Genomic DNA, 121,896 nt, shown 5'->3' with positions numbered 1-121,896 from the left:
ATATGGGACTAAAGATTTGTTTTTCTGTGCTGGGATTAATCTCTGAGCTCGTCACACTCTCCTCATGTGATGGGAACTTCAAGGGGGGGGGAGATTATGCACGGACCCCAGCGCCTCTCACATCTGAGGATTTCTAACTTGATGTAGAAATTGATTGTGAAGAAGAAGAGGACACGTTTCCAGTTAGTTAGCAGTAATTAAAAAGACAACTGATCCCACCAGACAACAAAGACAGCAACTCTTCGTTGTCATATATGTTAATAAAAGTGATAAATATTTACAGAAGGATCCAAACATATACATAGTGCTTGTATCCTTATACATATGGAGTATATTCTACTGCAGGGGTCTGCCACCTGTGGCTCAAAATGCTAAAGCACCAACTAATGCTGTTAAACGTGAATAAAACATGCAGGATTTAGCAGTTTGGTGTTTTCGTGGAATAACTGCGTTAATTTTTCACAACAGAATGAAACTAAAAACATCTGCAGTATTTTTATTTATTTATTACATCTTGTCACTAGGTTGAAAACTGTCTGCTTTTCATGCCACTGAAGAAAATGTTTCCATCCCGTTGTTGCAAATATGTTGTTTTTCTTTCCTTTGAAATCTAAAAATAGAAATAAGGCAACAGTTCTTTAACATTTCCTTCAGTAGAGTTTAATAAAAAAAAAATAGAAGTTGTCTTATTTTTTTTTTTAAGGCCCCGAACGGGTTTTATTTACCTGGACTCTTTGGACTGTAAAGGTTGCAGACCCCTGTTCTACCGTTATGTCGGCGGAACTGAGATTTCCCGAGCGTCCCTGAACGTCGCTCTGTCGGCTCAACCGTTAACGTGAAGTCGCCTTTAAGCAGCTTGGAAGCTGGAGCCGCCGGGGTTTATTCCCTTTAACTCTGACCTTCCGTGGAGCCCAGTTTCCACTCGGATCCACTCGGGATCTGCGAAGCGAGTGAAACCCGACGGGATCGAGAGGTTTGCGGCTTGTTTTGTTCTGTTTTTTTTTTTTATTTCCAGCGATCGCCCTGATTGTTTCCGAGCGTCTGTTGGGTTAGCTTAGCTTCCTTAAAGTTAGCCACTGTCGGCTAAATCTCAGGCTAGCTGTCAAAAGACACTTCACTGCGGCCGTTTAGTTTATTCTTTTTTTTTTTTTTTTTGGTTTAACATTTCTAACCGACGTTTTCTTTACGTAACTTTAATTTGAGGCCGGTCATTATGGGATGGATGAGGGTTCGTGTGCCTTTAAATAAATATAAGTATAGTTAAAAGGATAAGCTGCGTTTGATTCAGCTAGCTGTTAAAATGTTCACTGACATTAAACTGCAAGTTTCACCGCTAAACTCCAATCTTTGTTTCGACAGTTTTACGTCTTACATAACTCTTATAGCTGTTATTATTTTTATTATTATACAGCAACACTTGCTGATTCAGGCATTTCTGTTTCTATTAGCCTGTTCAACCTGAATATCTACTTTTGATTTCATTAGTTTCAATGATTAGTTTTCTGCTATGTGTTGCTAAAAAAAAGGAAAATAAAAGCAACTTTTAAAAGTAAGAAATACTTTAAACCTTGGCTTTGGATACAAATTATATCTTTATTTGGTCTAAAAGGTCTAATAAAGCTGCTAACTGTCCTGATTTATTAGTTTTAAACGATGGAGAAAAACACAATTTTCAAACTTTTTTGTGAAAACCACAAAAAAACAAGACAACAAAAATAAAGCAGCTTATATTTCTGTGCACACCTACCATCAATTATACGGCATCTGGTATAAGAAAGTTAGAGCATTGGGGTCCCAGTTGGAAAGTGATTTTATTTATTTATTTATCAACACTGAGTTTTAAATATAAGATCATATCCACTGTCAGACATGGTGGTGGCAGCATTATGCTGTGGGGCTCCAGCTGTGACGCTAACATGGCATAAAATAACAGATAAATCATATTAAGATTAAAAAAAAAATAGCCGTTTTTAATCACACGCCAGCTTAAAAAAGTTTGGGCTTGAAAAAGGAAAAACTTGAATATATGTTTGGATTCTGGATTTAGATAAACTTGAGGGCTGATCTGAGGTAAGATGACAGAAAAGGATCCAACTTCACCGCAGCTCAGAAATCCTTAAAATTAAATTAATTTAGTCTTCTGTGTTGAGACTTTGGTGGCGACTTGGAGTAAATTTGCTGATCTTTTCTCAAACATCAGTGAAGTTTCTGCTCTTTGCCTGTAAAGGATGTTTTCTCTCCCGGTGCGGCAGCAGCAGCAGAACCACGGGTCGTAAGGAGCCTATGGATCACAAGGCGGCGCAGGAATGTAGCTTTAGGCCAGGTTCATAATCAGCCTCTTGTTTCCCTCTGCAGATCAAGCTCTGGCTGTTCTTTCCTCTTTCCTCCTGCCTCCTCGGCCAGAACGGCAGGAAGCCAGCACAGCTGCTCAGCCGCTCTCCCTCCCCTCTTTCTGTTTCCTTTGTCTTATTTTTAACTCTCATGTTGGGACGCGCTCGTTTTCTTCTGAGTTTCCGCCACCAGGTGCGCTCACAGACGGGATGCGGGCGGCTCCAACGCTCCTTTTTGTTGCAAATGGTGCGTTTTTATCTGGTCGAACCTGCCAGAGCAGGGCGGAGTTAAGATGAGCGGCGCTTTAAACGGGTGGATTTAATCATTTAAACGTATAAAACAAGCTGTTTGGGAGCATTTAGCAGCGTTAAGAGACTTTTAAGAGATTTTCCAGCCTGTGCGCCGTTTGAAGAAGAATAACGAGAGACTCTGGAGGTTCGCTGCTGATTTAAAACCGTAAAAATTGGTTAAAAGTAGTCCAAAGATGGCGAGAGGGACTCATAACCTCAGCTTTTTCCTCCTACATCAGGATGCCTCACCTCAAACTGAATGATTTCACTCGTAAAAATCTGAAAAGTGTGGCGTGCATTTGCATTCAGCCCCACCTGGGGAGTGAAGAAATCTGATAAAGCGTTCGTTTCTTCCTGCCTTGGGTCGGTTCCCCTGACGGCCCGGTACCGGAGTAACGAGCCGGGACCTAACGAGCCGGGACCTAACGAGCGAGGCGTCGGGTCGCTCTCAGGGTGTGAAGAAAGTGTTTCTGATTTTTAGCTTCTTCTTTTTTTATCGCCGCGGAAGATAAGAGGAAGTAAAGCAGGAGGAAATTCACTCAAATCTGTTTGTTCTGCTTTGCTTTGGGTCTGTCGTAACCCGGCGCCGGGGGGGAAACCAGAACCCTTCGTCTCTCTGAGCTGCGTCAGCTCACGTGAGTTTTAACACGACAGACGCAGCAGAATTTCACCCTGAAGATTTACTCAAACATTAAAAAAAAAAAAAATCCTTGTGTTTAAAGGATAAAACGGGGGAAATAAACGATGGATCATCAAAGCCTGATGAGTTTTAGGCGATTAGTCGATCAAACGGGAAAATTAGTCGATTCAGTAAAGAAGAAGAGTTAAAACCGGAGGTGAAAGTGGCAGAAAGAGTAGAAAAATGAAGCGTCCAGATAATTTCTCCTTTCTGGACCCACACCGGGGTAAAAATTCTCCGTTTCTATCTGGCAGGTGGAGCGCGCCTCCTCCCTGTCCGGCCTCCGCCATGTCTCCACCCGTCCGCTCCTGCTGACGGAGCCACCGACTCGCCGCGGCCAGAGGAGCGCTGGGAATGAGCGCTCCGTCCAGGAGGCGGCGCTGCTGAGACCCGATCCGCCCGCGGAGATCGAGCTTCCGCCGGCGCCGCCATGGACGAGTTCTCCACCCGGACGTACGGCACCAGCGGCCTGGACAACAGACCTCTGTTTGGAGAGACGTCGGCTCGGGTAGGACCGCCCGCGGGTTTGTTGCCTAGTCAGCAGAAATGAAGCTGGATTCTGATGAGTTGAGCTTTCTCCCCCCCCGCAGGATCGGATCGTCAACATGGTGGTGGGAGGCTTTACGTCTCTGGTGGTTCTGGTAAGTTTTCAATTCAATGTTATTTATATAGCGCCAGTTCATGATACATATCATCTCAAGACTCTTTCCAAAGTCAGATTCAATCAGATCCTCCAGGTTGGTCAGAAAGTTTCCTCTCTAAGGAAACCCAGCAGGTTGCATCAAGTCTCTCCAAGCAGCATTCACTCCTCCTGAAAGAGCGTAGAGCCACAGTGGACAGTCGTCCGCATTGTTGATGGCTTTGCAGCAATCCCTCATACTGAGCATGCATGAAGCGACAGTGGAGAGGAAAACTCCCCTTTAACAGGGAGGAGAACCTCCAGCAGAACCAGAACCAGGCTCAGTGTGAACGCTCATCTGCCTCCACCCACTGGGGCTTAGAGAAGACAGAGCAGAGACACAGAAAGCACAGAAGCTCACATTGACCCAGGAGTACTTTCTATGTTAGATGGTAATAGAGGATGATCTGTCTCCCCTGATGATGTCACAGCTAACAGAACGCCAGACCAGGTGTACTTTTTATGAAGAGAAAAATGACAGAGAACAAAAAGTTAAAAGCTGAAATGACAACAAACTATGCAGATCGGAGAGCAGTAGGAGAACTCAGCAGAGTGAGAGAAATAGACCCTGATGTCCTCCAGCAGCCTAAGCCTATAGCAGCATAACTATAGAGGTAGCTCAGGGTAACATGAGCCACTCTGACTAGAAGCTTTGTCAAAAAGGAAAGTTTTAAGATTAGTCTTAAAAGTAGACAGGGTGTCTGCCTCACGGACCAAAAATGGGAGTTGGTTCCACAGGAGAGGAGCCTGATAGCTAAAGGATCTGCCTCCCATTCTACTTTTAGAGACTCTAGGAACCACCAGCAGACCTGCAGTCTGAGAGCGAAGTGCTCTGTTAGGAACATACGGGGTAATCAGAGCTCTGATATATGATGGAGCTTGATTATTAAGGGCTTTATATGTTAGAAGAAGAATTTTAAATTCTATTCTTGATTTAACAGGAAGCCAATGAAGGGAAGCTAAAATTGGAGAAATATGATCCCTCTTGTTGATTTTCATCAGAACTCTTGCCGCAGCATTTTGGATCAGCTGAAGACTTTGAACTGCATTTTGTGGACTTCCTGATAGTAAAGAATTACAATAGTCCAGCCTTGATTTTGGTTTTATTTGGCAAAAACACAAACTAGCAGCTGTTAGAGATGAACTGATTACCCCCCTTCATGACCAGCATCTTCGGTACGCGGTACGGTTAAAGCTGCGGAGCCACTTTTCAGACCCAACGAAGCGCATCTTTCCTGCAGACGTCCGGTTCTGACAGCAGCTTTTTTTTTCCAGCTGTTGGCTAAACGACTCCTTTGTTTCCAGGTGACGGTGATCGGCTCGTTCCTGTTCCCCTCGCTGCCGCCGCGGCCGCTCAACATCTTCTTCGCTGCCTGCATCCTGCTGGCGTGCGGCTCCACCGTAGTGCTGGTAACTAGAACCCCCCCTCTGCGAAGATTTCTATTCAGTTGTTTTTAACTAAAGTTGCCCAAAAATACAGCCGACTGGCTCTGAAATCCAGAAAATCAGCAGGAAGAATAAAAATCCAGTGATATTATTTTTGGTTTATTTCAGGATTTCAAACTAAACCTGTTTTTTTTTTTTTTTTGTGGTTTGGTTAAAATGACAAAGCAGAACAAAAACAGAATTAAAGCCTCAGAATCCACATTAAGCCCAATTAAGCTTTTTAACGTAAGCTAAGTCATAAAAACTGCGTTAAAAAGCCCATTTCTGCACGAACCCGACCACTTCTGCCAGTAAAACCTGTTCCTGCTTCTTCTCCCGCAGATATTCTGGTACCGACAGGGCGACCTGGAGCCCAAGTTCAGGAAGCTGATCTACTACATGCTGGCCACCATCGTGCTGCTGTGTTTATGTGCCAACCTTTACTTCTTCGACGTCAGGTAGAGGAGGAGGAGGAGGGGACGGCACGGCGGACCGACCAAAAACAGACTAGTTTACACGGAGAGGCTGGCTGGGACCAAAGGTTTGTCATTTCCTGGTGAGAATGTGCTCTGAGGGGAACGCCATAACTCAGCCTGGAGGACAAACCGGACCCAAACGAGCTCGTTAACACGCAGACGGACGATAACCAGGATCGACGAGGAGAAATCTGCCGTTTTGTCTGCCTACATCCATGTTTCTGTGATCGTTTGTGTTTCAGACAGGCTGAGTCATCCGGCCTGGATTATCACCCCGCAGGCAGGGCGACAGCCTAATCTCCTGGGAATAAAGGACCTGAACTAAGATAGACCTCCACCGGGGGGCGCCGGAGAGTCCAGCTGGAATGAAAGATGCTGAATAAAATCGGTTGTTTTTGTCTAAAAAAAAAAAAAAAAAAAGTGATAAAGAATTGAAGTTGACGTTGAATCGGGTTTTGCTGCAGTGAGTTAAAGTGAAAGCAGATTCAGATTCGTTCCTCTCTGCTGCAGGAAGCCCCACCGGGTCGCCATCTTTGTTGGTTTGAAGTTAAAACTGGAAACCTCAGATCAGCTGCCGGCTGTCTCTTCAGGAGGCTAAAAATAGAAGGATGACTCTAAATATGGCCATAAATGACTTTAAACCAGTGTCTGCTAAGTTTTACAGCCTTTTTTTTTTTCTCAGTGGTGGTGCGTTCAGGGGAGGCTCTCTGGTCAGGAAATCTCACTTTTGTCTGAAGCTTCTTTTAGTCTCCTGGTTTTAACGGGTTTTCCTGCTGTAGTCTGGACCAAATGCAGCACATCGGCGACTCACAGCGTTGTTAGCTTTTTAGATTCATTAACTTTTAGTTTGTGCAGACGCCGGCTTCAACGTCAGACACCGAAAAAAAAAAAAAAGATTTGCACCGTTAACCTGCTGGTCTTTAAATCTGAGCGGCACTCGTAGCTCTGACTGTTAATTTCTAAAGTAAAAGCTGCAGCCGGGCCTCAGATCTAAAGCCTCGGCTTCTGCTGCAGGGCCTTAAAGCTGGGAGCTAAAAATCACATCGTTTAGAAACTGAAATCATGTTCCTGTCATTAATTATGACCAAAGACTGTTAACAATTCAGTTGTTTTATTTCCTGGATGTTGCAACCGACTGTTAGACAAAAAAAAAAAAAAAGACAAAGTTTACCAATTTTTAATAAACGCAGTCTGGTCAGGATCTTCGTTATGAGGCGTCGTCTTTTGTGCCCGACGTCCTGCGGATGATTTCAGGATCTGGATTTCTAAGTGACCCTGAATTTAACGCCGGTGGAGGGGAATACGGCTGAAACGTGGACAGCTGGGATCAGACTGCAGGCGTCACAAATGTCCGCTCTGCATTCATTTAGGCACATTTCCATCCCCGGCTCTTCAGATCTAGAGCGAAAACGAGAACCGGATGGATGCTGCGCTGCAAAAAGGGAACTAAAAATGAAAATTTCTTGAAATCAGTGTATTTTTCCTTGATTAGAGCAGGTAAATAAGACTATTTGCCAATGGAATAAGATTTTTGAGCTTAAAATTAGGGCTGAACGATTTTGGAAAATAATCTAATTGCGATTTTTTTTCTTAATATTGCGATTTAATGCGATTTTTTTTTTTTCCAGTTTAATTTATCATGTCTTTTTAAACATATACAAACAACAAATCATTTTGTTTCCTCGCTGTGTGGATTAGTTGCTAAAAGACCCGCAGCATCTAAACTCGGAGCAGTAATAATTGCGTTCTGCCTACAATATATTTCAACCAAAATTGCAATTTTGACTTTTCTCTGCATTAACCACAAGCAACAAAAATGGCCTCTAAATAAAGATGTTTGTAAACAAGGACTATTTAAAACAAGAACTTTTAATGTTTCTATTAATCAGAATATTGTTCAACAGAACAGCTTTTAATTTAATTGGACATTAATCCTTGTTGAACATAAAGTCCAACCAACAAGCAAGTCTATGTATTAAACTGATTGACCAGAACTTAATGCTATGTATGATTATATAAACTCTAAAAAAAGTAATAAAATTAGATTATCTCACTGCTGCAACTGTCTTCCCTTCCATGTGGAGCAAACCCACTTTAAACATTTTACCAACACCTAATGGACGTGTCTAATTCACTAATTGTTACATAGCCAAAAATTGCAGACTCTGCAATTTGGAAATTGCGTTTTTTTTAAATCGCGATTATATTGAAAATGCGATTAATTGTTCAGCCCTACTTAAAATAGGAACAACTCATCTCCATCGTCTTATTTCAAGGGTAGTTTATCTAATTATCTTATTTTAGGGGTAGAAATACTCATTCAATTGGCAAATAGTCTAATTTAGCTCTATAAATCTAGGAAAAATACACTAATTTCAAGAAACTTTTCCTTAATTTTAGTTCCTTTTTTGCAGTGTAATGTACTCAAACAGAAACGAGCATAAAGATGGACGGACATCAGGGTTCCTACAGTCTGGAATCTGATTTCACCGGTTTCTGGTTCCTTTAATTTTCCCTCCCTCCTCTTCCTCATGCCGTTACATCCTCCTGGTTGTCTCCTTCCTTCTGTCCAGTTTCCTTTTCTTCCCGGGTTTCATGTAGGACTATCTGCCACAGATTCGTGCCGAACTCAAACACAGACGTCTGAATCCGCTCCGCTCTGGACGCTGAAGCGTCTCCATCAGCAGACCTGAAGATCCTGGATGGAAGCGGCTGCAACGAGCTTCCTGGTCCTTCCCTGAAGAGGAGGCGAGCTGCTCCTCCTCCGGTTCAGCTGGAGCCCAGGATGCCTCTGGAGGCTCGACCCGCGGGGATCAGACCCAGAACTTCCCGCTCTGATCTGGAAACACCCTCTGACTCCCCAGGAGACGCAGGAGGGTTTGGGTTATGAAGGCATAAAATAAAAGGTGAAAAACGGCCAGATGTTCTCCTTTAATGATGAAACGCCCAGTCAGACTCAGGAATGTCTCTGTTTTACACTGCAAAAAGAGAACTGAAAATGAGTAAAATGTTCTTAAAATGAATGTATTTGCCCTTGATTTGAGCAGGTAAATAAGATTATTTGCCAATGGAATGAGTATTTTTACCCCTAAAATAAGATTATTAGATATAATGCACTTGAAATAAGATGATGGAGATGAACTGTTCCCATTTTAAGTGCAAAAATCTTATTCCATTGGCAAATAGTCCTATTTACCTGCTCAAATCAAGGAAAAATACTTTTATTTCAAGAAGAATTTTCCTATTTTTAGTTTTATTTTTGCAGTGTAGGGAATAAACGCTTTTATCGCCTCTGGGATCAACTCTGGGCCTTTTAGGGTTTGTTACGCTGCTTTGACAAAGTATTCACACCCGTTATGTTACTTTCCAACAACAAACCTCAGAGTGACTTGAAGAAATCTGGGTATAAATACCATGAAAGGAAGATTTATGGATAAAAAAAAAAAAGGTAAGCATTTTTGTCCTGTGGTGAATTTTTAGAGAAATAAATCCAGTTCCAACGAAGCGTTTGACGGTAAAAATTTATCAAAATCCATCTTGCAGTTCAACAGTTTTCCCACCATGATGTTAAAGCAGATTTAAATAGTTTCACTCATCATCACTAACCTTAACGAGCCGAGCCATCGTGACGCTCGGCTCTCACCTCCACATGATTTTATAAAAATTAAAGCTCGGCTGGTTTTTGTCCGAAAGTTCTCCGGCCGCAGCCGCTCCGACCGAAGCTGCGTTCACATTTCAGGGATTCCCCGAGAAGCTTCGCCGCGTCCGTTCTAAAAGCTCACCTCCCCCAAAAGTCCCGTTTAAAAGCAGACGAGGGGGGGGGGGGGGGACACGGCGTCCTCCTCTGGTCCTTTCCGCTCAGTCAGAACCTTCCTGGTTCTCCAGGATGGGATCTGAGGACAGTCCAGAGGCGACCCTCGGGTTAGTTTGTGGGAACCGTGCGGCGGCGGCGGCGCTCACATGTTTCCGTTACCTGTCAGGGTGCTGCTGATGTTGGGAGGAGACGCCAGGAGCACCGCGCGGCCAGACGGCATCCCAGAATCCACCTCTGGACCCTGGACCTTTAAACACAAAGTGGGTTTTATTGGCCGTGAGCCAGAATCAACCCGGCGAACACATAAAAGCTGTAAATAAACCACTTTTCTATGAGAATGGACGCTCCGCCGCGTTGGAGAGAGCAAAGTTTCTAAAGCGACTGAATTGTCTGCGTACCTTTGCCGTGAAACCTTCGGTTACAGACTCGGGCGTTTCCGTGACAACCGCCTCCGAATCCTCCAGGAGACCCGCCACATGGAGGTGCTGGTCCTGGCTCCGCCCCTCCGTCTCCACGACCAGCTGCGGCTCCGAGGGGGCGGGGTCAGAGGAGACGGTCTGGATGATGACGCCGTCTCCGGAGCAAAGGCCGTCGGTCTGAGGAGGGAAAAAACAAACAAACCAAGAAATTAATAAAAAAAACAAAGAGCGAGGAGGACGGAGAGGCGGCAGAGCAGGGGTGTCCAAAGTGCGGCCCGGGGGCCATTTGTGGCCCCCGGGCCGCACTTTTGAATGCTTTTGGGCGGCCCTCAATCGCAGTTCAATAACGGCCTAAATTTGGTTTTGTCAGCTCAGACGGTTGAGGCGATACGCTTATAAAAAGTTTGGCAATTTTCACTGATACAAGGTCTTTGCACAGCAAAAACGGAACTAAAATTAAGTAAATTATTCTTGAAATTAGTGCATTTCTTCTTGATTTGAGCAGGTAAATAAGATTATTTGCCAATGGAATAAGAGTTTTGCACTTAAAGTAGGAACAATTCATCTCCATCTTATTTCAAGTGCAGAATATCTAAATATCTTATTTTAGGGGTAGAACTACTAATCCCATTGGCAAATAGTCTTATTTAGCCGCTCAAATCAATGAAAAATAGACTAATTTCTAGAAAATGTTACTTACTTTTAGTTCCCTTTTTGCAGTGTGAAAAAAGACACAAATTAAAATCTTAAAAGGGAAAATATAAGGCGCGACAACATTTTTTTTAAATCTTTTATCAGCCATATTTTTGCTTTTAAGTTAATAGTAAATAAGACCACAAATGTTTTACCCATTTATTCAACTCTATAAAGTAAAGCAAGAGTGAGCCCAAATTAATCCCCTTTCTTGTTGCTAAAAAGACACATAAAAAAAAAAAACAACCCAAACAGTTTAGGACATTGTTTGCCGAACATGCAATAGAATTTTTATGTTTCAAATCTAAAATGATTCACAGATTCCTTTCCGACAGAAATCAGACTAAATTGCTTGTTTCATTTAAGTATTTTGTGTGTTTAGTTTATTGTCGAGCAAATAAAAATGAAAAGGTTTTTGCGAATTTGATAAAAAAAAAAAAATAAAAAATAAAAAAAAAAGTTAAAGTACTTTCTACGTAACATTATTGGCCCTTATGGCAAAAAGTCTGGACACCTCTGCGCCAGAGGGACGGGAAACTGACCGACAGGCTGTGAAGGATGATGTGCTCCTGTGGCGAGGAGGAGGAGCCTGTTGTCAGGGTTACGGTGCTGTTATTGGATAGGCTGAGCGGGAGGCTCGGATTGGACGTCGTCTGGAGGTAGTAGGTTCCCGGCGTGCCGGTGGGCTGCAGGTGGAAGGACTGCAAAACAAGACCATGTCCATCTGATAAAGAGCTTCAAAACGATAAATCATCTAAATAAAACAACATTTACTGCTCAAACATTCATAATTACAACAGAAAATGTAGAAATTTTCTGAACATTCATTTTTTTGGGGTCTTACTGATGAAAGAATGAAACCATAAGAAATGCTGTTTGCCGTTTTACATAAAGTCCAGAACATGAGCTCATTGTGCCGCATCGAACGTTTATAGACATACGTGTTACATACTGTCTGGTAGTTTAGTAAAATACACAGAAAACTACTAAATTTGCTTAATCTTGTCTGTAAAACGAGATTCTGGAAACGAGGACAATCCCGTGTGTCCTCCAGTTCGTTTTTTTTTTCTTAGCTACCAAACAACATTCAAAGATCGTGGAAAGCATTGATGAGAACAGTGGCTCTGTTTACATGCAAGAAATTTCACGATCGGATTAAAATGTATTCAGATTAAATAACTGGACTGTATCGTTTGTACACGATCATTTAATCTGATCATAATGTGCGTTTATCTGCACCTGGCTGACATGAGCAGTTATCAAATTCCCCTGAAAAAAAAAACACAGAAGAAGAACTTCCATCTTTGCTGAACAACAAAAAACAGCAAACAAAGCAGTTTTATACGAGTTTGTTTCCGTTCCGAGCGTCCAGGCTGTATTTGCACGATGTTCTAATTACGGTTGAAATTTTACTGAGTAAAGCAACAATTTTAAGCTCTAACTGAAAGGTTGAATCGGGAAAAACCTGCAGAAATATGTCATGTTTACATCAGACGCACTCGGGTCAGTTTGCTACGTTCAGAATAACTTGATCCTGACAAGCGTTTATCTGAACGTTGATCAGATTATCAATCAGCATAAACCACTCCTCTCATTCAGATTACAATTTCATTCCCATTTAGCTTAATCCGATCACAATATTCCGATTTTATTGTTTACGTGACACATTTTTATTCCGATCGGCCCTTTTTTCTGATTACCTTATTCCATGTAAACGTAGCTAATGATTCTAGCTACGTTGTTTTGGCCACGTTGACGTGAGTGAAGTGATACGACGGCACGCATGGTGCCGCTAATTTAGACACGGAGCAATCATCTACTATATTTATCGACTTTTCTCTATTATTCCTGGACGCATTTGAATTATTTAAAAAAGTGACAGTGAGCAAAATGAAACGTCTGTCGGTCTGATTCCGTGTCCTGACTCTTTACTCTCTTCCTCTGTCCGTAGAGATGAAGATTAGACAATAAATGTGGGCATCTTTAAATAAATTCGGGAATCTTTTACGTCTTTTTGGGAAACTACAAAGAGTGAACGCAGGTTTACAACCGCATTTCTTGTTTCCGTCTACGGGTGAACCCGGTGGAGCCTTCCATCGTGTTTTTTCCGCCACCATTAAAGAATATAAAGCCTATAAAGTCTGTATTAGAGCAATAGAACATGGCTCAAAGTGCACCGGTCATCGTGCCGGCGCACTTTTTAAAGCCTTAATCCGCCGCCTGCACTCCCGACATATTACCGTAAAAGCAGGGTTTGGTATCTAGCCAACATTTTCAAACTGATGTTGGCAAATGCAATTCGCTTATAGGAACGGGTGGATGTGGAGAAGGAACCCACACTGCAAAAACAGAACTAGAAATAAGTAAAATGTTCTTGAAATCAGTGTATTTGTCCTTGATTTGAGCAGGTAAATAAGATGATTTGCCAATGGAATAAGAAATTAGGAACAATTCATCTCCATCGTCTTATTTCAAGTGCAGGATGTCTAATCTTATTTTAAGGGTAAAAGGACTCGCTCCATTACACTAACATTAAGAACATTTTACTTATTTTTAGATCAGTTTTTGCAGTGCAGGAATATCAAAGAAGAGGAGGCCTGTGGATATCTGGCTGTAAATCCCATTTCCTGCAGGTGATAACAGCAGGAAGGGGCTCTGCTCTGTACTAAAGATGCTTGTCGTGAAGGGGTTGAATCTATTGGGACTGTAGTCGATAACGGCGGCATTTTTCAAGTCAGCTTTAATACCAATAAGTGCTGAAATAGTCTAGTTCAATCATTCCCATTTAAGACGAGGCGTCCTGCAGGGTCATACTCACCGGCAGGATCTCGAAGGTCTGCAGAGCTCCTGAGTTCAGCGTGATGGCGTCTCCGTCTGCGGCGGCGGCCGAATCTGAAGCTGTGGGTACAAACAGAAGATGAGGGGGGGAAAGGGGGGGGGGGCTTCACATTTACTGCTGCGTCTGTTTGCTGGAAGGTCGCGTCTCACCCAGGTGTGTGATCTGCAGCGGGATCTGGACAGGAATCTGCAGCGCCGCCAGCGGGCTGGGGGCGGGGCTGCAGCCGGAGCTCTCGTCCAATCGGGCGAGTCGGATCTGGAGCGTGGAGGAGGAGGAGGGACTCCCCGGCAGAGATGCTGTCTGCGAAGACGTCATCAGCTCCTCGAGGCCCTTCAGCAGGACTGTCACAGCAGAGACGCTCGTTTTCATAAACCATTCTCTCAAAGGGGCTCAGATGGAGACGAACGCTCAGCTAGGCCTTAATAAATGCTGCTGGAGGAGGACTATAACGAGATAAGGGATGTTTTTCTGTCAAAGAGTCGTGTAAATGTTTTTGGTTCCAGGCAGAAATTATTTAGGAGGAATGAAGAAAAACTGTAGCCTCGTGAGACCATCCTGATCTCGCGAGCTTTAAAGGTTTCACTCGCAGATCAGTCTGGATACTCTCCGTTGAAGAAAATTTGGAGCCGTTCACCAAACGAACGTCCAATCAGCGTTGGCTTTGAGGCGGGTTGAGGTGTGACGCAACGGGAAGCGCGTCAGTTCAGTCTAAACAACATGGCGGCTTCAGCCGATGAAACTAGCGTTAGCGTGGCTATCGAGCAAGTTTTATCGGAATTACAGAGTATTTCTTTGCTGAGCTAACGAGCCTTTACCTGCAGCAGCAAGAGTAGCTTGGCTTGTGGTTGTGTTTTCGTCGTCGCTCGTAACAGAGTGACGACGAATCTGATTGGTTCATTTGGCCCGTCTATCACCAACATAGGCCAATCAGCTAACCAGTATTTTCGCCCCTTCCCAAAATTACTTCAACGGAAGGTTTCCAGATGGATATGCGGAGCAAATCTATCTGGCGGAGTCAGGTTAGAAAAACTGCTGGACACAGCAGGATGTTCCACCGGGACCCAAACAGCACCGGTTCTGGTTCTGGACGACTCAAATCCCGGATCTGAACCTCTTTGAATCAAAACCGGAGGATAGAGATCAGTTTAAATTAGGGGCCTGCAACCTTTTCAGTCTAAAGAGCCATTTTTCCTACAGTCCACTTCAATTTAAACTCGTTCAGAGCCGCAAATGTTGTAAGTTCTAATTTTTGATAAAGATCTACTGTAGGAAACAGGTTGTCATCGTCTATTTTGAGGTTTTAACAAAAGAGGATGGATGTGATGTTGATATTTGTGGATAATGATGTAAAAACAAAATCATAGTTTCCAACATAATGAAAAAATATTGATTTAAAATTTTCATTTAGCATCATTCTGTTGTGAAATTTTTTTTTAAAAAAAGTGCTAAAACCTGCTGTTGGGATTAATGTTTATACTTCATTAACCGATTTATCTTGTTATGATGTAGTAATGTAAGCTTCTGATATAATCATATTACTCACATGATAGCTTAATCATGTCTGTATGAAGAAACAGAAGACACTCTGTTTCTTCCCATCCTGAAACAAGAAGACTCAGCTACAAGATTATGACGTGATTATTCAGCTGTGTATCTTTGTTGGCAACTGAGGCTGTAACTATCTGTTCCCCCACCCCTCAGTACTGTAACTAGGGAAACGCCCCAAACTTAATAAAACCGAGGAGAACTCTGAGACCGGCAGAGTGGGTTGGAGATTGTAACTGTACGGTCTCTTCCTACTCTCCTCGCGAGCCAAACCAAACTAATTGTCTTTGTGCCTTTCTTTCCCTGTGTTGTATGATGTTTTAGGTATTTAGACCTGACATTTATTATCATTATTACCTTTAAATACCATAATAAAAACATAATTTGTAGCCAAAGTTATTAAGAGCCACCTGGTTTAAATCAACTCTAGCAGGAGTCTTGGCCAAATATTCAGAAGTTTGTGTCTGAGGTGCAGCTCGCTGAGAACTTCACGGCCATGTGGATCAGAGAAAATCCTCAATAAAGTCAAATTATTTGCCCTAGAATCAATCCCACCTGGATAAAGGTATACTATGCAACCGGGGTTGATTTTCCAGCGAGGCTCCCCCCAGAGGGCGAAAGTAAAAGTGCACTGTCGTAAAGATGCTCAGCTGTTCTGGTTTCTCCATCAAGCCAGGCGCGGTTGTTTTGAGCTTAGCAGACAGGCGAACGCAACGAAAAGTGGAAAAAAATGGCAGTACAAACAATGACTAACACAGTGAAAGTATGAACATCAAGCATCTCGCAGCGCTATCTGCAGGAAGCCGCGGCTGCCGCCTCGCCAGTTTTATTATTATTATATATATATTTTTTTATGTTGGCGAGACGCTACCGCCGCCGCCTCGCCGCGGTAGCGTCTCGCCAACATAATAAAAAATAAAAATAATAATAATAATAAAACTCGATATGCTTGCATGTTTATTTGACGTTAACACGCGGTTCTTTGTTGTTGCTTTCGCGCGTGCATACAGTGAATGGCAGGGCAAAAACACATGGAGTTCTCGCCATAAAGCGAGACTTCTGTGAGTGCGGGCCGAGAGCTCTTGCAATTGCAAGTGCGGTATTTCCCCCACAGACCCCCAGGGCGGCCGAGAAAACCTTTGTTCGACCTGAAATGACTCATTTAATCATCCAAAAAGGTATGGAACACATTAATTAACTGAAAAATGTTGCATAGTATGCCTTTAAAGAACGGCTAAAATAAAGCATTAAACGGCCGAATGGAGCGTGTGGAGGTGGTTTACCGCTGAACGGGATCTCCTTGTGGTTGGCCACTTGTCTCTTGATGCTCCACCACTTGGACCGCAGCCACTGAGGCGACCGCACGCTGCTCCACCCCCACGCCAGGTCCTCCCACTTGATGTCGTTCTCGTCCTCCGCCTTCACCGTGGCGATCCTGGAGGAGACGGGGAGGAGGGGGGAGGGGGCTGTTATTTTCACGCGCGCCTGCTGGGTTTGACTCACCGACCGCAGCGCGCACCGCTCCAACCTGCGCAGGAGGTACAGGTCGTCCTCCTTCGTCCAGTCGGCTCCTCCGCTGTGCTTCCAGTTCAGGTAGTTCAGCCACTTCGACCGGCACTGCTTCTCTGAGCGCGTGCGAACCCGATCCGCCACCGTCGCCCACGAGACCCCCGCTGTGACCGCCGACCCGGGCGACACGCCCGCCATCTCGTACACGACCTCGGCCAGGCGTCCCTCCTCCTCCTCGCTCCATTTACCTGAGAGGAGGCACAAGCTTTAGCGCGCAGATTGAAGCGAAGGGTGCGTTGGTGCACAGACATTTATATGTAGACGCCTCATGGGCGCAGGTTTGCACGTCAACATCACCGCCATATTGGATGTGGCAGAAAGTAGTGAACGTCTATGTTCCCTGTGTATAAGTTTTAGGCATTTAGAAAGAAAGATATAGATGGAGCTTATATATACTTGTAAAATATAGCTATATATCTATATAGATATATTGATAGAGATTGGCAGAACATAGAGCTATTGATCGATGTTTTTAGATATAGATGTCCATATATAGATTTTGAAGTATTATAAATAAATAGATGTGTGTTTATATATAACTATATGTCCAGATTATAGATGTGTGTGTGTTTGTGTGTGTGTTTATATATATACATATACATAGAGACAGAGAAAGAGAGAGAGAAATATATGTGTATGTGTTATGAATATAAAAATCAATTGGTTAGATCTAAACATTGTGGTCTTCATTATTTCATAAAACCATGCAAACCTTTTAAGTTTTGGTATAGACATTAGTAACCGACTTTTTGGGGGAGGATTAAAGAGATAAAATTACTAATATGAGAAAGAAAGTCATAGGAGAATAAAGTAAAAAAAAAAAAAAAGACAAAAGTGATAATATTATGAGGAAAAACGTCATATTATGAGAATTAAGGGGGAACATTTCCAGAATAGTTACAGTTTGCAGAACTATTTTAGTCTTGGAGTAATAGGGCCAGGTTAGATAAACATAATTATTTTTATTCTTTACAAGAATATAGTCAGGAGAATGAAGCCAAAGGGATGCGAAACTTAACTTGTAATATTGCAAAAAAAAATAAAATAAGAATATAAAGTATATCCTGAGATTAAACTCCCTCTGATACCGTTTAAGTGTCTCAGTCCAACAGCAGATTTGCCACATCCAACATGGCCGACGCTCTGACCTATCCGCAGCAGGCAGACGCCACCCAACCAGGCGTCTACGTATAAAATGTTTATGGGTTTGTGACCCTGCCGGGCGGCACCTGTGTTGCACGTGTCCTTCATCAGGCGGCAGCGGTCCTTGACGGAGGAGGCGCTGCGGCCCAGAACCGCGCCGATGGTGGCCCAGTCGTTCCCGTGCTTCTGCCTCAACCTGAAAGCAAACAGGCCAACCTGAAGCAGCTTCTCTGGCGCTTTGCTTCACTCTGAACCGAGACACGGACGGCTTCCACTCACGCTTTCAGCTTCTCGATCTCCTCCTGAGTGTACCTGACGGGAAGGCAAAGGGGACCAATCAGCATTCAGACTGCTGAGTCGGTAAAGCTGCGGTCCGATGGCGGCCGCCTCCTCCGGGACTCACCTGCCGACGTGGTTCCTGTCGTCGTACATTCGCAGGACCCTCCTGTAGACGGCGAAGAGCGGCCGGTTCAGCCCCAGCGCCACAGACCGGTAGAAATCCTTCCGCTCCTCCTTGGACATCTCAAAAATGATCTCGGCCGGATCCTGGATGCCGCGGCGCTGGACGGACACGGCAGGGGGGGGGGGGTCTTTACGCGACCGCAGAGGGACAGAGAAATGACGAGCGGTGACGGTGAGCGACGTACCTTCATGTATCGGTCGATGTTGTTGATCAGGATGTCGATCTCCTCCTTGGACCACATCCCCTGCTTCCACTTGTGACCTGAGGAGGGAGGGAGGATGAGAACAAGCGCCCAGACGTCTATAAGGCTACGTTCACACTGCAGCTCTTAATGCTCAATTCCGATTTTTTTGTGAAATCGGATTTTTTTGCGTGTCCGTTCACATTTCCAAATATATGCGACTTGTATTCCGCTATGGGTGTCGTCTTTCTTCCAGCTTCACAGGTCCCATTTGAAAAAATCCGATCTGTGTTGTTCAGACTGTCATAAAAAGATCAGATCCAGGTCGCATATGGGCAAAAAAATCGGAATTGGGTCACTTCAGGCTGCAGTGTGAACGTAGCCTTAGTCGCTGCAGCATTTGACCAAAACCAATAAGAAGCATTTTAATTTGAAAGCCGGGAATAAAACCATATTAATGGTTATAAAATAACAGTAGCTGAACTCCTAATCCATGATTTCCTGCTTTCCTGCCGTCTAAACGTCACAGCAACAGAATCTTATTCCTTTTACCGATCTCAAAATGGGAAAGAGGGGAGAACATCCCACTCATGTCGGCCAATAAAGGACGATCAGCCGGCTTTAATTCATAAAATCATAACATCTGCCAGCAAAATGGGTCACGGTCGGGTTTTTCAGCAGAATTACGACATCTGTCTGCAACCAGCCCAGAACCATCTACGTTGCAAAAACGGGTCTAAAAACAAGTAAAATGTTCCTAAAGTTAGTGTATTTATCCTTGATTTGAGCAGGTATATAATATTATCTGCCAATAGAATGAGTATTTTGACCCCTAAAATAAGATAATTAGAAATCCTGCACTTGAAATAAGATCATAGAGATGAATTGTTCCTTCTTTAAGTGCAAAAATCTTATTCCATTGGCAGATCATCTTATTTACCTGCTCAGATCAAGGAGAAATACACTCATTTTAAGAACATTTCACTTAATTTTAGTTCAGTTTTTGCAGTGTAGGAGGCCGACTGAATGTTCGGACCTTTGTTGGCCAGCGTGTCTTTGTCCTCTTTGGTGGTGAACCAGGCCTGACTGACGGGCGACACCTCGGCCTTCTGCTCCTTATCCTCATGCAGGATCTGCACAAACAAACAAGAGACGAGCTTCTGTTTCATTTCGCCGCCTCGGAACCAATTTTTACATTTCGCCGCCGTACAGCCACAAACTTCTACAACACATGATGTAAATGAATTTGTTCTGGACGCTGTTGTCAGGGAGGGACGACGGAGCAGCGCCACGTCTACCTCGATCTCGGTGACGCCGTCCTCAGGGAGGTCGCCTTCAGCGGTGGCCGTCATCGTCACCTCGAAGCTCTCGTCATTCTCAGACACTAACAGGAGGGGAAAATTGGCATTTTAAAAACTTCACATCAGGTCGATTTGGGGCTCGAGTTTCTTGTGGCAGAAAGCGAAAATGTCCAAATGTCGTGCTGATTCACGGCAACAATTAGGATTTTGGTGCAAATCTATTGTGAAATGAAAAAGAAGTTAACTTCATATATACACTGCAAAAAGGGATCTAAAAGTACCTAAAATTTTCTTAAAATTTGTATATTTTCCCTTGATTTGAGCAACTAAATAAGACTATTTGCCAGTGGAATGAGTATTTGAGTATTTTTACCCATAAAATAAGATAATTAGATATCATGCACTTGAAATAAGATGATGGAGATGAAATGTTCTTATTTTAAGTGCAAAGCTCTTATTCCATTGCCAAATAGTCTTATTTAGTTGCTCAAATGAAGGGAAAATATACAAATATTAAGAACATTTTACTTACTTTTAGGTCCCTTTTTGCTATGTATTTAACCCACTGATATCCTGCATTGATCCTTTCAGATGTAAACGAAAGAGCAAAGTCAGAGTATAAGAAATAAGAAAAAAACTCTCACTGGTGACGACGGAGAACTGAGGCGTCTCCAGGTTGTCCTCTGTGGAGACTCGCATCTTCTTCTGGAGAGGCTCCGACTCGTCGTCTGCAGACAGACACATTCACGCCGCCGTTAGCCGCCATTGGTCCCCAGCATCTTCGGCTTGGGGGTTTGCTACAGGTTTCTAATTCAGGAGATATCGCGACAACCTTTTGTTTTCCTTTATTTTAAAGGAACATAAAGCAAATATTTTAAAGGTTAGAAAAAAATGGGTGACTTTTCTGCCTTACAGGGACGAGGTTTTCTAATTATCTGTCACAAATGTGCTCAATGTGAGCAACGCAGCAGTCAGATCACTTAAAACAGCATAAAAGGCGTGCCTCAGGGTTCCTTTTTAGGCCCAACTTAGTTTTTAATTCATGCAAACGGTGTCAGTGAAACGGTTACTGATGCTTACATGAGGTTTTATGCTGACGATGCTGTAGTTTACTTGCTTCATCTGAACCTGGTCCTAAATGCTGATAAATTAAAAGGTCATCATGTTTGCTAACAGGGTTGTAAAAAGTATTGATACTCAAACGCTGTATCCGGATAAAATACTAGCTTGGCGTGTTTTAAATATTTTAGCATATGAGAACAATTAAGAAGGACAAGCCTGTGTGCAAACAGTGCTTTAAAGTAGTTTTCATTAATAATTTAATACATTAAATGTCTTAATGATGTTAGTGCGACTTGTTGTCGGTGCTAATGTTGTGTGATTAGCTGTGGCTAGCATGCTACTAGGCATGTGTTAATTTGGGTTATTTATTTAGCATTTATTTGCACACGTCCATGTTAAGGTTAAAAAAGGCAAGTTCTTCATGTTAATATAATACTTTTTATGCTTTTAATTATTTATTTGTCCTTTATATGTTGACAATGTTATTGAGTATTTTCCTGGGTATCGATATGGCATGTGAAATTTTAGTTACGTGACAACCCTATTTGCTAACAGAAGGAAAAGCTTCCAGACTCTTCCATAAAAACACCAATAGTTTGTTGAGACTTGACAATAAGCTTTGATTTTAGTCACGTGTTGCAGAGGATTTAAAGATCAAACTTCAGAAATAGATCTTACTTTTCTTTCCGTGCAGGAGACATCCAATCTAAACGACCCTCCTGCCTCTGTTAGCTTACTGTGACGTTGAATCCTCTGGAACTATTTCAATTTATTTCAGGAAAAATAGAAAAATCTTCCTGTGAAACTTGCTCTTGTTTTTAGGTTAATATTTTATTAGCTTGTATTAATTGTATTTACTATTACTGTCTTTGTAAATCCTTTGTTCTTTTTTGTTTTATCAAACACAGGTCCTTTCTTGTAAATTTGATCTTATGTCTAAATGAGATAACTAGTATAATAAAGGTTAAACTAAAAAGCGATAAAACACATAAGAATGCAGCCATAGCTTCAATTTAACCGTTTATTATTTTAAAACAGTGGCGTCTCTGAGCCTCATTACAGCTTAATTTTGTCTGAATTAAAGCATTTTTACAGTAAAGTTTAGGAAAAGCAGCTTGAATTCTGGGTTTTTACAGCAAAACTGGTCATTCAGAGTATTCTGAAGCAGATATTATGTAAAAAACAAATTTTTAAATTTCATCTTGTTCGAAAATAATATTTAAACTGTTTTAGATAAAATACATGTATTAGTAAATCTTTGTCATAACTAGATAACATGTAAACATGCAGATAGCATTATTATAACCATAAGAAATAATACTTTAAATATTTTAGAGGCAGGATGTGTAATTATGGCTTTTATGTTGCAAATTAAAGGAGTTGGATCATGTTATTCTTATTTGTTTTAGATTTTGGTGCAGGTAAATCAGCCAAAATCAAGTCGAAAAGCCCTCAAAGCTCGTTTTAAAAATAAAAACACAAGTTTCAAACACATCAACAATGAAGTGCAGTCATTACTGGGTTGTGTGCCTGGGGGGAATCTACACAACAGCCTCAGTGAGGAGCTGAGAATCAGTCCGTTGTGTTTCCGCTGACCCACCGTGTGAGGGACAGTGCAGAATGATGCTGCCGTCGCTGTCCTGAGTTACTGTGATGGGCTTCACGCTTTCAAACGCTGCTGCTTCTTCTTCTTCTGCTGCTTCTGAGCTCATCCTGCACCTGCTGCACACACAAAAACACACCGACCTAAACGCTGCGTCACCGACATGCAGGTTGGTGTTACTGCTGAACAAACACCAGCAAGTCTAACCTGTTTGGAAAGGGGGAAAAAAACAGCCTTTATTAAAGGGTTTAAAATATTAAACCAAGAAGGACCCAGTAACCGTCTCATACCTGCTGCCTCTACCTTATGTGGTAATTTCTTACACAAATATCTATTTGGGACTTTTAGACCTGAATATGTTGTCATTCTGATGTAAAAACAACAAATAATAAAAAAGTGTATTTTTAATTATTATTATTTACATTGTGAAGAAAATATACAACTGCATCAAAGATTTTTTAAAGGCATTTATTCTACATTATTTTGAGGAAATGTAGTATAATGCAGCAAGTTGTGCGTGTGCAGCAATAACAGGCTGTTTATTTATCAGCATAATATAAATGATATTATATATATATATATATATATATATATATATATATATATATATATATATATATATAAATTAGACTGGCCTCTTCATTGTGTATTTGTTAATCTGATCATAAATCGTTTCCATTGCCCTTTGACCCCAAACAAGCGAGCTTGTTTTTATGGTTTATTGCATCTTTTACATCTTGTCTGTGTTAACTGTATTTGTGTTTTTTCTTTAACATCTGTTCAGCACATTAGTCAGTTGTGTTGTTTTTGAGGTACTTTATAAATAAAGTTGGCTTGGCTGGCAACATAACAGTTGTTAAAATTGGCCTTTTTTAAACAATAAAATGTGTAGTTGTCATACTACATACTGCCAGTGTGTGGAGTGTAAATTTATATCAGAAGGAACGAAAAAAAAGCCGAATCAGTCATGAATTTGCACATTTTAAATTGAATCGTAGCTCTGCTCGCTGTCGCCCTCTACTGTTTCCAACCTGCAAATGCGTAAATAAGTACTTGTTGGATTCATTTATTATAAATTAGTAATACAAATAGGTATTATTGCACAATATGCATGCCGAATCATATATCGGATCATCCGAAGCATAATTCATGCGGAAATCACAGTATCACATGTTTGTATTATTTCTAAACCAGAAAGAAAGTGTAAAATGAGTTGATTTCTCTGCGGAGTTTGGAACGCGGCCGCGTTGGGCTGAGAAAACATTCAGGTAAACACTCAGCGTTCGTTCGTGTGTTCTTTACACCAACGCAGCATAAAGCAAACCCCGCTTTGGCTCATTTTCACGACTTTTGAGTTGTACCACAAAGAAAACCGCAGATTTCTCGTGGTTTTACAGCTGCTCTGAATCGAAGCTAACAGTTAGCATCGAGCTAAAAGAAAGACGACATAAAAATCTGCGGCGCCATGTTTGTCGACAAGCTCTAGCTTGTGATGCCCGTGTGGTTTTAGCTTCATTTGATACTTTAAGACCATTTTTACGCTTCGTTTCGCTCCTGCACATCCCAAGGAGTCTGACCACCAAAGAGAAAGTGAATTTTACTTTTGATTTGGCTACTTACTTCCTGTTTTTGGTCCGGGGACTTTCGAGGTACCAGGATGAAGGTAAAGTGCCAGGATGGAGGAGCGCTGCTCGGAGGCCAATGAAGTTGCCAGGTTTGAACATTATCCGTAAACTGAAGGTTAATAGATTTTCGGTTAGTTTTTAAAAACCCAGTCACCTAAAATGAAATATTAATACGCTCAAACCGATCGTTCTGACCACTAATTGTAGAAGAGAAGAAATTAAACAATAAGAAAAACTTTAGATAGCACATACCTGTGTTTTGGTGCAAACGCCATTTTATGTTTCATGTTTAGTCATTTCTTCTAAATCAAGGTTTTATAGTGAACCAACTACTACTATGATGACCTATAGATCAACATGGTTGTTTTGAGACTCAGGGATGTTCAAATGATTTATTTTATTTATATAAAATATAAAATATTTTATTATTATATTGAATCCTTTATTTCGGAGGCTCTACACAAACTATAACCTGCCTTTCTTTTCCTTTTTCTTTGCATAAAAAATAAAATGCTGCTTATACGTGTACATGTTGCCCTTTTAGTATTTAAGCTTCTGTAAAGTTTACATATTTACATTTCTCTGCTTGCTGTCATGGCTTAAAACCGGAGCCAAATTTCTTATTTGTGCACACAAACCTGATTCTGAGGCGTTATAGAAGCAAACCTGGCAACCACAGGATTTGCTAATTTATATAACTAACTTTTAAAAAAACAACAACAAAAAATCTATGATTTTTATATAAATAAACGGCACGTCCTCTCTCTTTTTAAAACCTATCGTATAATTTGTAACATTTATTCGGAAGAAAATATATATAGTTCCGCATTTGTTTCGCCCGGGTCTCTTTAGGGGACGGACGGACGTCAAAGCTGCAAACCGAATCTGGAGCCAGAACATGGGAGAACAACCAGTGAGAGTGTGAGTATAATAACCTCCAAGATGTTTTTTTGATTAAATATCACCTGTGGGGTTTTTATTTTATTTAAATGAGGTCAATCTGGCTCTTAAATGTGCTGTAAAACAAGCGAAAGTAGGACGTAAACACAGTCTGGATGCTGTTGTTTGTTTACAGCTTGGTGTGCGGGGATGCTGAGGGCAGACTGGGCTCCCTGTTCAGCAGAGTCCAAGCCATCCAGAAGAAAACAGGACAGTTTGATGTGAGTCTCATCTCGTTCTCACCTTGTCTCCTCCCACGCCGGCCGTCAGGTCAGCCTCATTCAGCCTGGTGCTGTTTCCCCGCAGCTGCTGCTCTGTGTCGGGGAGTTTTTTGGAGCGACACCGGAAGCTGAGGCAGAGTGGCAGCAGTACAAAACCGGAGCCAAGAAAGGTGGGCAGAAAACACCTGCATTGATACTCAGAAAGGATTTCAGGAAGTTAGAACATTTTAAATGATCGTTAGAAGCTCATTCTGTGTTTTTTCATGTGACATAAAGCTGGAAAATAATGGAAATATTCAAATTTGAACATTTTTAATGGGCATTTTGATTATTCCAATAATTAACTAGCTTACAAAACAAGCCTCCTCATATCAAAACATGCATAAATAAATAGTTTTGTCATTGGCACGGACATGCTTGTGATGTTTGCCACTCATTATATATTTGCTCTGAAAACTTACTACACTTCAACTTCTACAACCATCTGACCTGGAATCCAGAAATGTACACTTTCAAGAGGAAAGGAAGTTCACCGTAGAAGAAAGAAAAGCAATCCCAGATCATGATGCAGCCACTACCATGGGTCACTGTGAATATGAGATTATGAAGTGATGCACACTAAACCCACTTTTTGTGGATTATGGACACAAAAAATTATTCTGGGACTCATCAGACTGAAGCATGTTCTCGCTTTATGATTATTCAGCCAAGTATTTTTGGTTCTTTTTCCTGGAAGCTGGTATCTTCTGAAACATTTCTCCAAGTGTCCCGGCTTTGTTCCCTGCTATATCTGCTGCTGTTGAATAGTTTTTACCCTGACTGATACCCTGACTGATGACAATCTAATATGTCGTTTCTAAACGGTCCGTTGCTGCTGTGAAACACCAGTGAACCTTTAGGATAAGTCTATGAACTAGAAATAGAAATTCTGTTATATTTCTGGTCCGCTTCTCCTACTGGCTTCGATGTCTGCAGGCTGCTGCTCTTTTTTTTCAAGATAAAACACCAAATGCTGAGCTCCGTTTTGGGAACCCTGGGAGCTTGCCTATGATTGGCTCAGGAACCAGGAAGTAAACATGGGCTGCACTCTGAATGAAAGTAGTCCCGGACCGTACCTCTAGGTTTTAAAGGAGAAAAACTTAGACTAAGACATTGCTGATGGATATGATTAATTGTTTATAGGGAATGTTACTTCCTGGGAGTTTAATTTTACAGTAAATTTTTTCACTTATTGCTCCTTTAACTGACCATTTTATGTTGCTCTCAAACGTCGAGGCATTTAAATTAAATGAGTGATGTTTAGCCTGCCGGGGGCGGGTGAAACAGTGCGGTGGGATAAACCCTCCTTTAGTGGCCCTTTGTAGCCCAACAGTGAATTGTGACGTGTCGCATTGCAACTTAATTATTTGGTTTATCAGAATTCATCTATGAAGGGTCTAAACTCAAGCAACCTGAACCAGCTTTGTGTTTGTTTTTAGATTCGTTTTCCATGCAGCTGAACTGATTTGGTTCATTGAACAGCTTTTAAAACCGCCTCCATAATAACCCGAGACTAACTCAGGGATGTCAAACTCATTTCTATATCGAGCCACTTTGGCATCATGAAGTCATTAAAAGTGCCGGTTACTTGTGTATAGATGATACTTCTGATTTCATAATTTAATTCCAGTTGACATAGAAATAAAAAACAAAAAGCACAGTAACATAAAAGTAGCTCCTTAGGCACTGTTTATACAGTTTATCTGCATAAAAGTTTATCAGGGCGAGTTACTCTTTAAACTCATCATTCTGCGTCACTATTTCTCTTTTAAGACATTTCTGGGTTGTTTTAATGTCTTGTGGGAAAACTGACATCTAGTGGCAGGATGCTGTTACTACACAGTTAACGAATAATCAATTTCTCTACAGCAGGCACAGTTTTAGCCACTTTTTACAGTTTAAAAGGACATATGTGTCTCTACTTTATGACTTGATATGCCTTTTTTGTCTCTTCGGGGCCGGATAAATTGCCCTGATGGACCGGATTTGGCCCACGGGCCTCGAGTTTGACACGCATGTTCATTCAGTCAAATTTAGGGATGCAAACATTAATTTTGTTGCCTTTTTTTTTTTCCCAGCTCCGATCCACACTTACATTCTGGGAGCGGCGAGCCAGGAGACGGTGAAGAACTTCCCCAATTCTGACGGCTCTGAACTGGCTGAAAACATCACATATTTAGGTAAAACTGCGAAGGTCAGATCTGCACTTTCCTCAAAAAATGACGGGATTAGATTGAGACATGAGACTGCCAAAATCATCAATGCGCGCAAAAAAATCTTCAAATGAAATTATGCATTCCATTAGAAATAAAAAAACGGCTTTATTTTATTCTCATGCACATTTGTACAGGATTACATGGAGGTCTGAGCTTTAACAAAACCAAACATGCATGCAGAAATCAACAAATTAATTATAAATTCTGTTAGTTTAAAAATTAAAGTTGCTCTTTATTATCCTCCAAAACGTCTGTGTTGGGAATATGGAGGGCTGGGACTGCCAAACTAAAAAATGGATAGAAAGATGTAAATAAAATAATAAATAATCAGGGGAAAAAACAGGTTTGCTTCTTTGTCATTTTAGCTGGAGTTTTATGGAGGGTTTAAACAATGTATGCAGAATTATACAAGTTTTATAAAACATATTTTTGAAAATATGTGCTTTATTTCCTATTCATATTTTTTTGTATCATTTTTTTATATAAATGTTTAGGTTAAATAAGACTTCTGAAACTCAAAAGTGGATGAACCTTATAAATAAAATTAAATGCAAGTGTATCAATTTTAAAAGTTTTATTGAATGCAGTAAAAAATAAATGCAGAGATAAATGTATATATTTTTGAATTTTAAACAGAATTTATTGATGAAATATTTTGTGAAGTAATTTTCAGGCTGCTATAGTTTGTAGTGCATGGCACCTTTACCACCCAACCAGTTTAGCCTTTTTTAGAATTAGTGGCATTTTTAATTCCTCAATCTAGACTTAAAGGCTACAACACGTGTGCCATTCTGAACTATTAGTGTAAACATCAAATAAAAATGTAAATTCAACAACTTTCCTCTTGGCTCTGAATGAATCTGATCGTCTGAGATGTCCAAAGAAATGCTGTCTGTCTTGCCGCTGCGCTTCAGGTCGCCGTGGCGTGTTCACCGGCGCGTCCGGACTGCAGCTCGCCTACGTCAGCGGTCAGGAGGCCCTGCAGGAGCCGGCGCCGTCTCACTGCTTCACCTCCAAAGATCTGTCGGCGCTCGTCACGTCGCTCACCGGCAGCTCCAAGTTCAGAGGCGTCGACATCCTGCTGACGTCGCAGTGGCCCCGAGGGGTGTGGCACTACGGGAACAACCCGGTAAAAAACGAGTTTGTTACGCTTCCTGGTGACTATGTAGCTCTACTTTAAAGTAAAGTTCTGGTATCCGTGTCGCAGGAAGTGAACACAAAGTCGTGTGGAAGCGGCGCCATCGCCAGCCTTGCCGACAAACTGAAACCGCGGTACCACTTTGCTGCACTAGAGGGCGCTCACTATGAAAGGCTCCCATACAGGTACGCTGCAGAGATGATCCAGGCTTTTTATTTACTCCCCTTCTAGACAAGGTTCTGATTCTGGGCGCCCCGCAAAGATCCGTGTCTTTGCTCCGCAAAGGTTTAAAGTTGGGTGTAAAATATTTGGAAATCGAAGAAGCAAGGAGCCGCTTCTGGTCTGAATCCATTCTGATGTGCAGCGTCTATTACAGCAGCGTTCCTGGCGTTAAATTGGCTTCTTTGCTGCTGTTCGTGTCCACAAGTCCTCACTCTCACTTGCTGCCAGTATTGGGCAAGCTCTGCTCTGGTGGCAACCCAGTTCTGATTCCGAACCACCTGCAGCTTCTTGATGACGAACTGTTTTTAGCAGTTTCCATCGTGCTGGTACGGGGATTTCAACGGGACCTTTTCTAACCACAGATGACTCTGGATGTTCTGCCTTCTCCCTGTTCTCAGGAATCACATGGTTCTCCAGGAAAACGCTCAGCACGTCAGCCGCTTCATCGCCCTGGCAGCCGTCAACAACCCCGCCAAGAAGAAGGTAAATTACGTTTGCACTGCAAAAACAGAACTAAAAAATGTCTTGAAATGAGATTGTCTTTGATTGGAGCAGATAAATAAGATTATCTGCCAATGGAAAGAGTCATTTTACCCCTCAAATAATATAATTAGATATAATGCACTTGAAATAAGTTGATGGACATGAGTGCAAAAATCTTGTGCCATTGGCAGATTCTTATTTACCTACTCAAATAAAGTACAAATATATTCATTTCAAGAAAATTTTAACTTATTTTTAAGTTAAGTTTAGTCTGTTTTTGCAGTGTGCAGTCGTCAAAGCTGTCCCTCCAAACCTGAACACTTTAAGCACATTTTTACTCCTTTTTTTTCTCTCAAGTGATAAGAGTAGATTTTCCCCTCAGTTTCTGACTAACTTGTGGTGCCTGCAGTATCTGTACGCCTTCAACATCGTCCCCATGAAGAACATGGATCCGATGGAGCTGGTGAAGCAGCCGCAGGACGCGACCGAAAGTCCCTACAGACGCCCGGCCAAAGACAAGACGGGCGCACAAAAACCGCCGTTCAGCACCGCAGATGAAGAGGTGAGACACGGCTAGTACGGCTGATATGCAACTGTATTTTAATCCAACACGTCTTTTGATGAGGGTCATTTTATAGCGTTTTTTTAATTAATGAAAACCTTGTAGCTAAATTGCCTCATTCTGACCAGCTTTATTTGGGTAAAAATTAGATTAAAGTCCAACCAAAATCCATATTTGATTAAATTGGACTGGGTTAGATTTTACCGTTTCAGTAATCATTAAATGAGCATTAAAGGCAGAGTTAAACTGCTTTTCTTGGTGCAAAAAGCTGCATTCACATCTCTCCTGTTTAAACTGTAAACAAAAACAATTGTATAACTTTTTATTTTTGAGCTCAGGGAAGTAAAGTTCTCCACTTCTAGGACGGTATAAACTGGATTTTTTGAGCTGCTTTCACCTTTTTTGTGCCCTGGTTTTTTGCCCAGGAGCCGGTCCACCAGTTCTTCTTCGATCTGGGCGGGAAGCAGGGCGGCGCCTCCCGGGGTCACGGCAGGAAGAGGCCTTCAGACGGAGACGGGCGAGGTCGAGGTCAGCAACGCGACGGAGACGGGAATCCCAAACAACCGCGCCGGCACCGTAAGTCTGAACGCTAACGGGAACTCAAAACCACCATATATGGTCATGTTTGTATTAGGAATCAAAGATGGGAAAATCTGTACTTTAATGGGATTTCTGAGCCGCTTATGACTCATATGGGACTAAATGTACAGCTGATCCAGGCTTATAAAATGTACTCCAAGAATGATTGCTAGCATTGATAAAGCAGGGTGCTTGCGCAAGTCTTGAAAGTCTTAATAAGTATGGAATTTTGAAACACTGTTTTCCAGACCTTGAAAAGTCTTGAATTTTGTGTGAAAGTCTTAATAAAGTATGGGAAAAAAATGCATGGTAGAATTTTACAGTATGCTCAAAGGCATTGTGAAATGAGAAATAGGAAGGTAGGCTATAAAACTATAATTTTACTAACTGGTCACGTACTGTATTAGCCTAATGGAATCAAACACTTGTTTGATGTGAAATTCATGTACTTGTGATTTTCATGTTTTGAAACGTTTTCATCAGTAAAAGCATAATTTACTGTGAATAATGCATTTGTTCATTGAATACTAGCCTATAAAAATTAACATTTCTAATAAACAGTTTGTACAATCTCAACCAATGAAGTAGGCAGTAGGCACACAAGTACATAAAGTTAAGGTCTTGGGGAAAAAAATATCAGTTTTAAAAAAAGTCTGGAATTTTAATTTGGAAAAAGAGCAAGCACCCTGTAAAGAAATTAAGAAAAGTAAGTGCAGTAAATGAGACCTTGATGTTTTTTTCTGTGTGCAGCACAGCCTACAGGTCCCTGCTGGTTTTGTCTTGCCAGTCCTCAAGTGGAGAAACATCTCGTCGTCAGCATAGGAACGCACGTAAGTTCACACCCTGGGAACTTAAAAAAAAATAATAAACCCATAAAATGTAATATTTTATTAGGATTTTATATGATCTGTTTCTGGCCTCTACTGCACTTCCCTCTATGCCCGCTCTCTTTCTACCTGAACCTGAGGAGTGCACTTCCTTAGTAGCTTTGATATTAAATGCATTATGTCCTCATAGGGCTGGGCGATAAATCGATTTAATCGATTAATTCGAATTTACAATTCTTTAAGATTTAATTTTTGGAAAATCTGGATTTTATTTTGCCAATACACTCATTGGGTTTCCATGAAGAGAACAGCATGTGATGCTGAATATATGTTTAGGCAAATGTATTGTCAAAATATTAAGTGGAAAAAATGTTTTTACCATAATACGAGGTACTTCATTTACTTATTTACTTTTTTTTTAGTTAGTTTGAAGTTCACAAGTGCAGTGAAGCCTGTTCTTAGCTCAATGTGTAATACCACTAGCAGCAAATGTTTTGTTATATTTTCATTGTTTATAATGGCACGGCTGCCATCTTGTTTTACAAGCATGTTTCACAGCTTGTTTTTAGTTGCACTTTGAATTCAGGTCAACTCCCTGACGAAATGCTTGACATAAAAGCAAGGTTTTAAAATAATTTCTTTTTATGAAACAAAAAGGAGAAAAAAAAATCGATTAATCGGATTTGGTATGATAAAATCAGATTTATTTTTTAATCCATATCGCCCAGCCCTATGTCCTCATGAGTCGTTGAGTAAAAGCCTCTGTCAGAGGCATAAAAAAACTTTTTTTTTTTGAGCTGGGGAAACTAACCCTGAACACACCACCCCCCACATGGTGGTGGCAGCATCATGCTGTGGGGATGATTTTCTTCAGCTGGGATAATGAATGGAGCTAAATACAGGATAATCCTGGAAGAAAACCTTCTAGAGATATGATGGTCTGGGTTAGAATGGCCTAGTCAAAGTCCAGACTGGGAATTTAGCGCTTTAAAAATTTGTCAAATGGGTCAACAACACTGGAAAAGAACTTTTTAATTAAGAATTTCACCCTTGCACTCGTATATTTGGGAGTTACGCAACCGGCTTTATTATTCTTTGAAGGTTTTAAGGTCTCAGGGGAAGAGACACTTAAAACCTTAATTTTGACACAGTCTGTAAATGAATAATAGCATTTTTCTCTTAAACTCATTTGTGAACCACCCAGCCGTCTCCTGTAACCTATAATCCAGAAACTCAGCCCAGTTTAACAGGAAATTAAGCTGCGTCTCTTTTGGGCAGTGTTACCTGGCTGTGGCTAAAGGCCCGCTGACTCCCCGCCACGTGCTCATCCTGCCCATCGGCCACTACCAGTCTGTGGTAGAGCTGAGCTCCGAGGTGGTGGAGGAGATGGAGAAGTACAAGACGGCCCTGAAGGGCTTCTACAAGAGCAAAGGAGAACGCTGCGTCCTGTTTGAGAGGAACTACAAGAGTCAACATCTGCAGCTCCAGGTAAAACGGCAACATCTGGACGTGCAGAGCTCAGCGTCATGCTCTAAAAACCTGGGAAACGTCACATTTAGCAGGTTTCAGAAAAATCAGATGACTTTATATTTTCAGGCCTGAAAGAAAGACAAACTAAATAGAATCAGGTGGCTTAGGAACATTTTTCGTTTTACAAAGTGTCTGAAAGTTAATTCTGTTGTGGCCCAGCTTTGATAACACAAAAAGGGCCACAGATGCACCACGACGAGTAATTTACGCAGGCAAAAATAAATCAGTTTTCCAGGTAAAGTCCTTTAGTTTGTGGTTTTTCTCCTTTTGCAAGCAAGCAAACAGAAACGGACAAACATTTTCCTCCCTGCTTCTCTTGCACCAATTAAAAAAAAAAAAAAAAAAAAAAAAAAAAACATATGCCCACCCAGATGCATGCTGGTCCTACCACTGACAGCCTATTTATAAACTTAATCTACCCAAATTGCTCATAACTAACCAGAAGCAAAGAAACATAACCAAAAAACATGATCTCAAAACAAATATCAAACAGTAAAATGAATAACCTTAACTAGATTATTAACAAAAAATAAAAATATTAAAATTGGTTCCTACAAATTCTTTGGGGCCTTTCATTAGATACATTTGGACATAATGAGATCCATAATTTGTAAACACTTTATATCCAGATCGTCTGATTCCTCCTTTTAATTCTCACACCTTTTGTTTTTTCAGATCGTTCCCGTTCCGCTCAGCCGCTGCACCACTGAAGACATCAAGGAGGCTTTTATGGTCCAAGCTCAGGAGCAAAACATGGAGCTGATGGAGATCCCTCAACACACCGACCTCAAACAGGTGAAAAGCAGGAGAGATCAAGAGAGTAAAAGAACGCTGAAGAACTGCCGTTTAGCTGAAAAGTTATGGTTGTGCCATGTCTGTGTTCAGATTGCTCCTCCAGGGACTCCTTACTTCTACGTGGAGCTGGACTCTGGGGAGAAACTCTACTACCGCATCCAGAAAAACTTTCCTCTGCAGTTTGGAAGGTGGGAGGAAAAATACATTTACTTATAAACAACTCTTTAAACTAAACCCAAAACCTTTTTACTTGTCAAACTGCAAGGCGACCAGAGAGGGCGCCAGAGAGCTCAGTTATTGTGGCTGTTTAAAAAGAAGTAATATCCATCTTGTACATGTATAAAAATATATATTCTCCAAATTGCTCAATGAAACCTTGACTGAGCTAACATAAAAAGAAGAGATTTTGCATTGTTGTTCATGGAAACGTTTGTGTGCAGGGAGGTGTTGGCCAGCGAGGCGCTGCTGAACATCCCAACTCGAGCCGACTGGAGGGAGTGTAAACAGAGCCGAGAGGAGGAAGAAGAGAGCTGCAAACGGCTGAGAGATGATTTCCAGCCATATGACTTTGCCTGGGATGACTAAAAAAAACACACACACACACTTGTTTACCAGTTATGGTGAGGACCTTTGTCAACAAGCTGCATCGTGGAACCTTCAGTTTATTCATCAACTTCTAAACCGGAGTCTGGAGGGATCAGACAAGCTGTATGAAATCCCTTTTAATTGTATTATTAGGTTATTCTTTAGATTTAAACAGGATGGGTGGGTTTTCTTATGAAAGATGGAAAAATTATTTTGTACATTTTACAGCATTTTTAAGTTCCCAGACTGTCAATGATTGTGTTGTGATAACTTTTTCTGGATACAAATTTTTCTGTATTTAATGTTACAATAAAGTTTTTAACAAAACGTTAACCATTCTATTTGTTTTTTTGGTAATAGAGTAGGGCTGAACAATTAATTGCATTTTCAATATAATTGATTTAAAAAAAACACAATTTCCAAATCACAGAGGTCTGCAATTTTTGGCTATGTAACAATTAGTGAATTAGATTAGATCCATTAGGTGTTGGTAAAATGTTTAAAGTGGTTTTGCCTCCACATGGAAGGGAAGACAGTTGCAGCAGTGAGATAATCTAACTTTATTACTTGTTTTAGAGTTTATATAATCATACATAGCATTAAGTACTGGTCAATCAGTTTAATACATTGACTGGTTACACTTTATGTCCAACAAGGATTGATGTCCAAATCAATTAAAAGTTCTTTTAAATAATATTCTGATTAATAGAAAAATTTAAAGTTCTTGTTTTAAATAGTCCTTGTTTACAAACATTTGTTGCTTGTGGTTAACGCAGAAAAAAGTCAAAATTGCAATTTTGATTGAAATATATTGTAGGCAGAACGCAATCATTTCTGCTCTGAGTTTAGATGCTGCGGGTCTTTTAGCAACTAATCCACATGGCGAGGAAACAAATTGATTTGTTGTTTGTATATGTTTGAAAAGACATGATAAATTAAACTGGGAAAAAAAATTGCAATTAGATTATTTTGCAAAATCGTTCAGTCCTATAATAGAGTACGGAGAAAAAGATAAAAGATAATTTTAAGTTTCTGGCTGATCACCGTTCAGCATTAATTGTGCTATGATTTAGCCAAGTCAATGTTTCTCTGCACATCCTTTAGTTACTTCCTTGAAAGGTTCCACTGTGAATCATTGGCATGTTAGAGCAACCCTCTCCTGTATATCCTCCATGTTTCCTGAGTATTGAACTCAAACTTTATTTATAAAGCACATTTAAAAACAACCGGGGTTGACCAAAGTGCTGTACAGATAAAAGATAAAAACTGAATGCTAAAATACATAAAACACAATGCAAAGAGAAAAATTGAATGCAGATCAAATATGTTAAAATGTTAAAATAATTTGCCAATTCATCTAATCTAATCAATATTCATCTAATCTGAAGACTTCTTGGGTTTTTTTAATCCAATGTATGACCTTTCCTATGGTTTTATTTATACATGCGTGCTCAATTGATCAGTTTTATATGTAAACAATGTTATCCTTCAGGAAATTCTACTTGACCACAACTGTCAGTTTAACCATTTTAAATGCAAACTTTGAGTTACCTCACCCCTCACCAGTCCTTGTCCTTCATCTCTCACATACCTTTTCATAAACACAATTCCCCTTCTGGTATCTTTAGGATATAGTTACTACGGGTGTAATGATACATTAACACACAGCAGTCAGTTAAAACTGCCAGACAATAATATTAGAGGTACATAGAGGCAAATCTGGAGGAGCTGTAGTTGTATAGAGCTCAGGTAGGAGAATCTGACTGCGTATATATTAGTTATGCACGTCAGAAATCTGGCTTTTATAGGAGATGCAAATCAGCAATTCTTTCATTTGGTCGGGGCAAGAACAACGTTCCAATGTAAATAGCTCTGATTAATTTGGAGGCCCAGTTTGAGCTTTTCTAATAGACAAAACACTTTAAGATAATAAAAAAGGTTGCAATATTGTGCTCTAATTCTTTTTATGTCAATCTTGGTAACAGGTGGCAAATAAATATCAACTGGATCAAGAACATAATGCAGCAAAAAAGAGTAACTTAAACTAAATGAGTGTTAAGATTCGGCCTGTTCTGCAACCAATATGTAGACTTCTTAAAAATATGAAAATAGTTCAACACAAGCCATGTGGGTGACAGTCAATATTTGGAAGAAGGTGCTTTGCTCAGATAAACATGGAATTGGCCTTTTAAAAAGCTATATAATATTCTTGTATATCCTCCCCCAACACACTATACTCAAAGAGAAACAGGGTGGCGACAGGAAGCTTAGCTGATGGAAGGATGGAGCTAAATACAGAACAGTCCTGAAAGAAAAGCTGTGTATGGCTGCTTGAGATGAGGTTCACATTCTGCAGAATTACCCTAAAAAAAATAGATAAAATAAAATGGAACGGTACTTTAGCTCAACCGATGAGTGCAACTGAGAATCTGCAGCAAGATTAACAAACTTTCCAATCTGAGTTTTAAAGAACAGGCAAACAGACGACCCATAGTATTTGTGTAATATGTAGAGCCAAAGAAAAAGGTAAGGAAATCTAAACCCTGAGATCGGTGGATTTAATACCCGAATCTAATTTAATAACTGGCTTATCCCATGAGGAGTAAACCTAACGTAGATGGAAGAGAAACTCAAGGTCAACGGATTTAATACAACTTCATTAACTGTCGGTTTCGTAAGATTTCCGGTGTGTACTTGTGGCAGATGGCAGTGATTGTAAAAATGGTGGCACCCTGTACCTTTAAAATACTTAACTTAATTCCTTTATAAAAATGGTCTCAAATTCCTACATTAAGTATCACAATTTCAGATTTTTTATATATATATATATATATATATATATATATATATATATATATATATATATATATATATATATATATATATATATATATATATATATATCACAGACTGAAGTGTTTTTTTTTTCCCAGGAAAACCTGAATTTAAATGAGAAACCACTTGTCTAAAAAAAAAAAACAACTGAAAGATTTGGTGTAACACAAAATGAATGTTTATTAGATCCTTATTTGGCATCTTAAACACATGAACTGTATTCATAATATTTGCATAAAACTCCACAGTTCTTGATATAAAAAAACAAAACAGAAAATAGCTCCTTATGCACACTGTCAAAATAAAACATTTAGTAATCCACAAATAATCAGGCTACAGCACATTTAATTTTAGGCATTTGGTAAACAAAAACAGAAGGGATATTAACATAAAAGATTTAAAATAAGAAACCGATAAGAGTCCTAAGTGTTCCCTTTTGTCTCTTCGTGTAAACTACAAATTATTTGATTTTGGTAAGCCAAAAAAATAAAATTAAAGTTCAGTTTTGCCTTCTGTGTACAAAAATAATTAATGACTGAAGCTCCATACACTCACAGGCCGATGTGGCCATCCTGTATGAATCCAACTAACAAACCAAGGAATGACTGACGTCTAGTATTAAAATGGCTTAAACTCTAAAGCAGCAGATTACAATGGTGAGGACATTTGTTAAAATAAAGAAAATAGATGTTTTTCATTTTTACATAAAGTCCCTGGACTTCTTGATGGCACAACAAAGCAACATGCTGAAGATCATTCCAAAAATCTGCAGAAAGACAAGTGGGGGGAAAAGGTGGAAATTATTTCTCAAATGATTTGACATGAACAGAAAACTTGACAAAAAGTATAAGAATAGTGCAATGAGAATAGACTTTCACCTGCAAGAGTTTCATTAAATTTAACTGTACATTTTTAGAGAATAGATTGATCTGATATGTTGATTAAAAAGACCAATACTGCATCAATATTTATAGCATTTGGGTCATCATTAAGGGTTTTCAAATCTGTTAATGTTCTGCTCCTCGTATTCCAAACGGGCAACATTAATATCTTTTGTTGATAAAACCATTAAACAAAACATCATTTGGCATCTTAATTCTAAGTTACTTTTAAAGATTGAATCTAAACATTTTTTGCAAACCATGAAATAGGTCTCATCCATATCAACATGCAAATTTTACCTTCTTACTGGAGAAGTAAACACCTAACATGACAAAAGTCAAACTTCTATATTTTACTAAAGAAGGCATCAGTTTAAGCTCAAACTCTTTCTATATGTTGCACTATTATAAACATTTTCCTTCAAGCTAATGAAATTTTTTTTTACTAATGGAAAGCTAAAAATAAAATAAAGGTCTGCTAAATTACTGCCATTACTCATGGAGAAACTAAGCTAAAGAATTTGCTAAATTAGGGTTTTACCAGTGAAAAGGATGAGTAAACATTCATTAAATTCGCACTTTTTACTTATAGAAAAAGTAGCCAAAACTTAGACCAGTTTATTTACTAATGAGTATGCTAATTTTATGTGTGCTAAATTATTATTTTTTTAACAAATTGAAAGACTAAACAAGCATTGTCCTTTAAAATCTAAATGGTGTACCAAATGTTGGTTTAATTTTTTCAGCTATAGGTTGGCGTATGTCATAATGTGGAGCATGGCCATCTATGCAAGTATAATTTATATTTATGTCCAGTTTTTGTAGGCTGCCAACCAGATATTTTTGGCAGAGCATTAGGATTACATATGTTAAACCATTACTGCACTGAATAATATTTAGTTTTCCTTCGGGATCAATAAAGTATATTTGAATTAGATTTTTTTTTTATTTGAATAACTTAGCTTTAAAAAAAAAAAAATAAAATAAAACACTGAATACATTTTATACTGAATAACCTTCCTTATTTGTTCACTGCACATATTAATCTTTATCAGATATCTGTAATTTAGTTTCGAAATGTCAGAATAAAATTAGCTAAATCTTTGATGATTAGTCATACTAGTAAATTACATTATGACTAGTCAAAATTGCATATATAATGGTAAGTCTAGATAGTTAAACAGCGGTCTTGCATTAAATTTTTAATCCGCATTGCTATTGGTTAAAAAAAAAAAAAATGTTTACGTAATTTGGATTAAACAGAGGTAGAGCTACCAACTTCAATCACTAAGAGGGCGGCACACTGATAGTTTTAGACAAAAGCAGGATTTCCACAAATATGCACTAGTTTGTCAAAAATAATGACCAGGATATGTAGACAGTACTTGTTAACAGTTTATTCCCTCCCAAAAAAATAAAATAAAAATACAAATTTGGGGTGCGTTACCCTTTAAGTATTCCTCTAGTTTCACACTCACCATAATGACTCCGATACCAATGCCAACTCCTCCAAGGATGTGCAGCTTGCTGTTGAATACCTCGTCAATGGCGGTTGGGCAGCTCTGTAAGTGAAAAAAATAAAATAAAATAAAAAGTTGTGTACAGAGCAAATCGTTAAGTTTCTTTTTTTCCCTCCCCCATCTTGGAAACCATTCGAGTGTCCAAAAAAAGCGCTATATAAGTTTGGTGTAGTAATAGAAATAATGGGCTTTATGCACCCGGATATATTTACAGTTCAGAGAACGTAATAAGTAAAAACCATTACTAACTCTATTAAGGCATGGCGCAGTCTGAAGAAAATGTTTGGTCAGAGTAAAAAAAAAAGAAATCTTTCATCTCTGAAAACAATGGTAGACAACCCAGATCTGACAGTAGAGGGCGCTGGTGATGATCTTAGGTCTTGGCAAGATGCTGGCATTACCAGGATACATGATCTTTGGAATAATGGAAAATTCAAGACATTTGAAGACTTAAGAACACAATATGACATTGTCTCAAGGGACTTTTATAAATATCTTCAGCTAAGCCATTACGTTAAAGCAAAAATGGACTCACTTGAGTTCCCAGAGGATTATTATTTACTTGAAAAAAAAACAACTATTGATTGTCATAAATGTGGGAGATTTGTGTCAAGATTCTATGCTGAATTACAAGCCCTAAGGAAAGATAATATGGAGAATTTAAGATCAACCTGGAATATAACTCTGAAAAGCACAACTGATTCAGAAGATTGAGAAGACATTTTGACTCCGTCTTCTAGAATGTTAGTATGTAATCGCTATAAAGAAATGCAATATAATATTTTACATAATGTACACGTCTTTATCAAGTACACACCAGGAAGTTTTCCAAATTGTCCCAAATGTAGAGTAGTCACAGGGACTACAATTCAGTTGACTGAATATGGGAGTGTAAAATTATAGAGGCATTCTGGCAAGCAGTATGTGGAGAAATTAGCTCTGCTATAGGACAAACACTTCTCACTAGCCCAGTCCTGTGCCTCCTTGGGTTCATACCCAAACATCTGGATACTCAAAGAGAGACTGTACAATTCCTATATATGTTGGCCAGAAAAATCAATAATGCTTAAATGGGTTAGTTGTGATGCCACTTTGATCCAGCAATGGAAAAACTTACTTTCTGAAGTTATTGTATTAGAAAGATTAAAATACTGTCTGAATGGTGAAATCTATGCTTTAAAAAAAAAAAAAAAAAGATGGGAAGGTACTCTCGAATACTTCAAAATAAAAAAATAAAAACAGTAATGTGAATCCGAATGATGTACATGTTCAAATGTATGTATAAACTAGTTACTTTTCTCAAATGATTGCTGTAATTTATGTACATGCCTCCGGTTTTGTTTTCTGTATCAGTGCTGTATACGGTTTGTCCCGTTTCTTTTTTTTCCCCTTCCTTTTTCTTTCTTTGTATAAATGTTCAAAATACCAAACATAATATTTCAAAAAAGAAGTCAAAATCATAATAAAGTACATTTACTCTTCAATGTAAATAGTTAATGTCAAAACCAATGCCTATAGATTGTAGTTTGCATTTTACATTGCACTCTATACTTTAGAAAATGGATGGATTAGTGTTTTTTTTTTTTAAATACACATTTATTTGGAAGACATCAGTGTTTCATGTTCCTGTCAGTGCAACATTACCTTGGTTACTAAGAGCTCCAGTCCTTCCTGCTTTGGACAGATGTCTTTGCTACCATCGAGCAGAGTTCCTGTAATGCCGCAGCAGCTCAGCTGTGAAAAAGAAACGGTTCAGAAAGAGTCTAAAATAACAGTTCTTTTTTTTCGATTAGATGATGTCTGGATAAAGAAATTAAAACTGGTATGAGCTCTCACCCCGTAGTGGATGGCGCGAAGCGTCTCCCTCAATGCTTCCTGTTTGGTGTTCTTGTAGTTGTCAAAGGTCTGCTTATAAAACTCAGTGACATCGTCTATCACCTTTAGAGACAAAAATTAAAAATGCAGATAATTTACATCAGATGTACAGGCTTCCCTTTACAAATTTGACATTAACTGATTATTTTCAGTCGCTTATATCAAAACAGAAACTGATTCGTTTAGCAGAAAGTGATACATTTCTGGTGTTTACTCCTGTTGATTTTAGTGTTTATGTAACGGTAATAAAAATCCTATATTTTTTTTAAATGATTTATGCCCAGGCTATAGCCTACACAATCCTATTATAGAATGCTAATCTAGCAGATTCCAGCAGTCATGAACACTAAAGGGAGCGGCATGAAAAAAAGTTGAGTTTTGCAAAGCTCAGAGTTTGGTTTGAATTTCCTGAGTTGGTACTGCAGTTTATTTATATTATTCTGGTTTATTGAGAAGCAGTGGTCCAGTGAGTGAGTTTTAGTTATACCTTCTCTTTGTTGGAGAGTCCCCAGATTCCTGCAGCCACTTCAGCAGCAAAAATGATGAGCAGGAAGAGGAAGAACTAGAAGAAGAAACAAAAAGTCATTTTTTTGTGTTGCGTCAAGCTGCATTATAAAGTCCTCCCATATAAATATTCCTGTTTGCAATTACACTTATTTGATGAAAGCAGTACAGAAAAAATAAATAAATAATTTCTTGTTTTATTACGACATCCGTCTGCAGCTCAAGAGGCGAGACTCACCAATCCCAGCATGCACGGCGACTCTTTAATTGCGCCACAGCATCCCAGGAATCCCACAACCATCATTAGAGCTCCAGCAGCAATCAGGAGGTACACCCCTATGATGAAACAGTCACCAAGGAGGATTATGGGAGTTTTTCCATGCTACAATAATCAGTGGGAAGCAAAAAGTCTTGTGTTCTTAAAGTGACATCTGTTGAAGATTCATTAGGTTTGAAAAATGTTGAAAGGATTTTTTCTGCCATAGTTATTGATCTGTAAACTATACAAGTTGCATTTTCCTAAAATAAAAAACATGTCAAATTTACATGCACATAGTATCTTCAGTTATATATAATAATGCAAAAGTTATTGACAGCAGTCTGTTATTTTTCCCCTGCAGCATTTAAAGCTCTGCATTTTCAAGTTATAGTTTAATTAAAAAATGAAAATGTACCTCATAAAGCCCATACCTGAAGCAAATAAATAATAAAAAAAAAAAAATTAAAAATTAAAATTACAAACCTGACCGATTGAAATCCTTGAGCTACAATCCACACCAAAATGTTTGGTCTATTTGGTTTTATCATCTACTCTTGTCAGGTTACTTTAGGAAAAATACAGACTTATTCAATGGAGTATTAAATTTTTTTAATTTTCAGTAACTCCAGCACTAATTGAGTAGCCTCGTGAGACCATCCTGATCTCGCGAGCTTTCAAGGTTTCACTCGCAGATCAGTCTGGATACTCTCCGTTGAAGAAAATTTGGAGCCGTTCACCAAACGAACGTCCAATCAGCGTTGGCTTTGAGGCGGGTTGAGGTGTGACGCAACGGGAAGCGCGTCAGTTCAGTCTTAACAGCATGGCGGCTTCAGCCGATGAAACTAGCGTTAGCGTGGCTATCGAGCAAGTTTTATCGGAATTACAGAGTATTCTTTGCTGAGCTAACGAGCCTTTACCTGCAGCAGCAAGAGTAGCTTGGCTTGTGGTTGTGTTTTCGTCGTCGCTCTGTTACGAGCGACGACGAATCTGATTGGTTCATTTGGCCCGTCTATCACCAACATAGGCCAATCAGCTAACCAGTATTTTCGCCCCTTCCCAAAATTACTTCAACGGAAGGTTTCCAGATGGATATGTGGAGCAAATCTATCTGGCGGAGTCAGGTAACTAATTGAGACCCGTTGCACAGAATCAGGTTTTCAAGCCCGTTTCTGTTCAATATGGTCATTTCCATTAAAAAAATAAAGCAAATAATGAAAATATATGTTTTTAGATATTGGAAAATTCATGAAATTCCTGTTAAATAAGCAGAATCTAAATAAACCAAGTTATTTTATGGAAAGTAAGTTTTTAACTTGGCTAAATGTATTCCTCATGTACATCAGTTTTAAAGCATTATTGGCATCAATGACAATACCCAAGTTGATCCCTCTGGGACAGTATAAGCCAGTTTAAAACAAAATTTTAAACAAAATTAAAACCTGTACCAAGTTCTGTTTTGAGCTATGTTCCCTTTAAAAGAAAAATGTTTTATGACATGTCATTTTCACACTGACTTTATTTACTTTTAAGGTTATGTTTGTCTGACATATCAAACGGCTATTTACCAAATAAAGACAAATGGCTGAAAAGAACAAAGTTTTGCAACCAACCTAATGTATACCTCTCCCTGTGGCATTAGACTAAACATTTACAAAATAATTAAATTAAAATTAAATAAGCTGACAATCCATAAGCTTTCCTGAATCTGCAATTTACAGATTTATTTATATTTTTGATCAAATGATTGGACGTCTTGTGACTTTATGTGCAAGCACACGAATCCTCCTCTCTAGAGCTGTTATTAAGATGTTTGTCATTTTATCCCCAGACTCTGTCCCGCTGCTGCCTACTTCTCCAGTCAGGGCGACGGGGGCGAAACACAAAGAGTCCGGGTGAGCGAGGGAGCTGCTCTCTGGGTCGGTCCCTCAGAGGAGTCTGAAATCTGGGAACAAAGCCTCAAGTGTCCAGCTGTGAATAATGACGGCTGTGTTAGTCGGGCTCCGCCGGGTCGCAGTAGACCGGCCCGTGTAGCGGCTCCCAGAAAAGGCGTCTCCTACTGCTGCTCTGTGTCTGTCACACCCAGCAAATTCACAACATTTCTACCGGGTTAATTTCAGAAATCTGTTACCAAAAGCAGATCCTAAGTGGAAAAAGAAACCCTCAAGTCTTAATTTCGCATCAGAAGCAATAATTTTAAGACAATGAGCTTTATTTTGAAAGTTGAGTTTATCAAATCACGTCAAGATAAATATCTTCTGTCTTAATGTTGAAACAGGAGGTTCTTATCCAGGGAAACATCTTGTAACTCCTTATAAGCAGGAAAATCCGCACTTCCTACAAGGTTCAGTGCCACAAGGGGGTGCTCATAATAAAATAAATATGCAAATATTTTTTTTGGCAGAGAACAAAACCCCCAAGAAAGGAAATCAATGTTTACGATTCTGGAGGAGGACTGAAGAGCCACAGAACCCACGCGGGTCTAAGTCCAGTAAGAAGTTTCAAAAGTCGGAGATTATTTGGGTTACCAGGTTATGTTAGTCTTGGTTGAGCTGACTTTGGGTCAGACACAGCGGACCATCTGCCACAATACAGCAATTTCCTCTGGTGACAAGTTTTATGGAGATTTCAGGGCGTTGTACTGGTCCACAGTAGCAAAAAGAACCAATGTGCGCTTTAATCACTATGATAACAGCCACAAAGTATTAAGAGGAAAGACACCAGAACCAACAATGCAGACGGCTCGAAGGACACTATTAGAGCAAAAACAACCAGAAAAAAAAAACAAAAAACAGAAATACTTAGTAAAAATAAAATTTTTACTCTACATGTTTAATTCCTGAAAGATCACTTTTTACGCCTAGATTTAACTAAGCAAATAGGTACGAGCCTCCTATTGGATAATTACTGCATGGGCGGCCATCTTTCATCTGGAAGCAAGTTATCTGACCCCAGCTGATGCAACGAGCAGCTTCTCGTTTCTTAACCATCTTGAAAGACGCATTCTGTGGCCGTGGAAAAGACGTCCATTTAAAAAGGGTCAAGTCATTGGCATGCATCAAGCAGAGAAAATATCTAAAGAGACTTCAGAAACTACTAAAACTGGGTTGAGAGCATTATTAAACCTGCTAGGGAGCATCAAGATTGGACTCTGGAGGAGTGGAAGAAGGTCACATGGTCTAATGAGTCCAGATTGAGTTGGGGGTGCTGCAGTTGTCCAGGTTCAGCTAAATTATGAACTAAAAGAATGAAGCCAGCTGACGACCTGAATATACTGAATGACCAGGTTATTCATTTTTCTTCATATTCCAGGATAACAACACCTGGATCCATCGGGCTCAAATAGTGAGAGTGGTTCTAATAGCATTAAGCATCTTTTTAGCCACCAGAGTCCAGACCTTAACTTTAACTTTGCATAGTGGTCAGACTCAAGAATTTGGTGTAAACTTAATGCAACGCTGGGGGGGGGGGGCACACCATAACTGGCCAATTAAAAAAAACAAAACAAAAACAAAGGCTCAAATCTACTCAAGCATGTGAATATTAGATCAACTTTTGTATATAGTCTCTATTACATGTTCTGTATGTTTTCCGTGTTTGTATCTTACTGCTTGTATTGTTTTCTCCTGAGGACATGGTCTGCAAATTAGCCATTAGCTAGATGACCAATGAACATGGCATTGGTTGCACTTGTAGCAATGTTTTTTTTTTTGTTCTATCCCCATCAAATAAACTTAATTTGAAAATAAAATAAGAACTTTAAGACAATGCAGACACAGTGAATGTCGTCAAAGCTAAAGGCGGTCTATCAAAAATATTAGAGTGTGACTGTTTTTGGCTAGGCAATGTAGATTATAATTTATGGAGATCCACCTGTATAAAGAGAACCCCCCCCCCCTTTTCTTAGCTGTACTTTTCATTAGGGAGGCAAGTCTGTAAACCGTACCAGTGAAGAAGACAGAGGGGGACTCTTCTCCTTCGAACAGTCCTTTGGTCCTGGAGTCGAAGCGCAGCCAGAGTCCCACAGCCAGCACTGCAGTGCCTCCAAGCTGCAAGAGGAAAAGACATCGTTAACACGTGTTCTCTTCATGTTTAGACCTTTTAAACTTCATAATCAGCCGTTTCTACCACCAGTGCATTTCTTAGGTGTAGTTGGAAACAGAAAATACTTACATCTTTTATATTCTTAGGAAATAATCATGAATAAAAAAATAAAAAAAAGTGGAGAAATTTACAATTTATCCTAAATAAAAAAGTTACTGGAGCCTTTAATCTGTCAGGACGCTGAAACTAAATTTCCCTCTACAGGGATGTTATAGTTCATATCTATATAATAACTGTACGATTGTTAAATAAGCTTGAGTCCTTGTTTCCTTTACTGTTCAGATGGTGGATCAGCCAATCAGCTGCTTCGTTTTCCACCATCTTCCTGCTTCAGACGCCATTAGGTCCACTAAATGTCCTCACTACCAACGTCGTTTCACTTTAGCAGCTCTCTGAAGGCCTGAGATGCTTAGTGAATAACTTTTATGTTAGAATTAAAAAGATTTTTTCCTAAAATGACGTCACTAAGAGCCACTTTCATTCTTTGTGAATACAGGCACAGGTTATTATCAAAAGGTATTTAAAGTGATCCACAATATCAACACAACAGAAGCTCTCTGGTTTTAGACACTGAAGAGAAGATGGTTGTTCACTTTTGCCCGGTGGTGTCGGCTGTGACTCCTGATCTGAGAGCAGAACCACCCGAATATTTGAAGCAACTGAAGATGGGAGACGGGCTAAAGCTGTTTGTAGAGAAAGTGAACCGGAAGGGGCTCAGGACTCAGCCTTGTGGTGCACCTGTGTTGTTGATAATGAAAGGAGATGGAGTAGAGCGGAAACTGGCTTATCAACATCACAAAAAACTTCATTACACAAACTCTTGAGGAATCCATAGTAAAAAAATGTTGAACAGCTACTAGAAAACAGCCTGATAGCAGCAGAAAAACAGGTTTTATGTTCACGGTTAGGAGAGGCTATCGAAGAACAAGTCTAACAACAGAGAGAGTAAAGCAGCGTGGGGACGGACGTTAGGATGTGATAAAATCAGGGAGGGATCCTTTCCGTTTTCAAACGGGCCGTGAACAATTACGGCATTTCCCCTTTTTCCTGCTTCCCATCCACTAACATAAGAGGTGGGAAGCATCCTTGGAGACAAAGCCAGCGAGCCAAGAGACGGAGCAGATATAGGTGTGATCATAGATGCGATGGAGGACACGAGATAAACGAGGGGCTTGCTTTGCGCTCCTGCAGGAGAACGTCCAGCCACCGGGTCAGGACCGCGAGCACAATCACTTCAGCTGTGCAGCAAGACAATGACCCGGAGCACAGCAGTAGCAGGGCTACCTCTAAACGACTCAAAACAAAGTTTTAATGCAGCCAAGCCAAAGTCTGGACTAGTACCCCATTCAGATTCAGTAATACGACCTTAAGCATGTTGTTCATGCTAGAAATCCATCAAACATGGTTTAATTAAAACACATTCCTGCAGAGTGGGTCAGAATCACTCAGACGACTCAAACGATTGATGTCAGTTGTTGCTGAGGGAGGCAAAACATTAAAATTTGGTGATCTGAAACAAATTTGCGAAAAAATAAAAAAACCTTTAAGGGGGTCTAGACTTTTCCATGCCACTGTAGAAGCCTATAAAAAAAATAAAAAAGGCATCGAGTTGCTGCCATGCAATTGGCTGATTCACGCTTGGCATTAATCCAAGAAACGTACCCTTGTGTTTAAAAGAAACACTTTTAAATAACAGTAGTAATTTATTGTGGTTTTTCGCTAACCAACCGTTCCTCAGCCTGGATTAGGCATAAAAACAGTGATCTCTGCTTCCTCCACACAAACACGCCTCTGAATGATTCACCGTCGGCTCAGCAACCGCACAACAGCTGACATCACCTTTGTTGCCGTCCAATTAACCTCACCAACATCCCTGACGTCTGCGCTGTGGAAAAGGGAGTCTGGTAACGAGTCACGCCGCTGCAGGCGAGCAACACTGAATGGAAACGAACGAGCCGGGGAGTGGAAGGTGAAATCAACTGGTGTTTATAAGGAGTCAACGTTTCTTTTATCTAGACAAATGGCTCAGATTGTTCAGTTGCTTCCAGGTCACATAGGTGCATCAGGTGGAAAGGCAGGATAAAATGCTTTCTAAATCCCTTTCAAAAAGATCTACAGTGAGAATTAATCACACATGGCGACAGCAGACTAAGCTGTAACCTGCAGACAGTTTGTGTTTATGTCCCTCCTCCGTTCGTGTCGTCAGCCGAGTGTTGCAACCTTGTTAAGCAACCGCTGAGTTATTTGTTGCCTTCTATGCAGTTATCCCATCAACATCCCAAACAAAATTACCCTCATTTTTATGGAAAACAGGCAGGAAGGCCCGTGACGCCGACGTGGATCCCGTTTTTGTTTTTAATTAGCACCATAACGGTTATAAACTCCCTCAAAAATCCGAATCCGTGTTATTTGACAAACAAGGAATTTGACTTTGGTTGCAGTTCTCTCTCAAAATAGACGTTTTCAACACAAGAGGGAAATAAAAATGAAGGTCTAAACCTGGGCTGTCAAGCTCATCTCTATAATGTGCCACTTTGGCATTATGGAGACATTAAAAAGGGACGGTTTGATTTCATAATTTCAGTTCAGCTCACAGAAGTATAAAAGAAATGCACAGTAACAGAAGTAGCACCATTGGGCTTAGTTTAGCTACCAATAATTAAAAAAAAAAGTTGATATTTGGATGAGTTACACTTTAAACTCATCATTCTGCGTCACTGTTTAAAAGACGGATATGTAGAAAGAGATTATGCATGGATTTGGGCGTGAACAAACTAGCAACAAAAACATGATTTTTAACATGTCAGCCAACGTGTTATGCAACTTTAGCCAAACCGTTTTAACTTTAATAGTTGGTGTCGATCAAGGCGCATTTCCAGAATAATGAAATGTATGGCTGTTTTTCCCCCACACACTCCAAACCTCAGGGTCCCTTTCATCCATTTTACATGAATCCACTGACTAAACAAAATCATGCCTTAAAATCCTCCATTCAGAGGTAAAAATCCTGATCAGACCAAGATCAAATCAAATCTACCTCAGGTCAAAAAGACCAGACTGCTTGATGAACACATACGTGATGCACTATGAATCAGCAGTGAGTAAAGATTTCAACACTAGACACCATGAGAACATAAGAAAATTGCGGTTGCTCATCATTCTGCTCCAAAAGGAAAATTACCCAGCACCACTCCCAGCAATCTGTCAGCACGACATTATGGCATCAGGGATTTACCGGCGAAGCAGTCAGTCATCCGTCAACGCCTCCAAACGTGCCGTTCAATGCCAGATTACTGGCCATCTTTGTAACAGATGTCAATTATCACTCTTGTTCTCTTAAATGTTCCTTTCTACACCATAAAAGTAAAAAAAAAAAATTATAAACATTCAACAACTATTTATTAACGAAGAAAAACATCACTGAACAGGACGGTTTGGTTTTGACATGGAGTTGATGAAATGTCACCTCTCCTGTCGAACAACCAGGAACCTCAAAATGAAAGTTGGAGAATAAGCTTTAATTCTTCAAAACTGCAACAGCAATGATCCCACGACCTGCTAAAAGGATTATCGCTGCTCCAAGCACTTGTCGGACCGCAGAACCACTTCCTGATCGGGAAGTGGACTGGACGGGCCTGATGCAGCTTATTAACCCACAGAAATGTCTGTCAGTGGGTCGTTTCTGCTAATCATGCGCTCTCCACGCGTCACATTAAAAGACAGAACGGGAAGCTGAACGTCCTGAATGTCAACAGCAGATCATGGAACATAATACGGTGTTAATCTAAAAAGTCTTTCACACTGAAGGCCCTCATTAGCCCTTAGTAAGCGCAAAGGGACTCTGGAGCAAACACTAAAGGAGCTGAAACCTTTAAACGTGAAGAATTATTAAGAGGTCTTACCCAATAAATGTTTTTATAAGGAATAAACTAAAAAAAAGGCACTTTTGTGTTTGCCTTTGAAAATGACCAGTTCAGACATTGAGCAGATTGTGGGAAAAGTTTGCAACAGGACCGAGCTAAAGTCTCTGAGTAAACAAGCCGATTTAAACTTGCTTTTTTTTTGCCTGGTTACATTAGAGCTTCGTGTGACGTCACCAGTACAGAACTGCTGGTGAAACCTGAGATTATACTCAGAGCTGGTGCATTTAGAGTCAGGAAAGTCAGCGAATCTCTTCTCCGAGCCTCCGACACTCAAATACAGCCAGTTAGCAGGAGCAGGAGCTTTCAGTAGGTAATAAATCTGCCCTCAAAAATCACATTTTACTCTCGTTTTAGTCCCAATTTGTCCAAACTTAAATCTACAGGAGCATTTTTTACACATTTCCAATTAAAATGATCTTATATCTTAAGGCTTGATGTTTAAAACTGAAATTCCTGTTGAAATCTCTCAAATATCCGATTGAAATCAATCACAAAAAATGGGTCAAATGTGCTTGAAATGAGCTGCAGCATCACATTTGGATCAAAACAGCTTTATAAGCAGGAAACTTCTGCTTGAAGGAGGGAGATTCAGAGATTTACAATCATCCTAGAAGGTCCAGAAAGCACCAGCAGGGTCCTGAGGCTTGTTGCCACCAGGGCAGAGCTTGATCAGCCATGATAGGAGGTGGAAGTGGGGATAGAAGACCACAGAAGACACCACTTCCCCCCACCTAATAAATAACCCATAAGTTACTGGGTATTCCTGCAGGAAGCACAAGATTGTCCAAACAACCGCGCTCCATTGGTCATCTAGCGTGTCAGAGAATCCAAAAGATTAAGAAGCATCAACGCTTAAAATGTTGGTTTAATTGTTCTACAATGACCCACAGGAACATAAGAACATGCAAGCCTCAAAACAGTTTGCCCCTTAACGTAAAATTCTTGGATCCGAGCTTTCATTTGTACAAATATCCGTTAAAACTACAAGTCTTATCCTTTAAAACATTAATTATAAGCCAGAGAAGTTGATTTGTAAATAATCAGTTAAACAGATATATAGATTTTACTGAAGGGCTTCAAAGTCATCAAGGAGTCAAAATGTTTAAGATCAATATCAAAGATTATCTTAGGAGTGATTAAAGGGAGAAAGTGTGGTCTGACGAAGCTGATCCAGGCTAATTACTGGGAAATCTTTGATAAATTCCCAGTTTATACCCAATAGAGCAGAAAAGCTCAACGGGTTTGGAGTCAATCAGACTTTTAGTTGGAGCTCAGTGTCAGGAGATGATATTCACGATAATACAGACTCCCTCCTAACGTGAAAAACAAAAAGATCTGACGCAACACCAATACAATTCAGAGAAATTATAACATTTCTGACGGATGTTCTCGTACATTTTTACTAAACATTTTAGTTTAAAGGGACAAATGCGCAGAAAGCTGTAATTTGGAGCTGCTTTGGTTAAAGCAACCTGGGATCCATCGGGTTTATTCATTATTTAAGATGTTTTCGCAGGTAAACAGCCCTCTGACATCAGTCACAGGGTCAGAACTGGGCGTGGCTTCTGACCTGGGCGATAAATATATATCATATCGATAAGAAATATTGATAATTAGCAGTAAATTGGTCATTTTATGCTCTTGCTTAGTGGCCCGTTTTTAAATACAGACACTGAATTCAAACTCAACCCTTAATTAAAGCAACTTTTTTTTAAAAGAGTAAAAAGTGTGCTCTCTGAATTCTTTGGAAGGGGCGGAGCTTAGTGGTGACGCAACATTCCTGGGTCTGCGTTGTGATTGGTTGAGAGGATGTAACGCCTGAAATAACCAACATGGCTAGAATGCTAAAGGAAGAAAAAAGGATTCTATTTAACTTCTTATCGACCCTTTTCTCCCCCATCAGCGATAAACATCTCTGGATCAATATATATATCGTTATTGAATTATCGTCCAGCTCTATGATTTCCATCATCATGACTGATAACAGACTTACTAAACACCAACAATCCCCGTTTCTACGCAACAGACTGGAAAACAAATTAAAGGCTTGAAAGTTATTAAAAAAAAAAATTGAGCTCTGACCATTTTTTCAAATTTCCTATTTGACTGAAATGGCTAAAGCGGGTTTGTAATTACTATAATTTGGGAGGAATAAACAAAGATATGAATAAATGGAGTCGTAAAAGCTGCCAGAAATGCAGCTAACATCTCAGGCTGATTCAGGTTTAGACCAAACATTTCCGAGAAGAAGAAAACGGAGAGATTTAGCTTCTCCTGGGGCCATTTAAAAGCAGGAAACAGCTTCATAAACAGGTGAAACCCAAACAGCGTTCAGAGTTCAGAGCCGCTCAAATAAAAGCCAAACAGTAGCTCCTGTTTAACCACAGCCGGCAGCTTCAGGTTTCTACATACCCAGAAGAGGAAGTTGAAGACGAACATGGCATATTTGACGCACGATAGTCCGTTCATGGCTCTCAGATGAGGATTTTTCCTGGGGAGAAAATGTGAGTTTCCAAGTCCGACTGGCTGGTGCGGGAAACGCAGAGTGGGAAAAGGAAGAGGAACCACACCCTAGTGTGGCTCACCTGTTGGGAGGGAAGGGGTGGGTGGAGACACACTTCCATGACTTTGATTTGTAGCTCAGACTGCAGGTGAAAACAATTAACAGGCTCCAAAAAGCCAGAACTGAGCCAGAACTCCAACATTTGTAAGGAGCAAAGCGCGACTCTGTGGCAGAGTCACACAGAAAATAAACCATGAGGGGCTTTGCTGGGAACTGTTGCCTCTGCCAACCTGGAGAGCGTAAAATATAGAAACTCTGAGGAGGGCGCATGACTAGTTAAACAGGTCTGCGAATATATATTGTAATTTTGGGATAAATTATTAATAATTTCAGTTTGAAAACATGTGTGACCGCCACTCTGCCTTTGCAAATGTAATTAATCTAAGTTCTCTAGCCTGACCGTGCATGTATGGCTCGAAAAACGCTATTACTCAATAAGACCATGACCTGGATGACTGAGAATCTTCACCAGCATATTATTCAATAAGGATAAATTGACAGAAATCTGCAAAATCCGCATATTATTTAGCAAAAATGTCATAATTTCGTACTTTTATTTGTTTAATATCAACAAAATATACAACATGTCAACCAATGTCTTCAGATATATTATTAGTGGGTAAAAAAACTTATTTGTCACAAACACGTCCGTGTGTGTCTTAAAAATATATAAATCCACCCGTTAGTGAATGGCTGGTTATTTGTGGCTTTATAATAGAATAGCTTTATCTTCACGACACAAATCTACAATAAGATTAAAAAGCATGCCGTGCAGATTTATGGATAAATTAAAACTGTTGATTTGATGCACCTGTAGCGCCTCCTGGAGGACGACAGGTCAGCCGGTCCAAATAGCTGTCCATGACGGTTGGTTTAAATCATTGTTTTTTTGCAGTGGGTCAATTATACAACATCTAACTGTAGTGGGTTTTTTTTTTTTAAATAATCCACTCAGGGGCAAAGACATTCTGGAAGACATTCTGGAAACTTCAGTAATGTCTGTTTAAAATATGACTAAATGTATTAATCCGACCCAGTGTAAATTAGAGAGATACACCATAAATGTAAACCCATTAAAAAAAAATTCTGTATATTTATTCAATTCTGGTAAAGAAAAAATTAAATAACTCAAACTTAAAATTGTAATAATTTCATGAACACAATGAGTGGATGGATGGTTTCGTAAATTAACCTAAATTCTCAATGTTTACATCAAAAACAAGAAAATTTATTGTTTGGTTTTCACTCCTGACTGAAGATAATCAGAGTTTTCTTGCCTGAAGGGGAGCGATTATGGATAAATTACATACAAAATAAAATGATTTATGATCTTATCAAAAACAAAAACAAGCTGAAGATGTTAAATGGTAAATGTTTATTTCCATTTAACCACTACTGATCCCGGCTAACCAGATCTAACTGTCCCTGAGAGAAACACAGATTAAAACCAAGATATTTGAGGGACGTTTTAGTCATTTATTCTTGTCTCCTGTTTCCTCCCTGCAGAGCTCTGCCTCTATCACTGTTCCTACAGAGGGTGTAAAAACAAGCTTGTGGTTCTTCTGAGAGCCGGGCCCCCGCAGGTCTAATCCTGGCCCTGTGGGGCGGCTGCAGGCTGAGGTAACAGGAGCTGCTCTCTGCTCCCAGCAGGCCCGGTTAAACCAAACAACGGCACCTTTTGTCTCCCAGCCGCTGCCGCCTGTTGCTCTCTCCTCGGTCACTGCTTAAGTATGCTGTCAGCCAGACTGATCAATACCTGATTGTTTATTGGACGACACCGAAATCTAATTAGGCTGTGATCTGAATCCATAAACAAATCGAGTATTTTCATGGCTAACGTTTATTTTCAGTCACTAACGTGGAAAAATGTGAATGTCAATGTGGGAAGGAATCTGATGCAGAGCAGAGAAACCTCTGCTTAGTTTCTCCCCCCTCAGATTTAAATAAATTTCTGTTGCAGTTCCTCCTGTGGGTGAAAGGACAACCTGGTTCAATACTGCCCCCTGTGGAAACTATCTGAACTCATAAAAGCCCAACAGGTGGCTCAGTTGAAGATGAATTTTTAAATTAAGCGTACTTTAACGCATAATTATCATAGAGGTTGGTTAAGATAAGGGCTGGAATAAGATATGTAATTTATTTTGTTGGAATTTTATATGAGAAACCAACACTTAGTGGGGCATCATGGAAAAATATATGTGTTTTTCATAAAATACTAAACTTTTTAAATAGAAATCTAAAGGATGTGGTGCACATTTTGTATTTAGTAGATTTACATAGTAATGTGTTAGAATGGCCCAGTCAAAGTCCAGACCTAAATCCAACTGAGACGCCATCCATGATATGTGACAGAGCCTAAACCTAAAGGGCTGTTACTTCTGGGCCTCTTTTTTTGTCACAGTTTTTTAACTTATTTTAACACATGACAAAAACAGGTGTTTTTAAATTATGATTGAAAATTATCCAAATCAATCTGTCTCAATGGGGAAAAAGTTATCGCCCCCTTTCTAAATTAGGAATAAACTGTGATTAAGCAGATATTTTTTGAAAAACTGAGTACGGTTTCACAAGCCATACCCTGACCTGATTACTGCCGGACCTGTAAAACTAAGAAGTAATCCCAGCAACAGGAAGTAGGTTTATCACTGATCAATTAAATTCAATGTTATTTATATAGCGCCTATTCATGAAAAATGTCATCTCAAGGCTCTTTTCACAGTCAGACTCCATCAGATCCTCCAGGTTGGTCAGAAAGTTTCCTCTCTAAGGAAACCCAGCAGGTTGCATCAAGTCTCTCCAAGCAGCATTCACTCCTCCTGAAAGAGCGTAGAGCCACAGTGGACAGTCGTCTGCATTGTTGATGGCTTTGCAGCAATCCCTCATACTGAGCATGCATGAAGCGACAGTGGAGAGGAAAACTCCCCTTTAACAGGGAGGAGAACCTCCAGCAGAACCAGGCTCAGTGTGAACGCTCATCTGCCTCCACCCACTGGGGCTTAGAGAAGACAGAGCAGAGACACAGAAAGCTCAGAAGCTCACATTGACCCAGGAGTACTTTCTATGTTAAATGGTAATAGTCGATGATCTGCCTCCCTGGATGATGCCACAGCTAACAGAACTCCAGACAGACCAGGTGTACCTTCTATGGAGAGAAAATGACAGAGAACAAAAAGTTTAAAGCTACAATGACAACAAACAATGCAGATTGGAGAGCAGTAGGAGAATTCAGTAGAGTGAGAGAAATAGACCCTGATGTCCTCCAGCAGCCTAAGCCTATAGCAGCATTAATAATCTTACTGTATTTACGCTTATCCTTAGCCAGCAGTTTCAGGTAGGATTCGATGTTGCCCGTTCTGGCCCCTGGCAGGCATTTGACTATGGTCCCTGGTGTCTCTCGTGCCACGTTTCTGACTATGGAGCTGCCAATCACCAGGGTCGGCTGAGTGGGGACAATCTGTTAGACATGCAGACGGGTTGGTGATGATCTTGGGGCTGGAATCTAGAGCTATACTTACTGCGTGTAGTCACCCAGCCGGCCTGGTTACCCGGCAGCTCGGGTGCTGCTAGAGGATCGCTACGTGAAGCTAATCTCTGTGGCTCCGCGCTAGCTAAGGAGCAGCTATCTGCTGGTTTTTCAACAGCAAGGAGCCGGGCCTCCAATTCTGACACCCTTGCCTCCAAAGCTACAAAAATAATATATTTATTATATGCACCATTATCACTAAAGGAGGCAGAGGAATAACTAAACATCTGACTCAGAGAGCAGGAGAGAGGGGGAGACTTAGACAGAGATGGAGAAGCTAACAGAAGGATAAGTGAGGAAGCCATTTTGAGGCTAAAGCTAGGCTAGGCTAACGACCTCTTACCATGACGACAATAGCAAACTGTGTGTAACACGAAGAGTTCCCAACTGTGAAATGCAGCAACAGAGAATGTGTTTTAAATGTGCTTATGTGTTAAAAACAGATAGATGCCACAGCAGAGATTAGAGGTAAAATCGAAAGAGTCTATAACACCAAAATACTATCCACACTGCGACAACAGAAAGTGACGCAATACGCCTTACCACAGTCTTACAGTAAATACCAATCTCTTTCTGAAGCTTGAAACCCAAAGCAAACAACACGTGTCTCACATTAACTAAAAAAAAACATCTTGATGATCCAACACTTCTAGACTGAAGGGCTGGAGAGCTGCAGGTGCATAACCATTAAACACCATCGACACGCCCCTAAAAAGCCTTTTCTTTAAACATGTTGAGTTTGTGAAACGTCGTAATCATCGCTACTCACTGTGGTCATAATGTTATGCCGGATCAGTACACCAATAAAACCTATTATTTATTAAACTACAAGTAGGCTACCACTGCATTTCATTTAATTTAGGTTAACAACAATTGTTCCTCATAGTCAGCCAATTAAAATCAACCCCTTTACAATTTTATCAAAAGTTTCCATCCTTTGCTGCAACAAAACGAACAATCCGCACATTCACCTGTTGTACCTATTGCTAAAACAATGTCATAGAAGTAAAGTTAATGTAGGTTAAAAAACAATAAGAGCATTATTTTAATTGGGCGTAGTTTTGCATTCACTCACCCAGAAGACAAAGTTGAAGGTAAAGAGGGCGTATTTGATGCACGTCTCCCAGCTGGATAGAGCGGCCATCTCTGCGGGGATCCTTTAACCTGTCGGCGGCTGGAAAACAGTCAGAGATCCAGCTGTTCACGTCTCCTGGTTCTGCTACGCGCTCCTGTCGCCTTCAGCTCGGCTCCGCTCGGGAACTTCCGCCAGAACTCGGCGGCAGCCTCGCCTCCAGCGGTTAAAACGGGGAGGAGAGCACATGACCCGACATCAGCTCCAACTCCCACAGAGGGACACGCGGGAAAAGAGAGATTTCTGTCTTTATTTCCCTCCCGTTCCTTTGTCCTTTGTTTGAACTTTGTTTCTTCTTTTAAGAAGAGAAGAAATAAGACGTGTTTTGATGAGGATAAACGTCTGAATGAGAGACTTTTAAAATGAAGAATAACAAAGTAAACAGAGAAATAAATTAACTGTTGATTGAAAATTAATTAACCGAGGTCCTTAATTAATTTCTGCATGGGGTTTGCATGTTCTCCCTGTGCATGAGTGGGTTCTCTCCGGGTACTCCGGCTTCCTCCCACAGTCCAAAAATCATGACTGTTAGGTTAATTGGCCTCTCTAAATTCTCCTTAGGTGTGAGTGTTTGCATGACTGGTTATTTAACTGTCTGTCTCTGTGTTGCCCTATGATAGACTGACGACCTGTTTAGGGTGAACCCCTACTACTTTTGTCAATAAAGTGTATTTGTAATTATTAACGTCAGGTAATTTTCATTGTTATAAATACCAAGAAAGCTCTTTGTGTGTAAAAGTGATAATACTGTTTGAGCAAATCTGGGGATTCTTTGATCAAAGAGTTGGTTTTGTTGGAAAAATTAGAACTTAAAATCAAACCTCTTTATTTCAGTATTTTTTAAACTTACAGAGACAAACAAGAAACTGTCTCTTTCTGTCAAACTGGGTCTTCTTCCATCCTTGACTGCTGTAGCTCTGTCGTCTGCCGAAGGTCTGCTGAACCAAACTGTCAGCAGCAGATCTTTAAAGCACGAGTATTTTCCAAACTTATGGAAATGTTTTCTTTCTTTTTTAATAGAAAAAAAACAACTAAACCATTTAAGGACTTTAATCACTGAACCAAAACACAAGATTTCATGTTCAGAAGTTGAACTTTGAGCCTCATTATGAGGACACAAAGGTCAACGGCAAGTGAAACCAGTGTTTGTGTGTCAGCAGGCTATATTCTCGCTGTCTGAGTGGGGAAACTGGACTGTTTTCTTCTTCTTCTGCAGAACAAAGGCCGCAGTGTGAATGCTCAGCCCACCATTGTTGTTTGCAGCTGCACGCAAACACACAGTGGCAGCAATGATGGAGGAGGAGGACGGGGCGCCTCAGCTGACCAGGACCAGAGAAATGCATCTGTGAAGGGAGCCAGAAACATTCTGCAACAATCCTGTAACATTTTTAGCGGAAAATATCACACTTGTGGGTACAATACTTTCTTAAAAATAATGTTCAGTTAAATTTTGCTGAATAAAAACTAAACGAATCAACATCTGATTGTCCTTGACGCATCTATAAATTTACCATAAAAACAACTATTTCAAGCTAAAAGATAAAGTAAATTTTCATATTTCATCAGTGTTTCTCTTGTTGTGTTGCATCATCCATCTTTACGAAGCGTTTCATTAGGCTTCCAGGTTTTAATTAACTTAATCTTAATGCAGCTTGAAGAAAAGGCTTCATTTCGGGGAAGTACACAAATCACAATCTTCTTCAATGTTACTTTAGTGTATCTGTTTCCCAACAGGGTCTGCATAAAAGACTCTCAGAAAGCGCTAAAACAACACTGCCTTCATCGCTGTCGTGGTGTGGATGTGAGTGACTCTGTTCATCTTTTTACTCAAAGCGCCTATTTAAGAGCTGCAGCCTCCACCCACCTCTGCCAGGGCAGTGGAGGAAGAAAAACACCCAATAACAACATTTCTAATATTTATCCCGGTTCAAATTAATCTATCATATTCCATACAACAGAATATATATATATATATATATATATATATATATATATATATATATATATATATATATATATATATATATATATATATATATAAAAATAATGTATGGGCTTCACATTTAGTTCACAAAAATACTGGTTTAACTTTAAGTGTCTGGTGACCTCTAGCGGCAGTGGGATGTAACAACACCCACAAAAAGTAGCGCTGGAAATATTTTAGTTTCTCTGTAAACGGTTAAAAATGAAGAAGATTGAATAAAACTATATCAAGTGCCGAAAAATAAACAATGATCTAATAAATAAATAAGTTATCCTGAAATCTCTTGGTCTCATTCTTAAATAAAATCGCAAGTAATTAACAATTAACAAACGAATTTGTGATTACAACAAATAAAAACTATATTAAATATTTACCTTTGAAAGTTTCAGAGGTTATTGCAAAAATTATTTTCGTTTAAGTTTGTTCCTGTGAAACAATATGAATTGTCCCTGTTGCCTGTCAAATAGACCCTGAAAATTTTAAAATGTTATGTTGATTTTAATTAATCAAGAACAAATTAAGAGTGCAATTAAATGATTTATTTATTTATTTATTTTGTAAGTAGTGTTAATTTTGGATCTTCATATACAGTCTTAAAACTTAATCAGGCTAACACTTGGTGTGTTTAACTGCTGAAACACTAAAATATCTACAAATATATTTCATTTCGTTAATGAAATGGGTTTATTTGTCATGTAATTTTAATAATAACATCTCAAAAAAATAATTAAATATTTATTCCTTTATTCCATTGTGGCATTTGAGGCAATCATTACTTACATGTGTGCACGTTTTTTCCCTAATAAATTAATTGATAAGTAAATAGCGGTTTATCCTCATCCAATCAGCAGCCAGATAAAGGCGCGGACCAATCAGAGAGCGGTGCGCTCTCTTGGAGCGTCTGCAGGTTCACCTGTTCAACTAAACCCGCTTCCTCGCTGCATTACTGAAGGAGGAACCGAAAGAATGGCCAGCGGAACCGAACCGTTGCTTCCCTCAACCCAATCCGGCAGATAACACCTCAAAGTCCCGCAGACGGCCCCCGGGGTCATGGCTCGGAGCGGATCCGAATTCCTCCCGCTGCTTCCCCGCCGCAACGCCCGGCTGGACTCCTTCCTGAAGCGGAACACGGAGCGGGCTCTGTACGAGCGGATCCGAACCTACGAGCCGTGCGTGGTGGTCTCTGACGTCATCAACAAGGTCTACATGTATGCGGTGCTGAGTGACGAGCGCGTGTACCTGGCGGAGTACCCGCCGCGCGCGCTCACCGCGGCCGTGAGCTTTGGGCGCGTGCGCGACATCGAGCTGGTGAGTTTAAAAAACAGGAGGAAAAAAAAAGAAGAGGAAATTAATGTTTTATAGTTAAAATTCAGCTGAAAGTGACGCGTTTTACCAGCAGGTCTGAAAGACAAGGGGATCAGCGGATATCTGAATGATCTAATACAATAATTTAAATGCAAAAAAAAAAAAAAAGGAAAATCAGTCATGATTTTATTATGTTTAAAAAAATCAAGGTCCTGATAAGGATTGAAAAGAAAAACAGAGGACTGGAAATGTTCGGATTTCCTAATTTTATTTTTGTTTTTGCGTCCAGACATGTTGGTCCATTCAACCTGTTGTCTCTGCTTCCTCATTTCAACTGTGGACAAATCCGACAGAGACCCACTGAACACTTTTCTATCAAGTACATTTGCTTCTCTACTTAAGAATGATATATTTGTTTAAAAAAAAAGATAAATAAGATGGTTATTTGTTTTCGAGACTGTTTAAAGTTGCTAGTTGAACTTTCTTGAGCTCGTACATTTGAAAGTTAATTTAAGAATGATTTACGATTCAAAATAAAAGAAATACAGCCGTTTCAAATCTAGAAGTATACATAAAAACTGATCTAGTTTTTATCTAATCAGTTTTCACAGCTCATATTTTAACTAACTCAAGTCTAGTCCAGTACAGGTGAAGTAAAAAGAAATCTGATCCAGAAAATCTTTTTTAACAGTGGAGATAAAAACTCTCCTTTCATCAGGAAGAAACCTCCAGCAGGAGGAATACGGGCCGAGGGAAAGAAGGAGGACTATTAAAAGACATTATGACAAAAAAAAAAAATTCTCATATCAAGAATAAACAGAACGTGTGAGGAAAAGATGCTCAGGGTTTGCAGCTCTTCAGGAGTCTGTCTTTATAACAGCATTAATACAGTGATGCTCAGTGATCCAGCTCTAAATGTATTTATTATTTTTTACTTATTATTATTAACTTTACTTATCACTTAATTAACTAATTTTAGGAAGGCATAATGAAACCATGTTTCCAAAAAAAGGTAGACATGATGTGTGCTATTGATGTGTCCTCTCTTTCCAAACGAGCTAATCGAAAACCTCTTTTTGGATTAGCCAAATAATGTTTATGATATAAAATTATTTCAAGAGTTAATCCAAAATGTAATATGTATGGCCTATATGTTGGTCATGTTACTTTGGGACGGGATAGTACTAAGTTTGGTGATATTACAGAATAAAAGAAAGTGGCCCTGGAAACCTGTACGATCGGAGAAATTCATTAAAAAAAGCAATTTCTAGTTTTCTCACAGTGGAACTAGAAGCTAAAGAAAGGCGATCCAGGTGAATTATTCATTACACGGTTAATTTATACTGCTTTAAGATCCAACTACACCGATTTCTGGATATTATATCAGTCTGTAGCAGAAAGAACCTTAAGGTTATCTAGGCTTTATGTCTTGTAAACATATTTGTGGTCTAATTAATAATGAAATTTGTGCATGTTTGCGTAGTAAAGAGAAAAGGTCCAAGCACACAATTGTTGTGCTTAAATGTGTTGGTTTACTTTTAAGTATTTTAGTTAAATTATATATTTACTGGTTGAATTTTCTCAAATTTAAAAGTTCTGTTTCACTATTACCATGAATTTAGCTTAGAACTTAGTGAGATAATTTCCTTAGTTTTATAGAATAAACATCAGAAACTACAGTAATTAGTGACTCATTTGCTTCAATGCTTTGCTGCCTTGATTCGGATTTTAATGTTTAAAATATAAAACTAAAAGGAGTTAAATGTCATCTCATTTGTGCTTTCCTCTGCATTCATTCACATCTCTTTGCCAATCCACCAAGCAGACTTTATTTTATATAAATTAAAGAATGGACCTTGGTACTTAGTTCACCTAGTTAGATCCCAAAACTGTGCTTTTACCACTTATTGTACAGTGTCCTTGAATGTTTTGAAAGGCGCTTGAAATAAAATATATTATTATTATTATTATTATTATTATTATTATTATTAAAACTAAAATGAACAAATTTCCATTTCTGCTTCCGATTAACTGTCTTATTTCCAGGTTTTTGCGCCTGGAGAGAATAAACCACATGATTGTATACGTGGCAGCTGACTGGTTTATAATCCAGATCACCTTTACGCACAACCTGCCTGTCGTGTGCTCACAGTTTGATCCCCGTTAAACCATCAGATTACAGGTCAGATGATTTACGGGTTACACTTCATGCAGGCTTAATATATTCATATTATAACTACATGATCACAAACCCTCAGTCTTGCTTTTTGAGTTTGTCATCATTGTTTTAATGTCCATTTATTTGCTATAATATCAGTATGTGGAAAAACACTTTGTTGAAGTTATTTTTTAATTCTTTCAGCATTGGTTTTATGATCTCAGTAGTACAACTCTGCTCACCGAGCACAGCATGAGAAACAGAATAAATGCACGTACATGTCTGACCTTCTGCATGAACAGTATTCAGGTTTGCTAACGCTAATTCATTAATTAGCTTCAATAAGAACAGAAAGGTTGACTAATCTGTAGGAAGAAATTTGTAAAATATGACCTAAAATCTGCTAAGGAAAGCAAAAACTGACACCAGTGATCCAAAACTAGTCCTGGCAAAAATGGCAAAAGGCCTTTATAAAAAAAAAAGGTTAAAATTTGTTTTCATTTGAATTATTTTATGTTATCACCTGTGGCGTATCTTGCATGATAAGTTTAGTGGGGCACATAACTCAACCCATTAGCAGTATTTTTTTTGTGATGCATACAACCTGACATTGATCAATGTTAAGTTAAACAGATAAATTAGCATAAACCAACACACTAGAAAATACATTTTATATAAGCTATGTAATTACATTTTTATACATAAAATTATAAATAAAGGCTCAATCATAATCTTCATTTATTGAACAGAAAAGATTCACATCAATCATTCAATGAGTCAGCAAGGACAACCAACAGTAGATTAATATTTGCTTTTACTTTACATTTCCCTGTGTTTTATTTAGTTAAAATATTCCTATATTTTATTCCAACAGTTTTTTTTAAACTTGCTTTTATTCCTGTTTTTAATCATGTAAAGCACTTTGCGTTGTCCTTGTACTGAAATGTGCTATTACAGATAAATGTGCCTTGTCTAGATGGCCTCACACTATCCGGCAGAACTTAAACGCAACGTGTGCATTTCCAGTATTCTGATTGGACGATCCGAGCTTGGGGCCACAGGATTTGTGCCCCATGGCTGCCTACAGCAATTTCAGATGTTTTTTATTGAAACAAAGTTTGGTGGGCCGGCCACATTATGGCACCTCAAGAGGATATAGCTACTGAGCTTGTCAGTTTTCTGGCAAACTTAGATATATAGACACACATGTTTATAAAATAATTTTATTGGAAAGAGAATCTGTCTTTTTTACAGTAATGCTCTATATAGAACGATCCTGTCTCACTGATTATTGTGACATGGAGCCCCACAATGACCTCTGGTGGGGCCCCACTGGCCCCAAAATGCAGAGACGCCACAGGTTATGATGCCAAAAAAAAGAGTTATTAGAGAGAAAGCTGGTGTAGCTTGTAGATCAGAATTCACATTTAACCAGGATTTCTCTAGATAAGGAAAATGTAGACGCGTTATCAATCGTTTCCAGTGGCGTTTCTTGTTTCATTTTGCAGTGAATATAAAAGTCAACAAAGTCTTGCTCAAACATACCTTCTGGATTCAATCTGAGATCCCAGGCAACACTGTCCAGCTCATTTTAGGGGAACCCAAGGCGTTCTCAGGCCAGACGGGATATATAGTCCCTTCAGGGAGTTCTGGGTCTCCTCACAGTGGGATGTGCCAAGAAAAGATGCCCAAACCACCTCAACTGACTTCTTTTGATGTAGAGGAGCGTACCTGGATGACGGATCTCCAGCCCGATAAACTTGACTCAACTACCAAACTGTTGCAGGGATCTCACGGTTTAAAGGTATCAGTCAGGAGAAAGCTGCAGAAGAATTTCCAATGAAACGGTGAAGAGCATCATGAAGAAGAGAAGAAGGGGAAGCAGACAGATAACCTCCGTGTCTGGGCTAAAGGTTAGGGCAGCAAGATGGAAACTGTCCATCATAAATGAGTTATGATGCGATAAAACCAAAGATGAACGTTTTGCTCAAACAGCAACGCCTGAAACATTTCATAAATCCTGGCAAAATTAGATTCATCCTAATCTTCAGCTCGCTCCACAGACTCTCCGTTCCCTCCAGTCAGAAGAAACTTGCATCCATCGTCTACATTCATAGATATTTAACCCTAAATCTGCAACGGGTTAAAAATAATTTAGGGCTTAACTGTGAAAAAACATATACTGCCCATCACAAAACAAACAGCGTACCCATAGTGAAGCATGGCGATGGCAGCATCATGCTTTGGGATTGTTTTTCTTCTACTAAAACTGGACCTGACTCAAAACCTTTAGACTTCTGCTGGAAAGCTGAAGTTTAACAGCAGGGCTGTCAAACTCATTTCTATAGTGGGCCACTTTGGCATCATGAAGTCATTAAAAGGGCCGGTTACACATGTATAGATGACACTTTGGATTTCATTTCAGTTCACATACAAATATAATAATGCACGGCAACATAAAAGTAGCATCCTTAGGCCTAGTTAATAGTGATACTGGGGTGAGTTACTCTTTAAACTCATCATTCTGCATCACTTTTTTCTCTTTTTGGAAATTTCTGGGTTGATTTAATGTGTTGTGGGAAAAACTGACATCTAGTGGCAGGATACTGTTACTACACAGTTAAAAAACATCAACATTCACCACAGGAGGCACAGTTTTAGCCACTTTATAGAATTTAAAAGGATACATGCCTCTACTTTATGATATGATAGGCCTTTTTTGGCTCTTGAGGGCCCGATAAATTGCCTTGATGGGTTAAGCACGTGTTCAAGAGGAAAATCTTCCTTCAGCACAACAGTGATCCATAGCAAAAGTCTGGAAATTACGAACTAGAAGAAGATCTGGGATATGTAGGGGGGAAAGAAGAGGGCTGTGTACGGAGATACCGTCACAATATGACAGATTTGGAGCATTTCTGCTAAGATGAGTGGGATCTCCATCATGGATGAGCAGCAACAGAGGCGCCACAGTGTTACTATGGGCAGAAAAATCCAGAGGAAAGTCTCCAACACCTGCCTGAACAAACAGGAAGTTTAAAAGCGACAGAAATTCAACAAGGGGATTTTTATCATAGTAAAAAAATGGGAGAAGAAAATTTATGTTGATTTCAAGTTTAAAAACCAAAGCATTTAGACTTATGGATTATTATTATTATTATTATTGTTAGAAATAAATATCAAATATAAATTACCTTTGACTAAAACAAAAAAAAATTACAAAATAAACAAATTTCTGCAATAACAAAATATAACAAAAATCCTTTTAAATCGCCCTGTAACACAAGTATTAGTAATAGTCTAACTTTTTAGACTAATTGGGTAGAAACAGATATATTATGACACGGCAGACATTTATATGCTGAACTGTTCAGATTTTTCTGTCTTGCAGAGGCAGAACAAAGGGAAGTGGAACCGTGTCTTTATTTATTCAGTGAGTCTGATTAACATGGTTCAGGTGATCTGCTGCATCCACGATGAGGCCGTCGGAGGTCGGCTCCAGCAGTAATCTGCAGACGGGATTAAATTTAAATCTCTGACATAACAAGCTGTGGGAATCACAGACTTAGCTGCAAAGCTTTCTGACTGTTTAAGCCGTGTTATATTAACGCTAAACCTATTTTCAGCTTCTTCACCGGGTCACTGTGTTTAAAAATAATCTACGATCGACTGTTAAATGGTTGTTAATCATCTTTCAGTTCGAGCTGCACTGGAGAAAAGCTTTCTTTTTGAATCTGTTCGATTATGTTAGCTATAAACTTAAATGTTTTAGCAGATTTAATTTGGTGAATAATTGAGACTTAGATCCTCTGGACCAACCAGAACGTGTTCATACTGTAAGGAGGTAGCAAAATATGATGGAATAAACCAGGATTTTCAAAACATTAAAGGCCTGAAGAAAAAACACAAAAAAGCGTAGAGATGTTTTTTGAATAAAAATATGACCTTTTTATGTTATCATAGTTTATTCTGGAGATGTGAGCTTTATTACGTTATTGTGTGTTTTATTGGTGGAACATGAAACATTTTTGTATTTTAACATATTTTATGAAAGTACTCTGATATGCCACTAAAAATAAATTTATTTTAGAGTGTACTAAATAAAGCGTACAGAAGTCACACTTCTAATGAAGTGAGATCATAGTACACTTTAAAACAGTATACTAACAATTAATTTCCAAAAAATATACTTTCCATAACTACACTGAATTGCCACTCTAAGTATGTCACATTTAATACACTTAAAAAAATAAACTTCTATGCAATTTAAAATACATTAACAACAAAGTACACTTTCAAAAAGTACATTTAAAAAATAATTAGATTACTGGTAAATTAGTATACTTACTTTTTGGACTCTTAAGTTGAACTTAATTACATCTTTTTTGAAGTATACTTTTAAAAAGTACATATTAAGTACTCTTTAAATAAAGCACAACAAGTAGAAGTATACTTGTTTTATACTTCATGTACTTCACTTATATTTCTAATACACAAAAGTATACTACGTTTTTACTACTACGTTTTTACCTGGGATGGTTACTTTAACTAGTCACACTCAGACATGATTAATGCCAGATCTGGACGATTTATAAATCATGGAACCTGTCTGACAACATGAAGTAGGCAAAATAAAGCCATTTCTAAGACTTTGGGACTCTAGAGAACCACAGTGGAGGTTCTAGACAGAGGCCAGTGTCCCTGTTATGGCCCCTGTACTAATGACAAAACATTAAATACACTTTTAACGATTATAAGCACTGGCGAAGAAACCATAACTGATTGGTCACTTTGACCATTTTAAATTTTTTACTGTACCTATACAGTTTTGCTCTAACAAGGATTTAAAAATTAAGCTGTTTCACGTTTAGTTTCAGCTGTATTGAGCCCCTGGATCAGGGGTCTGAAATCTGCAGTTCCAGAGCCACAAGAGGCTCACTTTTTATTAAACAGTTAAATATTGGCCTGTTTTATTGTTTTATTCTTTTGTTTTGTGCCCCTATGGAAAAAAAAAAGTGGTAAATTTGGTTTAGAACCGCCACTGACCATAATCCACAAGTGGAGAAAACATGGAACAGTGGTTAGTTTAAAGAAATTACTCCAAGTGAGCATCAGCGACTCATTACAAATAAATAATCCTGATCAAAATATCATATTCCCGTTTGCTTGTTTTATGTGTGCAGGTGAACGACCTCCCAGATTTCCTCAGTGCGAAGGACAGGGAGCGCTGCCAGCACATACGGATCACCTACGTCCCTGAAAAGCCTGCAGAGAAGGAACCTGATTGGCCACAGAGGGGAAAGAAGGCGGGACTTCCTCCCGTGGCCCCGCCCGCTCGCAGAGCCAGCCACTGTCCAATTAAAACACACAACTTAAAAGGTAAAAAAAATGTGTGTTTTCATGAAGGAATTATCAAAGTTTAATCGTTAATAATCTGTTTTCTAGGTAACTTTTTTGTTGTTGCTTTTATAGAAAAATAAATACTGATAAAAACAGAGACAACTATATTCAGTTCATCTTCTACTTTGGTTTTTACTGACCCCTACTGGCTGCAAAAAGCAATCCATCCAACCGTCCATCTATACTTTAGAAATCGTTTTTAACGGGGTGGGTTTGAATTCTGCAGTCTACAATTCAAGTTAATAATCAATTCCATGTGTATTGTATATTATTTTATGCACTTGAATGTTTTGTCTGGTAATAAACATATTTACTTTTTTGCATGACTTCTGGGTAAAACTAACCCGAACAGAAACAGACTAAAATATCCAAGCAGAATCCTTTGTTTGAAAGTGAAGACGAACACAACATGATAATAATGGACATAATAAATCAATGTGCGGCACGTCACGTGTTTTAATACTCATCATTAGTCCGATAGCTGCTGTTTTATTGCATGATTTACTGGTTCTGTACTGGAATCTTTGGACATTAGTTTAGTTTAACAGAATCAAGTGAAATTATTTAACTTTCATTTCTAATGTCTCTTCTAAGTATTTATCTTAGTATTAACCTTTTTTGCCTAAATGATGAACAGTTTGACTGCCTGAAAATTGTCCTGCGCATATGTCTCCTCCCCTTCAAAAGTCCCATAATTAGTGAAAGGAAGTCTAAATGTCACATGACCGGTCAGCATAAACACGCCTTTCCTAAAAAAAAAAACCCCAGAGGTGCAGCAGCACCAAGCAGGAGGCAGAAACACCATGAAGACCCAGGAGTTCTCCAGACAAGTCAGGTTGGGGTTATAACACAGCTCCAGAAAAAAAAGCCATAACTGAGTGTTAAATACTTACAAGAAGGCATGTTTAGAGTTTGCCAAAAGGCACGTGGGCAACTCCCCGAAAATATGGAGGAAGGAGCTCTGGTCAGATGAGACTAAAATGTAACTTTTCTGCCACCAAGAAAGACGCTGCCCAAACCCAGAACATCCTATCACCCCAAAAACACATTATCCCCACAGTGAGACACGGTGGTGGCAGCATCATGCTGTGGGGATGTTTTTCAGCAGCAGGGACTGGGAAACTGGTCCGAGTCAAGGGAAAGATGGATGGTGCTAAATACGGGGATAGTCCGGATCAGAACCGCTGTCAGCCTGCCTGTGATCTGAGACTGCTAGAAGGTCCACCTTCAAGCGGGACAACAGCGTGAAGCATACTGCTAAAGCAACACTGGGTGGTGTAAGGGGGCATTTAAATATGTTGGAATGGCCTAGTCAAAGCCCAGACCTCAATCTGATGGAGAACCATCCACCATGGAGGAGCTGGAGCAGTTTAACGGTGAGGAATGGGCAGAAATTCCAGAATACAGATTTCAGCAGACATAGTGGGGGTGTATGTATACATTTGACCCTGTAACTTTCATCCTTTGTGAATAATTCATACTTTTGCTCTTAATTGTAACTCCTTTGTCTGCCTGGCCATGTGAGTCGCGGTTTAGGATAAACCAGGCGCTTGTTTTGTGTTGGAAGAAAGCTAAACTGAGAGCTGAACATGTGGAGGACACAGATTCATTAACGGCTAAACTCGATCCTGGTTTAAAATCTGTGATCCGATCCCTGCAGAAGAAAACCAAGAGGTTCATGTGTCCATGTTCTCCTTTGTTCTGAAATCCTTACCTGCAATCCTAACCCTCCTGTGTCTCTGCTTTCCCCACAGGATATCCTGCAGACAGGTGAGCACAGACACACAAACACACGGGTTTGTATTTCTAACCACTTCAAGACTTTGTATTGAATTCTCGTCACTTTAGAAAATGCATTTACCCCTAAAACTACCCCCTGACCCAAAGAACGCAGGTATGTTGCATTAGGTTTGGATTTTGGCCCCAATAAGCTCTACAGAAGGTTGGTAAATCCAGCAGAAAAGGTCCTAAACAGGCAACATACAGTCACGTTAACGTCACCTCAGAAACAGCACCTGATGTTTATTTCCAGTTTAACCTGAACTTAAAGGGACAGTGTGTCTTTTAATTAGCAAAAATCAAGTATTGCTTTTATAATTACGTATCCTGGCAAAGTCTAATAACCTCACAACAAAATAAGAGCATTTTCCTTACTTAGAATTAGTCGTTTATAAATAAATAGGAGTTGGTGGACCCACTGGGAGGCGCCATGTTGCGTCGCTATTTTTGATTTCAGAAGCCGGAAGAGGCCAAACTGTCAGCGCTTGACGTTCTGTCAGTGGAGGAGGAGCATAAAACAAGCAAAGACGACCGTAGATCATTCTATTTACAGTTTTATGTTGAAACGGAGGACCATCCACACTTTCTGCCCAGTGAAAGGGAAGAGAAAGTAACCAAGAAAAGAAAAAGCAATAAACGGAAAGAAACAACAGTCTATATTGGCGTAGCTATTATTACCAGGTGTAGTGGGGGATAATTCATGAAGGAGTGCAGACTCAAAACTGATGCGGAGGTTGTAGGCTTTCTGATGGACAGGAAAGGTAATATAACAGCAAAGTTTATTTTTACCGCTATGTTAGAAACAGGGCAGCGTAGTCCAGCAACTGCTCTGTCCTCCTGGCAGAAATGGGTCCCTGAGAGGGAGGGAGAGACGAAGGGTACGTGTGCACAGTACGCGGAGGGATATCAGCCCGGCTAGTTCACTGTCTGTAGTACAGCAGCAAGTTTATAATTGCTTATTTTAGACCCCAAATACACGACTCACGGTATTTACAAGCGACTTTAGAAGAAAAAAACAGGCGGTCATGACAACAGTACCAAAAACCATTTAACACGATGACCGTAGCTATTAGCAGAAGCTAATACATGAAGGACATGTTTACATTGTCACACCTATAATACTCCGAGGCTTCCGTAGTAGCTATCACTGCAAAGTCGTTTGTAATTCCCCAGTGTGAAAATCTTACGCACTGGGGCTTTAAACTAAATCTTAAATCAAAGCAAGACGTCTTTCAAAGATTGTAGAGGCCTTCTAAACGCTACTTCATTATCCACCGGGCCTAACAAACATGACCGTGATCTGGCTAACATTGGAAATAAAGACTGAAGATGAAAGGTCGTATCTGAGGTGTTCGTATCCGCTACAGTCGATAAACTTTGTTCTTGGTTCCTCCAACGCTACTTCAGTTGCTTTCTCATCATCTTCCACCACTTTCTTGGCTCACAATCCAAGACAGGGAAACAATCTGTGAGGTGTGAACGCTTCCCTGCCTGTTAGCTCTGCAGGGTCTAGTCAAAGTAACAGGATGACAGTGCAGAGCTCAGGTTTATGAGAGAAAAAGAGAACACAGCTGTGTGTTTAATGTGTTTGGTGGTCTGGTTAAACAGTTTAATTTAGTTTATCGGCCGTTCAAGGCGATGCATCTATGGAACACAGAAGAGTTTAAAACTAGAGTTGAAAATTAAATCAGCTGCATTATCCACCGAATCCTAACAAAGTTATTATTCTATAAAAGATGGGATTTTGGCAGCATTTAATTTCATAGCAGGTAGTTTTGACTCAGTTTCATTCATTTCTGTATTTTAGTTGTTTCAGTCAAGTTTTTCCCACTTTAATGTGGTTCTGCCTCTTCTCCCAACAACTGAGAGCCATTCTTAGATTGAGGATGACGAAGATACGTTCCCAGTGTCATTTTGTTTAATTTTTCCAGCAAACACATGTTAAGTTGTGCAACAGCACTGGATTTTCATCCCGTATTTGGTTTCCAGCACCTCCTCCTACTCAGCCAAGCCGTTGAATAGGAGCTGAAAAATGTGTTTTTCTGAAGTTCTGGGAAAGACGTGGCTCTAAAATCTCTGATGCTTTTTAATTGAAAGGATAGTTTGGATCTTTTTAAAGTTATTTCTGGATTACGTTTCATATCTGTAGTAAAAAATAAATGTTTTTTGGCTATTTTAACCAACTCGGACTCGACATTTCCAACTCAATGAGAAACAACACCACAGTCAAGGCCAAAATTATTCATACTTCTGGCAGATTGAAAATTATTTTTATTTAACCAAGAAGCTTGTCTCCGATTGGAAATAAGATAGGATAATAAAACGATGTAAAAGTACCAGTTATGAAAAAAAAGTCAATGTCTATTTAAATTTTAATAAAAAAGTGTTTTTGAAAATCATAAAACTATTTACACCCTTTTTAATCAATTGAAGAAAAAAAAGTCCAACACACAAAACCCCCCAAAATTATTAATAACATTTATAAAACGCACTAAAAAAGCCAAAAAGTAAAGCACGAAGCAGCTTTGTTATAAGCAGTCATTCTCTGATCCTTTAAAAAGCATTTTAAACAATAACAAATGAAGAAAATAAAAATTACGATTATGAAATTGGTTTGTCATATAATGGTTTTGTTTTTTCCTAATTGTTTAATTTGTAGTCTTTGTGTTAGGGTTTTTTTTGTGACATTTTTATTCAATTCAATTCAATTCAATTTTATTTATATAGCGCCAAATCATGAAACATGTCATCTCAAGGCACTTTACAAAGTCAAGTTCAATCATATTATACAGATTGGGTCAGATTATACAGATTGGTCAAAAATGTCCTATATAAGGAAACCAGTTGATTGCATCAAAGTCCCGACAAGCAGCATTCACTCCTAGGGAAGCGTAGAGCCACAGGAAGAGTCATCTGCATTGTACATGGCTTTGCTGCAATCCCTCATACTGAGCAAGCATGAAGCGACAGTGGGAAGAAAAACCACCCATTAACGGGAAGGAAAAACCTCCGGCAGAACCGGGCTCAGTATGAACGGTCATCTGCCTCGACCGACTGGGGGTTACAGAAGACAGAACAGAGACACAACAAGAGAAACAAAAAAGCACAGAAGCACACATTGATCTAGTAATCTGTTCTACATTAGATGGAAGTAGCGGGTGAGCCGTCTTCTCTGGATGATGTCACAGTTAACAGAACGCCAGACCAGGTGTACCTACTATGAAGAAAAGGAGAGAGAGCAAAACTTAAAAGCTGAAATGACGACAGTCATTTCAATGTAATACAATGCAAAACTGGAGAACAGTAGACTGAAGAACAGTAGAAATCAGTAGAGTGAGAAAATTAGACCCTGATGTCCTCCAGCAGCCTAGGCCTATCACAGCACAACTATAGAGATAGCTCAGGGTATGAGCCACTCTAACTATAAGGTTTGTCAAAAAGGAAAGTTTTAACATTAGTCTTAAAAATAGATAGGGTGTCTGACTCACGGACCAAAACTGGGAGTTGGTTCCACAGGAGAGGAGCCTGATAGCTAAAGGATCTGCCTCCCATTCTACTTTTAGAGACTCTAGGAACCACCAGCAGACCTGCAGTGTGAGAGCGAAGTGCTCTGTTAGGAACATACGGGGTAATCAGAGCTCTGATATATGATGGAGCTTGATTATTAAGGGCTTTATACGTTAGAAGGAGAATTTTAAATTCTATTCTTGATTTAACAGGAAGCCAATGAAGGGAAGCTAAAACAGGAGAAATATGATCCCTCTTGTTGATTTTCATCAGAACTCTTGCCGCAGCATTTTGAATCAGCTGAAGACTTCGAACTGCATTTTGTGGACTTCCTGATAGTAAAGAATTACAATAGTCCAGCCTTGAAGTAACAAATGCATGGACTAGTTTTTCAGCATCACTCCTGGACAGAATGTTTCTAATTTTGGCGATATTCCGGAGGTGAAAAAAGGAAACTCTGGAAACCTGTTTAATATGGGATTTAAATGACATGTCTTGGTCGAAAACAACACCAAGATTTTTAACTTTATTACCAGAGGCCAAGTTAATGCCATCCAGATTAAGGGATTGATTAAGAACTTTATTTTTTGAAGACTCTGGCCCAAAGATTACAACTTCTGTCTTGTCAGAATTTAAATGCAGGAAATTTAAAGTCATCCAGCTTTTGATGTCATCAAGACATGACTGAAGTCGAAGTAACTGATTGGATTCATCAGGATTTATGGATAAATATAGCTGAGTGTCATCAGCATAACAGTGGAAATTAATCCCATGCTGTCTGATAATTTTGCCAATCGGAAGCATATATATAGTAAATAGAATTGGTCCAAGGACTGAACCCTGTGGTACTCCACAAGTGACCCTAGAGTTTGAGGAAGATTTATTATTAACATGAACAAACTGGAATCTGTCCGACAGATAAGATTTAAACCAGCCTAATGCTTTTCCCTTAATCCCTACAGTATGCTCAAGTCTTTGTAGGAGAATATTGTGATCAACTGTATCAAATGCAGCACTGAGATCTAACAGGACAAGTATAGACACAAGTCCATTATCTGAGGCCATGAGAATATCATTGGTGACCTTCACCAGAGCTGTTTCAGTGCTATGATGAGCTCTGAAGCCTGACTGAAACTCCTCAAGTAGGTCATTACTTTGTAAATGTTCACATAGTTGATTAGCAACTACTTTCTCAAGAATTTTAGATAAGAAAAGAAGATTAGATATAGGTCTGTAATTTACTAACTCATCTTGATCAAGAGATGGTTTCTTAAGTAAAGGTTTAATAACAGCTACTTTAAAAGCCTGTGGTACATATCCATTTACCAAGGATAGATTAATCATGTCTAAAATAGGACCACTGATCAAAGGGAATATGTCCTTAAACAACTTGGTTGGGATTGGGTCTAACATACAGGTAGAAGGTTTAGATGAAGCTAAAATTTTAGATAGCTCAGAAAGCTCTACTGCTTTTAAACAGTTCAGACACTGCGCAGGTTCTAAGGATTCCTCCAATGCTGCCTCACTTACTGAGGATGAGCTAATCATGTTTGGGAGGATGCCAATTATTGTATTTTTAATGGAATCAATTTTATTTATGAAGAATCCCATAAAATCATTACTGCTAAGAGCTAAGGGAATGGATGGATCAACAGAGCTGTGGCTCTGGGTAAGTTTGGCAACTGTACTGAAGAGAAATCTAGGATTATTCTTATTCTCCTCAATTAATGATGAAAAATATGCTGCTCTAACTCTACGAAGGGTCTTGTTATACAACAATAGACTGTTCTTCCAGATTAAGTAGGATTCCTCTTGGTGTGTAGAGCGCCATTTTCTCTCCAATTTCCTAACATTGTGCTTCAAGGAACGCAGCTCTGAATTAAACCAAGGAGCCAGCTTCCTGTGAATAATCACCTTCTTTTTCAAGGGAGCTACATTGTCTAATGCAGAACGCAATGACGAAGTCATACCGTTTACAAAGACATCTATTTGTGAATTGGAAGAAACAACATTGCTGCCATCTACAGGGCATTTCTGCAATACGGAGGATATTAAAAAGGGGACAGACTCTTTAAGTTTTGATACAGCATTATCCGATAAAGATCTACTATAATGGAACCCTCTTTTGGGGGTGGAGAACTCAGTTAGATTAAACTCAAATGTTATTAAAAAATGATCAGATAGGACAGGGTTGTGAGGAAATACTGTTAATTCTTCACAATCAATGCCATATGTCAGCACAAGGTCTAAAGTATGGAGCCAAGAGTGCGTCGGTTTATGCACATTTTGAGCAAAACCAATTGAATCTAGGATAGTTTTAAAGGCTACACTAAGGTTATCACATTCTGTGTCAACATGGATGTGAAAATCACCCACTATAATAGCCTTATCAGTATTTAACACCAAATCAGATAAGAAATCTGACAACTCATCCAAAAACTGAGTGTAAGGGCCTGGTGGACGATACAAAACAACAAACAGAAGAGGTTTTATTGCTTTGCAGTTTGGATGAGGGAAACTGAGGGTTAAATGTTCAAAAGAACTGTAGTTATTAATTGGCCTGGGACTAATTAATAAATCAGACTGAAAGATGGTTGCCACTCCTCCTCCTCTTCCCACAGATCTGGGAATGTGGAAATTTGAATAATTGGAGGGAGTTGACTCATTTATACTAACGTAGTCCTCTTGTAGCCAGGTTTCTGTGAGACAAAACAAATCAATCTGTTTATCAGAAATCAATTCGTTAACTAACAAAGTCTTTGGAGGGAGAGACCTTATATTTAATAGACCACATTTAATTGTTTTATTTTTAGGTTCAAGGTGAACCGTATTGATTTTTATTAGGTTTTTATGATTTGTTCCTTTTAGATCAGTTTTTGATCTGTTAAGTTTTGGTCGTGGGAAAGACACCATCTCAATAGGATAATTGATGGGTAACAGTACAGAAGCTGCAGAGAGGTGTGTTAAACTACGGCTCTGCTTCCTGGTCTGGACCCTGGATTGTCAGCATTTAGGAGGACTAATAAATCCGGCCAGATTTCTAGAAAGAAGAGCTGCACCATCCAAAGTAGGATGGATGCCGTCTCTCCGGATCATCATTATCATTTTTATATTGAGTTTCAACATTTTCTATGTATTTTTTCTAATTTATTATTTGTATTGTGTAAATTTTGATTTATCGCGTTTTATCATTTAAAAAGTATTTGCATTTTTTTCATTTATTTTAAAATTAAATGCACTATTTTGGTTTCATTTCTTTTATTTTATACTTAAGTTAATTTTCTCTTAATCTTCTCTTCAACCAGCATCAATGCATTGCAAAAAGTAGCTTTTCTAAATCCACTTTAATGAAATTTGGGTGTAGGATCGACAGAAACGCACAGGATGAAACCTTCCAGATATAAGTCAGGGTTGTCGTCTTTGCAGCAGTCCCTCTGGATCCCGTCGCTGCCTTAATTCCTCCGAGCATCGGTCAGGAAACGACGTGTCGGCGGTAATGAGACAGAGAAAGAATGCACAAACAGATTTACCGTCACCGGTTGCCTGGTTGCAACAAAGGAAACCGGAGGCAAACAGCAGAAAGTGTGAACGTGCTTATCTGCTGCACCGCTGGGACGTCATTAAACGCATTCGTCAAGAAAACTAAATCCTGCAAGAACAGCTGCTGTCTGTCAGACGTTTGGGAGTAAATGAGGACAAACAACGGCTGTAGATGCAACAAGGAGACACGTTTTATGGTTAAAGTCTAAAAATGGAGACGTCTGCAGAGAGAAACGGAGCAAGACGCTTCAGCAGATGGTTTTAGAAGCAAATATCAGTCAGGAATTAAAAAGTTGTTCAGATACCTGCAGCTGCAGCATTTTCTCAGTCACTGAGCTCCATCCTTATGTTCATCCAGACGGTGGAAGGAGGAGGAGCTCCGCCCGCCGCTGAAGACCACCCGCTCTGCTTCCTGCCCCGACCCGGAGACCCTGGGCCTCCTGAGGACCCCTCACCTTCCTCACCCTCCTCACCCTCCTCACCTTCCTCACCCCCCTCAGCCTCCCTCATCACCGGGAGAAGAAGGCCTGAAAACAGCTGAAAGCCGTCAGGTACGGACGGCCTCCAGCGCTGGATCAGCCGGATGGAGGTTTAACTAAAGATAAAGTTTATCAATTTATCAATTTATCAGTTTGTCAGTTTATCAATTTATCAATTTATCAGTTTGTCAGTTTGTCAGTTTATCAATTTATCAGTTTATCAATTTATCAGGGGCGGAAATGTGTCAGAATTAATCAATACTCTATGGCAGCAGCATGATGTCACACTGAATGTTTGTTTAAAAAATTAAAAATTTATTTGTAATTTGAACACAAAAATCCAATGTTGAAAAATATATAAAATGAGACGCATCCATCCATCATCCATCCATTTATCCATCCATCCATCCATCCATCCGTTCATCCATCCATCCATCCATCCATCTGTTTATCCATCCATCCATCCATCCGTTCATCCATCCATCCATCTGTTTATCCATCCATCCATCCATCCGTTCATCCGTTCATCCATCCATCTGTTTATCCATCCACCCATCCATCCATCCATCCATCCATTCATTCATCCTTCCTTCCTTCCATCCATCCATCCATCCATCCATCCATCTGTTCATCCATCCTTCCATCCATCCATCCATCTGTTCATCTATTCATTCATTCATCCTTCCTTCCATTATCCATCCATCCATCTGTTCATCCATTCATCCATCCATCCATCTGTTCATCCATCTGTTCATCCATCCGTTCATCCATCCTTCCTTCCTTCCATCCATCCATCCATCTGTTCATCCATCCATTCATTCATCCTTCCTTCCATCCATCCATCCATCCATCTGTTCATCCATCCATCCATCCATCCGTTTATCCATCCTTCCATCCATCTGTTCATCCATTCATTCATTCATCCTTCCTTCCATTATCCATCCATCCATCTGTTCATCCATCCGTTCATCCATCCATCCATCTGTTCATCCATCCATCCATCTGTTCATCCATCCATCCATCCATCTGTATGTATTTTGTAGATACTATTTAAAATGGGAAAGACAGGAGAACAAGCCAATCATATTAGGCAGATGTGGTTGAGATTAGCAAGTCATGAAATGACTAAGAGGAAATAAAGGGTTAAAAAGGTGGAAAAAGTCTGGGATGGATTTCAATATTTTCCTGGTCTGGAAAAATATAGAACAAGACAATAAGAATATAATCAGATATTTAGGTTTCCAGACTTTTTTCTCTCTTCCATTGGATAAACAATGTGTCCTTCCCTCTGTCCTTCTTCCTTCCTTCCTTCCTTCCTTCCTTGGTTAAACCTGCTCATCGTGTCCACCATGATGCTCCAGGTGACCAGAAGAATCAGCTCCATCCTGACCCGTCTGCTGAGACGAGAGCGAGCGACCGCCGACGAGGAGAGGGAAGTGGAGCTGCATCTCTACGCCGTCTGTCAGACCTCCACCCTGTACCTCCACCTGCAGAGCTCCTGGAACAGCTTCATCATCGTGGGTGGAGACACAGAAATCAGCGAGGCTGCGTGCTGGATGTCATCTGACGGCAGGATGTTTGTGTCTGTGTGTCCAGAAGTCCACGCTACTCCTGGATCCGCTCTACAGGAGGAGAAGCACCGCCCCGTCTGACTCCATCAGGTTGTAAAGGGCCTCAGATGTTTCATGTTTTAGATTAAAGCTCTCTGGTTCTGGATGATCTCTCTGGTTCCTGGATGATCTTCCAGGAACCTCAGGAACAGAGAGGCTCATGGATGTTCTGCTGGAACATGGCGTCTGCGCTTTAAGGACGCATGAAACGGTGCGTGGGCATCACTGCAACGCCGCTGGGGTGATGCTCATTCCTCCACTGTCCACCGATTAAATAAGCAAGAAGACGGAAACATGAAAAATCAGGTCATAGTTGGAGACGCTCCTTCCTTCATCACTCCCTATGTCCTTCCTTAGTTCCTTCTATCCTTGTCTTCCTTTCTTTCTTCCTCATCTTGGGTCCTTCCATCCTTAATTCGTTCAATCCTTGTCTTTTATCCTTCCTACCTTCTTTCCTTCCTTCCTTTTATCTTTGGGTCGTAGGTCCTTCCTCACTTCCTTCTATCCTTGTCTTTCTTCCTTCTTTTCGTAGTTCCTTCTATTCATGTCTTGGGTCGTTCTTTTCTTCCTTCTATCCTCATTTTGGGTCCTTCCTTGCTCCCTTCCTGGTCTTTCTTCTTCTTTTCTCAGTTCCTTCTACCCTCGTCTTGGCTCCTTCCTTCCTTCCTTCTATCCTTATTTTGGGTCTTTCCTTCCTGCCTTACTTCCTTTTATCCTCGTTTTGGGTTCCTCCTTCCTCAGTTCCTTCTATCCTCATCCTGTATCCATCCTTCTTTAATTTGTTCTATCCTTGTCTTCCTTCCGTCCATCCTCGTCTTGGGTGCTTCCTCACTTCCTTCTATCCTTGTCTTTCTTCCCTCCTTTCTCAGTTCCTTCTATCCTCGTCTTGGCTCCTTCCTTCCTTCTATCCTCATTTTGGGTCTTTCCCTCCTGCCTTACTTCCTTCTGTCCTTGTCTTTTGCCCTTCCTTCCTTACTTCCTTCTATCCTTATCCTGGATCTATCATTCCTTAATTTGTTCTCTCCTTGTCTTTTGTCCTACCTTCCTGACTTCCTTCCTTTTATCCTCGTTTTGGGTTCCTCCTTCCTCAGTTCCTTCTATCCTCATCCTGTATCCATCCTTATTTGGTTCTATCCTTGTCTTCCTTCCTTCTTTCCTTCCTTCCATCTTTCTATCGTCGTCTTGGGTCCTTCTTCACTTCCGTCTATCCTTGTCTTTCTTCCTTCCTTCCTTTCTCAGTTCCTTCTATCCTTGTCTTGGCTCCTTCCTTCCTTCCTTCCTTCCTTCCTTCGTTCTATCCTCATTTTGGGTCCTTCCTTCCTGCCTTACATCCTTTTATCCTCGCCTTGGGTCCTTCCTCCCTTAGTTCCTTCTGTCCTTGTCATTTCTCTTCCCTCCTTCCCGTGTGAAGATCAGGAGCTTCAACCCAACGCTTCAAACCGTCTCTACGACTCAGACCACACCGTCACGGTCCCAGTCGATGTTATATAATAATAATAATAATAATAATAATAATAATAATAAGTGTGCTTTAATGTACATTCCTAAGTGTATAAATAGGCTTTTAACGAGCGTTCTTCAGTAACATCATCAGTAACAGTTCCCCAACATGGCCTCTAGGTGTCGCTAACAGACCTAAATATTATAAAAACATGCATCTGGGCTGCAGACTTCCTCTGAAAGTTCATTGTTTAGGCCCGTCTCACAGATTATTCACCTGCAGCTCCAAGGACGAAGCCATGAGAGGAGAAGCTGATCTAAAGGCCGACCAGTGAAGGTCCCACTGGGAGACGTCTAGATTTAGGCTCAGCTTTGCAGAGCATCCCTCAGATCAGGTGCTACCTGCGGAGGGTTTGACTGTGTTTGGTTTGTGCAGCGGGGAGCGGACGGCCCACCTGTTCGCCCAGCTGAGCCTGGAGCTCCTGCAGGACGGCGTCAGCATGGAGAACCTGTACCTGCTGCTGCAGGAGCTGAGGACGGCCGCTCACCGCAACATCACGCTGCGCCGGCTCTTCTGGAGGGTGAGGCGTCATCATGGTGGACATGCTGCAGAGCAAAGACACGACCTGGACACAAAAACGTAGACAGAAATGAAGATTTTGGTTCAGTTGTACGGCCTTTAACTGAGATGTTGCGTCTGTTTCCAGTCCAGTGAGGTGTTCCTCTTCCTGGTTCAGACTCTGGAGGAATGTCTTCACGGCTGCCAGAGCCTCGGTGGAGTTTACACCACAGACCAGCTTCTGTACGTGGTTCATGTTGTGAGGAAACACAGAGAGACGCTCCACCTCCAGGGGCTCAGCTTTAGGTTTATCTGAATAAAATACTACTTTAAGAGGAGATAATCATTGCAAAGTGTAGGTTTAGGTTATGATGAGGATGAATGAAGTCAGACGTTTTGTGATTTCACTGATATTAGGGTTCAATTTAGATGATGATTTTACATCATTTTGATTTGGGGAAGTATATGTTTTATAAGGTTAGCGTCCAAGATTAGAGATCAAGAACGTGAAAGCTTTTAACCAATCAAAGATCTGAGAAAATCAAAAGCCCAGCAGTGTGTGCATCTTCCTTTTTGTAAAAACTGAGAATATAGTTCGTACAACAGACTTATTACTCCAAAGTAACTAAAAAGCTGAAAGATTTCCTCATAATTTATCGAGTATCTGAGCAGAGATGATCACATTTTCTGTATTCTGGCCAAATCCTCCCCAAATCTCCCCCCAAGCTGTTTTATGAGTTTGTTTCAGCGTCCATTCAAGGCTGGTAGTGCACCTTTCTTTTATGCCACACTTTTTTCTTCCACTAAACTTTCAGTTGTTTGGCTTGGACGCAGCACGCTGTGAACAGTCGGCTTCTCCAGCTATTAACTTTTGTGGCTTTTCAGGGAAAGGCAGACCTGAAAAACGTGCGTGTACGCATGCATTTCAGTACATATTAGCAAACTATTTCAGTATTAGATATCAAAATATTTTTCTAAAATTAATATATCAATTCATTACACACCGAGCAGCATATTTCTATCATTTATTCCTGTTAATGAGGGCATTCTGCCTCTTGTCTCTACTGTCGTCATCATGCTTGGATATTGTGCTGTTTTGCTGTGGCTCCTTATAGACCAGGGGTGTTAAACTCATTTTGGTTTAGGGGCCGCATTCAGCTTAATCTGATCTCAAGAGGGCCACACGAGTTAACTCATTGCAAGATTAAATAGAACTAATAAATGTGGACTTGTTGTTGATTTTTATATTAAGTTAATTTCACTTTTACACAATATATTATGAATAACCTCAGCGTTTTTAAGTAAGTATGTGCAATTTCAACAATACTTTTACTCAGTTAAACATTTACTTGTGCATTATGCATAAGAACTGATCACAGTGATTATACAATGTTGAAAAACATTTATTCACATTTTTTGGAACTTAAAAACACTGTACTGCATGACAAAATACATCAAACAGATAAAAATTAAAAAATGATTTGAATTTTTCCACACCTGAAGCTTAATCTGCTAATTAAAACACAGCGCCCCTCGTGGACAATATAGGAACTGCATATTTTTAATTAAACAAAGTACATGTTTTTTTCAAAAATTGTTTTATCATTCTCTTCCTTTTATCTTGTCCACTTGTGAAAGTCAAATCTGATGAGGTCTTTGTGGCATCTTATTGCCACATTGCCAGACAGGACACTGGGGGGAAATTTTTTTTTTATACTGATAATGCATTTAGCCACAGGGCCGGACTAAATTGTATAACAGGGGTGTCAAACATACGTATGTTTGACACCCCTGTTATAGAGCTTCTAATCCTCCATTTAAAGGTGCATTGCGCATGTTCTAAGTTAAATATTACCTATTTTCTTTCACACACACACACATATACATATATATATATATACACACACATATACATATATATACATACATATATATATATATATATATATATATATTATATATAGATGAGAGAAGAGAGAATGAGTAGACTATAGAGAGAGAGACCACTAGAGAGAGAGATACAACCATATAAGAGATGACACAGCTAGGAGAGAGACACCAGCTAGAGGTATAGTCCACATAGACAGATATAAGGAGATAAGAACACATATACTATATACCTACACATATACCATGAGACAGACACAGTATACATAGATAGATATATATATATATCTCTATAGATATATATATATATATATATATATATATAGTGTAAGGATATATATATATATATTCTTACAATTGCCCAATTTGCTTACCGCTGTTGCCTCTATAGGTTCAACCAACACTGCAAAAAGAGAACTAAAAATAAGTAACATTTTCTTGAAATTAGTGTATTTTTCCTTGATTTGAGCAGGTAAGTAACACTATTTGCCAATGGAATAAGATTTTTGCACTTCAAATTGGAACAATTCTTTGCCATCATCTTATTTTAAGAGCAGAAATCCTAATTATCTTATTTTAGGGGTAAAAATACTTATTCCATAAGCAAATAGTCTTATTTAGCTGCTCAAATCAAGGAAAAATTGACCAATTTCAAGAAAATCTTACTTGCTTTTAGTTCCTTTTCTGCAGTGAAAGACCAGCAACAAGCGCATCTCAGACCCCATCACAGACTCCACACACGAGTAAAAAAAAATTTAAAATGTCTAGTGCAATGAAAAGGGCAAAAATGGAGTCTGATCGGCAATGGATCAAGATCAGAGTAAATATGGAGGCAGTTTTCAAGCAATGCAGGGAGCTTCGTTCTGCTCTGACCTCTTGTCCCAGCGCTGTTCACAGCCTCCACGCCAGCAGGAGCTCCTGCAGCACTACTGCAGCTCACTGAACAGACGCTGCTTTCTTGTAAAGAAGATTATTTCAAACCCTCATAATTTTCAATTTATTCAAATTGCTCCTGCTGCAGGCGAGTACGGAGCTTCAGCCAGGAAGCTGTGTGCGAGAATCACAGCTCCCTCAAGTAACCGGAGAACAAATGGTGCCTTTCACGTGAAATCGCCAATAACACAGAAAAGAGCCGAGAAGTTGCTTTTGTGAAAATGAATAAATCAGTGGAGCAGAGGTCTGAAAAATCGTTGGTAACAGCGCTGCTGTGACAAAGAGCGTCAACCTCCTCAGGATGGCCAGTCCGCCCCTTCTATTATTGACCAAGTAAAAGGGTAGCTATTGGTTTTCCCCTAGAAAAATAGACTATTAACTCAATATGAAGTATTTTCATTCAAAGTAACATATTATCTTAATATTATATAACAAAATAATATTTCTAACTTTCTTACCTTAGAAGACATTATGCCTACAAAAAAAGACTTTTGAAGTAATTTTTTTCCTCTTCTTCCGTGCACGCGCACAACACATGTCATTTCAGCTTGTTGCCAGAGGGGGCAGACGCGAGTAAAAAAAACCTGGAACCTGCGCAATGCACCTTTAACTGTTCCTTATATTTTAAATCACTGCGTTAGGTGAGAACTTTGAGGAGCTAATATTAGAGAAAGCGTTTAGATTAGATCTCATTTAGGTTCACTTAAGGAAGGGGTTAATTTGAGATTAGAATCTAATTTCCTGTTTTCTTTGTTGAGCCGAGAAAAGCAATAAATGGAAGAAGTAAGGGAGCTTAAATTAACCTGACAACAGCCAGATGCATGTCTCGCTCCGCCTAGCTCCACTCACATACATCTGGGACACCGTCACAGGAATTGCCTTTATTGAAGGCTGGGCCTTATCAAAACTTCTTGCATATGATTGGATAAGCCACTTGTCTGTCATCTTTATCGACGTGCTATTTCAACCACTCACACCAAAGCTAACCCGTGACGCTGATGAGAGCGATGCAGGAAAACATTTTTTTTTTATTTATGTGTTTGCGGCTCTAGTGGCACACGTATTATTGACAGTGAGCTGACAGGAAGACGGGGGGTCAGGCGGCAAAGCGCCGCGGGTCGGAGTTGATCCCGGGCCGACCGCGTTGAGCACTAAAGGCCTCCTAATATGGTTCGCGCTAACGGTTAGCGGCTAACCGCTGCGGACGTGCCCCGGAAAACAAAACTTGCCAAATCCGGTCAGGAGAAGGGTGAAAACATGGTTTCCACCAACAAAAGCCTTCAGAGCCGTTCTCTGATGTTCTTTTAATGAAACAATATCAGGTAGATTGGACAACACAGAAGAAATAGCAGCATCAATGCTAACGCTTGCTTCCTCGATGCGAGCCGCCATTGTTGTTGGAATCTCACGGTCGCTTCTCCGATACGTCACATCCAGGAAACACCCGCCCTGCATCCTGATTGGCCAGACCATAAATTTGGTTGGGGAAATCATTTTTAATGGGCGGAGTCCCAGATGTATGTGAGTGGAGCTAGGCGGAGCAAGACATGCATCTGGCTGTTGTCAGGTTAAGCTTAAATAGGAGCTTAATTAAATGTCGTTTCCAGGTCACTTTCCGGCGTTTGTTTCAGGATGTGTTTGTGTTAACGCTGCTGATCTTGTCCAGGCTGAGCACGCTCATCCTCCAGACGCTCGCCATCATGTTCAGAGAGACGGAGGTGGAGGCCGCCAGGAGCAGCCTGCTGTTTGCCAAAAAGTAAACACCAAAAACCTTCCCATTTACCACCTCCTGTGGAACATTTTCAGTTGAATTCGGCTTCTTGGGCAGTTTTCATTTGATAATCATTAGCTTTCAGCCTTCACAGGAAATGCACATCTAATTTTTTTTCTCCACTCCTTGTAGAGGAGCTCTGATCTCCAGACTGCTGCTCGCCTTAATATGTGATCCTGATGGTGAGAAGCACAGCCGAGGATCTGCATCCGACTCTGAGGTTAACTAATTATTGATCTCTCTGCAGACATGTGTTCAAACGCGTTAGATAATAATTTGTTAACGTCTCCAACCTTTGTCTCCAGCAGCTTCAGGCTTTGCTCTCAGAGTATCTAGATGCTGCCTGCTCTCTGCTCTTTGAGCTGCTGCTGATGGGCTTCGAGGTGAGCTCTGACAGAGAAGAAATGTAAAAATAATTCTGGGGGTTATTACACATATATCAGGGCTCGGGTAAACAGGATGACCTGACCTGAGAGTTGCAGGATCTCTTCCAAACTCTCTGAAGTCCTGAAGTTCTGAGCAGTCCAAAAAAGTAAAAAAAACAACAACAACTGGACTTGTTTCCGAAGTTTTAAGACGTTTCACTTCCCATCCAGGAAGCTTTCTCAATTCAAAATGTCTGGAGTAATGTGGAGTTCCAAGCTTTATAGTACTGCCCAACAAAGGCTTAGATAACATGCATGATAACATTGAACCCCCTTAGTAATGGGGAGTCGTTAAGGTCATTGTAGGCCTGCAAATTGAACCGAAACCGGTCCACGCCTCTGCAACGGGGAGTCGTTAGGGTCGTTATTGGTTTGGCCTACAAGAGCGATGCCACCTCCTCAGGACAAGACTGTCCACCTACACCTTAAAGACAAAGAACACTCTTTGAGGATCAACATGTTCACATTTTGGACAAAGAAGACAGATGGTTTCAAAGTGCTGGTGAAGATTCTCAGTCACCCAGGTCATGGTCATTCCAAAAAAAGTAAAAAACAAAGCAACTGGACTTGTTTTCCTTAGTTGAAGACGTTTCGTTTCCTCTCCAGGAAGCTTTCTCAATTCAAAAAGTCTGGAGTAATGTGGAGTAACAAGCTTTATACTACTGCCCAAACAAAGGCCTTGTAATGGCTTAGATAACATGCAAATTCAACAGAAACAGGACCACCCCTTAGTAATGGGCGGTCGTTAAAGCCATTAATGCAGCAGATTGAACCGAAACTGGTCCACTCCTCTGTAACGAGGAGTCATTAGGGTTGTTATTGGCTTGGCTTAAAGGAACAATGTTTTGATCACCCGAATGAGGGTGAGAATTTAGGTGATGGTTGGCCGGAATTAATCCTATAGCTGTGTTGTAAGTTTTTGAGAGTTGGAACCTAAGGCCTCCTCTTCTGTTCAAAGTAGTTTTTTCTCTCTTAACGTAGACGGCTTCCTTCACACCCCTTTCAAACCATCTGTCTTCTTTGTCCAAAATGTGAACCAAAATGTTTTTTACTTTTTTTGGAATGGTTTGAAAGGGACGTGAAGGAAGCCGTCTACGTTAAGAGAGAAAAAACAACCTTAAACAGAGGAGGACTCAGGTTCCAACTTTCAAAAACATACAACACAGCATTAGTGTTGATTCCTTCCAATTATCACCTCAATCCTCACCTCCATGCAGGTGATCAAAACATCGCTCCTGTAGACTAGGCATATAACGACCTTAACGACTCACAATTGCAGAGGCATGGTCCAGTTTTGGTTTAATTTGCATGTTATCTAAGCCATTGCAGTGCCTTTGTCTGGCAATAATATAAAGCTTGGAACTCCACACTACTCCAGACATTTGAATTGAGAAAGCTTTCTGGATGGGAAGCGAAACGTCTTCAAACTTCGGAAATAAGTCCAGTTGTTTGGTTTTTTTAAACTTTTTTGGAATGACCATGACCTGGATGACTGAGAATCTTCACCATCATTCTGAGCAGAAAACATTTCAGATAGCTGCCCAGTGTCTGTCCCAGATATTTTACCCAAAGGTTCTACACATGCAGTCCTTATGAAAATGGCCCAGTGGCTGCGTTTCAGACTCTACCGGCGTCCGTTAGCAGGTGGAAGGTTAAAGTTCATGACAGGACAATGATAAAAGGCTGTTTGGAAGGGCTAAAGGAGAAAACTTCTCCTCTCTAAACAGAACATGGCTGCAGAACCGTTGTTTGTTATTCTGAGTGAAGACTTCTGGAAAATGTGGTTTGGACAGACCAAAGCATTATGCACCGAAAGCAGCACAAACAACTCGTACTGTCAAGCATGGTAGTGGAGAGCTGGTGAGCTGGACTAAAACAATAAATGGACGAGGAACACCATTAATGCAGTTTGAATTGACTGCAAAGTTCAGATTTTTCAACTCGAGCGAGTTGCAGTTTCGCTTCGCTCGTTTCGCCCAAATTGTGCCGATTGCATCAGGCTTCGCTTCGCGGACCACTACTTCGCTCCTGAACGCGCTTTTTCTAGGGATAACCTGGAAATCACTCGCTCTACACGTCTAACCCCATATGAACGCACCGTTTGCAGTTTAAGATAACTTCAAAACATCCAGAAAAAAAATGACCTTTTCATGCAACTGGAGTTACTTAGCTACTTATTTAAGAAAAACATTAATTAAAGATTTAAATGTTTTTCTTTTGTTTTAGACCAGCAGATGTTTCCAAGGAGACAACTTTGTGTCTGTGTGCTGGATCCTCAGAGTCCTTCAGCCTCATCCCAATCTGGTAAAGCTCCCCTCAGAGGAGTCGAGGTGTTCTGCTCCTTATCTCCTCCGTCTAACCTCAGTTTGCCCTCCCCAGCTGCCCTTCATCCGTCACCAGGCCCGGCAGCTGGTGCAGGTTCTGTCCGACCAGCAGGGGTCCATCCTGGGCCCGGTGCAGTCCGTCCTGCTCTTCCAGCGGTGTCGCCTCCTGCTGGCCTGTCTGCAGCACAGCAACCAGCTGGGGCAGCACCTGCAGACGCACTTCAGAGAGGAATTCAGGTCAGAAGCTGCGGTTATCAGGTGATCCACAGTCTGCACCGCCCCCTGGTGGCACAGCAGAGTACTACAGGAGCAAAACTGTCCGGTCCATTGGTTTCATTTTAATTTTAGTCACATAGGAGCAATAAAACAGTAAAGTATCAAGGAAACAAAAATATTTTACCAATAAATATTTAAAATATGTTTGAAAAGAGAGGAAGTAGTTATAACCTGAAAGGAAAAGAAGTATTTAAAAAAAAAAAAACTAGAATGAGAGAATATGAGATTATGGAATAATTCAGTGGTTTGTGACCAAGTTGATAATCAATAATAATAATAATAATAATAATAATAATAATATATTTTAGCATTTGTTTCATTTCTATATAATGCTCTTTGAAGAATAAAGATTTTTGTGTTTTACATGTTTTCTCAAGAACTTTGAGTTGAGTTTGATGCTATATAATATTTTTGAATACTGTAAAATGTAATTACAGCTAATATGGATAACTGAGACAAAATGGATTTAAATACTGTAAGAAATGATTAAGTAACAGAACCGATGCACAATTATCGTAAGATAAGTTAAAGGTATACTATGCAACCGGGGTTGATTTTCCAGCGAGGCTCCCCCAAGAGGGCGAAAGTAAAAGTGCACTGTCGTAAAGATGCTCAGCTGTTCTGGTTCCTCCGTCAAGCCAGGCGCGGTTGTTTTGAGCTTAGCAGACAGGCGAACGCAACGAAAAGTGGAAAAAACGGCAGTACAAACAATGACTAACACAGTGAAGGTATGAACATCAAGCTTCTTGCAGCGCTATCTTGGCGAGGCGGTCGCCGCCGCCTCGCCAAGCCGCGACCGCCGCCGCCTCGCCAGTTTTATTATTATTATTATTATTTTTTATTTTTTTTATGTTGGCGAGACGCTACCGCCACCGCCTCGCCAAGCCGCAGCCGCCGCGGTAGCGTCTCGCCAACATAAAAAAGATTATTATAATAATAATAATAATAATAATAATAATAATAATAATAATAATAATAATAATAAAACTCAATATGCTTGCATGTTTATTTGACCGGCGGAGCGGAGCGGAGCGGGGGGGGGGGACAAACTTTGCGCCGCTGACCGGCTGAGCGGAGCGGCGCGCATATCGAGTTAGTTTTATTTTTTTATTATTATTTTTTTGGAATGTCGGCGAGGCGGTAGCGTGAGGGAAACCCTACAATGTTACTTACAATCGCATCAGCAGAAACGCGAGGTCCGCGTCAGCCTTGCAGCCTTCTATGTTCACCCGTGTACGACTCCTCTCTCTGTCCAGAACCCTTTTCCTCTTTCTTGCCTGCTCCAACATGGGCTCTCGCTGTTTTCTCGCTGGTTCCGCCATGATAACTGCACAAATATCGCCACTGCGCTAGCAACCAGCACACCTTTCACTGCGGGCGTGTAGCAGTTCTCGCCGTAAAGCAAGACCGACTCTCATGATGCACACGAGACTACTGAGCCTGTGACTGCGGGCCGACTGCTCCTGCATTGCAAGTGCGGTATTTCCCCCACAGACCACCAGGGCGGCCGAGAAAACCTTAGTTCAACCTGAAATGACTAATTTAATCATCCAAAACGGTATGGAACATATTAATTAACTGAAAAATGTTGCATAGTATGCCTTTAAGGAGTAAAAATCATAAGATTGCTCTTCTCTCTGCTCCTTTTTTTCCCAAGATGCATTGATTTGCTAGAGTTGTGCGTATGCAGTTTAAAGTTGTTTTTAAAATAAATGAATAAAAACACACAGAGCATAGGGAAGACTGCTGAGTGGGCAGTTTGCAAGTAGATAGCCACCGACACTCTCCTCAAGATCGGTAAGAACAAAAGACGCTGGTGGCTTACGAACTACCATGTCTAAGCATGTTAACGGAAAGTTTAGTGGAAGGAAAAATTGGAGTTCCTTGTATGTAATGTTCCAGTTTTCTCATAAATACAGTTGTTATCCATATTCATACATGGGGAGGCCACTCATCAACAGGGATAACAGGATCCATCCAAGAGTTTGGAGGAGATTGAAAGAGTGTAGACCGCAGCTCTTAAAGAGCCACAATACAGAAAACTATGAATTATATCACAGTGTGACGAATCCACACATCTTACCAGTTTGAAAGGCTCCCAGTAATCCCGGTCCTGAATCATGGCTGAATGCTCTCCGTTGGTCTGAACAAGCCGGTTCTGTCCTGCAGGTACTTTGTGACTCCGTCCAGCACCGAGGAGAAGCTGCAGCCTCATTATCCCATCTATGGACCGACTCTACGACTCGTCCAATGCATCCAGACTCTCATCCAGCGCAGATGATTGGACGGGAACATCTCTGCTGCATTTCACCCATTTTGGATGTTCACCCAGCAGACATAATAAACACTGATAAAGAAATGTGCCTTTAGCATCTTTATGGATCTTTGTCAGGGGTTCAGCTTTCTAAAGCATCATTCTGAGATCCTACAAGGCCTCCATGTCATCTGTCATCACACCAAAAACAGGAAGTAGGCGGAGCCTCAACCTGATTGGTTCATCTTCTTGTTGTAAACACAATAAATGATCAGTTTTACATAAAATCCAACTGGAGTAAGCTTATTTGTTTGTTTAGTATTGGCTTTTTTTTTTGGTCATCAAACCAAAAGAAAAGCAAATTTGTCATAAAAAATGTGTTTTAATTAAATTGTTTTTATTTAAGGATCTGAGCTCAATGCAAAACCAAAGCCTGTGCAGCTCCTCACATGCTGATCTGATTAGGAGGTTAAAGGGTTACTGACACGATGAACAGTCGAGCATCCGTTCATCCATTCATCCATCCGTCCGTTCATCCATCCATCCATACGTTCATCCATCCATACATACATACATCTATCCGTCCATTCATCCATCCGTCCTTTCATCCATCCATCCGTCCATCCATCCATTCATCCATTCATCCATCTACCCTTTCATCCATGGGAAAATATTTGCTTTAAATTAAGATGACATTGCAATCCTGCAGAGATTTTACCGATGCAGCTCAATATATTGAAGCATTATTGAAAAATTTATTAATTTCAGTAATTCTGGTAAAAAAATAAACTCCTATAGATTCATCACTCTGTGACAAAAGTTTATTTAATGTTAGTTTTGCTAATTAGAGTATAGAGATACCGAAAACCCGATATTTATTTGCTCATAAATTAGAATATAATATGATTTACCAGCAGAAATATTACGTCCTACATCATCATGGCCAGTTGTCCAGCAGTCAGGGACTTTATGTCGAACCCAAACCTTTTAGTGGAAAGTTTAATGGAATAAAATATCTTTATTAAATGATATTCTGATGATATTGGATGGAAAGTATAATCATTAAAATTAACAGATCTAAATGCTTTAAATACAGCCTCCTTGTGTGATTAACCTGTAGGAATTTCACTTTTTGAAGAGAAAATCTGAAATAAATTAACTTTTTCTACATTAAAGTATAAACTTATTGTAATTTAGCAAACTGACATCAGAAGCAGATTGTTTAGTAGCTCAGTGAGATAAAAATAGACCAACATTATAATAAAGAATACATTTTAGCGGTCGTTCACGATTATCAACATTTTTAAAGTTGAATGAAGTCTCTCCAGGAGCTGTGTAGATATTTATATTCTGTCTGGGTCATATTTTTCAGTCCATTCAGTTTTCTATATATTTTTTTAACTATTAAGTCACAATATTTGCTGCAGAGCTGCTGAACAAGGTCATGGACTTTGAATTTCACAAATCCACCTTTTTTTTTTCACGGAACGATTTTGTAGTCCAAGGTTAAAGATGCCAAAGCTACAAGTGGATTATGGATAAGTCAAAATATAATAAATATATTACAGACACAAAGGTGAACTCTGCCTAATTATGTGACTTTTGAGGGCAATTGGTTATAACTGGTTTAATTTAGGGGCATCTGAGTAGAGGGGCCTAAATATAAAAGCACGGCACATTTGTATTGTTTTCAGTATTAGATTCTCATGTTTTTTAATAATTTTTTAAACTATACACCATTATTTTGTGCGACTGAGTTGGTCCCATTAAAATTAAATCGCAGCGCAGAGGGGCAAATACTGGCACTCTGTGTTGCAATTCTGCTTTTTGACCACTAGAGGCGCTTCAACTTACCCTAATTAGTGAGCCCAGTATGTTTATACTAATATACTTAAAAAAAATAATAATAATAATCTTTCTGATCTTTTACAGAATATACTGAACTTCACAGATGACATTAATAAGCTGTACCGGGATAAAAACATTATGATCTCATTTAGCCATCATGAGCTTCAACAACCACTCTGTTTCATTGCCCGTGGTGAAAACGATCTTCTTTTCTTACGTTTTTAACCACTCTCACGTGCAGCTGCACCATAAAGCGCCCTGTTATCCATCAACATGCCATCCATCATCTGAAGCCATCGCATAATCTGTTTCCCTTGTGTTGTTGACGCAGCCTCGGATGATTATTCATGTAAATGTCTTTTCGGTTAGCTGTCATAGCCTCACTGCCTCTCCTTTGTGTTTGCTCTGATGATATCGCTCATGGAAAACCAATTACAGTGATTGACTCTAGTTTCCTCAACCTCGGTGCACCTGCGTGTTTTTTTTTTTTTTTTTTTTTTTTTGGTCAGTTTTCAATAAGCAACCCGTCTGTTGAGATTTACACAATTCATTCAATCATGATTGAAATGAGGTTAGAGATGCACGCGGGGAATCCTACATTTTAATCAAAACCTGCAACAGTGTCCACCTTTATGTAAAGAAACTCAACATCTGCAGCTTTAAATCTAGTTTTTTTGTTGTTTTTAAACATTAAACGATGAAGCTGGATTTTGACGCACCCTGAAACAAAAAAAAAATTAAGATCTTTGAGCTGCAGGGGACTCAGCGCGTGGGTGTTCACGTATATTTCATTATTCTATTAAATCTCTGCTCTTTTTGCCATGGAAACCGCTGTGAATCAAGGCCATTCTGCACGTTATAAGCAGGGAAATCAATTAAAGTGTTGAAACAAAACGAGAACCCGAATGTAAGAGGAGGCATGACTCACTGCAGCTCATATTGAAGGCATCTAACCCCCCGACAGGCAGGTTTCACGCTACTGTACCTTTAAAAATACAGTCAAGGTTAAAAACACAGTAAACTTTTTTAATGATCTGAACTTTACCGGCTTCAAAACGATTTAAAATATAACCTCAAGTGTAGAAAAGCGGGCAACGAAATGCAGTTTAGGTCTAACCAGAAGTGCAATAGCAGGTGGATATTACTGTGAATAGAGTTCTACAGATATGTACAGTAGCATAATATACAGATGATTATTATAACAGAGTTTACATGTACAATGAATATATGTACAGGTGGCTATTACTATAGGCAGAACTGTGAGCATGATATACAGGTAGCTATTACTATAAAATGAATAATTAGAGTTTGGACAGCAGCTATTTAAATTAAAGTGCAGTGGAAGGTAATTTCATATTACAGTTAAATATGCAATTACCTTAATTGCATATTTAAGGAGGGTATTTTGCATATTTAAGAAGGGTATTTTTCTTTGCCAAGCCACTTAGCTCATAAGTGAGCTAAGTGGCTTGGCAAAAAAAAAAATACCCTTCAAACGGTGGAAAAGCAAGAAAGACCTGCAAAGATCTTAGAGAACAATTAACACGACTACTTTAGGTGATTAGAAGAAGGTTGGATCTTTGAGGGATGAGGAGAAGCTGCTTAAAGTCAAGCCTAACGAAGCTGCATGTGTTCAGCTGACGGCTCAGACAGCAGATTCATCTCACTTTTCTGTTGTTTCTGAGTTCTCAGGCCACTTCTGGAGCGTCACGGCTATCTGAAATTCAACCCTAATAGAAACCTGCAGGCTCAGACAAAAAGCAAACACGGCCATCCGGTCAGAGCATCCACTGGAGAAACAGGCGAGGTGTGAGATACCTGAAGTTACGTAACGAAATGTCCTGTCTGCGGTTCTGCAGCTGCTGGTTCTGATTATCCTCCTGCCAGCCATGTTCAGCTCCGACCTCAGCATCTGGACTCAGAGTTACAGACTTTCAGCGCCGCTGCCTCCCAGATGGGAGACGTTCCCCCATCTTCAGCTCCCAGTTAGCTTAAGCCTCTTAAGTCGGACCCTGAGGAGCCACATGTTCTTTAAATGTTGATTAATGTGCAAAGAAATGCTTATTTTTTTAACATGCATGCAACAAAAGGTCAGGAACTGTGTTTTTCTCCCCAAGACATTTGATCAAACATGGGTTCTTCTCGCCGAAGCTTTTATTTACATGCCGACTGTAACGTATTACAATAAAGGCCAACAGCTGCCCAGTTCTTTGTTTCACGCCACAGACTCTGAAGCTTCTTTCTAGTTCCAATCACAAATAACAGCAGCGGCTCTAATCTGAAGGGGAATTTACCTCAGACAGAACCACCATAAATCTAAAACTTTCCATCATTTTGCTAACGAGATCGTTTGAAAAACATAACGAGTTTAACCTTTGAGTAATTAGTTCATTAAGCTGTCTGCCGCCTTGTTTATTGAGCTTTCTGACACATAATTTCTTTACAATCAGCCGGAACATCATAGATCAACCTGAAACCTGCTGGGGGGAGGGGGGGGCACGTGTTCACCTTTCTCACATTTACATTTAGATGCTCTCTAAATACAAAAGTAGCCTAAATATGGCCTGCATGCCTTACACGCCTTAGTTTTTAATGAGTTTGTAGTAAAAAGTTGGTAAAATTGAAGAAAAGCTCAGAGATTTTCAGATTTCATTCTTTGTGAACGTTCTAGAAAATCTTTTGGTAAACTCTGGAGAACATTCCCTCATAATATCCAGGATTCAACACAGAGGAAGTTGAAACTTTTGGGGAACATTAGCTGAACATTCATAGAAAGTTATATAACCTTTAGGGAACATTTAATTCCCTAGGGCACACGTGTCAAACTCGAGGCCCGCGGGCCGGATCCGGCCCGTCACAGCAATTTATCCGGCCCTTAAGTGTCATAAAGTAGAGGCATATATCCCTTTAAATTGTATAAAGTGGCTTAAACTGTGCCTCCTGATGTGAATGTTGAGTTTTTTAACTGTAGTAACAGCCTCCTGCCACTAGAGGTCAGTTTTTCAACAACACATCAAACAACCCAAAAATGTCCAAAAAGAGAACAAGTGATACAGAATGATGAGTTTAAAGTGTAACTCACCCCGATATAAACTTTAGTTTAGCAGGTAAACTGTATAAACTGGGCCTAAGGTGCTACTTTTATGTTACTGTGCATTTTTTACATGTGTATGTGAACTGAAATGAAATTATGAAACCAAAAGTATCATCTATATACATGTAACCGGCCTTTTAATGACTTCATGATGCCAAAGTGGCCCAATGTAGAAATGAGTTTGACAGTCCTGCTGTACAGGGTCTCTACACTGTAAAAATTGTGCTTTGAGTAACATTTAGAGAACAATTACTGATATTCACTGGAATTCCACAGCAAGTGTTGAAACTAAACTTTAAATAACCTTCTGTGAAAGTTCCCTGAAATTATTTTGGAGGTTACAGATTTTCTAATCTTTAACGAACATTACTTGATGGTTCTGTTAGGAAGTATTGTAAACTTCAGATTTTAAAGCCTTTAGCGAACCTTTAAACCTCAAAACTGTCAAAAACTTTTAGGGAACCTTTAAAGAACGTTCCCAGAAACTCGCACTGTCACCTTTAGAGAAGGTTCCTGGAACATTTTCAAAAGTTAGAAATATTCTACAGATTTCTAGAACAATAAAGAACGTTACCTGGAGGTTCTCTGATATTTATACACCGTGCAACCTTTTAAAGATTAGCTGCATTGAAAGTTGGACCTAATCTTTACAAAACATTCCCTGATAGTTTCCAGAAAGTCGTAATGTCGGTGTTAAACTTTCAGGGAATATTCGAGAAAGGTTCCTTGAAGATCACATATTTTATAACCTTTATGGAACATTATCTGATGGTTCTCTAATCGTTAGATGATCTAGAAATGATTAAAATTGTCCAACTTTTAGGTAAACCTACCTGATGGTTCTCTAAAAGATTATCCATTGTGCAACCTTTTTACATAGTGATGGTTCTAGAACCTTACTGATCCCTTAGGAAAGGTAACATATTTTATTTTACCTTCCATACACACACACACATATATATATATATATATATATATCCAAGTCACTATAGAATTAATTTTATATGTGGAAATAACTTTCATGATCTAAAAAGTAGAGATGCATGAGTCCCTTTAGAGATATGAGTCCCTTTAGAGATTTGGTTAATATAATTGAAAATCGTAATCTTAAAAAGTGAATTAGTTTGCATGTTTGTTCCCATTATTCAGTGGAAGACCCTTCTGAACCCCAGCTCTGCAGCTCTTCCTGCCCAAACAGAAGCACTAAACAAAAAGACTCAACAAAGAAATGGAAAAGATTATGTTTAAACGTTAAGATACAAAAAAATTACATTATTTTTTAAATGGATATTAAAAATTTCAATTACAGCACAAGGAGAGAAATGATTAAGGTTGTGTTTCCAAAAAAAAAGTATCTCCACTAACAATATTTGTTAGTATTTAAATAATCCAAAATACAGTCCTGTTATGGATTATTGAGGATAACAGATTAATAACAGAACTGCAGGTTTTGCATCAGTGGATTATATCTTTGCTTTGGGGCTGCAGTACAGATGCTGTCGCAGGAAGCTGAGGATCTTCTTCCAGGAATCTTCCTGAGCCTCTGAATGAGCTTTGGTCTCTCCTCCCCACAGCAGTATCGCTAAAACAAACATATTATACAACATAAAGCTATTTCTGACAAAACAGGTTCAATTAAAGACAACTTTGTTGGGAATAATCAGTCGTTTAATCACAAATTAATTCATTTAACCTGACTGAACTAGTTCAAATTAGGGATGTATTTTGTTTATCTTATATTGTACAGGTTCCTTGTTTTATTTTTTATAGATATGTTGTATAATGATTGTGTTTGGCTGTGGTGTTTCTTCTCCTGCTGATTGTTTTTTAACTAGTACCGACCCCAGACAGATGTTTCCTTATTGGCGGGTTGCCTGATCGGCTCTTGTTTGGTTAGGCTGTTTTCCCGGCGTCCGAATTCACAGCGGATGAAATAAGAACTTAACACATCATCGAGTTTCTGGGTAAATATATTTCTAATGGTGCTACCGACCACCCAGACGTGCAAAGAGTTCAAACCATAAATGTCCATAAACTATGTCATGTGTAACAAACTGCATTGAACACATGAAGATGAGGGGTGGGGGTATAAAAAAAAAAAAGGTTTGGAAAGTTATGAACCCGGCTGAAATTTATCAGCAATTAGAAAACAATCATGACCCACAGTGCAAAATAACATCAGCTGGTTCAGTCCTAACTGAAGGACATGATGCTGTCATCACTAATAAAGACTTTAGTAGACAATATTAAATAATGACAATACTATTTGTAGTTCCTGTATGAACTCGGTTGATTTCAAGCCATCAGGAATCAGAGCATTTTTAAATAAATGTCTGCAAGAAGACTAAAAATGGGTTATCCATGGTTCCGTCACAAGGATGATGATCCAAAACTTTTAGCCAAATTAACATAGAAATGGTTCTGATGCAAAATAAACCCGGTTCTGTGGCAATCTCAGTCTACGTTCACACTGCAGGCCTTGATGCTCAATTTAGATTTTATTTTGTGAAATCTGATTTTTTTTGCGTGTCCGTTCACATTTCCAAATATATGCAACTTGTATGTGATCTCCTGTGTGAACTGCATTAATTCGCCTAAGTGTCCCGCATGCGCAGTAGAGGACGCGATGACGTCATACGTAGCAAAGCGTGCTCATTGTTTGCAGAAGTAAACATGGATCGTAATGCTGCAGCGTATCTTGCGTTCTTTACGTTATTCTCCAACCGGAGCAGCACATTACCAACGCAATCTTTTTAAGAAGATCGAAAAGGAAGAGAGACAAATTTTAGTGATGTGAGCGGCTTTACTGATACAGACTTCATTCATAATTTTCGAATGACAAAGGCAACCTTTATGTGCGTCTGAACGGATCTCTTTAGCGCTCTCACGTAAAAACACACATCTTCAGCGGCCATAGCAGCGAGTAAACGCGTTGTTGTGGGGCTGTATTTACAACAGGTGTTTGTTACCAGGGGCGGATTTACCATTAAGCGAAATTAGGCAGTAGCCTAGGGCCCCCAGGTTCCTGGGGCCCCCGATTATCCAGCCAGGCTTTGATAATGATGTTGTTCCACTAGACTGAGAGAGTCCAGCATCATCCACTCTGCTGGTAAGCAGTCAGCACAGTGTACTTCCTGAAGATGACCCAGCTCTGGCCAATCAGCTGTCTGATTGAGCACGCTGGTCAATAGTACTGAGAGGACCGCTCCAGGTGAAGAACAGGATCTTGCCAAGAAATGGAGACAGGCACAGATTTACTTCCAGCTATTATTTCATTCAAATAAAAAAATGGAGAACAGATAACCAGATCGTGGCTTGTCTACTAGAAAAAGGGACAAAAGAAAATATAGAGGAAAATAACAAGAAAAGGGATAAGAGAGGGACAAAAGGTAGAAAAAATAATGTATGTCTATTCTATTAAAATTTTTGTATCTGTATAATTGGCCTGTTTTATGTGTTGTCTTCACAATTCAAAGGGCCCCATGCCTTTCTTTGCCTAGGGCCCCAAATTTCCTAAATTCGCCCCTGCTTGTTACCGCACAATAGTCAACCTCTTTGGCGTAGCCAGGTCCACCGTTAGTGACGTTTGTCAAGTATCAATGATGTACAGGTCGGATTTGAAAAGATCAGATCTGTGTTGTTCAGACTGTCATGAAAAGATCAGATCCAGGTCGCATATGGGCAGAAAAATCGGAATTGGGTCACTTCAGGCTGCAGTGTGAACGTAGCCTTAGTCTCCACACCTGGACCCTCGAGAAACCCTGTGGGCCACGCGGGGAGTTGACCTTGCATCGAACTGAGCGAACCTCTTAATTAAGTTTCAGTTGGTTCCGTCTCACCTTTGTCCTTGGTGCCGTCTATGGCGAGGTTAGTGGCTCTGAAATGAGGAGAGAACGGCGGCTCGATCTGATGTCCGGTGTTGGGATAGTCCAGCCGGTACAGGAGGTGCGCCTTCCCCGCGGCTCCAACCACCTGGGCCATCTGACGGTCAAAGGAGACAAGAAGCAAGTGGATGAACTAGTCTCAAAAGCAGGAAGCGCCGATTGTTAACGACGTTAAAGGTGTAACTGAGCAGGCTGGTGTGAGCTCACCCTGTCCGCGGTCTCCAGAACAGGCCAGTTCTGATCGTCACGGCCGTTAACCAGCAGCACCGGGGATCTGATTTTCCCCATCTGGCACAAAGCACGTGTTGAAGCAAAGCTCAGTATTTTCCCTCGCTGTGTTCAGTCAAACATAACTTACATCCACTTTATACGGCGCGTCGTCGAGCAGAGCCAGACCGATGCCTCTCCAGATCTCGTGGTTGTTCTCATCCAGACGTATTTTGTCGAATTTCCTGCCATCACAGGTAATTGCTTGTGTCACTGCGGCTGTAAAAAACGGTCTTTATGTTGCTTATCATGCTGTTGGCCACTTACTTGGCCAGCAGGTGTTGGATCCCTGACAGGCCGCTCTCATGGGGGTAACAGTTGGCGTTACTGATGCAAACAACGCAGCGGGGCTGTAGCACAACATACTTTTCTCAAAAGTGCGCACATTTATCCATCTGGTTCACAACGTTCTGCTATAAACACAGCAGGGTATTGACCAGAAAAAAATGGAATATAAATTCAGCATCATAAAATATCGATTGCAAAGAGGTTGTAAAGAAATATGCTGGTGTTTTTTAAAATGTGTTTTTTGGGTATTTTGTTAAAACGTTAAACTTTCTTCATCCATTGCATTTATTCAGGGTTCCTGAATACAGTTCTCGTCCACCCGTTTTCTGTAGAAGGTTCTCATGGATCAGTGCTTCCATGATTTTTATGCTTCGGTTCTGCTGAGGCAGATGGCCATTCACCCTGACCCAGGTTCTGCTGGAGGTTTCTTCCTGTTAAAAAGGAAGTTTTCCTTTCCACTGTCGCCGCGTGCATGCTCGGTATGAGGAATTATTCCAAAATCAGGTAAAGCAATCAGACGAGTTTTCACAGATAGAAAGCTTTTTTACTATTTGGGATAAAATACTGAGCTAGACCGTATTGTTTAATACCTACAATCTAATTGGAAGGATGGATGGATGGATGGATGGATGGATGGATGGATGGATGGATGGATGGATGGATGGATGGATGGACGGACGGATGGATGGATGGATGGATAGCAGAATGGACGGTTGATGGATGGATGGATGGATGGATGGATGAAGGTTAATGGATGGATGGATGGATGAAGGTTGATGGATGGATGGATGGATGGATGAAGGTTGATGGATGGTTGACGGACGGTTGGTGGACGGACGGACAGACGGATGTTTGGATGGACGGACGGATGTTTGGATGGATGGATGGATGGATGGATGAAGGTTAATGGATGGATGGATGGATGAAGGTTGATGGATGGATGGATGGATGGATGAAGGTTGATGGATGGTTGACGGACGGTTGGTGGACGGACGGACAGACGGATGTTTGGACGGACGGACAGATATTTGGATGGATGGATGGATGGTTGATGGATGGATGGATGGATGGATAGACGGATGGATGGATGGATGGATGAATGGACGGATGAATGGATGGATGGATGGATGGATGGACGGACGGACAGACGGATGGATGGATGGACGGACGGATGTTTGGATGGATGGATGGATGGACGGACGGACGGACAGATATTTGGATGGTTGATGGATGGATGGATGGATGGATGGATGGATGGATGGATGGATGGACGGATGGATGGATGGATGGATGAATGGACGGATGAATGGATGGATGGATGAATGGATGAATGGATGGATGGATGTTTGGATGGATGGACGGACGGATGTTTGGATGGATGGATGAATGGATGGATGAAGGTTGATGGATGGATGGTTGACAGACGGTTGGTGGATGGATGAACGTATGGAAGGATGGATGGATGGATATTGATGGATGGATGGTGGATGGATGGATGGATGAAGGTTGATGGATGGTTGACGGACGGTTGGTGGATGGATGGATGAAAGGATGGATGGATGGATGGATGGTGGATGGACGGATGGATGGATGGATGGATGGATAAAGGTTGATGGATGGTTGACGGACGGTTGGTGGATGGACGGATGGATGGACGGATGGATGGTTGGTGGATGGATGGATGAAGGTTGGTGGATGGATGAACGTATTGAAGGATGGATTGTGGATGGACGGATGGATGGATGGATGGATGGATGGATGGATGGATGGATGGATGGATGGATGGATGGACAGATGTATGGATGGACAGATGTATGGATGTATGGATGGATGTATGGATGTATGGATGGATGTATGGATGGATGGATGGATGGATGGATGGATGGATGGATGGATGGATGGATGGATGGATGGATGGATGGATGGACTGTTCTTTTAGACTTGTGGAACAAGAAGTCGAGATTCTTTATTCTCCCAAATTCGATTGGATCAGAATTCATGAACCAGAGAATTTGGCCACATTCGCTTCTTTCAGTCATAAAACAGGAACAACAAAAGGACTTTGGAAATAAAGCAGAAACTCCTGAAAGTAAGACGCAAGCTTCGCCGTAGCTTTCCAAGTTATCAAGTGACTAAAATAAACAGGAGAAAGGCTTTCAGGACAAAATGATGTTCTTACCTGCACAGCCGTGCTTTCAGCTGCCAGGTACAGGGTCACAATGGACCCGGCAGAAGAGCCCAAGACCCCGACTCTATCTGACAACACCTTAGGATGGTCCTTCAGGATATTAAACGCCGCCTGTTCACGATCAGACAGCAGCAACATTACAAACCCAATAAAATATCAATCATGTTAAAACATCTTTGAACTACTTTTTTCTTTTATTGGCATGATCAATTATGGATATGGTGTACTTTTTAAAAATGTCAATTTACTGCCAGAAATTAAATAAAAAATGTATCTGTTTCACTTTTATTTCTCAAAATGCCCAATAAAGGTGAAGACAAATAGCCCAGATTTATGGTTAGCACTACATCACACAGCCCATGTTCTTCCAGAACGCCGTAATTCGATGAACCGATGCACAATGTTGGATTTCCTTAGACAGAAAACCTTTTTTTTTTACTAATTTTAATATTGAACTGAACTTGACTGCATTGTTTAATAACTTGGATCAAATCTGAAATGTATCTGACTTTAAATCTGTCTGTATGATTGGATTGAATTTACTTTATTTCTGTATATGAATAGTTTTTTTTGTACAGTGCCTTGGAACAACTTTTGTAAATCAGTGCTGCATAATTAACATAATTAAACTAAATTGAATCAAATACTTAAGTTATAGAAAAGTAAAAAAAAAAAAAATGAATGTAAACACTGCAAAAGTACCCAGTTAATTCTGGAAAAATTAGTCACTGAATGTAGCTAAGTCTCTTAAAAAGTTTCAGAAAAGTACTGGATAATTTCCAGGAAACTACGTGAAGAGCTCCAGAAAAGTACTTGATATGTTTCGGGAAACTAGCCAGTACATTTCACAAAATTACCTTGTAGATGCTGGGAAAGTTACTGGTTACTTTCAAGAAAGAAATAGACAGGGTCCAGAAAAGTGGTAAGTTCAGTAAAGTGCCTGATAAGTTTCTTGAAAGTTTCAGTAAAGTATCTGATAATATCTAGGAAACATCCTGATAAGCCCCTGGAAAGTAGTAGATTATTTCTGGGAAAGTAAGTGGTACGTTCCATGAAAGTCCCTTAAAAAAGTACCTTTTATACTCAGGGAAACCAACAAGTAAAGTTCCATGAAAGTACCTAAAATTATTATAACCAGGTACCTGGTCAGTTCCAGAAAAATGCCTGGTAAACTGAGCAAAATAAAAAAATATAAAAAAAAAAAAAGTTCAAAAAGGTACCTGGTGACTTCAAGGAAACTACTAAGTAAGTCCCAGAAAGTTTGGGGAAAGTTCCTGGTAAGTTCCAGAATAAAAAATTACATAGTAGTTTATTCGAAAAAGTAATTGGTAAGTATTACAAAACTTCTAGCAAAAGACCAGGAACTGTGTTCTTTAGAAGACCCATGAAGGTTCCTGGTAAGTTTGGAGAAGGTAGATTGTTAGTTCCATGAAAATATCTGAAAAGTTCCTTGAAAGTTTCTACTTGGCATGTATCTGGGAATAAATGTTAAATTTCAGAGAAGGAACAGAACTATTTAAGAATCCAAATTCAGAACCAGTGGATAACAAATTGAAGCAAAAGCCTCCAGAATCCCATTTTGTCAATAAATAAATAAATAAATAATATAAATAAATAAATATTATTTACAAGCAAACCTCAAAGGAGCTGAATTCCAGATCTGTTTGCAGCTCTCCAGGTTTTAAATACTCCACCGTCAGAGAGGCGAAACCACGGGAGGCCAACAAGGCGGAGCGATACTCCAGCAGTCCTCCCCAACCTCCCCAGATATCCAAAACTCCAGGGAACGGCCCTGGACCTGAAAGCAAGAAGAAAAAGAATACATTTAACTGAATATGTTGCTTTTATCTGCAGTTGAAGCTATTACAACGTATTCATTTTCAAACTGACTGGAAAACAAGAACTCTGTCATAAAACTGTCCAATCAGAGGCCAGAAACATGCACCATTGTTGATCAGCTCGATAAAATCCTGATAAGAAACACCGCATAGCAAGGGGCTGTGCGTTATTTGGGTTCTGCAGGTTTACCTGGAGGTATAAACAGAGTCCCTTGAACTTCTTCCTGTCTGATATCGACCCTGTGGACCCCTGGAGCCATGTACCAGCGCTCTGTTACGGCAGAAGCCAGCGGCGTCTGATCTCTGAAGTCGTTGTGGCCGCGATAAACGGAGATGTTGACCAGCATGGGGGTGGTGACCTTCAGCTTCCTCAGCCTGACCAGGAAAGAGGAGAGGATTTGGCATTTTGCCTCATGTTGGCGTGAAAGAGACATCTCAACTGTTTGCACGCGATAAACGCTGTTTTAAAAGATTCCCGTGGAAATATTATTCCAGTTTTGTGTATGAATGTCATTATTAACTCCTCAACAAACATAACAAACATTCAGGAAATTTCTCATCAGTTTTAGTGATTGTAGTTTCTAAATAAAACACAAAAAAAGGCATTTTTTTCCCCCCTCCCATCCCATATATGGTAAAAGGAAATGCCAAACGCTCATTCTGAACACATTTTTATTTTGCTCAGAAAAGTTGTCAAAAAGTAAAATGTTTTCATGCACATTGTTAGATTTATTGTCACATCAAGGAAGAAAGGGCAACATGCACTGCAAAAACAGAACTAAATATAAGTCCAATCTTCTTGAAATGAGTGCATTAGTTCTTGATTTGAGCAGGTAAATAAGATGATTTGCCAAGGGAATAACATTTTTCCACTTAAAATAAGAACAATTCATCTCCATCATCTTATTTCAAGTGCAGGGTGTCTAATTATCTTATTTTAGGGGCAAAAATACTCATTCCATCGGCAGATAATCTTATTTACAGGCTTAAATCAAGGACGAATAGACTAACTTTAAGAACATTTTACTTGTTTTTAGATCCGTTTTTGCAGTGTGAGCAGATTTCACAGCACCAGGGAATTAACAAAACATTTTCTTCAGTAAAAAATCTAATTGCAGTTGTCTGTTCTAATCTCTATTCTAATCTCGTAGGACTTGGATTTGTCCCTTTGGAGGATTATTTTGTAACGGTTTTTCCATCAACAGATAGGACTTTGGTGCTTTTTGGTTGAAAGCTTGTAAATTTTTACCTGAGGCCGGAGCGGCTGCCTGGGACCGGACGCATGCTCCACAGCAAAGCCATAGGCTGCTTTCCAGAGAACGTCCCTCCGAAGCTCAGGTCCTCTGAAACTGCACCAAAAAGCAGACGAAATATCTTCAGCAGGGAGTTTATAATCACAGCCCGGCTCCAAACAAGCTAAAGCCTGGCATCTGAGGTCCATCTGCAGGACTTTAAAAAGCTGGAATGAATAAGAATGCTTCACCTAGCGCACATTTTCTTTACGAATTCATGATAAGACAAACAATGTAGCCACTTATGATAAAATAAAGGATCAATAAGTATAAATAAAACCAAAAAATTATTTTTTTTGTGAGAATTGTCTCCTATCTTGAGGGTAAATCCTGTTTGGGGGCATTTGAAGCCACCAAAAACTCAAATCTCGTACATTTTCTGCCAGATAGCTTTGACATAATTTAATAAGCCGGTCATATTTGGAGACACACATGAAATAATTCACCATTTCAACTCCTGAAGCTTTCTGCACACGCTGAACGTAAACCGCCTGACCTTCTGATTCCCACAGTTCACGCACATGTAAAATAAGGCACAATGCATGCCGTTATTAAAAGAAAATCCACCAATATTTATTCATATTGTTGTAATTTACAGCGAGAGCAAACAGGGTCACATTGACCAGAACTCTTTGGGGTATACAGATTTAATAGAAATACCGTCTGCTGAAAGTTGATGCTAATGTTGACATAGGTGAAGGTTGCACATTAAATTGTTCTCCAGGGTTTGTTTGCTTCTTTATTTATTTGTTTTATTAAACAGGAACCAGGCATAAGAGCATTAATGTCAGAGGAAACTGTGTTTTGGACCAGATTCAAGCTCTCAGGGCTCATTTCCATCTACACTCCCTGACACAGAAATATATTACACAATCACCAGGATAAAAAATAATATATAGCACATATGTAATCAAAAAAATGCACATTACCCGATAAAAGTTAAAATATAAAAATAATGAAAATAATAAAAGGACTGCTTCAACCTCCTATTCCTAAAACTCACAACAACAGATTATTTGCTCAATGACACAAAATGAGTGTTTTCCCCTGATACCAGAAAAAGGTGTAATTGAAATTTACTTTGCTTGTTTAAAAGTTTTATTTATTTTTTTGTTTCTAAGGTTGGAGTTGGAGCTTTGAATATAAACATCTAGGTGCAAACTAGAGGTGTTCTTCCAATTATCTGTATGGAAACTCTGGGAATGAATGAAAGAAAATAGATGAAAACATGAGGAAGGAGCCAAAAGCTTGTTAACTTATACGGATTTTAAAGCAATCCCCCCCCCCCCACCCCACCAAAAAAATTAAATAAATAAATACGACTTTGAAGAATAAAACAAAATGTCGCTCATTACCTTGAAATGTTGTAAAAAATAATGTTACTGACTTAATTCAGGGGAAGTTTTCAACTAGATTTTCAGGAATCTGAGCTTGTTATCCACAGCAGTAGTTTAGCCAAGATGAACAAAACTAACTGGGAGGTTTTAGGATCAGAAATCTATTAATTTAGTCTGACTACATTTAAAAATAAGCTTTAAATGAAGTCACCGTGTTTTCAATAAGAGCTCATTAGAAATTAACTCAACCTTGCACTGCAAAAATAGAACTAAAAAAATAAGAAAATTTTTCTTGAAATGAAAGTATTAGTCCTTGATTTGAGCAGGTAAATAGGACTATTTGCCAATGGACTAAGATTTTATGCACTTAAAATAGGAACAATTCGTCTGCATCATCTTATTTCAAGTGCAGGATATCTAATTATCTTATTTTAGGGGTAAAAATACTCATTCCATTGGCAAATAATCTTATTTAGCTGCTCAAGTCAAGGGCAAATACATTCATTTCAAGACAATTTTACTTATTTTTAGTTCTCTTTTTGCAGTGTGGAGCCAAAACGTCTTAATTTCCAAAACGTTTCCAAAACTAATTACTTTCCATGTTATTTATTAATTAATGATTTATGTGCAGACGTTAAATAACTCTCCAAAACCTGGTATTATTTGATCTGATTTAAGGAAGAACCCACCAGAGACCTTCCCGCTGTGGTCGCTGACGTAGCGCCCATAGGCCTCCCAGTCGTCGCCGTCCTCAGAGCGGTGGAGCGAGCGGACGGTGACCGGACCCCCCGGGGGCAGATTCTCCACCGAAACCTCGAACGGCTCGTCCACCAGAGCCCGAGACGGCCGAACGGAGAGAATCGGAGGAGGAGAGCGCAGAGACATGGCCGACGGGACGTCTGAGGACAGAAGCTGTGGGTCCGGCTTAATAAAGGAGAAAAAGTTACAGGTTCAGGGAGACGAAGGTTAAAGTGTTGCTGCTCCAGGACAGAACGTACCGGCTGCTGATCACACAGCGTTCTCTCTCTGGCCAACCTGCAACATTTCTTCCTCCAGGGTTCCTACAGCACAGGGCAAGTTAAATTGAAGACTTTTTAAGACTTTTTAATGCAACTTGAAATAAAAAGTTAAGACCAACTTCGCGATAAACAAGATAAACCTGGTTGCGACAACTTCACCCAAATGTTTATTTTAACATAAACCATTACTTTCTGGCTCAGTAGACATGTTAAAGATTTTGAAAAACATTCCATATAGGAAGAAAGCTAAAAAACACACAAATTACAGATATATTTTTAACAACTACTGAACTGAATTCACAAACTTTGTTTTGTTCCCTACTAAAATAAACTATAAACCAGTGCCGACTCTTTTTCACAGCTATGATCCGGCCGCAACAGTTTTTATTGGTTCCGCTATCGGGACGGAACCAATAATGGTTACATTGAGCCGTTCGGTAAATTTAAAAAATATATAATTGTATCAATTATTTGACTGGTAAGGATTACAAAAATAAAATCCTATTTATGACCTGGTAACAATTTTAAGACCTAAGAAAGACTGATTTAAGACATTTTAATGCCAATTAAGGCCTTAGTTTTATATTACAGAATTCAATGCCTTTTAAGACTTTTTAAGGATCCGCAGGAACCCTGTTCCTCCCAATGTTTTCAGCCCGTGAGAGAAAAAGATCGTAAAACATTAATAACAGTTGAAGAAAACGGCGGGTAACAAGCTGGCAGTGGGTGTTTAACCACAGGAAAACTCTACAAACGTTGCTGAGAGAAGCAGCTCACGTTTTCCTAAATGAAGCCCTGCAGGATCTAAATGTGAAATTAAAACGCATTGATCTGTCCGAGGCCTCAAAGCTTCAGAGACGGCTTTCAGCCTTTAGATGCAGAGATTTCCTCACACTCTGATTGTTTTGGTGACGTTTTTTCCCCCCGTAGATGTTCTGAGACCTCAGTTCTGATCTCGACACCTTCTGTCTGCCTCGCAGGAGGACACGTCTCAACGAGCTGACCCATCCAGACTCTGCTGATAAATAAACCAGCGGTCCTCACTGACTGAGTGGAACCAGCTGGAGGCTGAGCAAACTGAGGGGAACCCAGCGGACAGAAGCTCCACAGACAAACAGAAACCCAGGAGAGAACCAGACGGCGGTCTCCACAGAACAAGAATCAGCCAGAACACAAAACCAAACCAGAAAAAGAAGACCACTCAAAGTTGGAAGGATTTATAACTCACCTTTAACTGGACTGTAGGAGCAGAACTCCCAGAGGTGTCCCCAAGCCAGCCTGCTTGATCGAACTTAAGGACCCCTTAGTGTGGTGTGTCAGGAAGAGGTCTGGATTAAAACAACCTGTCAGAGCTCCTCAACTTGTTCCTAAAGCCAGCATCCTCTGGAGGAAGTCATTCTGATCCTCGACATCACAGGTAAACTGGAAGCTTCTGCTTTTCAGCCGCGCCGGTGTTGTGAGCAATTCTGCTCCCCTGTGTAAATCTGGTCCCCTGTCTCGGTAAAAACAACTCCTATAATCATTTCAAGGTTGTAACATTCAGTTTAATCGGCAGCTGTTTACAAAATTGTCAAATAAAAATAAATAAAAGACGTCTTCTTACGCTGTTTCGTGTTATTTTAAATGGCAAGATAATCTGTCTTTTTCCAACTTTTGTCACTTTAGCCTGACAAATAAAAGTAAGCCACCAAACACAGTATTCCAGCGCGTAGTGTGTATTTATGATTTTACATAGCTGAAAAATGAGGATGGCTGATGGCAGGACACTGTTGCTGTGTCTCGTGAATTGAGAAACAGCCTTTTCTCAATTTACTGGGAAGTGTAGGCTTCCCAGTAAATCCTGTTGTAATGTAAAATATGACAGTTTACTGGATTAACGAAAGTTCTAGTTTACTACATGCTATCACACATAACAATTTTTGAGAATTTGGAAATATTTGCCCTTTTTTTCCCAAAGTTTTCGGGGGAGGAGAGGAGATAATGGATATTTCAGATGTCGGAAAGACCCCGTTTATTTACTTTTATTTGACAATTTTGTAAACAGCTGCCGATTAAACTGAATGTTACAACCTTGAAATGATTATAGGAGTTGTTTTGCCGAGAAATCAATTAGAAGGCCCCATCCTCCCAGGCCATCATGTGGGTCCAGAGGGTCCTGGAGAGGAGAGCCAGACTTCATTCAACTTCTGGGTTGGGAATTTTAAATAGAAAATTTGAACTTGAATTTTCTATTTAAAAAAACCTGGCAGAACTGGAGACTTTACCTGAAGGTTGGCATCCATCCAAACTTTGAAGCTTCTCCTTTTTCCTCCCCACTAATCAGGCAACATATCCAGTTACATAAGGCTGCCAGCCTCCCAGGGTTCTGCTTGTGGAGGAAAGTCATTAAACTGGAGCAAATAGCTGTTTACCGGATGTTTAATGGGAACTTTATGCACAAACCTTGACTAATAGGACAGATTAGGCTAAAGGGAAGCTTCGTTAAGATTAAAATCAACATTCCTGCTTGTTATTTATCTGAATCTGGGCTCTACGCTTTCTGATGTGGAGCATATTCCCGAGGTCCAGCTGCAAAACATGTAAATCTGGAGGTTTCTGCTATGGAAACATGAAAAAAGGCAGTAAGTGATGCACTCAAGCTCTTGTTTCTGTAAGAATGAACAGAAAACTAAATTATAAACAGGTAAAACTCTGTTAAATCTACCCGGTCTGCTGTTCGTAGTAACACCCAGGAACTCAGGGTGCTACTCTACATTCTGGGACCACCGTATTTTGTGACTCTTGAGTTTTATTCTGTGAGGCGCTGTCGTTTTTTCATAGCTTGACTCGTCCTGAAGTGGAAAAAAAAAAGTTACGCAATGCAAAAATGTCAATTAACATTTTAACATTGTGTCTGTTTTAATGGTAAACGATGTAAGGTGCCCCTGAGCGCCAAGAAAGATATCTACGAATAAAATTTATGAATAACTTCCTGAATAAGAAGTAAAACCCAACTTTTCTCCCATTTGCTCTTTAATTTGGCCGTTATCTGAAACCACGCCGGTTTTTAGCTTCAGGACAAACACAGAAGAACCTGAGATGAGACGTTATGTAAACGTAAACCCCCACAAAGAAGAATCAAAGTGTTGCAGTGGCCTAGTCAAAGTCCAAAGCTGAACCCTGAATGAAATGCTGTGGTGAAAGGTCCACAAACCTCAATGATCTGAAGCTATATTGTGAAAAATCAGACCAAAACTCTTCAATAATATCATAAAATCTGACAAATCGAGACAAAACAGCAGCTGTCAGTTTTTGCTGCTGCGTGCTGCTGGATCAGGGTGAGGGTGCACTTACTTTTTACACATGTTACCACATTTACTTTAGAACTGAATAAGTAACAGGGTTGTTTTTTTAAATATAAAAGTAGATGAATTAGGAGAAGGAACACTTTTAGTGAAATTTATCCTTATAAGATAGTTTGCTTTATTACCTTAAGCACTGGAGGCATTTTGTGTAATCAGTGAAAGACTAATTTAATTTAATCAGATGTATCGCTAATCCAGGCTTATACGTGAGCTGGAAGCCTTTCATTTTTTTTATTCATTTCTACATGCATGAATTAGTCTGTCAGATATCAGCAAAATTGCCGCCATAGGGTATTATTGTCAGTTTTGCAGTTAAAAATGTTAAAACTACATAAAGTTCAGTGTGTGTGACAACAAAATGATGAAAGAGTTAGAAAGTGAGAAGAAGTTGCACAGACTCTAAAGGATCTAAATGGTCTTTAGAGGGATTTAAAAAATGCAATTCTGAACTCGTGAAGTTGTGCATATTCAAAGCGATTCAAAACTGCTGCAGAAAGAAAAGAAAAACAGCAATGAAGAGACGAGCGACTTCAAATACCTGTCAAAACAAAATGAGGAGAGGCTGTGATCAACCTTCAGTTCACTGTTGACATTAAAGGACATGAAAAATGGTTCTGTTCTCGCAAGATTACCGTCTGCTTAAGTTAATTAATACACGCTCTGTTCTCCTTCAGATTAGAGCGGGGAGTCACAACAGAGCACGGCCGTCAACTCAGCCGTCTCCGGCATCAAAAAGGACAATTACCAGTTTCAACTCTAACATTTAAAGCTGTGCTCCAATTAAACTGAACTGTTCAGAACAACAAACAGAGGGTGTTTAAAGCCGAGAAAAAAAAAAAGGAACATGTGGATGTTGGTGGTACACGATGGGGAAAAAGACCATTTAAAGGTCCAACAAATCAGAGCAAACCATGGAGGCATCAAGGAATGTGGTCAAAGTGAAGCCCAGGAAGTTAAGAGGTCCCAGTAATACTTTTGTTTGCTGTCACATAGCTTTAAAAGCCAAAGATAAAACATCTCAAACCAAATCTTCACATATTTTTCTGACTTTTAGTGTAGGTGGTGTTAGCAATACGGCACAGCTAGCTGCAACAGGAAGTTAGAAAAGCAGCTGTTTAATGCTCCAAGGAGGAGATCTCAGCAATACTAGTGTTGTTGTACTCTTATAGACAGGCAGAAAAAAACTAAATCTCTAGTTGTTGTTCCTGACTTTATATAATTAAATGCTAGCATTGTAGCACAGCTAGCTGTAACAGGAAGTTAGAAAAGCAAGTGTTTATTGCTCCAATGAGCAGATCTCAGCAATACTAGTGTTGTTGCACTCTTATCAAGAGGCAGAAAAAAATATCTCTAGTTGTTGTTCCCGACTTTATATGATTAAATGTTAGCATTGTAGCACAGCTAGCCGTAACAGGAAGTTAGAAAAGCAAGTGTTTAATGCTCCAAAGAGCAGATCTCAACAATACTAGTGTTGCTGCACTCTTATCAAGAGGCAGAAAAAAATATCTCTAGTTGTTGTTCCCGACTTTATATAATTAAATTTTAGCATTGTAGCACAGCTAGCCGTAACAGGAAGTTAGAAAAGCAAGTGTTTAATGCTCCAAAGAGCAGATCTCAACAATACTAGTGTTGCTGCACTCTTATCAAGAGGCAGAAAAAAATATCTCTAGTTGTTGTTCCCGACTTTATATAATTAAATTTTAGCATTGTAGCACAGCTAGCCGTAACAGGAAGTTAGAAAAGCAAGTGTTTAATGCTCCAATGAGCAGATCTCAACAATACTAGTGTTGTTGCAGTCTTATAGAGAGGCAGAAAAAACTAGAATTAAATCTCTAGTTGCTGTTCCTGACTTTATATAATTAAATGCTAGCATTGTAGCACAGCTAGCTGCAACAGGAAGTTTAAAAGTAAGCTTTTTTTAATTCTCTAATGAGCAGCGATGCCAACAGCACGATTTATTACAGAGAGTGAAAAATAAAACTAACAGCTGAAACAATCCGTGAACTTTTTTGATGTACAAGCTACCACTGCAGGAAGAACAAGGACGGACAGCAGAAGACTGGAGGAAAGTTATTTTCTCTGAGGAATCTTCTGATTGTTTGGCGATAGCATGGTGGGATCCCCCCAGAAGAAGAGAGAGAGTCCACATCATGATCAAATCCACGCGTGGCCAACACTTCTCCATAGAGGCAGGAGTCCTTCCAGATTTGTCCAAAGAACGATCAAAACGTCTCCTAAAAGCAACTTCTGTGTTAGAAGGAGCGCCGTATCACAAGGTTAAAATGGTGGCAAAGTGGCTCAAAAATCAGAACTTTGATATTTTGGAGCTGGTTGGATCTAACATTAGGATTTGACAGAATTTAAGAGCCTGTAGTCAGTTGTTTAAACAACTAAGATCACAAGTGGTTGGACCTTAACCATCCCCAAATTCTCTGACAATAAATAAAGTTCTACTTTTCTTAAGCAAATGTGGATTTACAATAATGGGAAAAAAGCTTTTTTGTATACAGAAAAAAGGAAATCTTTGTATTTCCTAAAAAAAAAAAAAAAAGACAACGAATCACAGAAAAATTGTAGTTTAAATGTTAACGATGTGTTCCTTTGCCTAAAAACAGTGGAAAGGCCTCGGAGGCAGACAGAGGAGGTCATTTTGCATCTGCAGAGATGAACACAGTGGCTGGATGTAAATCAGGCTGGAATCTGGATCTATGGACAGATAGAGGCCAGCGGACAGGATGGGACCCCACCCTGACGTCTTTCATCACGTAAACGGCTCCTTTTCAAAAGTCGTCTGGCTGGCTTTGCTGCATTCATCTACACTTCCTGTCTCAAACAATGCACTTCCTTTCCCTGATTTCCTGCCTTCAGCGCTTTGATAAACTCTGCCCATCACCGTGACAGACTGCCGCGGTGCCGTCTGTTCTGCCAGTCAACTCAGACATGAATAAATCTCATTACGGTAGGCCGAAAGTAATCCTGAAGAACGACACAAAATAGCCGAGGAAAGGGTTATGCATGAATAACAAACACACAGATGACGGATAAACCAGCTGGGTGTACACTGGAGGCACCTTGGAGCAGCCGACATGGATAGAAACGGACTTAAATGTGAAGAAATAAGACCGACTTTACCTCGTTTTAAAGTTTGTTACTGTCAGCAGTCCAGTAAAACATGTCCCCACTTATTATTATTCAATAGTTAGGATTTTTTAACCCACACTCTTCCACTCCTGCTGCACAGAGATGCAGCTGTTGGCCCTGTTCCCTCAAGGAAAGGAGGTTCTGGGTTTGAATCCCAGCCGGGGCCTTTGTGCATGGAGCTTCTATGTTCTCCCTGTACGTCTGCGAGGTTTCTCAGGGTACTCCGGCTTCCTCCCGGTCCAGAATCCTGCTTGTTCACTTAATGGACCGGTGCAGTGGCGGAAAATTACTACAATTCCACAATAAGCATTTAATTAATAAAAAAAAACATTGTTCACAAAGGATTATTTTGGTGTTTTTGTCTTATTAATCCTTCTAACAGACTCATGCCAGAGGGTTTGCATACATTGTACATGTACGTATAATATTACGAAACGAACGTTTACGTCTTGACTTAAATATATATCCTAATTTTTTATTTATATAATGATTTAAGTAGAACAATGACAAGTGCAAAATTAAGTTGTATTTACCGGAGATGAAGTGAAGACTGCAAATTCTGTCGTGGTATGATGGCTCCCCCAGTCGATTGGGATTGTCTGCCTGCATCCTTTTCATTGAAATTATCCTCTTCTTTCTTCTTTCTTCCTCCTTCGATAAACGAAAGAAACGTACATCCGACGATTTGGAATGCCTCTGTGTGCAACTGGGAGCACAACAAGTCGTAGGCATTGTTTAGATTCCAAAAATAAACTAAAAGTACGCTTTAATTCACCCGTTTTGTCACGCTGGTAAGCGAGAACAGTACTGTTTATGCCTACCACCGTGCGGATGTAGCTCGTAACGTCACACGTGAACTGGTCTATACACCTATCACTGTGTAGCGGGGGCAAAGACTCCAGGAGCCCCAAAGCCATTCATTTTGGCAATGCTGATTGGCCAAATATTTATAAATCTTCCCTAGCAACAGTATACGATTGGTTATTTCGCTACACTTGTAGGGCTCCTTCAGTCACAGCCCCACAAGTGTAGATAAGAGAAATGATACGTTCTGTTGGTGGAATTGCAATGTTAAATGATAGAGTCAATTAGTAGAAGTGTTTTAATAATTCTTATTACATGTAGCCACGTACTATTAAGTAAAAACTGACATTAATAATACTTTTGAAATCTCTATATATTTTGACTTTTCCCCTCCACATCTAGGGAGGGCAGCGCCCCCTATGGGCCAGCCGCCACTGGACCGGTGTGTATCCCGCCTTAGCTGGTATCTAATCGACAGAAGAAGCAGCAATGGCTTTGTTTGAAATCAGTCAATCACAGTAAAGTTTGTGGTTCTACCGTGACAAAAAGCATCAAAGTTTGAGGGGTTTTGATTCAGTTTAAATGAATTTATATAGAGAACTAGTTTCTGCAGCTCGTTGCCTCAAACTTGGCCTCTGGGTTTTATACCTCTAATAATTTTTTTGCTCGTCCATCTCCTCAGCTGAGGGCTTCTTACATTTCTTCTTTTTTTTTAGCAAAGCAGTTAAAAAGCCAGACAGGAAACGGACTACTTAATCAATTTAGTTGCTTACAAGCTCATTAAGTTATCCCAGATGGGAAGTTATCGCTGCTTTCATCCAAGAGGATTACTTAGAACCGCGAAACAAGCTGCATGAATAAAGAGAGGCAGCTTTTAGTTTTCCTGCTTTGCCTCAAACGTCCGCAGGTTTAATCTCAAGACTATTTATTGACAAAACCTGATAGATCGCCTAATTTGAACGTCATAAAACGGGTTTGCCGCCTATTTCATCAGGATGCAGATTATCCGCTGTCAAACCGACTGAAGCAGGAGTTTATCTAGCGAAGGCGAAACGATAAGGTGTTTACCCGTGCATCCCTTTGGGTTAAGTCTCTGCATAAAGTGGAGGAGCTCTGTTTCAAGAGGCTGCTTCTGCAAAATAAAGAATTACACGAAGCAATGTCCATCTTTTATTCCAACGCGTGCACAAGACAGAAAACAGCACTTTGGTTGAATATTTTACACCCGCAACACCCTGAGGGACACCAGTACCATCCCAGCACACAGCAACGCACCAATATTCAAGCAGACGTCAAGAAACTGCAAACCACGGCGTAAAAGATGCATATTTACATCATCGATCATATCAAACAAAGTGCACATTAAAATACAGCAAACATTAAATCAGATTTTTAAAATCATCTCAAGATTTTGGTAAAAGATTTAAAGACTTAGACATCAAGGTTACAAAAAAAATTATATATCCTGGCTTATTAATGAAACCATTTTCAATCTATAAAACCGTTTGCATTATTTTTCTGTCGATTCATGGAGTAAACAGTTATGAAGGAGTTACCTCTGGACAATCATATGTACGGTAAACAAGTAAAGTTTACATGTAAAAAAAAAATGCACAAGCAATAAGTGTTTCGGGTTAAACGTCACAATTCTTCCAAAGTTACGCAGAATTAGGGAAAATTAGGAGAATGAGCTGGAAAATGAGTGGAAAGGTGAAAGGTATGAGAATGGGTGGAGCTTTATGAAAGAAATGGGTGGAAATGGGTTTAAAAGCAGCGAGGGGGGTAACCGGGAAGAAATGGGTAAAGGGAGGAAGAATGATGAAGTTTTACGCTGCAATGAGGTAAATAAATCAAAACTGGAGTTTCTCATTTGGACTATGTGTCTGGTAATTGTAGGTAATACAAACCGTAACTAACAGATGAGTTTAACTCCGTAAAGCAAACTTATAACGATATAAACTCTGGGTTTAAAGCAGTGGTTCCTCTGAGTCTAAATCGTTCAGGTACCAACCAGCTTAGGAACTTATGTGTATTTAATCAGAGGATTTATGGTTCTGCCCCTTTAACTGTAAATCCCAACTACAATGAAAGATCCCAAAACCTTCTGGTGGCAATTTTTGCTTCTTTTGGTAAAATTATTTTGACTATACATTTTATTTTCCCAATATTAAGCACAGTTTTGAACTGTTCCTGTAGAGCAGGGGTGTCCAAAGTGTGGCCCTGGGGCCATTTGTGGCCCCTGTGCTGATTTTGTGCGGCCGTCCATCTGAATTTCAAGAAAGATTTGGCCGATAAGCGCTGGTGGCTTTTTTGCAGATGAAAACTTTTTTTTTATTTTTAATTAGGGTAAATTTCTTACAGATAACTTAAAATCTTACAGTTGAATATTTAATTGAATGTTTGTTACAACACAAAACATTTGTCTTTTAATAAGCACACTTTTTACATTTGATTTAATTTCATAGTAAATAGGACTTTTACTCAAGTGCAGACCTCTGTTGCATTAAATCTGATTGGAATTAATTTAATAAAATAGGCTAAATACAGTTTAATTTCTTTTCTTAAAATGAACGTATTTTGTTGGGCAGGGTTAGTATTTTTGGTTATTTATTTTCATTCATTTTTTTAGCCCTCGAGTGTTTTCGATTTAACTGTTTGGCCCAATAGCCGAAACGTTTGGACACCGCTGCTCTAGAGGATCAGTGCTGTTTCTCTTAGGAAATGTTATTTAGTTAACTTTAAGGTTCATACTTCTTCCCCTGATAGATAAAAAAAAAAAACTGTGGATTCTCAATATTAATGTAATAAATGTAAACATTAGATGAATATGTTGCTCTAAATGAGCGATTCTGACGTTCTCACACATGGTTCCTCTATTTAGTTGCATTAAGATACCAGCTGTCAGGAAATTCCCAGCCCGGTTTCTCAGTGACTGAAACCCGAAACAATGATCATTGTTTGTGCTGATGGACCTGACGGCCGTCTTCTGATGCTAGATTATTATTTGATAAATACAAAAGCAGAATGCAAAGCTGAATTTCTTAAAAAAAATAAAAATAAAAAAATGTCCTGCCTGGAAAGGGCCAATCATGCTGACTATGAAATACGTCTTCTGGTTTTAATCGGTTTAGCTGCTTCTTTGGTCCACAGCGTTTCAGATCGTCTGCTTTGGGTCGGACGGTTTTTGTGCGTTTATGGTTCCTCGGATCTAATCAGGAACCAGAATTTTTCTCCCCTGATTTGGGTAAAACAATCAACACATTTAGGCTTATCAGTAAAACGACGGGGTAAATCCAAAATTACAAATTCGTCGGATAATTATTTTCCTAAAACAGCACAAAAATGCAAAGAATTTAATAAGTTACAATTTATAACAACAAAAAGCATATAAACCTATTATTTTATCACATTTTGGAACATTAATAATATTAGAAATATTGTTTTTTTTCTATTATTTGTGCTTAAAGGCAACAAACGCTCCAAAGAAATACAGAAATATGGTTTCAAAAGGATTTATTTTGAATAAATCCCCTACGCAGCAGCATGGAGCGGTAAATGGTCCTTTCCAGAGGCCATATTCAGGCATTTTTCCTGAAAGTTTTTCATCTGAATAAGTTAAAACTGCCGTTTAACCCTTTAAAGCGCGACACGATGGCGGCGTGATGAGCTCCTTCCTGTGCCACGGCGTAAACGTTCCCCGTTCGGACCGGTCCAGGGAGAACGGGTCGGGTTTCCTGGCGTGTGCCGAGGCAGACGTGCAGCTCCTGCGGGGGTCAGGATGCAGGCGTAGCCTGTGGACAGTTTCTGATGGTGAGGTCTCTGAAGGGCTCGGACAGGCGCGGACCCTGCAGGCGGGACAGCAGCGTGGTCCGCCGGATGCTGCTGTCCGAGTCCTGCTGCCGGAACCGGTCCCGCAGCCGGTAGCAGCACGGCAGCAGGCCGAAGAAGTCCGACAGCAGGTGTCCGCTGAAGATCATGTAGATCCAGGGGTTGCAGCAGCTGTTGAGGCTGGCCAGCAGGGCGGACAGCGTCACGGCGGGGTTCTCGGAGTCTGCAGGGGATCAAAAAACCGTAAATCAGGCTTTCTGACTCTGTCTGGCGACGTTTGTTCACCTCTGGGAACGAAGCCTGTAGCTCTACGTCTGTTCATCCTTTCAGCCTCCACACTTTTAGGTACCGGACGTACAATGAGACGATCTTTAACAGTTTCCAAAGCTTTTTACATCTAACCTCAAGCGAATAAAAAAGATCCAACAGACCAAACTCTCAGAATTTTTATACCAAGATGAAGCTAAAATGGAAAAACTGTGTGGACAATTGACTCTTGCTGTTTCCATCTGGAGCAGAAAGGTGTTGGTCAACCCAACGAGAAGCCAGGAAGTCCTCAGCAACGCTTTCAGAGAGACGAGCGTTGCTGTTCGTCAATCTGGGACGGGTTATAAGGTCCAAACGACCCAAAGGTCATTAATGTTTCAGGCGGCTGCTAATCGTCTGAGAAGAGGACGTCCCGGTAAATTCAGACCAAGGGCAATAGGGTAAAGACTGAACCCGTAGGTCTGGAAGGGATGAGCGAGAAAGCGTCATCATGGCATCAAGACTGAGGTTTGCAAAGAACCACCAGACTTCTGTATCGTTAACTTTTGGACGGACGAGTGAAATGCAGAGATGTTTGATCCTAATGCAGAGAACCAGACAACATGTCTGCTCCACTGAGCTATATTATACCCTGGAGTGCTAATCGCCCGCTGTTAGAACGAGTCGCTTTGAAGCCACCAGCCGCCATATTGGTACTCCCTATTTCCCTCCAGTAACTAGGGAATATGTGCGCTACAGCATCGAATAACGAGAATTTTCTCATGTTCAGGGGGGCTTAAGACTCTTAAAATGTCAAATGCCATATACTTTTATGTTATGTTCTAAAACTAGCAAGTACTGAGAAAGTCATGTGCCGACGTTTTTTGCATTTTATTAATTTAAATATATATATAACATTTATAAATATATAAATAATATACAAAAACATATATTTACATATATATATACATATTTATATATACATATGTATATTTAATGTCAATAACATGTAAAATATTTCAGCACCTAATTTCCTAGTAGTTGATAGTGTTAGTACATCCACTGACTGTAGAATTACCTATGAAACGTTTTCACTCAGCCAGAAAACTGCTTGTTGTTGCAACCAAATCCTGTGGGATTCTGTCAGAGTAGGGAGTAGCAAGATGGCGGCCAGTGACTTCAGTTTTTCGGCAAAATCAGCACTCCAGAGTATTATATAGCTCAGTGGTCTGCACAAACAGCTCACACCACGGCTCAGGATGCGGCTTGTTCTGGACACCTGGCAGACGCTGAGTGGAAACACGATCTCCTCTGAGTAACAAAGGATTCTAGAGTCCAACACCAGGCCGTCCGTCTGAAGCCCGGCAGAACAATAATCTAAAACATGGCTGCGACGGCCCAGTTACAGTCCAGACTTCAAACCATCAGATAGTCGCCCAAAAAACAAATGTTTGCAAACCTCAAAGAACCAAAGAGTCGAATAAAATTCAGACAGAACCACTGCTGAGGGTCGGTGCTGGTGGAGGCGACCCGACCACAGGGCCGACTTAGTTTGTCCGCATACAGCTTCTCTATCTGGTCTCTGTCGTTGCTCAGTGATTAAAGACAGCGTGGATCTGCTGTTTAAGGAACAAATATTAGCACCAGAAACCATTTCAGTACACAGATAATGCATAAGAGCATTTTTTTTAAAAAACAAGCATTTATTAAATACGGTGCAGCTCCTTTAAAACATTCAGGACTCTTCATGATTTTTGGTTCCTTACATCGGTATCAGGGCAAAAACACACAAACTGGGCACAGATCCAGACCATTTACATCAACATTAGTCAGAATGATGATTAAAAGATGAATCATATAATTAATGCCATGTAATAGCTAATTCAATGGGGAGAAAAAAATGCACTTAATGTACATTAAGTCAGAATTCTGATGAGGCTCGTCAAATTAAAAGCAGCTTTTGAAATTAACCTTTAAGCAGGTATTAAATAAATTTTCCATTAAGTCCACGTTTCTGTATTTAAATGTTTTTTTATTGCTCTGATGTAACATTGTCATGTTTAATGTTGGGTTTTCATCGGCTGTAAGCAGAAAATCACCAGAATAAGTGACAGACTGCGTCCTGGACGCACCGAGGAGCGTTAAAGCAGCTCCTTCCTCCCAGCTGCTGCTGGCCTGAATTATTATTAAGTTTCTTTGTGTGTTTTTCTAGTCAATTACACACGCAATCATCCAACCTTACTCAATTTCACATTTAATCTGAGTACGGCATTTTTAATAACTGTACAAAATTTCCCTTCTGTGGTAAACTTCCATCTGACTTCCAGGCTGATGCGCCTGACGACAGTAAAGGGTTTTGTTTTTATAAATAACAGAAATAAAGGTTTTAAAACATCCATCTGTGTGTAATTAAAATATTTAGTTACTAAAATAAACATACTTTACAGCCGTTTATTAAATG

At 39.9% G+C, this 121,896-nt stretch overlaps 7 protein-coding genes across 11 annotated transcripts in view; 3 read left to right on the top strand and 4 right to left on the bottom strand.

Moving 5' to 3' along the window:
* Positions 1-810: 810 nt before the first annotated feature.
* Positions 811-7,081, top strand: tmem243b (transmembrane protein 243, mitochondrial b). 2 transcript variants are annotated; one of them, XM_021324420.2, is made up of 5 exons: positions 811-973; positions 3,555-3,808; positions 3,891-3,941; positions 5,285-5,389; positions 5,747-7,081. In XM_021324420.2, exons 2-5 carry the CDS (start codon positions 3,731-3,733, stop codon positions 5,864-5,866), a joined length of 354 nt encoding a protein of 117 aa, XP_021180095.2. In that variant the 5' UTR covers positions 811-973; positions 3,555-3,730; the 3' UTR covers positions 5,867-7,081. The 2 variants fall into 2 exon arrangements, with proteins under 2 accessions (XP_021180095.2, XP_036004763.1); XM_036148870.1 differs by lacking the exon at positions 811-973 and adding an exon at positions 2,966-3,256.
* A 2,301-nt stretch (positions 7,082-9,382) lies between these two features.
* Positions 9,383-24,253, bottom strand: dmtf1 (cyclin D binding myb-like transcription factor 1). Its single transcript, XM_012878295.3, has 17 exons — positions 24,133-24,253; positions 22,510-22,631; positions 20,492-20,575; positions 19,845-19,930; positions 19,583-19,679; positions 18,550-18,626; positions 18,306-18,463; positions 18,182-18,214; positions 17,989-18,098; positions 16,719-16,947; positions 16,474-16,625; positions 13,795-13,986; positions 13,625-13,704; positions 11,349-11,507; positions 10,093-10,290; positions 9,854-9,941; positions 9,383-9,773 (listed from the first exon to the last, which is right to left on the bottom strand). Exons 1-17 carry the CDS (start codon positions 24,234-24,236, stop codon positions 9,739-9,741), a joined length of 2,004 nt encoding a protein of 667 aa, XP_012733749.3. The 5' UTR covers positions 24,237-24,253; the 3' UTR covers positions 9,383-9,738.
* A 725-nt stretch (positions 24,254-24,978) lies between these two features.
* On the top strand, positions 24,979-34,279 carry cwf19l1 (CWF19 like cell cycle control factor 1). Its single transcript, XM_021324419.2, has 14 exons — positions 24,979-25,058; positions 25,213-25,297; positions 25,383-25,467; positions 27,415-27,516; positions 28,467-28,681; positions 28,760-28,875; positions 29,311-29,395; positions 29,805-29,957; positions 30,383-30,533; positions 31,287-31,366; positions 32,642-32,851; positions 33,569-33,688; positions 33,779-33,876; positions 34,129-34,279. The coding sequence occupies exons 1-14, from the start codon at positions 25,036-25,038 to the stop codon at positions 34,271-34,273; spliced, it is 1,668 nt and encodes a 555-aa protein (XP_021180094.2). The 5' UTR covers positions 24,979-25,035; the 3' UTR covers positions 34,274-34,279.
* A 2,984-nt stretch (positions 34,280-37,263) lies between these two features.
* On the bottom strand, positions 37,264-57,538 carry LOC105937146 (CD9 antigen). 2 transcript variants are annotated; one of them, XM_036149185.1, is made up of 8 exons: positions 57,333-57,538; positions 46,091-46,193; positions 42,127-42,224; positions 41,872-41,946; positions 41,346-41,447; positions 41,154-41,243; positions 39,468-39,551; positions 37,264-37,874 (listed from the first exon to the last, which is right to left on the bottom strand). In XM_036149185.1, exons 1-8 carry the CDS (start codon positions 57,399-57,401, stop codon positions 37,809-37,811), a joined length of 687 nt encoding a protein of 228 aa, XP_036005078.1. In that variant the 5' UTR covers positions 57,402-57,538; the 3' UTR covers positions 37,264-37,808. The 2 variants fall into 2 exon arrangements, with proteins under 2 accessions (XP_036005078.1, XP_036005079.1); XM_036149186.1 differs by lacking the exon at positions 57,333-57,538 and adding an exon at positions 52,584-52,772.
* Positions 57,539-60,194: 2,656 nt separating this feature from the next.
* Positions 60,195-91,281, top strand: c17h12orf56 (chromosome 17 C12orf56 homolog). Of its 3 annotated transcripts, none has more exons than XM_012878277.3 (14): positions 60,195-60,681; positions 68,017-68,212; positions 69,988-70,003; positions 77,418-77,610; positions 78,900-79,055; positions 79,135-79,199; positions 81,025-81,169; positions 81,296-81,390; positions 85,634-85,723; positions 85,871-85,958; positions 86,047-86,121; positions 88,390-88,467; positions 88,543-88,724; positions 90,933-91,281. In XM_012878277.3, the coding sequence occupies exons 1-14, from the start codon at positions 60,424-60,426 to the stop codon at positions 91,042-91,044; spliced, it is 1,749 nt and encodes a 582-aa protein (XP_012733731.2). In that variant the 5' UTR covers positions 60,195-60,423; the 3' UTR covers positions 91,045-91,281. The 3 variants fall into 3 exon arrangements, with proteins under 3 accessions (XP_012733731.2, XP_036005192.1, XP_021180084.2); XM_021324409.2 differs by having other exon boundaries at positions 60,196-60,681; positions 86,044-86,121; XM_036149299.1 differs by lacking the exons at positions 81,025-81,169; positions 81,296-81,390 and having other exon boundaries at positions 86,044-86,121.
* A 5,911-nt stretch (positions 91,282-97,192) lies between these two features.
* LOC105937123 (peroxisomal succinyl-coenzyme A thioesterase) lies at positions 97,193-108,013 on the bottom strand. The gene is made up of 10 exons (XM_012878276.3): positions 107,743-108,013; positions 105,674-105,773; positions 104,615-104,799; positions 104,224-104,384; positions 102,578-102,697; positions 100,378-100,460; positions 100,202-100,295; positions 100,051-100,131; positions 99,799-99,940; positions 97,193-97,541 (listed from the first exon to the last, which is right to left on the bottom strand). Exons 1-10 carry the CDS (start codon positions 107,936-107,938, stop codon positions 97,423-97,425), a joined length of 1,281 nt encoding a protein of 426 aa, XP_012733730.2. The 5' UTR covers positions 107,939-108,013; the 3' UTR covers positions 97,193-97,422.
* A 10,704-nt stretch (positions 108,014-118,717) lies between these two features.
* LOC105937122 (arg8-vasotocin receptor) overlaps positions 118,718-121,896 on the bottom strand; it is a 6,453-nt gene continuing 3,274 nt past the window's right edge. The window contains exon 2 of the mRNA XM_012878275.3: positions 118,718-119,412. Within this exon, the coding sequence (XP_012733729.2) occupies positions 119,135-119,412 (278 nt within the window). The 3' untranslated portion in view covers positions 118,718-119,134. The remainder of the gene's footprint in view (positions 119,413-121,896) is intronic.

This window comes from Fundulus heteroclitus, chromosome 17 (genome assembly GCF_011125445.2).
Source record: "Fundulus heteroclitus isolate FHET01 chromosome 17, MU-UCD_Fhet_4.1, whole genome shotgun sequence".
Classification (NCBI taxonomy): Eukaryota; Metazoa; Chordata; class Actinopteri; order Cyprinodontiformes; family Fundulidae; genus Fundulus; species Fundulus heteroclitus.
This window is presented reverse-complemented; position numbering and strand designations above follow the sequence as displayed.

Coding starts and splice junctions, on each gene's coding strand:
- tmem243b (XM_021324420.2), top strand. CDS start 3,731: ATGGACGAGTTCTCCACCCGGACGTACGGCACCAGCGGCCTGGACAAC. Junction 3,809..3,890: donor TTGGAGAGACGTCGGCTCGG/GTAGGACCGCCC, acceptor CCCCCCCCGCAG/GATCGGATCGTCAACATGGT. Junction 5,390..5,746: donor GCGGCTCCACCGTAGTGCTG/GTAACTAGAACC, acceptor CTTCTCCCGCAG/ATATTCTGGTACCGACAGGG.
- dmtf1 (XM_012878295.3), bottom strand. CDS start 24,236: ATGTTCAAACCTGGCAACTTCATTGGCCTCCGAGCAGCGCTCCTCCAT. Junction 19,931..20,491: donor TCAGTTCTCCGTCGTCACCA/GTGAGAGTTTTT, acceptor CCCTCCTGTTAG/TGTCTGAGAATGACGAGAGC. Junction 16,626..16,718: donor GACCTGTACCTCCTGCGCAG/GTTGGAGCGGTG, acceptor CGTCTCCTCCAG/GATCGCCACGGTGAAGGCGG.
- cwf19l1 (XM_021324419.2), top strand. CDS start 25,036: ATGGGAGAACAACCAGTGAGAGT. Junction 25,468..27,414: donor CAAAACCGGAGCCAAGAAAG/GTGGGCAGAAAA, acceptor TTTTTTTCCCAG/CTCCGATCCACACTTACATT. Junction 31,367..32,641: donor TCGTCAGCATAGGAACGCAC/GTAAGTTCACAC, acceptor TCTTTTGGGCAG/TGTTACCTGGCTGTGGCTAA.
- LOC105937146 (XM_036149185.1), bottom strand. CDS start 57,401: ATGGCCGCTCTATCCAGCTGGGAGACGTGCATCAAATACGCCCTCTTT. Junction 41,947..42,126: donor CGCCGTGCATGCTGGGATTG/GTGAGTCTCGCC, acceptor TTCTTCTTCTAG/TTCTTCCTCTTCCTGCTCAT. Junction 39,552..41,153: donor TGGAGCTCTTAGTAACCAAG/GTAATGTTGCAC, acceptor TTTCACTTACAG/AGCTGCCCAACCGCCATTGA.
- c17h12orf56 (XM_021324409.2), top strand. CDS start 60,424: ATGGCTCGGAGCGGATCCGAATTCCTCCCGCTGCTTCCCCGCCGCAAC. Junction 77,611..78,899: donor AAACAGCTGAAAGCCGTCAG/GTACGGACGGCC, acceptor ATGATGCTCCAG/GTGACCAGAAGAATCAGCTC. Junction 86,122..88,389: donor TGCTGCTGATGGGCTTCGAG/GTGAGCTCTGAC, acceptor CTTTTGTTTTAG/ACCAGCAGATGTTTCCAAGG.
- LOC105937123 (XM_012878276.3), bottom strand. CDS start 107,938: ATGTCTCTGCGCTCTCCTCCTCCGATTCTCTCCGTTCGGCCGTCTCGG. Junction 100,461..102,577: donor CTGAAAGCACGGCTGTGCAG/GTAAGAACATCA, acceptor GTTGTGCTACAG/CCCCGCTGCGTTGTTTGCAT. Junction 100,296..100,377: donor ATCCAACACCTGCTGGCCAA/GTAAGTGGCCAA, acceptor CTGTGATGGCAG/GAAATTCGACAAAATACGTC.